General features: G+C 41.8%; 2 protein-coding genes across 5 annotated transcripts; both read left to right on the forward strand.

The window, feature by feature from the left end:
• The first annotated feature begins 1,172 nt into the window (after nt 1–1,172).
• Nucleotides 1,173–16,768, forward strand: ptbp1a (polypyrimidine tract binding protein 1a). 3 transcript variants are annotated; one of them, XM_031309714.2, is made up of 16 exons: nt 1,173–1,420; nt 2,203–2,256; nt 2,516–2,546; nt 6,688–6,748; nt 6,907–7,079; nt 8,142–8,288; nt 8,625–8,795; nt 9,250–9,360; nt 9,569–9,743; nt 9,921–10,022; nt 10,229–10,383; nt 11,764–11,797; nt 12,871–12,963; nt 13,138–13,354; nt 13,630–13,707; nt 13,881–16,768. In XM_031309714.2, the coding sequence occupies exons 1-16, from the start codon at nt 1,413–1,415 to the stop codon at nt 14,011–14,013; spliced, it is 1,743 nt and encodes a 580-aa protein (XP_031165574.1). In that variant the 5' UTR covers nt 1,173–1,412; the 3' UTR covers nt 14,014–16,768. The 3 variants fall into 3 exon arrangements, with proteins under 3 accessions (XP_031165574.1, XP_031165575.1, XP_031165576.1); XM_031309715.2 differs by having other exon boundaries at nt 9,921–10,001; XM_031309716.2 differs by lacking the exon at nt 1,173–1,420 and adding an exon at nt 1,905–1,993.
• Nucleotides 16,769–20,399: 3,631 nt separating this feature from the next.
• efna2a (ephrin-A2a) lies at nt 20,400–104,441 on the forward strand. 2 transcript variants are annotated; one of them, XM_031309718.2, is made up of 4 exons: nt 20,400–21,581; nt 94,851–95,143; nt 100,153–100,218; nt 101,819–104,441. In XM_031309718.2, exons 1-4 carry the CDS (start codon nt 21,448–21,450, stop codon nt 101,941–101,943), a joined length of 618 nt encoding a protein of 205 aa, XP_031165578.1. In that variant the 5' UTR covers nt 20,400–21,447; the 3' UTR covers nt 101,944–104,441. The 2 variants fall into 2 exon arrangements, with proteins under 2 accessions (XP_031165578.1, XP_031165579.1); XM_031309719.2 differs by having other exon boundaries at nt 20,403–21,581; nt 101,822–104,441.
• Nucleotides 104,442–105,141: the final 700 nt, after the last annotated feature.

Consider the following 105,141-nt stretch of genomic DNA (forward strand, 5'->3'; position numbering starts at 1 on the left):
GACCTACTTCTGGCTCCTACACTGCATTATAAATGTCTCTTTGTTTCATTGTCACACCAGAACTCTTTTTTTGCCATTTCAAGATACATGTTTTGTATTCAGGATCTTTTCCTGAATCGATACTGGTGCCGACAAACCACAGTATCAGGGCAATTACCATCTTGATTGGGTTGTGCCCCCAGCAAAACCAGTAGTGTTGTTCACACATTAGACTGAGTGAAAACTGCAGCACACAGGTTCCCTGAATCTGAATAGGCCTACTTCAATCTGTAAATTTGAATAGGTCCACAAAGCTTTGGTCACAATGTGACTGGATTCTCCCAACACTTGATGACCAGTGGTTAATCCACTATGCAAATATTGTCGCTTGTCTATCCTAATCCTGAATTCTCTCATGTTTACAGTGATGAAATCAATTTAACTATACATTTACTCAACTAGGCTATACAATTTTGAGGTACTCTACTTGAGTATATTCCTTTTAATGCAACTTCAACTCTACTACATTTCAGAAGCATTTTTTTTACCTTTACCTTTAAGATTTTGCACACAAAATGTGAGCATTTTATTTAGATAGGCTATTTATTGTTGATTAATATGTACCGATAGTTGCCTATAGTACATTAAGTAGTAACGTTATTGGTTCCAGCTTGTCAATACAAATACAAATGCTACTTACATATTAATGCACATTAATAATTAAATATGTTAAATAGGCTACATAACACTCACATGGGCTATCTTTCTGCATGAGTACTTATATTTTTAATACTCCAAGTAGACCTACATTTACCTGATTCTGTACTTTAAGTGTAGGACTTGAACTTATTTGGTGAATCAAATTTACACTATGGCATTGCTACCTTTAGTAGGCTAGTAATTAAAAAGACCTCAATACTTCTACCACTGCTTGTTATATCGGTATTGTGGACTCTGGTGCTCGTTTAAATGCGCCACTAGAACACTTCCTTGGTAGGCTAGCTACTCATCTTTGAAAGTTTGTTTATGCTGCTGTACTATATAATCATAAGATATTATGAGAGTCCATATATTTAACTGCTTATATTTAACTGAGACTCCATACTCGCCACTTAGCCCCGGAAACTCGACAGGCTTCTTTTATTTAACCAATTTGATGACTCAAAGTACGCTTTTCATCACATAAAAATCTAACAAACCTGACCACTTGATATGATGTTCTGGAAATTTGCCGCGGCCTCCTTTTTTTCCGCAAAATGATAGCCGTCTTGTCCAATCGCGACTCAAGTAGAAGCTTGTCCCCGCCTGTTTCTGGCTCTTGAAAGTGCCTGGACTAATCAGCGCTCGCCTCCGTGTGTTCAGCCATTTTGTAAGAAAATCAAGCAAGTCTGCCGCCCTACCTTCGCTTCAGACCTGCAGTTTTTTCTTGTGCAATGGACGGGTAAGTGAAAAAGAACCACTCTTAAGACTTAATTTTATTAGGCAAACCGACCGCTGTGTATTCCACTTTCATATTTCAGTTGCTTATTACAATAATTTGATACCGATTGCGGTTTCACGTAACCGTTAGACCTGGAAAGTTTTGAAGGCGTTTTTTTCATCAAAACATGCAACAGTTAGCTGGACCGTAACGTTAAGCTAACCAGCAGCTGCTAGCCACCGCCACTGCTAACAAACGTTAGTTATGTGAACCGTTTGAACGGACATGTTTTATCCTTTTATGTAAACGGGACTGACGCTAAGCATACGTTAACGTTAGTTAATGAGAGTTTGAACACACTTTTTATTTCAGGAACATACTCATAGTAAAGCAAACATTAGTTAACATTGGCTAACTTAACGTTACCTTCGTAACGTAACTTGGTTATAAGGGAGCTCGAGCGCTAGCTAAAGCAACGTGTCTCATTTCCGCATTCATTTGTCTGCGGAGTGCCAGTGCCATGTTGAAGATGTCTGGCTTTAACATTTCCCGTTGATTTAATCAGGGACTTCTGTACCAGGTTGGATTAACAGGGTACGATACATGATGCCAAGTTGTTACAATCACGCGTATTTTACCCTTTTGATCAGCTCAACCGTTTAAAGGACTTCCAATGCACTGTTGCATCGAACTCGCTCAGCAATACGCTCGACGTAAATTTGTTATTCGACATTTGTGTCATTATTACTTGTAAGTATGCTCTAAGTGTCCACACTGAAGTTTGCTTTGCCAACCCATTGCAGCCGCCTAGACGCTGACTTGTATCCTCTGGGATCCGGCTACGTCCCTGAAATTGAGTAAGTATTTTGTTTATTTTAGCATAACTGGCTTTAGCTCGAATTATTGTAGTGTAATGCGTTCTGAATTTCAAGCTTCGTAAATGAATGAGGAAGTCAAGTATGCTTCTGGTTGAATCGTATATCGTAATAGCTAGAGTTTGCAGAGTGCATACTATTCTGCTGTTGTGAGGAGTTTTAACTGGATCTCATGATGGATCAGGGTCCATTTTCTTTTTCCTGTGTACACATAATTATGAACTTCATTTCTCTTTCACAGAGGTGTCCATGACATATCAGTTGGCACAAAGGTAAGCAGTTTTTTTTAATCATCGTCATATTTCAGCTGTGCTTTTTTCACTTCACCTCATTTCACTGACTACAAAATGAATATCACAAGTTCAAATGTGTGTTAAACTCCTGACATGTCCTTGCGAAGTAAACTCTGTAGTTGTACATTTGTGAGTGGCGTTAATTGTAAAACTGTGGTTCCAGTAGGTTTTGTAGCGTTTTTAGGTTGTTTTTCTCAGAAGTCAGAACGGAAATGGAAAAGAACTGTGGTGACACTGGGGACTTGAGACACAGTTTGCAAGAGCTTCCTCTATAATTACAGGACTGCTGTCCAAAGCTCCATTTCTCATGTGTAATAAGTTTTCAGTTGCAGACTGGCTCATCTTTTTAGATGTACAACGGTCAGCACATAGAGGTTTCAGCAACTCCCTGGACTGGACATGGAGTATTTGTCATTAAGAATAGATTCTGAGGTGGGGTATCAGAATTTCCAGGCCTGTTTCTGTTGGGGTCTGTGGCTGTAGGGAAATTAAACTTCCTGTTTGGTTTTTTTTTTGTGTTCTTTTAATAGCATGTTGTCCTTACTGGAATGTTAAGAAAGCAGCTGAATCCTGCCCTGGCGCTTGATATTTATTCAGCCTTGTCTCTAGCAGAAGACTATTTAACAAACACCAGTGAAACCAGTGTTTTTGTATAGATCTGCACTTATTTCCAGTGATGAGCTGTTGTACGCCTATGTAACTGGAATAGCAGCCCTTCGTTACATGTTTGTTTGTTAAAGCGGGGGCGGGGGGGGGACACACATTTGTTTTTGGCAAACTGCTGGTTGTTCACTTGCATAACCAATAAAAATGCCTGCCTAAGTAGTAATCCTTGTTAGGCAGCTATGTGTAGGAGGAGTAATTGAACTCAAACTTAGGGCTGTAACCATGCTGCTGCAACTGTCCTCATCCTCCCGGCCAAAGGTCTTTACACTGTTTAAACAAGCACTCCGATACACAGACCCGTAACCGGGACACACCCCACCCGTTTTATTCATTTCAGTAAGGCCTGTTTTTTTAAACGTGAACAATGTACAACTGAATGTGTTGATTGGTACTCAAGATTTGACTCCTCATGCGATTTCTTTTCTTTAACTTTAACGTTTTTTTGGATTCAATGTACTGTGGTAATGAAAATGCTGAGTTATGGAGAGCTGCCTTGCTGGAATCTGTAATTATTCCGTCTGGGCAGAGCGTCTAGCATTCCGCGGTCGCATTCCAATCTCCCCCCTCCAGCCCCCTGGTGAGGCACAGCTCCCTGCCCCCTCCACTGGCAGAGGCAGATCACAGTGAACAAACATGTTTGTACCTGTGCTCTTCTCCTTTGTGCTTTTCCTGAGAGATTACCGCCCATCAACCCCCCCCCCCCCCAACAGAGTCCAAAATGAGATTGCTTGTAGATGCCAACACAAGTACAATAAATCATCTCCGATTTAGTTTCCTTACAACATTATGATGATTTTTTTCCGTATGCTGCAAAAACCATGTTCTTTTCCTCATTCTTTTTGATGCAATGCAAACCAGCTGTGATGTGGTGTATGGAGCAGGGAAAATGCCCCCAGTCCGTGTTCCCTTTTTTTATAATTAAGTTCAAGGTAGGCCACTGCCATTGTAAGCTAGAGGAAGCTGCTCAACAGTTTCAGCATGCGGGCCATTAATGTGTCATTGTCTCCTGAAGGTTGTTATTATACTGTCAGCGTCCCGAGCAAACAAAGGATGTGAACAAGTCGATACACATTTAGAGGGTTTTTTGTTGGGAAAAAAGGGTTTTGGCACGGTGTTGGAGTCACTCTTTTTACAAGCTCTCTTTTTCTTTTAGTGGCTTTGTAATAGGACTGGACGATATATATTTATAGTTATTTACTGAATATTTCGAACGAAGCACACATTGCTTGAAATTTAAGATGTCTTGGGGGGGGGGAAATTACATTTTAATGTAAATCAAGTTTCCTAAAAAGGTAGAAAATAAATAACTTGCATTTTTTGCAACAAACTAAATTTTATCTAAAATATTGCCATGTTAAAAAAAAAAAAAAAACAGCATCTTTTGCAAGCAAAATACGTTTTAAATGTTGCAATATCAAAAGTAAAACGCAGGGCTTTCAAGCGGGGGGTCGGAGTTCATGTTCAGGAAAAGTTAACGAGACTTTCACACAGGAAACTGATGTTTGTAATATCCTCGCCATTTTGGTGTCTTAACGTAACTGTCGTCGCTGTGTGACGGTCACATTTTGTTGACTAAACTTAACAGGATTAAAAAATAACTTTGGTTAGAGGTTCTGAATTTCGGCTTTGACTACTTTTCTATTAAACGCCCGGCCTTACTTTGTAACTTAACTTTGTGCTGCTCTGCACTCTTTCCACACTCCTACCAAAGCTATAGGTAAATTATTCAGTCATATATTACACAATCCTCTGTTTTGTATGTGACTTGATGATCCTGCTCTGTACTATAGACTGTCTTAGCTCTGTGGTTATTTTTAAAATGAGGAAGTAGAGGGAGAGAGAGTCCTGCCATAGAACACTAACCATCAGTGCCCAGGAGGAAGTTTAGCAAAACACTGGAAGCAGGCCTGATCTTGCAGCTTTTCCTGTTTGGAGTTGGTCTGCTGACTGATAATGTAACACTGCCCTCCCACAAGCATTGACTCGGGGGTGAGCCACTTCCTTCATTTCTCATGGCTTGCATCTGGCCTTGGCCCATTTATCAAGCAAACATATTGTTGGTTTTTCAGCTAACTCGCCACATGTCTTTTGACATTCATATTTTAACCATTAGGTGTGTGTTTAATGAGTTAACTGGATGTTCCCATTTAATAAAAAAAAAAAAACCTTAAAGACCGTTTTTCTTGTCTTGCATTCTATTTTGTACCTTAGTTATCTTACCTCAGCCTGCCAAGTATGCATTCCATTTATGTAAAGATTTGAACATTTGCCAAACTGGGAGGCCCTTGATCACGAAGCCACAGTGAAAAGACATAGGAATGTCTCTTGTTGCTCTACATTCATGAATTGAGATAGCAGACCCAGTTTGTGTGGGCCTTAGAGTGAGAGTGACTGACTCAGCCAAACCATCTGGAAGTCAAAGGGTAGTTTATACTAGTGCTTACAGTCTTGTGCTCTCATGGCAACACACTGCCCCTTTAAAGTGTTAAGAGGGACCACCAAATGTTCTGTTTCAAATCACCTTATTTCTGCCATTTAATGTGCCTGACTGGACCCCCCCCCCCCCCCTTCCACCTTCCACATGTAAAGGCCAAGATTCACAAGGTGAAGTAGAATGCTAGCAAACCTGCATGACTGGTTGTTAAAGCGCTTCGGGGCTCTTGAACTCCCAGAGAGTCCTTGGGGCTCCATATGTGTGTGTGCTGCCGTGTAACAATGCCCCTAGTCTCAGCCGGAACAGGACATTCATTGTAGAGCTTAGGCTGCTGAGCCACTTCTTGTGACTGCTGTACTTCATCTCGCACAACTACAAACTCACACACAACCATGAGAACAGCCCTGAAACAGCACTTTATATCGACGAGAGAGAGCGAGCGAGAGGACAGACAAGGCTGTTTCAGCAGACAGTAAACTAGTGTGGGCTGGGAGTATGCCCATCTTGTCTTCCCATCTAGAAGGCTTGTGTGTTATCCTTCCTCCTCGTGCTGAACAATGAGAAGATGGGTTGTACTGACTGACAGCTGCTGTCAAGCGAAGGTGTTACTGCTGACTTGTGTGCTTTAAGCTGAGTAGAAGCTGGTCCTCGAGTGTGATTGGTGTTCAAAAGTGATCATTTGGCACATTGCCCTAAGTCTGAAAATAAAGGCCATCATGACTGTGGCTAAGATTTGGAACTAGGAAATACTGTTGAAGAATAGTATGAATGGGACGGGAAGACCTGATAATGATGAAGTCAAATATCCTTGCTGACAAGCTAGGTCATTGAATTCTTCCTGGTGAGGGAGGTGCAGTTCTACTCGAGCGGGTTTGCTCAATCCTCTCTTTGGTTATCAGATTACTTCCTGCTTTATCACACAATGGCTCTGTAATATGAGAGCTGGGCTCTCCACCTGCTATGCTGTGTCCTCATTGGTGAATACACTGAAGTGAACCATTGTTTTCTCTCTTTCTGCAGAGGGGATCCGACGAACTCTTTTCTTCCTGCATATCCAACGGGCCCTATATCATGAATGCAGGTAAGGGGGTTGCCATGGAGGGGTGAATCCTTTTTTTTATTGAAGTGCTTGTCGTTTCTGTGTTGTTTGTTGCCATGACGATCAATCCATTATTCAAGGAGAACCAGAGCCTTCTGTTCCACCCCTGATTGTATCTGCTTCTGTTTTTCTTCCTGCAGCCAATGGCAACGACAGCAAAAAATTCAAAGGTGACGTCCGCAGCCCTGGTGTTCCGTCGCGTGTGGTCCATGTACGCAAACTGCCCAACGACATAAATGAGGCTGAAGTTATTGGCCTGGGACTGCCCTTTGGGAAGGTCACTAATCTGCTGATGCTGAAAGGGAAAAATCAGGTAAGGACTGATGTGGTTGTGTGTGTGTATATGCAGGTCTGCTCATCAAACCTGTGTGACTTGCACTCCTGGGTGAGATTTCTCTTTAGGCCTGGGATAAGGGATCAGCTTTCTAGTCTTCTGTCCTGACCTGAATATTATGACAGTTACCCTTTTGTTACATCTAGGGCTGGGCGATATGGAGAAAATCAAATATCACAATATTTTTGACCAAATACCTCGATATCGATACCGCAAAGATATTGTAGTGTGACTTTTGGTGCTTTCACAAAATATTTACACAATGAGATTGATAAATCATCATCAGTAATGTTGACATAATGACTGAGTGGGGTAAAGTTAAATAATAGAACAGCTAGTACAGTCTGGTGAGTTCAGAAAATGACATCACTTTACTGTAATGCAGCATTTAACACCAGGAAAAGACAACACTTATGCCATATTACGATATCCAAAATCTGAGACGATATCTAGTCTCATATCACGATATTGATATAATATCGATTTATTGCCCAGCTCTAGTTACATCCTCATGGTTTAGTGAGTAGGACGAGAATTATTTGAGATTTCCTTAAGCTCAGTTCAGACCAAAGATTCGCCAAGAGACGAAACCGTTTTAGAACGTTGCAGAGGTCTGAACCGGCCCGTCCCAGCTCGACTCAAGCCAGCTGATGGTTTTGCTGCGACTCAGCCGGTCGAGTCGCAGAGGCTGGTTTTAGAACGAACGGGACTTCACCTGTTTCAACAGCCAATAGAGAAGTTGACTATAAACTATAGAAATAAAAAATAAAATGATCCGTAATCCATTTTATTTTTACGTCGCATGTGTGTGTCGAAATGGCAGAGTTTTAGACGGAGCCTCAACCGCCTGAAAGAAGAAAGATGGCAAATTTTAAATTTGGCAAATTAAAAGTAAAAACCGGTGATGGGCAGAAAAAATGCAAGGGTTAAAACAGACCTGCTAATTTTTTTTGTAATGCTTAATAAACATTGCCTAAGAGTGGCACTTCATATGTGATGGGAGAAACAAATTGAACGTGTTTCTCTGGTCCTCCCCTGTAGGCTTTCTTGGAACTGAACAGCGAGGAGTGTGCACAGACGATGGTGAGCTACTACTCCTCTGTCACCCCTGTCATCAGAAACCACCCCATTTACATGCAATACTCAACCCATAAGGAGCTCAAGACGGACAACTCCCCCAACCAAGTGGTAAGGATTTGTGCTCACAGGTGCACGCACACTTCCTTTTCACATCAACTGTTTGCTGAATAGAGAAATCTTATTTTAATTTTTCTTCCACAAGTCTCAAATGTATTGGTAGGAACTTAATGATCCTTTTTTTTTTTTTTTTTTTTTTTAAAAAGACATTGAAGAGTGCAATATGTTTGTGAGAATTTTATAGGTAAACCACAGAAATGGCATGTTGAAAAAGGCCTCTGTTCAATTGCCTTAAACTAAAAAATCACCACCTACATTCTCTCATTAACTTATTACTGCATATGTTTCTCCATCCATGCTAAGAAATGTCTTTCTTTTTCTCCCTAGCGTGCACAGGCAGCTCTGCAGGCAGTCAATGCACTGCATGGAGGTGGGATGGCAAGCATGGCCATTCCTGCAGATGCAGCTAGCATGGGAGGAGCAGGGTCGCAAAGCCCTGTACTCCGAGTCATAGTAGAAAATCTCTTCTACCCCGTCACCCTGGATGTACTACACCAGGTACAGGCAGTTTTGTAATTTTGTTTGAGCAACTACAGTTACCTAAATTGTAAATGTGTTTTTTTTTTGTTTGTTTTTTAAACACAACTGCAATTATATAACCAGACCTACCTGGTTTTCTACTATTGTACTCAATAAAAAAAATTAGCAGTGGAACACACAACTGCATTGTACCACGTGTACTCAACCTACTTGTACATGTTGATAGTTGTTGCATTTGTTTCTCCATTCCTCGTTACTGAGAGAAGTTTCTCTGTGGCTCACATTTATTACGTTCTCAGCAAAATGCATTGCTAATCTGCTAGCGCTACATAAAGAAAAATATTTATGTTGGTAATAGTGGTAGTTTAAAAAACATATGTAAATGTATTCCCTTTTGTTTATCTTCCAGTACAGTTTTAAAGAAAATGTGTGTGTTGTGATGTGCCCCTAATCGTGCTGTCTCCCCCTCCAGATTTTCTCCAAGTTTGGCACAGTGCTGAAAATCATAACTTTCACTAAGAACAACCAGTTCCAGGCTCTGATCCAGTATGCTGATGGCTTAACAGCTCAGCACTCCAAACTGGTAAGACTGGTACAACTGTTGCTCTTAGTCATGATGTTTCAGTCTGACGTTGTTACCACCACATTAGCAGTAGGGTTGAGTTTGCACATTGCAGCGTCAGTGTAAACATCGTGGGACCAGTTGACGTAACATGAAACTGTAGTTAAAATCACAAGTGAAAAACATCACTTATGTTGTCTGAAGTCTAATGCTCCAATATCTGTCTCAGTCTCTGGATGGACAGAACATCTACAATGCCTGCTGTACCCTGAGAATCAGCTTCTCCAAGCTCACCAGCCTCAATGTCAAGTACAACAATGACAAGAGCAGGGATTACACCCGACCAGACCTCCCCAATGCGGATTCACAGCCCTCCATTGACCATCAGACCATGGCTGCTTTTGGTAAAATGCATAGTCCATTTTCCTTTTGAATTAGCACTTCTAGGTTTTACTTGGCTAAATGTGTAAGCACTTTCCAAGCATTTTCTAATTTGCTTGGGGGGCTGATCATATCGCAAGCACAAATTTGATTTTTATGTTCTTATTTTTGTTCCATTTTTTTGTTTTCTCTTGTCCCAGCTGCTCCTGGCCTAATCTCAGCCTCTCCTTATGGCGGAGCTCATGCCTTCCCCCCAACCTTTGCCATCCAGCAGGCATCAGGTCAGTACTATACAGTACAAGGTCAGTTCTTCTACCAGCTATTCAATTTTGAGTGAGACCTGTATCTCTTCTCCAAACATTCGCCTGCTATCTGCAGTATGTTATTGGCCTTAATGCTAACACTGTTCATATATATTTCCCGGTTTTTGTGTTCTGTTATTTACCATTTTGCTTCAGTATGTAGATCGCAATGCATAAAAGTGAAAGTCAATTTTGTTCCACCTTAGGGCTGTCAATGCCTGGTATGCCTAGCCTGGCATCCCTGGGTGTGGGCCATGGTGGCATGGCGGCTGCTGCAGCGGCCGCTAGCCGCCTCGGCCTGTCGGGGCTCACGGCCTCTGGGGGGCACCATGTCCTGTTGGTCAGCAATCTGAACCCTGAGGTCAGTACACTTACTAGGTTTAAACAGTTCTACATCCTGCCTCTGTCAGTGCAGTGCTGAGCAACATAAACATGTTATAGTGCCATTTGTTTACACTATGGTTAATGGGCCTGGACCCATTTGTGCAAGAGCTCCAGTGTTTTGCCCACAATTTCCCAACGCCCACATGTGATCAGACCAGTTGGGGTCCCCTAACCACGGTTTTTAATTAAAAGGGGTCATCAAAACCTCTTCTCTTTCAGGACCTCTCTGTTTGACCAAACCTGCTGCATTTCTGACCTGCCACTTTGCTCACTGTGAATTTTAAGTTTATTCAAAACACTAACTTCTTTTTTTTTTTTTTTTAACTTACCATTTCATATCTTCATTTTTGTCCATTAGTTGAAATCATTCTTGAGTTGTTGGAGAGACAATATTACTTTTTTCCTAGTATCTTTAAAGAAACGAACCATGTACATGATTTAGGTCATTTTTTTTTTTTTTTAATATAGTGTTTAGAATGTATAAGTAGTCTGTCACGCTCATTACATTTATTGTAGTTATGTAGTCATTACATTAAAGATGTTCATTTTAAGATCAGCTTTTAAGTTGGAACAGGTATTAAAATTGACATTCAGATTTGACTGTTTTTCTCTAATGTAATTTTAAATAATCTAAACAAACAGCCTGTAATTAAAAGTACATATTGTCTCTGCCTTTTTCTGTATTTCATTGTTAATCTTTTTTTCTCTTCTTTTTCTCCTAGTGTTCCCATAGTGACAGTGCATTTTAATTTAGCCAGTTCTACTGTCTGAAGCACTACATTTCTTTGTGTATACTGACCTTGTTTTTTTTTTACTTCCTTTTTCTCTCTCTTCTCTTCTCTGTCCCCCTCTCCCTCTTTGTTTTAAAACCCCCTCACCTCAACTCTTGCCAACTGACTGCACGCCCCACGACCAATTGTTCCCTCTGTCCTCCTCTCCCCTCTGCCACTCCTCTGTTACTACTACCCAACCCTTTCTCCCCAATTCATTATCCCCAATTTGGACACCACCCACAAATTGAAAACGCAACAAAAACACAACATTGGCTTCTCATTTTGCCATCATCTGTCCCTTCGCTATCTTTCTTTCCTCCACCTCATCTCTTTTCTTCCTCCTCTCTCATGCTCTCTTTAAATCCTCTACTCCTTCTCCTCTTGTCCTCTCTTCATTCTCTTCGTCCCTCATGCCTCTCCTTCCTCCATGGTACTGTGGCCTTCCTGTGGACCTCGCTGCCTGTGGCCTGCGGACATGTCCTGACTCCACTCCACTGTCCTCCGCTCCGTCTCTTTTCCCCTGTCCCCTGTTCCCTATCCCCCTTTGGCCCCCTGCCCCGCTGCTCCCCCTGCTGTCTCTAAAGAGCGTTACGCCACACTGCCTCTTTATTCTTTTCGGTACGTTATCATCCTTTCATCTCCTTTTTTATTACTACTGTTACCTGGCAAGGTGGGCATGTCTTGTCTCATGTTGTTGGCTTTGTTTTTTTAACCACTGATGACTCATCATCAGGCTACAGGGCTATGAAGGGTGGGGGTGTCTGTTTGTTTTGGGGTTTGTATGACCTGTTTTGGTTGTTGTGGGTTTGTGTGAGCAAAGTAAGGCGAGAACACCACACAAAGCTGCAGCATTTCATTTATAACGGCAGTGGTTTACTGTCCATGGGCAATGGATAGTTTTTCCTCTTCAAAGAGCACAGCCTCTCAATGGAATTCACTAAATAGAAACGCGGGGCTCATTTTGTTTGGGAATGAGGCGGGAAGCCGATCTAAATTCTAAAGCATCACCCCCAGTAAGAGGATAACGATACATTTTTTTAATTTGGTTTGGACGGTCTAATTTCAAGCCATGAAAACTGAGCAAATTTAGTTTGTCAGGTTGATTTTCTGTGGTTGCCTTGAGTCACTCAGTAACGGTACATAATCGGATGAAATGCTGCTGCTTTTTTAGTGGTTATGAGTTGACATATCCCTCTGATTATGTCACCTTATTATTTCTTTGCGGTTGTCTCAGTTACATCAATGTAGATATATGCATGTTAAGTTTATTCCTGCATGTCTCTCTATAATGCCCATAAGTTGGTTGGTTAAGAAATGAGCTTTTTCTCTTTCTTTATCAAACCGATCAGGACACGTCATTTTACTACACTTTGATTTTTGCCTTCGGATCACTACCTCTCCCTTCTCAAGCATAACCATTTTAGCTGCCGGCATCTGTAATTGTAATCTAAGAGGGCTTATGTAGGATTAGTTGTAGAGATCCCATGCAGAATTGAACATAAAATTAGTAGAATAGCCTGACAATTCCTTAATAATCGGACTGTGTTCATTTAGTAGCGGTATGAATATCAATGTCCCTGATGTGATGATTTAAATAGTTTTTTTTTGTTGCTGTGATTGGCTGTGTAGCTCTGGTTAAGGCTGTGTTCTCTGTTGCACTTGTGTTGTGACCCCTCCTTTTTCCTCCCTAGGTGTGTACGGCGATGTCATGAGAGTCAAGATCCTGTTTAATAAAAAGGAGAATGCTCTGATCCAGATGTCTGATAGCACACAGGCTCAGCTAGGTAGCTCCACTTGTTCCCTGCAAACACACAATTTGCTTTCTTTTGATGTATCATTTTCTTTCATTTTGCTTTCGCCTTGCATAGTTTTATCATACATCGTTTGGAGCCTTTACCTAGTGGGCCCCAACTGAGCAAACAAGGCAGAAATGAATTTGTCTTATTAATGTTACTCAGCTATGAGCCACCTGAATGGCCAGCGTCTCCACGGCAGGGCCATGCGTGTGACATCATCGAAACACACCACAGTGCAGCTGCCCAGAGAAGGCCACGAGGACCAGGGCCTCACAAAGGACTACAGCAACTCACCGCTGCACCGTTTCAAGAAGCCTGGCTCCAAAAATTACTCCAACATCTTCCCACCCTCTGCAACACTCCACCTCTCCAACATACCGTAAGTGCTGCTGCAAGAGTCTCCTTTTCATTCCCACTCTCTCCCCAGCGGCTTTTGTGCTGTAAGCTTTTTCATTTGTTGTCCCGACCCATTGTTTTCCTTATTAAGTGCTTGGGATTAAGTAGTTGTGACAGTATTTTCTAAACTTGCTACTCTATAGAGGTTCATTTTTAGATGTAATCAGGCCTTTTGTTTCACAATACGAGTAAATAAACACGAAAATACGAATAAGTAAAGGGAATGTCAACTTCTTTGTTTTCCCCCTCTGCTTTCAGGCCTTCTGTGGTGGAGGATGACCTCAGGAGGCTTTTTGCCAGCTCAGGAGCCACAGTCAAGGCCTTCAAGTTCTTTCAGTAAGTCTCAGTCCACTCACTCAAATTCTTTTTATTGTTTAGAGTCTGAAAAATATGTCTTGTAGATCATAGAGAAAAAATGTGTCAAAACGTAGCAAATGGCAAGCAACCTTCAAATAAGAGGGCAGCATGTTGAGCCGCTCAGAACACATTGTTCCCTCTTCATTTAACAGAAAAGACCGCAAGATGGCCCTGATCCAGATGGGCTCAGTCGAGGAGGCAATTGAGTCCCTCATCGAGTTCCACAACCACGATCTGGGAGAGAACCACCACCTTCGAGTGTCCTTTTCAAAGTCCACCATCTGAGTGCCTTTCCTTCCTCCCTCCACGTCTATTGCCATCTGAATGCTACTTTTGTCAAGGTTGCCTTCAGTGGAAATGGCCACCATTACATGTATATGGCTGTGGTTCTTTGTAGAATGTTGCTCCCTTCACCGTTCTTAATCATTCCCCATCATTATTAGGTTTGGGCACATTTTTATCGTTTCTGCAATCAATTCCTGGTTCCAATTTTTGTCATAAGTTACCAAAATATGTTAAACGAACAGCATTATTTTCTTGATTGAAGTTGTGATAAACTGTAATTCAGCATAGAATACAAGGTATTTCAAAATGTAGACAATATTTCATCTTGCCACGCACAAATTGATCGTTTGCCGTTTTACACTGGTTTGAGTGAGTCCTGCTAACATTAGTTGATGCTGGGGCATAGTGATTTTGACCAGGACCTTTTTAAAAACCCTGCATTCTTGTACCATGCCGCAGTATGTTTAGACAATTTTCGCTTAGTGGTTACAGTTTTTCTGTATCGCTGCTCCCTTTTTGTGAAGTTTAGCTACACTTGTAAGCGGTAGGTCCTGCCTGCTATGATGTGAACACTACTCACGGGCATTGGCGCAAATGTAACCGACAAGGTAAGGTAAGCAAATGGTCACAAACTTATTTTAGGAATCCGTAAATGGAATCAAAGCGTGTTTCTGGTTCCAGTTTCGTGCAGAGTTCTTGGTACTCAAACCAAATCATTAATTTGTTCCATCATAAAGTTTTAACTGGGACCCTGGGAAAGGGGCAACATTCTGCAATGAAACATGTTATTGCATTGGAGGTAAAGTAGGGGCAGCTGAACTGTCACTTTAGACCAAATCGCTAAAAAAAGACACCCTCCACCACAGATGTATGCTTATGTGGATGAATCCTATCCACACCAGACACACTTCTGCATTCCTTTTCCTATGATAGTCATGTGGATATATGTGTGCCTTTTTTGAAATGCCACTTTGTACCTGTTTGGCCAGTCAGAAACGGTTTGATACAAAGGATTTTGTTTTGGCTAACAGACCACCAAACAATTTATTTCCCAGTATCCATTTTGATTTTATCTTGTTACTACCCGCCTATTTGCTTTGGGGGATCCATACCACTATCTGAAGTCCTTTCAATATCTGTATCTGCAGTCTTGTGCCTTACTTTGCCCCAACCAGATTGCCTTAAGCATTGCTCTGGCTTTATTTGGATAATCAGTGGCTCACAAAATGCCTTTTTTAATTCCTTGTGGTATGTACCAGCATTGTCAACATGGAGGGCGGGGAAGTGGCTCATTCAAGCTTCTGTTTATTCTTAAACACAAATGTTTATCTAGGGATTTGTATGCATATATCCCCATTATATGTATGTAGAAACTACGAATGTAAGTCAGTTAGATGCTTAATATCCTTGCTAGGTGGCGTAGGTCTGATAGGTGTATTGTGGCAGGATTTAGAGCTGTATCCAGCCTTCCTGTCTTACAGTCCCCACTCACCTCCATTTAGTCTTTTCTCAGTAGGGACAATGGTGTTTGGGGCGTCATTTAATCATTTATTCATCTATACGTGGATGACTATATATTCATTTATCTTCTTTTTAATGTTAGTATTTACATGTGTATTTCTTCTAAGCTTAACTGATACCTATATGTAGTGGCTGGGTTTGATCACAGTGCCTTGACTACTTGAGTTTTTATTCTGAGGCTGAAACCCATTCTGGCCCGGTCAGTTGACTTTGTTTACCTCTCGTTCAGGTGTTTTATCTTTCCAGTCTGCAAAAATGCCTTTATCCCATTCTATTCAGGAAATCCTACCTGTGAGAGGGCAGCTTAGAGCTATTTTCAGCTGAAAGCAACAGTCTTGGACTGTGTCTAAAAACCCTAAACCCAGCATATATATATATATTTTTTTTTTTTTTTTTTTTTTTCTTCTTAAATTCAGGATTACAAGGTGGGATATCCCTCGCCTGTTCCTGTCTGTGTCCACTTACACCACAGTCGGGTCCTTTTTAGTGCACTTTTCCTCAGTGATAGATCCATCACGCTCAAGTCTTAAATGTTGTCACATTCCTGAGTGCCTCAAGCACCAGTTTCCACAGCCTCGACCACTGTAGTTTTGGACCAGATACAGATGCGCTCGGTCTCTATTTTTGTAAAAGATTATTATGCATGGTTTAACGAAGCTTCATGTAGCTACAGGCGGTTATTGCTGTTAAGGACCAAAGTATCTTCTACCCCTGCTGTTTTGTAGTGTTGTGACTTCTAAAGGTTTTTTTTCCCCCCACATTTCCTTATGTACACAAGGCATACGTTTCCTCCCCCCGTTTCTCAGATGCCTTGGACAAATGTCACATGAAGTTAAAATCTCTTTCAGCCTATACTGTATATTGTATCTCTTTTTTGTTGGATTGCCTTTACAAAGAGCCTACCTTGGGTAGAGATTGCTTTAGAATGGATACTTAATTGAACTGCAGTCCTAGCTATGGTGTAGAAGAGTAAATGCCTTTCAATTTTTGTTAAAAGCTTTTATTTTTCTCCTTTTTATATGGGGGCGGGGTGGGGTTATTGTATGAAGCGGGATTGATGGTTGTATATATTCATGTTTTTGTACCACAAAATCATTTGGATGATATCCACTTTACGTTCAAAACATGTATATTTTGATAAAACAATACACACCTATTGAGCTCTGCGGAGCTGTAAAAACAAAAAAAAAAAAAAACTTTTGTAACACAAATACATTAAATCTATCTGAACACAGAAGTGTCTCCGTATGTGCCCCGCTCTCCCCCCATCCCCCCATCCCCCCCCCCCCCATCCCTTTGCTATTCTGTTCTTGTCTCTTCTGCTGCCTTCAATAAATCTTTAGTTTGTTTCTTCTTTCATCTGGCCTCATTTGGTTTCTGTCTCTTCCTCTCTGTCCTGTGGAACTGCTGCTCTGTATTGGTTAACATCTCGTAACATTTTCCACATTTCCCATCGTGTTTACTTCTGGTGGGTTATTTAATCTTTTACTATATTTCCAACTTCGTACTCATCCCATCTGCAACTTGACTGACTGCTCATCTGGGCTCGGCTCGATCCCATTACAAACCATTGATAAAACTGCTGCGATGATGGCAGGGTGCGGAGTTCGTTAGATATGCGACGCTGGATACTTGCTATTCTCAATGATGCTGAATAATCCTTCATCCTCCTGTGCTCTGCTTTGACCTTTCCAACTTAGTCTGACTCTGAGATGAGCTGGGTTGCTGTGGAAACAAAGTCAAAGTATCTCATGAGATGAATTAAAAAAAATAAATAAAAAATTACAAGCATGGCTATCAGGTATATCTGACATCCACGTTTAGCACAAAGTCTGTCAGATGTGAGGGGAAAAAAAACCCTGAATGACAAACTGGTCCTTCACCTCCTGAACCACCAGGGGGAGGTCTTGCTCTGCTGGGAACCAAAGGCTGTTGAGCAGAGGTGACTTTACCTGCCACTCACACAATGTCAATAGTTAGTGGCTTAATCTCAAGTGCCTCCTTCGGCTTTCTGGCATTATACCTTCTTTTTCTTCGACTTCCTTACAGAGCGGTAGAGAGGATTAACCTCAGATCTTCCCTGCCTTTTCAGAGGGGGACAAATGAGGAGAATTGAGTCCAGCAGGTCTGTATTTGTGGCTGCCTGGAGCTGGATTCTGTTGTTTAATCCCAGCAGTTTGTGGAGTGTGGTCTTAAATATGATTTTCTCCAATTTAGTTTGAATTCCACAGCGAAGGCACATCTCTTGTTACTTTGCATAAGAAAGCTTGCTTGAAGGTCATAAAAAAAGACCGAGACTTGTCTCATACTTGCTGGGCATAACCAACCTGACAAAAAAATCTCAGCCGCAGCTTTAAGGATGCTAAAAGAAGATTGTACTCTTGAGCACATCATTTATTTTAATGTTACCCCTTGAGGTACTGGAAGTTACTTGTGCCAATATATATTCAGGTACTTATTATTATTTTTATTATTTTTTTAAATCCCTACTAGTCAGGGAACTTGACGCTTTGATGCTGCTTTGATACCTCAGACCCTTGTTTATCTGCAGCATCTTAGTATTTCACTCTGAGTAATTTCGAGCAAGAAGCAGTCTACACAGAATCCTCTTTGGAATATACTGAAATGCAAAGAGATTGCATAATTGGGTGGAAGGGTAACTCAAAGTAAACCTATCCAAACATATTTGTGATGTTTTTGGTTTATCAAATAGAAGTCTCTGGCACACAAAATATGGTACTTGATATAATTTGTATCTGTCGAGACACATGTTTAAAAGCTGAAAACTGGCAAGCACTATATGTACAGCAAGGGCACACATTTATTTTCCAAATGTTATTTGACACCAAAGAAAGAAGCCATACTGTATAAGCTCAGTTACACCAAAAATGTCACTCCACTTGCACTGTAAACTAGTTCAGTGTGTCATGCGTGTTAACATACCCCACCTCCGCTCCAATTTCTTTGCCGAATCCAGATCCCGGCTTCACCCATCGCTGTGTGCACGGGACAAAATGAAACCATGTGAGGCAGTGATCCTTCCACATCTGGCAACATTTATTTACAATAGTACTGCGGCCTCAAATCAAGCACATACTGGCAAAGACCAAGGCCACACACAAATGCAAGCCTGGTGGGGACTGAATGGGGGCTCGAGTGGTTCAAGAGACTGTCCTGTATATAATTTGTGACATGTTCAATATCCACAAAAGCCAGTTAGTCTCTGAGAAACAAAAAGCTGCATGTCTGATGTGTGAAACATGAAAGTTGGCTGAATGTGAATGGCTGCTTCTTAGTCAACAGCTTGAAAAGACATATTCATCTTTTTATGTTTTAAGATCTGGAGCTGGGAGAGAACTCGTGTCTATAATTTATGTCTCTCTTGAGCGGAGTTAAACTGCAGAGAGCAATCACAGACTTAACCGGCTATAAATTCCAGGATTTAACACCCTTTTAAGGAGGCATGTATCCATACATGACTCGCTGACCCACATTCCTTTTAGATTTAGGATCACTTAAGAGGCCTTCATATCTGAATCCAGCCAATACAGTGTGTAGCCTGCACAGCTTACACGAGCTTTAAACTCACTTTCAGGGTGACACTGCAGAGGAGTAAAAGCCTGAAGCTGATGTAAAGGATGTCTTTGGTCTGTATAGTGGCTTTCCCTTAAAAAGAATTTAAAAAAAAAAAAAAAAAGCCATCAGGAGACGATCCACCTGTTTACATATGCACGCCTCAGACAGATGTTGAATAATTCATCCTCAGAGGCGGACAACATTCAGCTGTATTTGGGTTATGGGGGTGCATGGGTTCTCTCCCTGCCTGAATTCATGCAGCCCAAATTATAGGCATTACTTTGCAGGCAGGGCAAAAGTAGGACACTTTGCATAAAGGATCCAACCGAGAGGCACAATAAGATGTGAAGGATGGAGCTGCAGAGAGATTCAGTTTCAAACATATAACAGGGGCCTGTTAGGGTTGGGAAGGGTGGGACAAGTAAGTCAGTTTGATTTGGGGAAAGTGTTTGTACACTGCAGAACATCCTTTTCTCTTGAGTCTATAGATTGTTGGCCATTTCTCTTACTTTAGCCTTTGCTCTTTTAGAGAATGCAAATGAACTTTTTGCAAATCATTTTCTTGAATCAATCCCCATCTTGCTGAGAGTGGATTGGTCCTCACTGGAGCTCATTCTGCCCAAGTTATCGACACACGTTAGAAAAATGACGGAGCTCTTTGTGGAAACAGTGTAGTTACCAGATCTCCCTCCATTGGCGCTAGGGCTAAATACCTAAGATGAATATGTTTTTGCAGAGGATTCTTGGGCGCGCGCGCGCGCACGCACACGCGCGCGCAGCACAGAGGCAGCAGGGGTGGTAGCGCTCTGTCAGACAGAGCTATCTGGAGGTTTATGGCTCACAGGTTTTAGACTCGCTTGCCCTTTGGGCCTAATGGACACTGATGGGAAATGACTCCACTGTTCCAGCGATCCATCCGAAGCCCTCTTTCTCCCTCTCTCTGAGCCCATCCATCAGGCCGCAGCTTTCAAACACATAGTGAACTCTGTGAGCGCTTTACCATGTCCAGCTGCGATGCAAATAAACCGCCTTCAGTCACACAGATGGTTGTAGTGGTGATTAATAAACCTACAAGTAAACATTCACAAACAGACGAACAAAACTACAATTTGCAGTTTCTCTCTGCAAACTGCAATATATCATCTTAATGCATCTGCTTGCACCCAAATTAATAATTCATGTCATACCAAAAGGGTCAGGTAACTTTCTCAAATAAAAAAAAGAAAAGTGTTTTCAGTGAGGCTACATCCCCGGTTGTGTATTACTGGGACGCAGTGAGTCAGCCAGCCCCGCGGCGCGGCACGGCACGGCTACAAACCCCGCCCGCGCAGAGAGAAAAGCGAGCGCGAGATGGAGAGAAGTGGGTGGGGGTTTACTTACACCGAATCAGGGTGCCAGTTAGTGGTGTTGCCGCCATAGGTGGAGGTTGCATGCGAGCGTGTTCGGATTAAAGCTGTGATCATCAACGGCTCCCCGCTGCGCCGGTCAGCGTGACGCACAGAAAGTGGAGGCGCACCGTGACTGGAGTCACATTGGATTAGAGCCAGCGGCAGCGGAGGGATCACCAAGTTGAGATGCTGTAAGAGCTTGTGGTGTGTGTTTGTGTGTGAGGAGGATGCTCCCGTCTCGCGGTTGTTTTTGTGCGATAAGTTTGGACTGAAAAGAGCGGAGTGCGCGCGTCTATCTGGGATGTATTTCTTTGAACTGCAATAACAGAAAGAAAAAAGGTCAAGTGGACGCAGTTTGAAGCTGTGGAGAGGTTTGCGGTGTGAGAGGAGCGGAACACAGCGTGCGCCAGGCTGAATCCCCAACACAAATCTGGGTAAACATATATGACGGCCGGTTTTGACGTTGTTTTGTGTCTGCTGATGAACAACAATACCGGTGATAAAATTACAAACCGAGTGAATTCTGGAGTGTTATTCATTGTGATTTTTTTTTTTTTTTTTTTTTTTTTTGGAGAAAGAGGGGCATCTAATCCAGGTGGCGCATCTATCTCCCCGGCTGCGCGTAATGGGAGAAAAGTTTCGGACCTTGCAGAGGAGACGCACTCGCAGCATCCCGCCGTCGACGCGCTTATAAATAACATGTGAATTCCTGCTGTTCCGTTCGCGCGAGACGAAGTTTGAAAGTTAATTTCAACCATTCAGTATGACTTGAAGGAGCCTTTGCGTTATCGGAACTCGCATCAAGCCAAGTTAACGATCCATGAACCGCCGAACCGATTTGTCCAAAGACGCGCAGACGGACATTCATGATCTGAAGAGGATTTCTGCAGCAGCAGCGCAGTGAAAGCCTGAACCCAGTGAGACAGAGAGAGAGAGAGATTCCCCCTGGATGTCTATGATGTTGTGCCAGAGGTGTGTGATGGAGGTGGTGGTGCTGACCATCCTGTCCTGGGTGTCCGTGTGGGCAGAGGAGAAGATCATATTTGACAGACACGCTGTCTACTGGAACAGCTCCAACCCCAAGTGAGTTTTAATTCGAGTTAGTTGAAAAAAAGGTTAAAGGCTGTGTGTGTGTGTGTGTGTGTGTGTGTGTGTGTGTGTGTGTGTGTGTGTGTGTGTGTGTGTGTGCGCGCGCGCGTGTGTGCGTGCGTTTATTCTCTCTCTTCCTGTTTCAGCAGTGTTTTGGCGGAATTTTGCAATATTGATGTCTTTTACAAATGAGCAAGCTAGACACACACACACACACACACACACACACACACAAAGGCACAAGTGGAAGTGTGTGTGTGCAGGTACACTAGATATTTGTCCTGTGGCACATGGAGCTCCTTTTGTCTCAGACAATGAGGGCAGACTGCCTCCTCTTCTCCTCAATGTCTAGACTCACACACACACACACACACACACACACACACACACACACACACACACACACAGCCTTTAACCTTTTTTCGACTTGTGCCAGTAAACATAAGTACACATTATTTCTCTGTCAATTGCAAGCACTTGTGCAAAATCCACATCCATACACAAATAAACACAAAGGAAGACATAGACACCCACATGTTTCATGAGGCTGCAGACACACACACATGCACGCGCATTAACACACATACACACACGCGGTTGTCTTTAGCAGGGCCTCTCATTGACATGGGGCAGAGCACACTGGGTTCGTCTGTCTAATGGTTTGTGACAACCTGGCTAGCCCCTCTCTCTCTCTCTCTCTCTCTCTCTCTCTCTCTCTCTCTCTCTCTCTCTCTCTCTCTCTCTCTCTCCCCCACCCCTTCCTCTTCTTCTCTCTCCTCTCCCCTCTTTTTTACCCTTCCTCTCTCTCCCAGGTAGATAAATAAACAGTGAAAGTGCTCCCTCTTGCTCTCATGGCTGAATTAGTCCAAACTAACGGCCCTGTCTCTCTCTGCATTAACCAAACACACACACAGACACACACAGACACACACACACACACACACACACACACACACACACACACACACACACACACACACACACACACACACACACACACACACACACACACACACACACACACACAGAGCTAACAGGCCTGTCTCTGACTGCATCACTTTTCCACAGAAGGCTTCTCAAATATTTAACAGGCAAGGGGGAACATTTTCTCCCTTTCTTGCTGTCTCCCTCTCTCTTTCTGTCTTTCTTTTCATCTCCCTGTGCTCCTTCATTCTCACTCCACGCACACACAACACCTACACGTTGCAAACGTCACAGGGTGAATTTAAGCTATATGGACGGTGGCCGGGGCCGCTGTTATTTCGTCAGGGTCGTACGGAGAAGTTGAAGCAGAAAGGGGACACATCAAAAATGCATTGCTACTAAAGCAATGAATCTAGGCTCTGGAGCCCTGGCGAAGTTGGTTCCCCCTGTTAGACCCTGGCACTGTCATTGCTCATGCTGCGCCTTTTTCTGCACACACTCAAGTCGGTGGCGCTGCACTTGTGAGGACCTTTCACTGACAACATTCATTCCTCAATTTTCATCTAAAGCTTATTCTCTCTCTAAACTTTGAGGATTACGGCAAGTTTCTTTGGGGGAGAAACTAGCCCACCAGCAAAAAGAAAGGAGAAGACAGACACCACAATCAACCCAGCTCATGTGAAATGTAGGCTACAGGACAATTCTGGTTTATTAAGATTTGGGTTTTATTTACAACGTTTGGGCCATAATAGTAAGATTGTATTCACCCAAGCTATTTGCTTTGATCTGTGAATGCTGTGGCATTGCTTAAAAAAGAAAAGAAAAAAATTCCAGCAGACGATGATACTGGGAAAAAAAACAATAACAAATCCCATTAAGTTATTTTCCTAATTGCATTGGTGGAGGCAGGGACATCCAGTAACAATACAACAATATAAAATGGCTCCATTACAAGTTAGACTCCTATATTAAAAATCTTACCAAAGTAAAAGCACATTAGTACTGCTGACAGTTTCAAAAGTAAAAGTACAGGAGCTGCAGAAATATGGCCACTGTGGCTCATTGTAATAACATTATTGTATACTGATACAGCAATGTGTAAGCAGCATTTTACTGTTGTAGCGGGTCGAGGTGGAGCTAGTTTTAACTACTTTATATCTACAGTCTAGTGGCTCCCAAACTAGAGGTCGGGCCCCTTCGAAGAGTCACAAGATAAATCTGAGCGTTCCTGAGATGAGTAAAGGAAACAGGAAAGAACAAAGATATGCAGCTAAGACTTGTGTGAATGTTTTGACTGTTGTCTAATATTTGTTGTGAAATAATAGATAACTTGACCTCTTTGGGCCTCGAAATGGGCCTATGAAACTATTTGAGAATTTTTAGTAGGGAAATCATATCTTTGGTGGGACAGCTGAAACGTGACAAGGGGCCCCCAAATTAGGCTATACTTTTTTTGTAAAGGGTTACAAGCCAAACAGTTTGGAAACAACTGGTTGAACTTAGAGTGTAACTTTGAAAACACTCAAGTACAAGTTCCCTTTAAAATTGTGTTTAAGTAAAGCGCAACTTTTGGATTGTTTACAACCTGTCTGACATAATTGTAGCAATGTCGCCTTATTCCCAGGTAAATGATGACAAAATGGCCAAAGCTACAAATTAAGAATCAAATGTAATAAAGCAGAATTATCCTTTAAATGCTAAATTAAATAAATGTAGCTGCATATACATAAGTAGAATTTTTACAAAATAAACATATATACTGTACAAGTCTAGATAATTCCAAAGGAATGTACCTGTGTTAGGTTTCCTCACGTTCACCTAACTCCTAAATGGATTATTCGATCACATGTCCAAGAGAAACCCGGAAGTGTTGTGAAGGAAGTGTGGAGGATCAGTACATGCTGCTGGAGAGATATGTGTCTTCATCTAGCTTGTTTTTCAAGGTAGGACTAACACCATGTATTGAACTCAGACTTTATACTAACGCTGTAGCATTAACTAGGATATGCTGAAAGCTGTGACCAGTATTTTGGAGGAGAAATTTCATACAAAACATGAGATAAAGTTTCTCAGTGCCCTTTTTTGTGCAGCCTTCCATGACGCATTGGATGTAGGGCCTACAGTGTAGGCGAATATCTTAAAGATGAAGAACAACACCAGCACAAATATGTCTAAAAGCTCTTACTTGTCACCTATTAATATACTGGATGGTGATTTAGGCACAGAGGACTGAGACTGAGAATAATGAATAGCATCCACTGGAGCCATTGTCGGAGGCAGCGAAATGACACAAACAGCTGGGAAAATGAACAGCTGTGTGTCCTAATTGATCACACAACATCAAGCACACCGCTTGTATTGAGCCATCAGGATGTGTTGTCTCTTCTTGTGTTCATCAAAGGTTTGCTCCCACCCAAAAACAGCTTGAGAAGGACGTTCTCCGCAAGGTCACAACAAGTACTGACTTGAAATGTGTAGAATTGATAATCGCTCGCTGTTTTGTACCCCCAGCATAAACACACGCCACAGTGGAAGTATATGTGGCACTGTTGCTACATGTTTCCCAATGTTACGGATGCTTTTTCAGTTACTCCCATTAATATTTGTCTATTTCCTCTCTGACAACCTCCTCCTTGCTTGCTCTACTTTTCTCTCGCGTGTTTTTCTGGCATTAATCACCATCGCCAACGCTGACTGTTTTAATTGTTTTTTACCTGCTAATTAATTGTGCTGCCAGGTCTGGTTGAGTGCCTTGATCTCAACGAGACTAACCTGGATAAGTCAAGATACATAAAATGAGTTAAACATATGTTCCTACATGAGAGAGGAGGCATACTACAAATTGGCCAAACCCTTTATATCAAGGGCTCTGGCTCTCAGCTGGCCTATCTCTTTCAAGGTCTTGCTGGATAATAGAAAATGTATGAGATAATCCAATTCGAACAGCTCCGGACACTACTGGTCACGGCGGGGAGCAGCACTCTCACGCACGCTCTCAGAGTGTTGTCCATCCCTGTGTTGTGATGAGATACGTGGTGCCGCACAGTAACAAAGTACCATAAGACACATTATCATCACAACAATACTGCAACACTAGAACAGGATCTGGAAACCTCCCAGACCCACATAAAGGGATTTATTTATGTATAAAAGGACTAACACACACATGTATTAGGGTTGCACGATATTGACAAAATGTGATATTGTGATATTGATTATGAATATTGCGATATCGATATTCATTTTCGATATTTTTAAAAGTGTAAAATTACTAAACTTATGGAAAAACGCATCAAAATAGATTCATAACAAATAAAACAAGTTTTCTTACAACACAAGGGTTATTTCAACTGACTGTCATATTGGACTGGTACAACATGAATAAATAAATAAGGACCATGTCTACAGAACAGGACATATTAGAAACAATAAAAAGAAATATAAAAACATTGCATACTTATCGCGTCACTTTCAATATAATATTGCGCAACGTGATATCGCGATAACGATATTGAGTCGATATATCACGCAGCCCTAACACACACACACACACACACACACACAGTGAAAGCTAGATATGGGACACATGCACACACTCATATGCACATACACCCAGACTGGCTGTCCGTTGAGTAAAAGCCCATCCTTTTTCATCTTGTTGGCTGGCACACAAGTGTGCACATGCACACACACTGAGCCCCCTCTTCTGGCTCCCAGGCCTGTATTATAAAGCTTGCAGGTGAGGGGCTTTGTTCACCCCGAGCAGCTAATGTGCTCAGAGCAATGGGCTCTCCTCCACACACATGCACACACACACACACACACACACACATACACACACACACACACACACACACGCACACACACATATATATACTGGCTCAATAGTCCAGAAGGAGCACCTTATCTAATCCCATGGTTTATCCTTCAAAAGACTTTCTTTTCCTTTTCTTCTTTGTTCCGCCGCTCTCCTCTCTCTTCATCTCTGTGTCTTTGAGGAACTCCGTGTCAGTGAGAAGCGCTGATGGTTGACGACACTTTCATTCTATGGGACAGAATCTATCTCCTTGGAGACACATGCACTAGCTCTCTCACACACACACACACACACACACACACACACACACTTGCACCCACACATTCTTTGAGGAAGAAATGTCTTATGCACAGATCACCCACACACTCATACATATACTGTCACACAGAAAAGTTTCATATGCACGCACGCACACGTACGTGCACACAAGCGCGCGGCCCATGCACACAATCAGCACACCACAAGTCCTTGCACATAAACCCACACACACGCTGTCTTTCCGTTGCGTCCCCTGTGGCGCCCAGTGATAGTAGTCACTAGCACTTCCTTAGCCCTACAACACACACACATAGAGATTTGCATCCAATTTACATGAAGACTTGAAGTCACCCCCGCTCAGTTACTGACAGTTTGTCAGACTCAAACCTGCCCCTGGGTTAAATCCATCTTCCACTGCCACCACCATCACCACTATCACCACCCACTCCACCTCTCTTTCTCGCTCCATCCTTCTTCCTTTTTTTCCTCTCTGTCTTGGTGTCTTTCTATCAAGCTCTTATCTTATCCCCTCTCTCTTGTTTCACGACTTCCCTCCCTCCCTCTCTCGTACCGTCGGGATGTGCTTAGCATGTTTTTCTTCTACAGCACGCTGAGCGGCACACACTGCCTCAGGCAACCTCTTTCTGTACATACACACATAAAGCTGCTGTACATCAGGTCACATGTTCTCGCAATGACCTACATGATTGGACATTGCATGTGTTTGTTTAAAATGTCAGCACTGCTCTGGTTCATGTTGAGAGAAGGCAGTCTCGAGAGTTATCCGTGGAGTACAGAGCCTCTTCACGTCGAGCTAAAAATGATACTTTGAGTAATTAAAGTCAGGGCAAATAATTTCTCCCAGCTCAGCAGGAGAGACCGTTACATAACAAGATCTAGTGTTGCTGATCTTAGTCATCAGCAGATTCAATACAGTGATTGACAGGTGGAGGTCATCTAAATATGCAGGGGCATTAGAGTGGAACAGTTTGCCTGCTGATGTTAAACGCACTGCCAATTCCTTCACTTAAAGCATGAAAGTCAAAACGTGGTTGTTTGACAAAACACTTCAGTGACCACAAAGAAAGTTCTGTATTCAATTCTGTGAAAAGGAAATGTAGCGCGTAATGACATGGATGTGCTGAAGAAGAGCTAAGACACATCACATTTATGCAGTGGAGGCACACTGGCATGTATGATGTAAGATTGAAAAAACCACATACCCAGGAAGGAATGGAAGTTACACACACTGAAGGTTTTGATATTGGCACATTCTGCAAAGTCTGCGAATCCAACAATTTTGATAAAAACACATATGTTCCAAAACAGACTTTTGTGTCCCACCAAATAAGAACAAGCATTAACTGAGAACAGCTCAGCAAATTTCCAACACATTTTTACATTGTAGGGTGCTGTGTTTATAGTATTATAGCTACAATGAAATTAGCCTTAGACGTTATGATGCTGGCAAGATTATTAATTAGTCAATAAAAAGAAAATCTATCAACAATTCTGATAATTCACTAATTGTTTTTAGTCATTCATCAAGCAAAAAAGCCAAACATCCATTAACTCTGGGTTAAAAAAAAAAAATATATATAGATATATATATGAGAATTTGCTGCTTTTCACTGCTTTATTTCCTTATAAATGTCTAATAAACGTCTCTTTGTTTGGACTCAAGCAAAGCAATTGATAAGACTGTTTTACAGCAAACATATTGGCTTTTCAAACACAGGTGTAGCTGATTACATTCATGATTGGCAGCTTGCCATGCAGGTGTTCCAGGTTCACTGTGCATGCAGGCTCACTGGCACAGCATCGTTAGTGTGATTAATTACACCTGTGCTTTAACAAACTGCCGTTACAAGCCAACACATTTGCCGTGGAAAAGACCTGTTGGAGGATGTCAACTTGAGTTCTAAGTAAGAGTGATTTAGTACTATTTTATGTCAGTATGTCATTTTACACGCCTAATGATTAATCGATTTAGAAAGATGGAAAAAATGCAATAGTTGCATTCCTAGACTTTATTGTGTTATCCCTCTCAAAGTAGCTGAGATGTAAGTCTCGCCTTTTATTGTCAACCACCCTGAAATAAAATCAACCAAATGGTAGTTCGCTAATGAAATCACAGTAAACATGCAGTTTCTGTGAGTTTCGCTTTCATCTCCTTTTCCGTTGTGCCAGGGTTGAGCTATTTCACATCACTGCTGCGTTAGTTGTTCTTCTGCTTACTGTCAATCAGCCGATGCCCACAGGGAGGTAGGAATTCGCTACGAGGAAATGTCATAAACAGTCAATCTTACAAACGTTGTCACATCTAAGCTTTGTTCTATCTGTTGGAGAAATGAAATGTATATATTGTTAAAACACATGCATTCCAATTAGGTGTTGTCTAATGCACACATGGTAAACACGTATATAGGGAAATGAAATCATGTAAAAGAAAGTGTTGAATTCCTGCACAATGTTAGCACTAAATCTATCTATCTATCTATCTATCTATCTATCTATCTATCTATCTATCTAAGACATTCAGTGTTTCTGTCTTGGACCTTTTTTTTGGGTGTGAAAAAAGATTTGATACCAGACAAATGTGCATGGCTTAAATTATTTCTAATCAACATAGTGCTGACAAAGTGCACAAAATGCAAAAAAAAAAAAAAAAAAATCCTATTGCAAAATGATTGAAGAAAACACTGGCTTTGTCAACGTTATGTATTCTGTAACTTTTTTGTAACAATACCTTGATTTCACAATTTCACTGGCCTATTTCTACCACGTATGACACTTGATCATCACCTCTTCGTGACAAGCCGATGGCAACCCAGGTCCCTGTGCTAACCTGCGCTGCCAGTCATGTGTCATACAGTCTACTGTCAGTGAACGTAACAATTAGCAGTGAAAATCAATGTCAGATTGAGAAATATCTCCAGCCCCGTGATACATTTTTTCTGTGGCAGCAATATCTTCCCTTCACTTTAGGATTAAGAATTGTATTCTTTTTTTGTTATTAAGGTAGTGGCTTAGAATCATAATCCTTGTCTTAGAAATGATTTCTTTTTCAAAGCAGGTTCACCAAAAAAAAAAAAAAATCTTTGCCCAGAGCAAATGAAATCAGACCTCTCCCATGAATTTTTCACAGAAAGCTGCCCTTTTTTAGATTTCAGTCCAGCCCGAGTTGCTCCAAAACATCATCATTTCATCTGCCCATAGGAGTGTGATGATGTGTTAGGTATGTCAGCAGCATGGCACTGAATCTATAATGCAATATGAAATGTTTACTTCCCACCACGTTTGTTTGATTGTTTGTGCAGAAGCTGGTTTAAAGAACCAGTGAAGATGTTACGCTGCAGTGCTGCTGCTACTGTTGCTACCTTGCACTAATGAGGTTTGTTGATGGTAATGACTATGGCAGTGCTGGTGATGATGATGTAAGTGCCCAGAAACAACCTGGGGAGATCCCAGGAGTTGTTGTTTTAATGAAGAGAGAGAGAGAGAGAGAAACTTTTTCGAGTCAGGAGATAGAGAGAGTCATTGAGCCGGGTTTTTTTAAGAAGAAAGAGAGGCCAACAGACCTGGATGAAATAATGAAAGCATGAATAAGATAGGACAAAATAGGGAGATACTAGACCAGAATATGAAAGATGCCAGACTGCTCTCAATACATAGCGAACAATGGGCATTGTCATTCCTGCTCCATCCTTGTTTCTGCCTCCCCTCTAATACTTTTTCGCAGGTCCCGGCTGGTTGCGCTGATTGTGTTAGCCAAGCGAAAGAATAGGAGTATTTCAGTTCTGTCTGCCTGATACTCAGATGGGACCCCGGCCGCTCAATCCTCATATAGACCAGCTGGAGACTGATAATAACACATACAAGTCTGGCTACGCCTCTGACTGGTCCTGAGAGACAAAAAATGAAAAAATTTGAAAGGGAAATGGAGAGATCTGCTTGAAGGATTAGGGACAGCATGCATATGAAGGACAAAAAGTTGAGTGTATAACAAAGACAAGGCCACTTCTTTCTTTCTTTCTTTCTTTTTTGTACAACAATGAAGAAAGAGGTGAGTTTGTGTGGAGGAAAGCGAATCAAAGCAACGGAAGGATAGGGAGATGCAGAGGAAAGAGAAATTAGGTGGAAAAGTGAGGCTAAGTGGTGGAGGAAGGAAGATTACTTCTGGAAGTATGAATGCAGACACACAGAGAGAAAGCAACTAGCGCATGGTTGGATGGTCCCAGCAGGTGAATGTCGAGGGGCTGGTATTACAGGGGAAACACTGGCCTTTAGCATGGAGCCTCACCCAATGTTAAAGATGCCCTCTGGCGCACACAGCTTTTAGAATGAGAAAGTTGGCATTTAAAATAGAGGAAGAGAAGATGGAGGGGTGAGGTGAAGGATGCTTCCCCTCTCTGTTTTTCCACTTGGCATCGTTGCAGGTGAGACTAGACTCAATGAAGAGCTCACCCCCGTAACTTTCACGCCGATAATTGTCCTGATAGTTAGTTTTTTTACAAAACAATTTGGCAACCAAGTTCACCCTAAACATATTTGGACCGCATTTACGAACGATGGGGTTATTTTTCTCCTTGTCAGACTACACTGTGTGTGTGTTGAAAGATTATTTTTTTGGGCATTTTAGGCCTTTATTTTCTCAGGACAGCTGAAGACACGAAAGGGGAGAGAGAGGAGGAATGACATGCAGCAAACGGCCGCAGGTCTGAGTCGAACCCGCGGCAGCTGCGTCGAGGCGTAAACCTCTACATATGTGCACCTGCTCTACCAATTGAGCTAACCCGGCCACAGTGTGTGTGTGTAATTTATGCTCAACAGGAATATTCCCTCAGACTTGCAGAATAATCCTCACCTCCGGCCTAATCCTGAGCTAATTCTAAGAAGGACTCTGGGGGATTGATATTGGAAAACTGGCCTCTAATCTAATGCACCTCCAGATAAAGAGGATAAGAGGTTTTGATGATGACGGTGATGGTGATATTGATCAATGTGACATGATGAAGATGATGGCACTAGTGATGATAACCATATGTATGAGGATGGCAGCAGAGGTGTAAATGATAACGATGATAGATTCTGTCATCATTCAGTCCAGACCGGGCTGGGAACGTGTCTTCCATCTCTGCTCAGACACAGTACACTGTTAACATTACAGATTCAGGACAGGTACAGATTCAATACAATGCAGTTGTAATAGTTCATCTGGTGTTGTGGAGGATGCTGTCAGCCTCAGGGACAAAAGACCCTTTTTTTTTTTTTTTTACAAAGGTTGTTTTGGTCATCTGCATTTTAGAGCATCAGACTGAGAGCAGGCTCTCTAACTCATGTTGGGGCAACTATTTTCAGAGCTTTTCTACACCACCTGAGTTGTTATTTTAGCTGCATGTTTATTTTTTCCCATATTCGCTTCGGAGCGTACCTGACTCAGCCCCTGATGAGGGAGGTGGTGGTTAGCAATGCTGTTTGATTTCTTTCTGCTTTTTAGAATTCAAGTTTCCAACCCAGCATCGTGTTCTCTCCGCCGGGCTTTACACACCTCTCTTGAATATGCTGGTATAGCTCGAAACCCCCAGCATTCTCGCTCAAAAATGTAATAAAAAAAACTGGCATTTATTTACACCAATAAAATCAGCGTTGATCATGACAATGATGCTAATGATGTTTAAGAAGTTGATTATGATAAGCATAATGAAAGCAGTGGGGGACATAACTATAATGATTAAGATTTTGATGAGGAAAACGAAGCTGGTGACAGTGATGATGATGATAGGGATGGTGGCAGCCATGGTTAATGTTTTCATTTGATGTTGATTATATAAATGATGATGATGTCATGGTGGTGGCAGTGGTGATCAGGAGGATGAATACAAGTGTAGCCTATTGTAAAATCTAGGGCAGGAAATGTGTCTTTGTCCCACAATAAAGACAATAAATAAAGCAAAAACAATATACATAATACAATAAACATTGTATTTATTTAATTTAATTTGATTTATATTTGTTTAATATTTCTGTATATTTTAAATTAAATATATATAATTTTATTTTAGCATTTTTTCGCAGGTAAGCAATACAGTAACATATTTGCTAAAGTGGATACAACTTACTGGAATCTCTGGCATTGGGTTTAGGGCTGTTTGTTCATTATAACAATTGCACATGGGACATATCCTCTTGTAAACCCGAGGTGCTGCTGATATTAATGCTAATAATGGAGTTGACAAACAAAGCCCCACCTGCTGGCAGCAGAAAGTGTGGTTTTTGTGGTGCTGAGTCTAACTAAGAAATTCACATAATTCTGGATGAATGCATGACATAAAACAACCTTGGTTGCTGATATATTATAGCCTAATTCTACAACTTAAGGTCAGTGGCTGGATATAATAGTTTTTAAATTGTGTTTTAATTGGCTTGGATCCACAGGCCGTTATGTGTGGATAGCCCCGAGGCTCGCGATGTCTAGAGTGTGGGAAAACAACGCGCATGCCCAAAGATAAAGAAAGCAAATGGCACATAATTGATGCCACCTGTGGCTGATTGGCTGTTGCCCCGCTGCAATTTGTTTGACTATTTGCCAAGTATTGTTGTCGCCATTTGCTAGTTTTCAGACTTAGTATTTCTTTTAAAGAAGAAAGTATCTACAGGAGGATTATCTTCTACAACACACACGTGAAAGTCTGCCTGTTGAAGAGAAATTTGAGATAAAACAACTCGGTGCCCACCAGCCGCAGCAAAAAAAAAAGGAAACAATGGCTAACTGCTAGCTTGTCAGAAAAAGACTCTCTTTTTTTTTTTTTTTGCTTCCGGCAGTGTGTCATTATTGGAGGTGTCAAAAGTATTCACATTCATTACTCAGGTAGAAGTATAGATACTAGGGTTTAAAAAGACTTCTGTAGAAGTGGAAGTATCAACTCAAGCTTTTTACTCAAGTAAAAGTGTAAAAGTACTGGTCTCAAAACTACTTAAAGCACCCATATGCTCATTTTCAGGTTCATAACTGTATTTTAAGGTTGTACCAGAATAGGTTTACATGGTTAAATTTTCAAAAAACACCATATTTTTGTTGTACTGCACCGCTCTCTCACTGCTGCAGATCCTCTTTTCACCTGGTCTCTGTTTTAGCTACAGAGTGAGACCTCTTTTTTTCTTCTTCTTCTTCTGTACTATCTTTGATTGCACTCGCACATGCGCAGTAGCTCAGATGTAGATCATGTCAGCTAGCTAGCTCCATAGACAGTAAAAGAAAGGCTGTTTCTACAACTTCGGTCAGTTACAAGGCAGGATTAGCTGGGAGACTTCTAAATGAGGGTGCATATGTAAGTAGTTCTTTTGTAGATTATGGTGAACTTGTGTATGTTGTAGCAGTGCTTTGCTATCGAGAACGAGGTAGCATGCTAGCGTTAGCATTAGCCTTAAGGCTACGAGCTAATGGTTGCGGTTAGCCAGCTCGTTTCGGCTTGTCGTGCCGATTTTGACCAGCTCACCCAGAGACTGAAGGCAGGACACATTCAGAAACTGTATCTCACTCTAAACAGCATGGATGGATTTTTTTCAAAGTTTGTATGTGTGTGGAAGCACCAGAGACACAAAAGAACACCCCAAATCCCAGAAAGTGTTTTTTCATAATATGGGCACTTTAAAGTATAAAAGTAAAAGGGTAAGTAAGGGGAGGAAAAATGCCATTAAGGAGAAAAGCTTAGGCCGTGCACTACCCCACCTCCACAAAAAAAAACATTTTTCTAAAGGCCATAATGACTGTAATGTTATATTAAAATGTTAATGTTGAAAAATCCAACCATTTTGAAAAATTGAGGGGATGTAGAAGGGTTGGCTGGTCTTCCTGGCTACCAACCTCTAGCTGGTGCTTGGTTGGGACATTTCGCTCAAGTTCTCTTGAGTCTCTGCCACGGACATCTTTGTAATAGGCTACAGTACATACGTCTGCTATTTCCTTGCTGGAGTGTGACGTGATTTGTGTCATGTGCAGGTGCGATGGATCACGTACAAACCAATAGGGTATCGGAATGGTATATGTTTATACTTCTCATCCAACCACAATCAAATTCACTCTCTTCGGATGGCACGATTTATCTGGATAGGTTTTTGTTTTTTTGTGTGTTTTTTTTTTTTAACGATGACAAGCCGGAATGAAAATAAGCCAAACTGAAATAGGAGTAACAAGGCTATTTTTAAAATATAAGGAGTAGAAAGTACAGATAATTGCGTGAAAATGTAAGGAGTAGAAGTAAAAGTCTGCTGTAAAATAATTACTCCAGTAAAGTACTGGGGTCTCATTTATAAAACTGTGCATAGTATCCTTACTATAAGTGTACGTACACCCAAAAGCCCAAAATGGCGTAAGTCAGATTTATAAAACCGTGTGTACGCACACCTGTAAGCAAAGTTCCCTTTATAAATCAGAGATTACCTACAAGTGTGCGTACTTGAATCCGCCTCTTATCCCGCCCTGTACGCGCCCATTTTTAACCATAAATAGTCAATGCAAAGCACCTCGTGAATGCTGATCAGTATATGAATGACACTGGCAGTTGTTAGACCGAATCATGATGGCTGGCGGAGAAAAAGCAAGGCTATTTTTAAAATGTAAGGAGTAGAAAGTACAGATAACTGCGTGAAAATGTAAGGAGTAGAAGTAAAAAGTCTACTGTAAAATAATTACTCCAGTAAGGTATAGATACCCAAAATGTATACTTAAGTAAGGTAACGAAGTATTTGTACTTCGTTGCTTGACACCTCTGCTTTTTGATGGTGGTGATATTTGTTTCCCAAGCAGTGACAGCAAATCGAGGAGAACAGGTATGTGTTCAGTCAGATTATCACCTGTGCTATGAAATATGTCGATGTGTCATTATCTGGTTTTGCATTTGTCTAAAGTAATTATTGCAGCCCCAGTTTGTTTCCACTTAAAACACCCCTGCTAATAGTTTATATATTGATGATGGTCATATGATTAGACTGGTATGATGATGAAGATGATGACAAGCATGAGGACGATTGGTAAAAATGGTGGCGATGAAGATGATGATGTTCGAACTTCTGATGTTGATAGTAATACTGCTAAAACTAATGATTATAATAGGGACTGATGCTCACAACAATTGCACTGGTATGATGAGGAGGATGAAAATTATGAAGATTGAGAGTGTAGATGAAAGATAGTGAAAGTTATAAACATGGTGTTATGATGAAGATAACGATGTTGATTGGCTATGTCATTGATAGTAACACTAATGATGATGACAGAGATACTGATCAAAGTAATGAGGAAGATGATGGCAATGATGAGGATGATAAAAATAAAAATCCTCAAAGTTAGTATGAAAGTATGATGATAAACTGATGAGGCTATGTTGTCCATAGTGTTGCCACACCATAATTCAAATTTGGAACGAATAGGCTTTCAGGTGATCCTGGGACGATGGAAAAGCTAGTATTTACCGCCAAAGCATGCCTGAACAAGTTCTTCCAGTAGAATATTGTGCGGCTCCAATTAGCTAAAACAGCTATTTTAGAGATTATGATCAATCTAAGATTGGCAGCAGTCAGAAACACAAACTCACACAATTATTACATGCTTGATAATTACCTTATTTATTTATTTTTTTTAAAGATTATTCTTTGGGCTTTTCCGCCTTTTAATTTTTTGACAGGACAGCTAGGTGAGAAAGGGGGGAGAGAGAGGGGGAAGACATGCAGGAAATCGTCACTGGTCGGATTCGAACTCTGGACCTCTGTGTCGAGGTAAAAACCTCTCAGCATATGTGCACCTGCTCTACCCACTGAGCCAACCCGGCCACAACTTACCTTATTTTTTCAAATCCGTTTTTAAAGACAAAATATTCAAAATCCAAGGGTCTTTCTTGCTTTCCAGCACCAGTCTGTGTCCTGAGACTGCACATGTACTGCACATGCTCAGAACCCAGCCTTTCTTCTTCTTGGCTCAAATTATGGAAAACAATAAAATAAGTTACCATAGTTATGCGGATGACACACAAATTTATATAACCTTATCGCCAGGGGACTATAGTCCAATACAACAACTGACTAAGTGCATTGAACAAATTAACGACTGGATGTGCCAGAACTTTCTTAAATTAAATGAAGAAAAAACTGAGGTGGTTGTTTTTGGAGCAAAAGAGGAACGATTAAAAGTCAGCACTCAGTTTCAAACGATAATGTTAACAACAACAGACAAAGCCAGAAATCTTGGCGTAGTCATGGACTCAGACCTGAATTTTAACAGCCACATTAAGACAATTACAAAGTCAGCCTATTACCACCTTAAAAATATATCAAGGTTTAAAGGACTTATGTCTCAGCAGGACTTGGAAAAACTTGTCCATGCTTTTATCTTCAGTAGTCTTGACTACTGTGACGGTGTCTTTACAGGTCTCCCTAAAAAATCAATCAGACAACTGCAGCTGATTCAGAACGCTGCTGCTCGAGTCCTCACTAAGACCAAGAAAGTGGATCACATCACTCCAGTACTGAAGTCTCTACACTGGCTTCCAGTGCCTCAAAGAATTGATTTCAAAATACTTTTGCTGGTTTATAAATCACTAAACGGTTTGGTGGTCAGTATGACCCACCCAGACCTCTCAGGTCGTCTGGGACAGGTCTGCTTGTTGTCCCCAGAGTCAGAACTAAACAGGGGGAAGCAGCGTTCAGTTTTTATGCTCCACATATCTGGAACAGACTCCCAGAAAACTGCAGGTCTGCTGCAACTCTCAGTTCTTTTAAATCAAGGCTGAAGACATATCTTTTGATGTTGCCTTTCATTAAATAACTGTGCATTTCTTATACTGAAGTTGCATTGTTGACACTGTATGACAATCTATATAAGCATATAAAGAGAAATTCCTATTTTATCTGCTTTTATATATTTCACTGTTTTAATTGCTCTTCAATGTTTCATTTCTTATACTGCACTGTAACTTTTATTCTCGTATTTTATCTGTTTTAAATTTTTTAATGTTTTCATGTAAAGCACTTTGAATTGCCCTGATGCTAAAATGTGCTATACAAATAAAGCTGCCTTGCCTTGCCTTGCCTTCTTCTTCTGATGAAATTTGCAACAATGTGTTACTACTTGTTGTTTAAAGTTAGCTTCACTCCGAAAAATGTGTGGATTGTTTAATTTACCGTGCAATTAACTTTTACTTCATAAAATCCAGTAAGAAGTGCATATTGTTGCTTTACGAGTAAAGTTCACTAATTTATGCATGCCAGGACAGCTATTAACATTTACAGTGTAGCAACAATAATGACGGAGTGATGCTAGTGGAGATGCTGTTGATGATCATAGCAATACCACTGGTATGATGAAGAGGATGCTGTGAGAATGGGGAGGATAGAGGTGAAAGTGTAAATGACAACCATGATGAAGATAATGATGGTGATTAGAAGGAGAGGAGAAAAGGATAAAAAAATCCTGAAAGAGATTTTCAAGGGATGATGACGATGGTGGCTATGTTGTTGACAATAACGAGCATAATGGAACAGATGCTAGTAGCGGTGATATTGTTTATAACGGTGATTGTACTAGTAATGAATATGATGACAGTGCGTGATTAGTAGGCCTAATGGTTTTGGAGATAACTCACAATGATGAAAGCACCATGATAAGTCACCTACTCCATGCTGTTCTCTCCCCCATCCTTTTAGACCAATTTTAAGAACTCCCTAACTCCTGCATTACTCCCCCACCTCTCCCCTCTTGAGGTTTGTGAGATGAGAATCAGAGCACTCCATTAACATTCTTCTTCTCGCCCCCCCTCTGTTGCCTCTCTATGGAAAATGAAGAAGAGGAGATGTGAGAACATTATTAGTCTTTTTTGGCAGTTCTGTCTTTTCTTCGAATAGAAATAGAAAATGAGGAGAGGCTTCTCCATTGATGAGATTGCTTCATCCTTTTGAGGCGTCACCTTTAACAAACTCACACAGCTGCAGAGATGTGTTATGTCACAAATTAGGGTGATATTGTTCATTTCTTATTTTATGGTCCACCTTTTTTATATTTCGGTGTATCTATGCCTGCCTGCCTGCCAACTGTATGTGGATACACAGGTGCCTTTGTATTTCTTTGCCCATTTTATGTGGGTGTTTAGGTGTGGCTCAGGAGTGTGTAAGTGTGTTTGCTTCTGTTGAAAAAAACCCTGATTCTTACACCAGTTTGAAGGGCCTAATCAAAGGCTGGCAACATTTTCCTAGCCTCTTGTGTAGTTCTGAAGCAAACTGCTGGGCTCTTCTTCTCTTGCTTCCCCCTCTCCCACCTCCTCTCATCCCTGATTACTGAAGGGGCTGCAGGAGGGCTCTGTTCTTCACCGGGCTTTGTGTTGATGTCCTTCATAGCTGTTGCACTAGAAGAGCATGCCTCTTTATAGCAGGTATCAGCCTCTGAACAAACAGAGCTTCTGCAGAAGCTGCGACTGTTTGCATTTTTTATTTCCCAATGTGGATGCGCTGACAAAAAGTGGGTGACATGAAGCTCGCTGTGGCACCAATCATCCAAAGCCCGAGGTAAAGCCAGAGACAGGAGGAAAGGAAGGAAGGAAGAGATAGTAACGGATATATTTATAGTTTATGCACAGTGGTGAATTATATTTGCCTACCAAGGAACATGGCTGGAAGGAGCTAACTGTTAATGTCTTCTTGAAAAGAAGGATGTGTTATGAAATAGGAGCAGAATGCAGAAGAATGGGTCCAAATGAAATAAAAAAAATTTTTACACGCTGTCAGCCATGTATCTTAATGAGATTAGTGTCTAAAGCAATTACTATGTGATTTGTAAAGCAATGAGCATAAAGTGTTTTAAACCAATCCAAAATGTAAAAAAAGAGGGATGGGATGGACACAGATGAGTAGGAAAAGATGGAGCAAAAAGAGAAAAAAATTAGCTGAAGAGTAGAGCGCGAGAGATAGAGAGAAAGAAAATTGACAGGAGGCGTGTATTGCTGTCTCTGGGTGCAGTGAGGAGTATAGGCTGTGGCATCCGCTAGTGGTGCTGCATACTCTGTTTGATCAAACACACTTCAAACACCCTCGCTGACTTCCTCTTGCAGAGAGTTGGGAGACGAGCGGGCGTGTGTTTTTGCCTGTGTGTGTGTGTGTGTGTGTGTGTGAGTGTGTGCGTGCGTGCGTTCATGCACGGGTGCGTGTTTGCTGAGGAAAGCGTTATTGATGTTTTGTTTATCTAAAATGGGTCAACTCTAAACAAAACAACCACAGTGTCTACAGTGGCTGCGATGCTGTAAACTGCGGCTTCCTCGCGGGCTCCAAAATTGGTGAATAATACTGATGTGTGGGTGTGGGTGTGAGTGTGGGTGGGCTTGTGTGAGCTTATTATGTGTACTACTTCCTCTATTATCACTCCCCCGCCACTCTTTTCACCTCTATTAAGTTATTCGCCATTAATCGCTCTCTACATCAACTTCCTTTCACATCTTCATTCTCTCCGCCGGCCCCCATTGCATTTCTGCGTCTTAAAGAGCCACGACTCCAAAGAGCTCATTAAAGCCATTAGCAGAGGGGAGTCACAGAACAGTTAGCTCTCTATCCGTTGTCTGCTCTCGTATCGCGAACCGCTCCATGCAGACAAAAACAACCGTTGCGCTGCTTGCGCTTATAGGTTGTCTCCTCATGCATGTTGCATACTGCGGCTCGCAACGACATCTTTAATTTTCCTCCATTGAAATCACTCTAACCCAGTCATCCTGTCACATGAAAGTTTGATTAAGAACATTATTGAAGATTAGATTGATGAATTATTGATCAGCAAGGTGGGAAGTCTGTGGGGAGTAGATTAGACAGTGTGTGTGTGTGTGGTAAATGCATGCATGGGACTGTATCTGCATCTGTGCAGTTGAGCATGTATGCTTGTGAGGGATCAAGTGTGTGTATGTGCTTTTGAGTTTGTGTGTGTTTTTTGTGTGTTTTACTGTGTGTGTGCTGAGAAACAGAAAAACCAAGCATGAGCATGCCATGAGGTGATAACTCAGCCTGGAGCTCATAGTAAATCAGTAATTATTCTGTTTTAAAAGATAATTTAGAGTGCTCTCTGATGTTATGCTAGATACTTTAACCTTACATCAAGACGTCAACAGCTCCGCGTAGGCAAAATAAAACTTCTGAACGTTCTTTTTTTTCCATCTCCTGAAAACTGTAGGGGATGTGAGGTGAGTAGGTTCTAATCCCGGACACGCCTCCAATTTGTCACAGGGATGTAACAGATTCATGAAAAAAAACATACTAACAGTAGTTGTGTTCTGTAATTGTTGGTCCGTTTAGTCAGCTGTGGGTGGAGGTGTGAATAATCTTGTCGTATACTGTAGGTGTTAGATGATGTGAGAATAAAATGGTGTAGAGGGGAAGTATCAGGAAGAGACAGTGAACGCATCTGTGATTTTCTGTCCTAGCAGAGCCAGAGGACCGTCAAGACTGTAGAAAAGCGTTGGTGTAGTGCCTGTGATGTCGAAACCACAGACTTAGATTGGCCAATCAGCACCATCTTATAACAGGAAAACAGGGCATAGCATGGGTGGAGCAGCTGAGCATCATTGCCAAACAATATATCCTGCAACATTGATTAATTGTCAGATATGGTCCTATACAGTATTATGTCTTTGCTGTAGAAGTTCAGATCTCCTAAATATCATTTTTTTCATTTCTGCATTAGATGTGAGAGGCATTTTAAAGCTAACAATGCATTTTCAACCCAGCTACCAACACATCACAAATGCTATATAGAGACAAAATGGGATTATGTTACCATTATATTAAACGAGTATTATGGTTTATTTCCACCTGGCGTGTTTCCTATTAATGTGGCTATTGTGGCTCAAGATTTGTGCAACAACACATATTGGAACAAGCTGTATGCACTGATAGGACTGCATGCAATTTCGTTGTACATGTACAATGACAATAAAGGCTATTCTTCTTAAGCCGCACAAGCTTCCTACAGCTTTCCAAATAAACATGTTTTTTACATGAAACATTTCAAATGCTTGTCTCTGAGTTAGACCCAAAGTAAACACAAAAGGTAGCCTACTGCAATAACCGTTATGACTTTAAACTTAAAGTTTTTATACCGTGCATCCTCTATCTTCTTAATGGAACAATAATGTAAACAATACGTGCCATCAAGACACACATTAAAAGAATTGTGATTAGCAATAGAGAATGCAAGTTCTTGTGTGTAAAAATATATATTTACATTGAGGGGTGTCGAGGGGTTCCCCAGTCACTTCAATACAGTCAGAGTATTTAAGCCAGCATCTAATAGTGGCTTTAGCACACAGGTGATTTTGGCCGGTCATAGCATTGACTTTTTCATCCTTCATAGCAACATTATCTTTAGCAATTGGGCGGCTGGGGCTCAGGTGGTAGAGTGGTCATCTACCAATCGGAAGGTCGGTGGTTCGATCCCTGGCCCCTGCAGTCTACATGTCGAAGTGTCTTTGGGCAAGACACTGAACCCCGAATTGCTCCCGATGCTGCGCCATCGATATGTCATAGAAGACACTTTGGATAAAAGTGTCTTAATGTAACTGTGTTCTTTCTCCTGAAATAAGTATTCCTTTTGTTCCATTATAATGCTGATGATCAGGAGCTTGATAAAATATAAATTTTTGAGCTAAGTTGTGATTTTCATTATGTTTTACTCTGCGTGCACACTGTTGATCACTCAGTCCTGGTGAGCGCATGAGAGGCTCCGATCCCATACATGACCATTCTACAACTGGCAGTAAAATGCTCCTTGGATCAGGTAGAAGTCAAATTGCACTTATCATTGTGAAAATCTGTAATTCTGCAGTTTATCACGAGTAAAAGAAAAAAAATGTCTCCTTTTGGCAGCAAACACATGGTACATTTCTGTACACAAGGAAAATGGTTGGTAAATTAAAGTGTAGTGTGTTTTTGTGGTGACAGGATAATAAATCCAAAGACACCACCGTTCACCTCATCGATGTAAAGAGGAAACAAATAGGCCAGGAGTGTCAGTAACTGGTCTCTTATTTAGAAGGCCCCTCTGCTGCCTGTACCTAAACACTCTCACTAAAGCATCTGGGGAGCTACTTGGCAAACAACTCTGAGTCAGTAATGAGGAAGGTGGTTTCACTCCCAGCACAGCATCTCCTTTTTCCTCAAACCCAGCCTCCTGTTTGTTGATGGCCTTGTTGTGTCTTGCCGAGTCTCTCGGCTGTGACACCAAATGCCTCCGTCTGCATCCAAATGATTTGCCCAGGGAGAACTCGAAAATCTCACATTCTGAGGAGAATATGAATTTGTATGCCTACCAGGAAAGTTCTGGGATAATCCAATTCAAATAGCTGTGGGCAAACACTGCAGATCAAATCCTTCCCTGGTAGGGCTTTCTTGCCGGGTGGGCACCCTTAGGCCACGCTCATGGGTGAATATTAAGCTGCTTTCAGAAGGCCGATGAGAGGGAAGAACATACACTTGAAAAGTCAGTGTTTGTTGTTGCTTTTAAATGACAAGAGCCAAGTGTGGATGAGACATAGTTTATGTAGCCTTGGTTGAACACAAATTGGCTCCATTACAGGTGTACTGTATGCTTGTCTTTTTCAATTGTGTGCATTTTCAGGTTTTTTTTTTTTTTTTTTTTTTACCCCAAAACTTGCAATATTTGTTGTTATCTAATAATGACTACTTTACCTCTGCCATTGTTCAGATGTTTTTTGTGATTCCCTCTTCACTTCCCTCATATGTGAGTCTGATGGAGAGCGCAGTCAGTCTGTTAAAACACTTCCATCCTCAATAATAGCCCTTCCACTTCTCTGTGAAAATGCAGGAAAAAAAAGAAATTATTCAAATGTGAATGTGTGTGCATGCATTTTGCTGTGGTTGTGGTTTGCTGTGCACATGGATAAATGAATGTGTGAGTGCAACTGCTGCGAGCACTCGAATCGATAAACCCATGATGATTCCATTATAGTTGCCGATTTACAAATCAAACTAACTTTACTGCAGAATCCAAAGCGGTCCCCTCTTCACCATGCAGATGTAGTGCAGGGTGCAGCTGCATGAGCATCATGAAGAGAATAGGGTATTCTTAATCTTAGGATCGTTTTCATAGCAGAGCATTGAACAAGAAGATTTATGAAGGCCTTCAAAATGAAACCAAACCACCAAAGCCTAGCTACATTGTGAGAATCTCTTAACTTCTGTTTTGGTCGTCCTCTGCTGTTTAACTTATTTATTCATTTTTTTTACTGAATTCCCATGAAACCCATTCAAGCTTTATCTTATCTCTAATCGTGGCAGTGATAATGGCAACAAAGACAAGACAAAAAATACAGATTAAGTATTGCATTTCCAAAGGTGCTCTGTTGAACACATTTCACTTCAAATCAGAAGACAAAAAAACAAGCAAAAACATGACTGAATTAGATATCAGAAGCTGAAACTATACAAAACACTACATGGAGGAAAACAGAGCAGCACAACAGGTTAAAATAAACCCACCATAAAGAAAATGAGCTACTGGGATGTTTAAATGGGCTTAAATTGTGGTTGTATTAAGTAAAACATACTTTGATATGCATGGTGCTTTTGTCTGTCGTCCATATTGTACCTGATGTAGGGAGTGAATTTCAAGGCCCCGATGAAACATAGATGTGACAAGAGAAAATAACCAATTTGGTTAGCTGAGATAAACACAAAAGAACAACAAGCTGATTAAAGGCCCTCTTTTGATATGACATAAAATGTAAACTCAAAAGACAAACTGAATTAGAAACCAAAAATCTAAAACCGTTTTCAAAAACACAGCCGGTATCACTGTAACTGCAAGAAAAACCTGGACAGCTCTCAATCTGAAAATATGTGAGTTTATTTTTATTCCCAAGAAGCCGGCTCTTCAGAGAATTTCTCCTGACAGCAGTGGACAGGCACGACGTCCTCCTTGCATTTTCACCGCAGTCGATTTGGTTCTCCGGCAAAAACACCGGTTTCTCCCTCACATCCCTGAAGCACTTTAGCTTTGAATTGTTGCCGTTTTTTCCACCTGACGGACAAATCTGAATCGAGGTTGGTGCTTTTGGTAAGTGAAAAAAGAAAATATTCCTCCCAAATTGTGTGTGTGTGTGTGTGTGTGTTTCTGCGTGTGCATGCATGTGTGCATTTCCCTCTCCCTGCATCCCCCATCTGCAGAGGAAAGAACTCTTTGAACTGTGAACCAATGAGCTTCACAGCAGCAGAAAGATGTTGCTAGGAGCAATTCCTACATCCAGCTGTGGACCTGTGCATAACACACGCATAAAACACACACTTGGTACACACACCCAAAACAAACGTGTTTGTCTTAAGGCCATACTGTCAAGGTGATAGTTTTATGGATGTAACCTTCTTCTCCTCCGCTTCCTCCTCCTCTTTCCTCCTCTCCATCACAGGATAACATGTTACGTATCAGGAACACGTTATCTCCTACTTACATTGCTGTCATTTCTTTTTCTCTCTCCCTCCATCTCTCTTTCTCTCCCTCCATTGCTCCTTTTTTCTATCTAATGCATAGAGACAGGGAGGATGTATAATTCATACCCCTCTGCCAGGTGTGTGTGTGTGTGTGTGTGTGTGTGTGTGTGTACCCAAAGACGCAAAGCAGAAAGAACGGGTCATCTGAGTACATGTGTGTTCATGTGTCTTTCCATTGCTATAAATGATGTATAGGCGTGGGAACACTCGCCTGCTGACTTTTCTATATGTTTCATTACGTCGCTCGGGGTTAAAGGAAGCGAGAGTGGGCAAACCGTTTGACATCTGTTTTCCTTTGCCGTATTTATTGGTTTAGGGATTCGTATTTATCTCCGCGTGGCTTGCGCTCCGGCACTGCTTATGAAACTGTAAAAGCAGGCCAGCGTTTGCTCTCAGAAGGCAGACATGCTTCTCTGAGCTCGGGTTTCTCTGAAATAGAATTTGGGAGGGCAAGACCCACCTCTCTTCTCCACTCAACCATACACTTACTCATTCCCTCTAGGGAGGAGAGAGGGAGAGAGAACGAGGTACAGGAGTGGGAGGAAAGAGGGAGAGAAGGCATGAAAGAGGGGCATAAAGTGCAAAGGAGGGAAGAGGAGAAAAGAGGGAAATGGCTAAAGAAAAAAGGAAGTGAGGGAGGCGAGGAAAAAAAGGATGGCTGGGAAAGGGTGACTGCTGCATAGTGATGAAAAGTTTTTCCTTTTCAAGTAGGCCTACTGCATTTAAATACGATATTTAATGCTACTTTACTCCATGACATTTCCGATGGAAATATTGTACTCTTAATTACATTTATGTGACTGTTATAGTCTAACTAATTACTGAGCAGATTCGTCTGTCAATATTCAATATATTTCTTAATGTCAACAAATCCACAAATGTATTTAATCTAACAAGTAATGTTCCTTCATCATGAACATGGGACAAAATGTTTATTAATACACAGCAGAAAATACTTCCCAACAAATGCACTATTTACTACTACTTTTTTAACAACAGTCCCCAGTTGTTTTAGAAAGCCGATTAATCTTTATTAAAAATGTATATTTGGGATTCGCCTTTAAAGATTTACATCTTCACTAGGAACCAATGGAGTTTAAAAGCATTGAGTAGATGGGCTAATGATTGTTTTGGTGATTTGGTGGGATGATGACAGTAAGAAAAATGTAGAATAACAACAACCTCATCCTTAGTTAAAGTAGTTAAACATGACACATTGTTTTGGATTTAACCGCTGAACATTATATGAATTAGTTAAGATAGTTCTAAATTAGAACAACATTAAACTCCATTCTTCTAAGTACTGAGAGAGAGAGAGAGAGAGAGAGAGAGAGAGAGAGAGAGAGAGAGAGAGAGAGAGAAAGCGAGAGAGAGAGGACGAAGAGAGAGAGAGAGAGAGAGAGAGAGAGAGAGAGGGAGAGAGAGAGAGAGAGAGAGAGAGAGAGAGAGAGAGAGAGGAGAGAGAGAGAGAGAGAGAGAGAGAGAGAGAGAGAGAGAGAGAGAGAGAGAGGAGAGAGAGAGAGAGAGAGAGAGAGAGAGAGAGAGAGAGAGAGAGAGAGAGAGAGAGAGAGAGAGAAAAAATACAGTAGGTGCAGAGAGGAAAGTAATGGAGAGGACATGTTGAGCGACAGAAAAAAAAGATGGAAAAGAGAAGAGCTATAAACCACCAAAAGTGTGTAGAGGAAACAAGATAAGAGCAGGAGAGAGTGAGGCAGAAAGTGCAAGAATTCTTGTACTGGGGGGGGGCTGAAAGCGAAACAGCAAAAGGGAAGTGCTATAGGCACAAGCCAAGAAGAGAACATGTAGAGACAAAAAGAGAAACACAGAGAGAGAGAGAGAGGGTGAGAGAGGGAGAATCAACTCTTTTCCCTCTAATGGGTGAGTGAGCATTGGGAACAGTCGGCTGAGTCCATGTCAAGAGAAAAAAGAGCCTAAACGAGAGCGGAGCTTTACATGCACAGTTTAGGCCTCTGCCACACCGCTATAGACAGCCGCCGCTAATGGACAGCAAGCAGTGCGGTGAGGAAAGATAGAGCAGGTACAAAAGAGACTCGGGGAGATGTTTAAATTTGAAAGAGGAAAAAAACGAGTCCCTTGCTGCTCTTTACTGTACATCTCAGTGTAGCTGGATTCGCTGATGGAGTTGGCTTCCTCACTATCTGATAAATTGCAAACAGAGCAGGAAGAAGAAATACACATGGGGGAGATGCTTTGATTAAAAAAAAACTCTCAAAACTAATTCAGGGTAACTCGCTGCTGCTGTAGCTCTGTTTAATAGATGGCAGGCAGGGAGGAGAGGGAAAGTTACATCAAAGTGCTGTTGGTGATAGAAATGCATTAGATGTAAGCACTGCCCTGATGTTTGGAATTTCAAAGCTTCAACATTTTTGCTTCCTATCCTGGGATCTTGGTGTTTTTATTACTTTGAGGGTGTTTTTCTGCTAAGGAGAGTTGGTGACCGTGGCTGATTCTATTCAATAAAGCAAATGACACGAGCACTGCAAGCGCCTAGTTTCTCTGTTTAATGGACAGCAAAGCGAGGAGAGACCGAGGTGGGAGAACGTGTCGCCGAGCTAATTTAGTGTTTTCACTGGCTGGAGCTGGTTAGTGCTCACTTCAGTGGATAGGAGGCAGAGGGAAATGCAGAGAGGAAGTGCAATAGAGTGGATTTTTAAAAACGAATACCTACACAACATCTTGCTGAGCCCTGCAGTAAGTTTAATCAAAGTAGCAACAGATCTGCCAGTAGGGTGATTTGATTTTCACATGATCCTCCTAGTAGAGTTCATCTTGATTATTTTTCTAGAACCAAAGGTAAATTTTTTTAACATGCATCTGCCTTGGATGGGACATTGGGAACAGGTGGGATTAACTCACCAGAATGGCGGAATTTTTTGTCTTGTTCTAATAAAAAATTGAGTTTGGACGAAGTACCCAGAGGTCTGTGTTTATCCGCCGGTAAATCTCTACTGGATGACTCTCTTCAGAAGGGTTAAAAATATCGGAAACTTTTCCCCTTTAGCGATTAGCTTAGCGCAGCGCCATTGCAACCATAACCAACACTGGTTTGGCTGGATCATCCTCCACCAGCTCCAAACTCCTGTCAAAAATCACCACGTCCGATTTCAAAAAAACCAAGATGGCGACGGCCAAATTGCCAAACTCCAGGCTTCAAAACTGCAGCTATGTCCATGATTTTTTTACAATCTATGGTCTCAACTTGGTCCGAGTCCTTTTTAAGAAAGTCTAACTAGGGTTGCACTGATCCGACTTTTTCAGTCCTGATACCGATGCTTTGTGTATCTGTCGATACCCGATACCGATCTGGTACCGTTTTTGAATTGATAATAAACTGTATACCTTCCACCTTATACCTTTCTTCCACCATGTGGAAGAGACTAAAGGCACCAGACTTTCCTAACTAAACATTACTTTCCTAACTAAGACAAAATAACATAGATGTAATGTATTGAATTCTTATGTATTTGTACACTCAACTCTTCCAGCATGCGACAATGACAAAAAAACAAACAAAACTGGATCGGCCCGTGGATTTTGTTAATTTTTCCCTGATCCAGCTATTTTGTCAATATCGGGACCGATGTCCGATCTTAATATCAGATCAGTGCACCCCTAAGTCTAACTCAAGTGTTCATAAGTAAAATTAAATCATGAATGCTTTTCGGCTCTGAGTAATTCCATAGGTTGATTGCGTTTGTTATGCAGATGTCTACTAGAAAGGGGAAAAAAATTACCAGGAACGTCCAAAATGTCATTTTGGAGATGGTACAATGTGTCCATGTCTCTGAGGTGGCAGCCAAAGCCAGGGTTAGACATGGCTGGATTCACCTGCTCAGGGCAGGGGCAGGAATGAGCTGCTCCCATTCATCCCACTCTCTGTGTACAGTATTCCTATGGTGGAACACTACCTGGCCCAGGTTCTCTGTGTGGTAATCTGATAAACATCCATTTAGGAATATGCATTTTGTAAACAGAATATTAGTTGAAATATTAAAAGTCTTAAAAGTATATTTTGATAGCGAGACCCTCTTTTCACAGCAGGGCCTCAAGATTAGATAATAAAGTAGGAACCACCTCAAAGCCTGCATCATGTCAATTGATAATGTGCTTTATTGATGCATATTCCCATATTCCTTACAAAGTTACCACAAACCAATTTCTTCAACTTGCCCGTCTTGCCTGACTGGTAATACAGCCTTGGGACTAGCAGATGTGTGTTACCACTGCACAAATTTAAATTGCACATAATTTCGATGCAGGTTCTTATGAGTTTTTGCAACCATTCTAATGTTTTCCATGGCAACATGATCAGTTGGGCAACATAATCCTGCATCTCAGCTTTTTGCTGGGTCAAAAACTGAGTTTCTTTCAAGTCTTCAGTCAGTCTCAAGTAACTCATAGTCAGTCTCCACTAGTAATTCATGCCTCACAGCAACAGACAAGTCCAAGTCAAGTTTCAAGTCCTTAATCGAACTATACCTTACAGCAACAAATCCAAAAAAATTTTGCCAAACAATTCTTCTTGGAAGCAAGGAGCACAATGCAGCCAAAACCCTGACGCCAACAACTAGAACCATGTGTACAATTATCTTAGCTCTGTGTTTACCTGGCAAGGATGCAGGAGGGAGAAAAGAGAAGGATGGAGAGAGAGAGAGAGCGGGAAAAAAGTGTCCCCATGCCAGTTTAGAGTTTCCTTGTCAATGTAACTGAATCGCTCTCTATTTAATGGACAGCAAACAGAGGGGAGAAGGGAAAAAAAGAAGATTCATCGAAATAGGGCTGGATATTGAAAAATGATACCTTGTACTGTGCCGCTCGCTCTACAGCAGCTCTCTTTATCAGGGAAAGTAAGCAGACGGTGTGAGAGAGAGACAGAAGGATACACACGGCAAATGCTTAAAAAGTGTCTCCTAGTCAATTTAGTGTTCCCATGCCACTGTAACTAAATAGCTCTCTGTTTTATTGACAAAGTGTAGGAGAGAAGAGAGAGACAGCGATGCAAGAATGATGAGTCGAATGAAAAACGAGTCGCTGGAGACGTAGGAATCCTCTCAACCTCATTTGTGAGCTCTGGTATTTACTGCTGCTATCAGATGTGGATTAGAGGCAGATCACAGAGGCAAGGCGTTTATCTCATTCACTCATACAGTATTATTAAATCATCACTGTTCTGGAGAAAGCTTCTATCTTTCCAGTTTGACGTTTTCCAACGACTAATTAGGTTGTTTAAAATAGCGTGTCATGTCCAATATATCTTCGCGTCTAGTTTGGAACAAGAACTTTTTATTTTTTTTTACGTATTAGCCCTATTTTTCTTTTTAATGTCAGTATGTGGGTAGCTGATGTCTCGCACTAGGAAAGAAATGATGGCAGTGTTGGAAATGTGATGCCTTACATGTGCAATGTTAAATTAGTGATCTGTGAAGAAATATATGGGAGTTTAGTCACAGTTTTAACACTTTGTCCCGTATTTAAAAAAACCCACAGCATTTATCACATATTTGTCATTTTAATATACATTGAAATGATCGTATGACTGTAGAGAGTATTATGCCGCATTATACTGTATTATATTCATGTCATCGTAGCAGTGGGGAATATAAGCATTCATATTATCGGACATCTCTAGAGGCCCGGGTATCACTTTATTTTACAGGTCGGTCATCTCTTAATAATGTGCAATCATTTCCCAGGGAGTTTCCTGCAAAGATCTATGTAATGTGGTACCAATTATAAAGACAATAGGAATTTATTGTATTCATTTACTACTTTATTCTCCATTTATATTTCCCTCTAAACATGTTTTGCATGTTCAGCTGACCTGCTGTGCACTGACTAAAAGACTTCCGTCTACATAAGTAATTAACTGGATTTAGATTTTTGGAATAGTACCAGTTAAACACTGACTATGTTTACATGCACATAATATTCAGGTTTCTGCCCTTATTCCAAAAAAGACAATATTCTGACTAAGCTGTTTACATGGCCAATGAAAGTGAATATTTTATTATTATTATTATTATTATTATTATTATTATTTTATCAGCGGTGGAGGACTTGTTGGACCGTTCGAACACAGAGTCCTTCTTTCATTCCTTCAACCAGCTTCTTGAAAAGGTCGGCGTGGCGATGTGTGCGCCTATCAAAAAACCTGTTGATATCCAAGTCTTTGATAATGTTTAAATGTAGCTGTGTTTCTCCTTATCGGGTCTGCAGCCTTGCAAACTGTTGGGTGGTTGGTTTGTGTACAGCAACCATAGCAACGCACAAGCTGACCATAAGCCTGCGGTAAAAACCCTGATTAAGACACACTATATGTATATGTATAGTATAGTATTGCATAGTTCTTTCCAGGAAACTTACCAGGAAATTATGAACCCCTAAAATAAACATAATCGACCTGATAGATGCATGACTCTAGAGTTGGTTGTGTGAGGGTAAAAACACTTTGCATAGTCCATATGGCACTACATCTATTTAGTTCGGCTTTATTGAACAAAGGGATGTTGATGTCTGTATAGGATACACTGGCAAAGGAGTTGATGGAGAATAGTTCTGTTTTTCCATAAATTCTGAAAAGCTTGTGCTTCTTTTAGGAGGACTCTGTGGGACTGTCTGATGTATTTACAAGAGTATGGAATCAATAAAGCAAAACAAACGCACACTATAGCTATGATTATATTAGAAACCACTAGAGCACATCTGCAGTGCAGCAAGGTTACCAAGTTCAAACCAGCCTGATCCTGTCAGTCTTTGCTCCTCTCTAACACACACACAAGGAGAAGGATAGGAAAATTAGTCAATGAAAGTACTCACAGGAGAACATAACATGTTGGTTTGGGAGCGATGTGGTGTGAGATAAATGGAGGAGAAAGGAGGGGGGGAAACAGGGTAGTGAAGACAACAGATGAAGAAGGGAATCCAGGCATCGCTCCACTGGGAGCCACAGCTCCAGCCTTCCTCCAGACCTTCAGGTCAGAGCCGTCTACCACTACAGAGAAAACACTGCCTCTCTCACACACACACACACACACACACACACACACACACACACACACACACACACACACACACACACACACACACACACACACACACACCAACCAACCCTCTCGCTCTCTCGCTCTCTCTCTCAGCTATCTCTCTCAGCTATCTCTGGAGTCCATCAGAGTGTGTGTGTGTGTAACTGCATGTCATGCATCTACAGTGTGTGTATGTATGCATGCCTGAGCATAGTCTGTGTGCATGTATGTGGGTGTCTGTGAAGTTAGATGACCTACTGGTTTATTATAAATCCCTGAATATTCATTTATTTTGAATTTTAAAAAAACTGACAGAGAAGAAGACTTTTAAAAAAGCAATAAAAACAAAATCCCAGTGAAAATTGGATTTGCAGCGCAAGCATTTCACTATTTCTCCTTTCTTTCCTCACTTGGAGGGACGATGGTGCATAATCAGCAGCTCATTTGAGTTTTCCCATTTTCCTCTTCACTTTATATTATGAGAAGCATTTCCTGAGCTATTTAAGAAACTACTACTTTGGGATGCATAGAGACATAAAATCAAATACTTGTTTTTAATCTGAATTATTTTTGGGTGAAGTGTGTGTGTGTGTGTGTGTGTGTGTGTGTGTGTGTGTGTGTGTGTGTGTGTGTGTGTGTGTGTGAGAGAGAGAGAGAGAGAGAGAGAGTGATCAAAGTAAAGAGGCTGGTAGGCTGGTTAACAAGGCATTAGTGGTCCTATTGTGCTTTGTCACTTTAAGTCTCATTAAAGGCTGTTGTAGCTCTGCTAAACTAAATGGATACACAATAGCTATTGCCTAACAACACATGCATGCACACAACAACACACACACATTTACGATCCCAGAGAAATTGCCCAGTCAGCGACAACGTCCAATCAAGAGCTGTTTAAAAAGATGGAGAGAGCTGTTTAGAAGGTGTGTGTGCGCATGTGCGTGTTTTGAAGAGCAAGAAAAGCATTTAAAGAGGTGTTGCTCCTGTTAACGAATGATGCTGCTTGAATTCATCAATAACCTTTTAGTTTAGGTTCTTCTTTAGTTCTGTAAAGATACAAACCTATTAGTAGACAGTCATTACTTCAAACATGCATCAAAATACACTCAGTTGCCAGTTTATGAGGCACACCTAGCTAAAACGAATGCAGTCTAATGCAACAGTTCTGCAATAAATCCTATCTTCATCAGTTTCTTTTAAACTGTTTTAGAGGGGTGCTGTTGAACTGTATTGCATTATACTGACAGGTGTTTACTTTATTTTCTCTACCCCATTTATATCAATGAGGGTAGGCCAAATAACAAACACCTTTCTGAGTGTTTTTCATATATTTGCAATAATTATGAAATAGGTTGTGTAAAAGGTAAAAAGCTGAGACTGGCTAGCAGGTAGCGTTCGTGTGACGGCGGTGTAGAGGGCAATAAAAAATGCATACTCTGCTATTTATGGATCAGAAATTTCAGTGTTATGTGAGGGCGGACCGCATGGTACTTTATAACACATCCCGTGTGTGTGTGTGTGTGTGTGTGTGTGTGTGTGTGTGGGGCAGTGCAGTAGAATGTGTGTGTCTGCATATGTGTGCGTGATGAGCATTTGACTGCTAAAGACCTAAAAAGCCATGAATCAATACTGCTAATGAGAGTCTTAGAGCTGGGAGAGGAGGGATAGAAAACCTCTCACCCCTGTTCTTTCAATTTGTCTTTCCCACCTTCTTCCTTCCCTTTTTCCCCCCTCCTCCGTGTCGCTCTCAGTCCATATGTTTCTTTGCTCTTGTTCCACCTCCCATTTGTGGTTTGCACCATTTTGTTGCTTTCACTCCTCCCTCCCTCTCTCTCTCTCCTTTCCCTCCATTTCTTAGACCCACAAGTAGGCGTCAGGTGGTGGTAAACCGTACCATCATCTCCTCCTCACAAATGCACTTTGCTCCGCTCCTCCACTCTGACAAATTGAATATTCCCTCTAAACACTTTTTTCCAGGAGCGGAGGCATCTCATGTTCTGCTTCCATGGATCCACAAACCTAACGTCAGGCCTCCTAGACTCTCAAACAGCCTGTTATCTGCACAGACATATCATGCAGTATCAAAATCTGTATGCCTTAAAGGACCATAGCGGTGTGGGTTTGCAAGTTTTAGCTCCTCATCTACAAATCATGTAGACTTAACGTTGTTGCAGCCAATTTTGAAATGCCTCTTTATACTGCTTTTTTTCATTCTTTTCCAACAATTTCAGACAGCCATTGTTTTCTGTTCACTTCTGTGCACCATAAAGAATTCATTAACTCTGGAAACTTGCTTATGTGTTGTAATCCATCACAGCAAACATCAAGTCTGCATTAATTCTTTTATCAGTGTTATATTAACAGAGCATGGTAATACAATTTTTAATTGTAATTAATTTAACAAATGTGTTGGAAAAGTCTGCACTGCATCACAACACGGTGGAACAAGTATTTTTGGGCCCATTTCACCAAAATTTGCAACATGCAAGCTGTGATTTGCAACATGATGAAATAATTTCCTAATGGCATACTTGCAACATTTGCACAAGCATGCCACAGCCCTGTAGTTCTCACAAATGTATTACCTGAAATTTGCAAGCGACAGTCATTTGTGAAACTTAGCTGACACACTTAATGTTTAATCTTACAGATTACACTCAAGCAAGATTCTGCATTAATCTGATAACAGATACCGTTATGTTCAGAAACCAATAGATGCCCAGAACAGTAAAATAAACACAAATTTTGGTTTGCAAAATGTTTGCATGTGATGTAAAGTGATTTTATATTGCAGTACATGGGCTTAAACATGCAAAACAGCTGGCACGGTCCTTTAAGAAAAAACAGCACCTATCTAATAAAGAAGTAACAGAGTTGCTAATTAACACAGTCAGATGAAAAAGGAGGTGGGGATGGAGAAATTATAGTTTAGAGACTGGGTTGCTCAGAGGTGAGGTGCGTTTGATAAATGGCTGACTGGGCAAAGCATAGTTTAGAGTTATTAATAAAACACAGACGCTGTATCGATCCGTGACACAGGCGGGGCTCAGAGCTGGTAGATATGCTCTCTCCGATATAGATTTACATATGGGCCCTGTGCTCCTGTATAGATTTAGTGGCAAAGCTCAGAGTGTTTCTACGCTTTGACTGATTAGGCCTGTCCAATCTGCTAAATTTAGGAGAAGCGATAGAAATGAGTAGGAGAGGATGAGAGACAGATGTATTTACTGTACATGAAAAGAAGGGAGAGGGCAGAAGGGAGATGCCCCCCACCACCACTCCCAAATCAACCCTGTACATGTGGAGAGCTAAGCGGACCGGACAGGTGTCAGCGGCACAATGAAGTCTCCCTCCCAGTGAAGCTATCAAGGGGTAGAGCTGTCGGCATTTAGTTAGAACTCCTAATCATTTCCTCTGACTTCTACAACTTTCAGACCGTCATCGCTATTCATCATCCTCTGTGAGACATCTCAGGAAGAAGTTCTTAATTTACTGTGATTATGACAGTGTTTGCATATAAATTGCTGGTAACGATTACGGCCGTAATTTGGAGGGAGGAGAAACCGAGAAGGGAGAGTTTACTTTTTTTTTTTTTTTTTTTTTTTTTTTCCTTTGTCTTGAGGAAGAAGAAGAAGCAGATCCCACGGCTTAAGATCCCCGTTATTTTCACACACACACACACACACACACACACACACACACACACACACACACACACACACACACACCAACATAAGCACATGCACGGTCCATCTTCGTTCCCCCATGAAGGCACGTGCAGGGGTCCAGGGATCACCCAGAATGCTTTGCCCTGCATTGTTGAGCTCTTCCTTTCAGTGCATTAGAGGGGGGTGAGAGGCTCTTCTTTGCCAAAAGATGGGTCAAGCCCTTTCACTGCCAGCATCCTTCTTTCACCCAGGCCTCTGTCTCCCAGGGCAACTCTTTTTCTTGTCCCCTGCATGTGTGTTTATCTGTGTGTGTGTGTGTGTGTGTGTGTGTGTGTGTGTGTGTGTGTGTGTGTGTATGTGTTTGAAAGAGGAACATGAAAGGGAAAAGCAGGCTCGATGACTCGCTGCCAAATCTTCTCCAATTTCCTCTCCACGGCTAATCTGATTGGCTCCTCTGATGCTCCGACGGTGAAAGGAGAGCGGGATTGGATGATGCCGGCAGGAATTGAGCAGGCAGTGGGCCGGACTTGGCTGGGAATGTTTGGGATGAGGCAGGAATTTGGGCAAATTTCCCCCTATAGGGCTCTTTTGGGGAATCACTATGTGTATGTTGATGCTTCAGTATAGTGAGTATGTTTAGAGCATCCCTTTGAGTCCCTCATTTGTGTTTGTGTGCGTCTGCAGTTTCACATGACCGTCCGGTTGGATTGAAGGGCAGAGGAAGCTTTTGATTTGGGGGGGAATAAAAGGCAGAGAGGCCAGGGGAGCGAATGAGAGAACTATCTCTGTTCACCCGATTTAGGATTACCAAGAAAAGCAGGGAGGCTGTCGGAAAGAGGGGGAGGTGGAATGACAGAAACGAGAAACACAGGGAATTAGAGATGTAGAGGAAACAATGAGCCCAGAGTGAATTAGACTGAGCAAACCAAATCGAGGGGGATGTTGGGAATCTGAAGCAGGCTAATAGGTAGGTAGGTTTACAAGTACGTGACCAGATGGAAATCCTGTAGAGCTCTTTTTTTCCTGCTCCGGCCATCCATACTCAAAGTGTAACTGACTCAATGTACACCAAATGGCAACAGTACTAAGTCTAGAGCTATGCTAGCAGCTCTGTGACGCCGTACTTAGGCACAGCATTGCTTTGAGCTAAATGCTAACATCAGCATGCTAACATCGTCACAATGATGATACTAACACTTTGTTTATCCTGTTCCTATTCTTAGTTTAGTAAGTTAGCATGCTATTCACAAATACAACTTGATGTTTGCTTTAGATGGAAAGATAAGGGATCACCAATTCTTCAAAAAAGCTTTGATTACTAAAGGGTTTGCTTGGCTCCACAACATTATACAATAACGTTATATGAAGGAGAATGCATGAAACCGTTACAGAATCTAAACTACTAACTATTTTTATTGTGCAAACTGCAAAGTAGTAAAATAAACTTAAATCGAATAAATACACATACAGACAACTTTAACATTGTTTCCCTTTCAAAACAAAACTGCATGCTTGAAGGGACATGTCTTTAACGTTAGCACGGCCGAGTAACCAAGTAATGTTACAGCGACGGGCAACAACAGTGGCTAAATTATGCCCGATTTTTTAGAAACAAAAAACTTCGGAACAACAGACGGCTCCTCTCTTGAGCATACGTTGTTCTGGTGTATCTCCAGTCTTTCTTCATCCTCAAACTTTTTTCTCTGTTCTTGAATGTGCAGTAGCGACCGGAGTCTCTCCCAGCTTAACAGATATAGTTATGCTACCTGACTAGCTAGCAGCTATAATGTTACCCAGCATGTCATCCGGCGGTGTAAATGTAAAATTATTAGTGTTAGAAATTGTTGTGTGCTATGGTGTTTTATCCTGTTAAAGAGAGTTAGTTGTGGGTTATTAATTGTTGTGTTATAAAGTTACTACCATGAGTGTGAAGGGTACGCAGTTAACAGGGCTCCCGTTTTCAATTCACTCGCAGATTATTTCGGCCATAGCGCTCTCTGCGGCAATGCACCAGTATTACGGTATATGAAAAATTCATATCATAAGGGAAATTAAAACCGGTATATATACGGTATAAACCGGTATACCGCCCAGCACTAATGACAATGCATCCAAATAAACATTCCAGACTGAAAACCACAAATGTCAACCTCATTGTGGTGTTAGGGGAACATCAGTAGCCTAGGATTCATCCTCTGGGGATCATAACTGTCAGGACAAGATTTTAATGGCAATCCATCAAAAAGTTAGAGATATTTCAATATGGAGCAGTGGTGGACCAACTGACACAACGACATTGACATCCCTTGAGCCACTGCGCTAGTGTTGCTAAAAAGTATGTGGACCCCTTAACAAATGATGTGGACAGCCAAACATTACAACCTTTATGTCAGTGTTGAACATCTCATCCCAATATCCTTACCATTACTGTGCTCTTCAAACAGCCTCCACTCCTCTGGGGAGGCTTTCCACAGATTTTGAAACCTGGCTGTGGGGATTTGCTCCCATTCAGCCACAAGAGCATTAGTGAGGATGAGCAATGATGTTGAGAAATAAGCCCTGGCTGTCAGTCGGCGTTCCAGTTTGTCGCAAAGGTGTTTAATGGGGCTGATGGCAGGCCAGTCATATTCTTCCACACCAAACTTGGAAAGCCATTTATTTATGGACCTGGCTTTGTGCATGGGGGCATTGTCATGTTGAAACAGGACAGGGCCTTCCCCAAACTGTCGCAACAAAGTTGGAAGCACACTGTCTGAAATATTATTGTATGCTGTGCCATTAAGATTTCCCGTAAATTGGTACTAAGGTTGCTCCGCAACATAAGGGGTGTCCACATACTTTTGACCATGCAGTGTAAGTTGCTTTAAATTAAAGCTTCCCGTACGGAATTTACCCTGGTGAGTTGGTGTACATGAATAATTGCAGCAAAGTAAACATTCATTAACTCGGCACTACACAGAATAAGCAACAAGACATTTTACACGGCAAACAGTCCAAATCCAAACAGCGATACAATGCGAGACACGGATAAACTGTCTGAGAGAGTGAGTGAGTGGGAGAAAGAGAGAGCGGGAGATAAAGGTGAGAAAAAAATGAGAGAGGATAAAGGAGGTGAGAAGCTAATGAATAAATAAAAGACACGCTTGCCAATTTGGCGGAAGAAAGGAGCAAGGATTAGGAGGTGTACAGATGCGGAAAAAGAGAGTGGGAGAAACGAGAGAGGAGTGGGGGGAAGGAAATAAGAGAAACAAAGACCTCACAGTGTTAGGAGTGCTGCTGGGCATCCTCAGAGGAAAACAGAGCAGACTCCTTTGTAGTTGGAGAGGAAGCTCCAGGTCTTCATGGATATGTGCATTAGCTGGTCCTTGAATTAGTGGCTCCCAAAGGTCTCTCTCTCTCTCTCTCTCTCTCTCTCTCTCTCTCTCTCTCTCTCTCTCTCTCTCTCTCTCTCTCTCTCTCTCTCTCTCTCTGTACCCCGTGTCTATCACTTTCTCCATCTTTCCAGCTCTCCCTGAAGCCATCTATTTCCATCAGTTTATCTCTCTGGCTCTTCACCTTTCTCTGTATCTGTCTATCTTCACCTCTTTCACTCTGTCTTTCAATTTCTCTTTCTCAATCTCCCACACAAACTTTATCTCTAACACACACACACACAAACACAGAAGAAATACCAAAATAGAAACATTGCGCACACGCAGTAATGCACAAGTTATACAAGCTGGTACACACACACACACACACACACACACACACACACACACACACACACACACACACACACACACACACACACACACACACAAATATACTGTAGAAACTCAACTGAGTGTTTTTCTCTCACACTCAAACAGGCTTTCCAAACCCAGCTTCCTGAGCAGGCTCCCAGGTGCAGAACTCAGCATCAAAACAAACTCCCTCATCTTTTTCTTCTTCTTCTTCTTCTCTCTTACTTCTTCCTCTTTCTTTGTCTGGGAGAAGCTGAAACTAAAAATCCACAAACTGAAACTGACAAATTACTCACAGCAAGCTCCACCTGTTGCATTGTTCTGGCATTTTCTCCTTTCCCCTCTCTTTTTCAATTCTTCGTCTTCCTCCCTCTCACTCTCACTCAAATTGTTTAATGTGCAAACCAAGCTATGCTTTATTATAAATGATCCCTTATGGGTGTTTCATTTTTTTGTAAAAGCTTCTGAAAACCTTCTTAGATACGTTTTAGACTCTGTTTAAGGAGACCTACTGTAGTTTTTTTGGTGTTAAGGTTTAGTTTTTCTCAAATATACTCCATAAATATGACAAAAAGACTCACCGGCCACTATATCCGTTACACCTTGCTAGTACCGGGTTGGACCCACTTACGTCCTCAGAACTGGAAGCAGCCAAGATGGGTACACTGTGGTCATAAAGGGATGGTCAGCAAGAATACTCAGGTAGGCTGTGGTGTTTAAATGATGCTCAGTTGATACTAATGGTGTTTTTCCACTGCTAGTACCAGCTCTACTCGGCTCGGCTTGGCTCGACTCGACTCGGCTGCGGTGCCCCGTCCTCCTTTTTTCATTGCAGATTTAGTACCGCCTCATGCGTGAGGCGAGCTTGGCTGGTCGTCATAGCGGCGCCACAGTAAACTGCCATGACCTAACGCGCCACACACAGAACGTCGAAGGTGTGTTGTTGTTGCCACAGCCAGAAGACACACTTTGTTTCAAAAGAAGCTGGAGGCAGCAAAAAAAAAAAACACAGCTGGCTAAACTATTTAAAAATGGCGGGTTTGTTCAGGGTTTGTCTCTCACTTTCACGTCACCTTTTGGTATCGGCTCAGCTCGCTTGGAACCTCGATGGAGGTGGTACTAAAAAAAAGTACCTGTTAGCAGGTACCTGGTACTTTTTTTCGTAATGGAAAACCAAAAAAGTAGAGTAGAGTAGTCGAGGCGAGTCGAGCAGGTACCATGTAATGGAAAAACGCCATAAGGGGCCCAAAGTATGCCCAGAAAATACCCCCCACACCATTCCCCCACCACCACCAGCCTGAACTGTTGATATAAGGCAGGATGGATCCATGCTGTCATGTTTACGCCAAATTCTGACCCTACCGTCTTTATATTCTTTATACGTTCACGTTTTTTTCTTGTTTGAACTGTTTCATTCTGTTCAATACAAAACTAGGCATATTTTAGGACATTTTGTAAGGTTCATAGCTTAGCATCCACTGAACTGCAACAGAGTTATCGCACCATGATTGTTTCTGTGGTTTTCATGGTCTTTTAGAAAGCTTTTAACAAGCGAGTGACTTACCGTACAGTATATCATGGCTGAGCTCACAATGGTAGTTTCAGTTACCGGTAAGGTGAGCTCTGATGCTAAAAGCTATGGATTTAATTAGTGACACTGATGATTCAGTACAGCTCGAGGCTTTGGTGTTAAAGCTTTGTTCGATGCTGTACCTCAAGGGTTTTCAAACTTTTTGTGTGTGTGGACCACTATTTGTAATCAAGAATTTTCACGGACCACCTCATAATACAAATAATAAAATATGTCTACACACAGTCCTACCTGAATTCGCACCTCTTAATAGGCCTACTAGCACTAAAACTATAACTGGTCATCGCATCAGTACAACAGGCTTGTTAAACAGAAGTTTACTGCACACAACGGCTGCCATATATTTAATTTATTTATTTACTCAAGCGCCCGAGGGCATAATCAGGTTAATTTGAACAACAAGCTTATTTCCATAGCAATGGAGTATTAAATCTATACAGTAATAAGAACACTTGAATATAGTCCAAATTTCAAAACCTTTGCCGATTTTAGGGTTAGGGCCAAGCGCCACTAGCCTATTTTAGTAATCACACAATAACTTGACAATTAAAATGTTACATCAATATACATATTCTTAACTTTTATGGGAATTTCCTGGTAAAATGAAGGTTAAAAAAACTAAACTTAGCACAAAAAGTAAGGAAATTTGTGTTTGGTAGATTATTTCTCTGTGGTAACAATTCTTTTTGGCAATAAATCTTATACTGTACCACTAGTGGTCCGCGGACCACAGTTTGGGAATGACTGCTGTACCTTACACTGAATGTAGGATAGCAGCTGCATTTTTCAGATAATTTAATTTAGTGATCTCAAGTTACATTACACACCTTTAAATCTGGTGGTCTCCAGCATAGTGCTGCAATAGTCATGCATAATGTCAGCCTTTCTCATCTGAGCCAGGGTCTGCTACCTATCATGCTATGCCACGTGCAAATGACCAGTCCCTTCTCATTTCCAATAGAAGTGAACTGTAGACTTGCACATTTCTATTCTCTATGCATCTTCTGTAAAGCCTGCAGACAGGTAACACGGAGATGATGGATATGTGAGATACTTGTTCTGGGAGACAATGTTCCACCAGTCAGTGCTGTGTGTATTTTTCTCAGGACAGCTGGCATGTTGAATGGAAGCCTCTGCACAAATCTCCAACCCCCTCAACCCTCACACGCCTCCTCCTTGCTTTCCCCTTTTTGCTCTTTTTGGCTGCATCCTTCACCCACTACCATTCAACAGTTGGCACGGCGACAAGAAGCAAGAAGAGATGGGGGAGAGTGGGGAAAGGAGGAGGGTGGAGGGGGCTGGTGGAGGAATTGAGAGAAAGAAAGTGTATCGGTTGCACCTACAGAGAGCGCCCAGGGGCAGCGGGCAGAAATAGGGTTGTTAGTAAGGGGTTGCAGTTGGATAGCGTGCAGAAGCCACTGAGTTGGAACAGTAGACGATAAGGGCCTGCTCGTTCTGATGAAGAGCTCCCTGTTGAGTTATCAGTCCATGAGGGTTCAGGTTTTGGGGGTTTTGTTTGTGTGCGCGATGGATGCTTATGTGCACATGGTTTTGTGAGTGTGCCGGCGTGCAGGCACAGTTGTGGATCTGGTGTGCTTATGTTCCAGTTTGCTCATGTATTTGTATGAGTGTGTGTTGCCGCCATTTGTGTATTCCTGCACGTGTGCATTTATGTCGTGTTAAAGTCTCTCCAAAGTCCATGAGTGCCTCTCAAAAGTCTCTGCGCGTGTGTGTGTGTGATTGTCAAACATCTCAGTGCGTGTCTGTCAAATGTCTCTGCGAGTGTGTGTGTGTGTGTGTGTGTGTGTGTGTGTGTGTGTGTGTGTGTGTGTGTGTGTGTGGCCTCCTCCACATCTGTTTATCTCGTTGTATCAGTCCCAGCAGTAAGGGCATGTCTTCAGTGAGTCCCAGTCTACCCATATGTCTGCTGTGATCCGTGAATAACTCTGCCTGCCAGTCTCAGACAGGGACGGTCCTCTGCTCCACACTGCACTGCTCTCTGACACACAAACACACACACACACACACACAGATGCTCATGCTTACCATCTCTTATTAATGCATACAGGTAGTCATGCATCATCTGATGCATGCACTCAGACACCCACACAAGTATAGACACAGACATTTGCAGGCACAAATTCTGCTCAGGTAGATAATTCAGGCAAGAGCACGAGCGTACACTCACAAAACATCCAATTGCTCACAGATGGGTTGATGCAGGAACACAGGCAAATATACACATAAAAGCCACACACACATAACACATGGCAACCCCTCTGCATCACTCTCATGTCCACCAGGTTAGGACACAGAGGTGTTTGACATTGAGCACAACAGAGGGAAGTAGTTTATAAGCTTCAATAACATCAGCTAATAAGGGGTAAGATAAATAAGGCTAAGGTTAATAAGCTCTGGGCGAGATGTTGTGTGAGAACACAGCGCTGAAAAAGCAAAGAGACCCAGGATCAGACAGATCAAAGTCTTACATCAAGATTACTCCTCTTGGAAAATAAACCACAACAAATTGGCGGCGGCCGAGGACTTCTCTCCGATTCTAACTACGATAGCATCAATTAACACTTCAAAGCGGCATAAGGGTTTTCTCCAGCTATCTTTAGATGCCAGTAGGCGTCTTTCTGCCTTTCTGTCAATAACACTCAAAGTTGCGGTAAAAAAGAGAAAGAGAGGGGGAGTTTGTTGGAGAATCAGCAGAGAGATGTTCGCAAATGTTTCCTGTAGAATCTGTAGAGGTCAGAATTCGTAGCACTTTGTAATTGTCATCATAAAGAGGAACGCGTTTAAATTACCAAGACAGACAGTCAGAAAAGGAAAAGAAAGTTAGGAGAATAAATTGGTGCAAAATGAATTTGTGTGCGTGGGACTGTGTTGTTCTTCTGTTGTATATTCTGAACGACTAGGCTCTATTGTCAGATGAAAGTTATAATGATGTACATGAATCCATCAAGGATTTACACCATTCTCACAGCATACTCGGCATTGTGGAGTTTTAGAATCAGAACAAAATATCATCATCATCATCATCATCATCATCCAGCACCGTAAATGATTTAAGTCATCAGCATGGTTACATTTAACTCCAGACTGTAGCTGCATGCGCTCGATTGCGGCGTCCCGTACGGTGGGAGGGCAGCATGACCCTAATATTTCGGCCTAGATGGTCTGATTGCCGCTGATTGAAATGAGATTGCAATAAAGCAGCGGTCGCTATGGAAGCCTTATGATTTCCTCCTGCGCTCTGTCAGCTGTACAGATTGCTGAGCTGCCGTTCATTATCATGGAGAGGCTGTCGACTGTGTGGGGAATCCAGGGGGAGGCTGGAGGGAGGAGACAAGGAGAGGGAGGAAGAGGAGGGAAGGGGAAAAGGAGGGGGTAAATCAAAGCAAAGTTTGGTAAACTTTCCTGAAGGTCGTCCGAGAGCGTGGCTGGGACGGGCCCGGGGGAGGGCCAATCAAAGACAGCTTTGTCAACCAATCAAAAGGCAGGCACCGTATCATCTTCAATCGACAAAACACGCCTGCAGAATAAAAGAAAGGAAATGCGAGTGAGCGTGCATCACTCTCTAAAGGTGGGTACAGAGAGATCCTAACCTTTATCTGTATACTTTATCAGCGGATTTGACCTCCACAGCTATTAACAGGCATTTCTGACACACACACAAACACACACTCACTCACTCACATGATGCAACACACATACAAATGCACTTTGTCCCTGTCTTTGTTTTTCTTTTCAAAGGCACACATAGTAGGAAATGTAATGCTCCTTCTCACACACATGTACACACACACACACACACACACACACACACACACAGCTTGGTGCCATGGGGCTGTTTACATAAGGCCTTGCCCTGGGAAAGCACTGTCATGCTGCCAATGCTGCCAGCAGCGAAAGAGCGAGTGAAAGAGATGGAGAGTGTGGAGGGGAGGGAGATGGGGGGTGATGGAAGATAGAGCTTTGCCAGTCTGATGTGCTCACTGCCTGGAGGGACCAGCGGTCACTCAGAATGAGGGATGAAGATGGATGGAAGGAGGGATGCAGAAAAAGGAATGCGAGATGAAAGGAGAAGTGCAGTCGAAGAAAATCTAAGCAAGAGAAGGACGGATTTGGATGGGTGAGGAGATACACAAGGGGGGGAGGAGGGAGATAGATTTAAGTGGAGTGAAGCGGGCCAAACTAAGCAGGGCAGAAGAATGGACCGACAAGCGGAGAACAAAAGGAGGTTAGGGAAAGATTGGCAGGAGGAGAGGATGGAGAGACAGCACAAGAGAGGAGAAAAAGATGAGATGGAGATGGAAGGAAGGAAGAATCCCAGAGTCCCCTCGGTTTGAGGCCGCTTCTCTTTGAGGCTGTTAATCTATATGAACAAACGCATCAGCTACATGTTTACACACACGCACTTCGAACCTTCATGTCCGCACTTCAGGCTTAAAAAAGTTTATTTATTTATCCGGTAGCAAGTGGGGGGTGGACTGGTGTGGGAGCGGAGGGAGATGTACTCAAGGTCAGAACCACTTAAGTGTGTCCCTCTTTCTTCTTATGTAACCCCCCCCCATCTCTCTCTCTCTCTCTCTCTCTCTCTCTCTCTCTCTCTCTCTCTCTCTCTCTCTCTCTCTCTCTCTCTCTCTCTCTCTCTCTCTCTCTCTCTCTGTATCTGAGCTGCATACTAAGACACACACACTTAAGCGCGCACACACACATGGAGGCATACTAAAGCAGGCAGGAGTGTATCGATTTAGCATGGTGTGCAGATTCCCACCACTGCCCCTATACGCAGATTAAAGGGAGAGGAGAGGAACACAGACTCTCTTGCTCCCTTATACACACACACCTGCACACTCAGCGAGGAAGCTTTTGCTCTCCAAGCTTTTTCCTTTATCAGTGCAAGTGGGGTATAGTCATTATGCATATTCATTTTACGCATATTGTAATTAGTTCTCAGGCTTTAAGTGGTTGTGACAGTATTTTCTAAACATGCGAGTATAGAGGTACCACTTTTTAGATTTAATTTAACGTGTGTGTGTGTGTGTGTGTGTGTGTGCGTGTGTGTGTGAGAGCACGTGTGTTTGCATAATGATCAAAACCCTATGCTGCAGCTTCTTGGGGCTCTCAGTGTGCCAGCTGTTGTTCCCCTGTTGAGGGACTACACACACACACACACACACTGATTCACACATGCTACACCTACACACTCACATGTCACACCGTCACTGTTTCAACATGATCAGTCAGGAGTGGGCTTCCTGCAGTCTAGCATCAACTAATGGTACTTTTATTTAATTGAAATGCACTTGAGATGTCTTTGCCTCTTTTGTGATTGTTTTGTGATTATAAATTGTTTTTATATGTAACAAACTTGTTCTTCTATCTTGGCCAGGTCTCTCTTGAAAAAAAGATTTTATATCTCAATGAGACTAACCTGGTTAAATAAAGGTTAAATAAAAAATTAAATAAAAATGTGTCAGAGTGGTGTGTGTGTCTGTGGTGACAGAGTGTGAGCCCTGTGTGATCTTGGTGTTCTCTCTGTTCGCTCTCCTCTGATACACTCTGTTCCCAAGCCACACCATTAGTGGCCCACTGGACTCTCAAAGATACTCCGACTGCAAACCCAAAAGGAGCTCTTACTGGCAGGCACCAAAGAGATACTGTGCGGCACACTCTGCTCCATTAAAAGCATTTAAACTTATTTTTGTGAGCCTGACAGCTTCTTCTTTTTTATCCTGGATTCTGCATGCAGTCTTCCACACACGATTTGGGTTGTTTCCCGCTCTTTCTGTGTGTTTTTAAAAGCATAGAAATCGTGGATCCCTCCAAACTGTGGGTGAGGATTCCAAACATAGCTCATTGGCCCATTTCTTGCCACACAACAAGAACAGCACTAACATTTTGTGAACTTAAACTGCAATGCAAGAGAGGTCAATGTGTAAAAGAGTAATCCATGAGATTTTACAGAGAGTATTCTTGTTGTGGGTTTCCCTTTAGCTAAAACATGGCTGACAAATGTATTTTTTTTACTTGATTTGATTGATTTTGGATAGATGCCTTGATTTGGCTCCAGTTAATGAGGTTTTTTTCATTCCTTCCTGTTTAATGTTTTATTTACTTCAAAAAATAATATCAGGTGATTGACAGTAAGTAGAGGACAACATAAAGCAGCACAATGAAGTAACAATAAAACAGCACATTTGACAAAACAAATTTAGGGTTTAGGTGGATTATCCAGCTCAGGCAATTTTTAAGTCAGTTTTTCATGCTATAAGAGTATGAATGGCAGCAAACAGCTTGTTCATGGGGTGAGAAAAGGAGCTCTGATACCTCTAACCTTGTTGACAAATTGCGTGCAAACAGAACTGAAATTAGGAGAGAAAACCCAGCCCTTTGGCAGAAACGCCAATTTCAATACATTTATTATACAATCATCTGATCCTTCCTGTGGGCACAGTGGAGTGGTTATGCATATGAAAAAGACTGTACACGACCAAGGTAAGATGATGCTTATCTTGATTGGATTTTGAAGATTTGAAATTCACTCAACCAGTAATAAGCTCCTGTCGCTGTCTTTGTCTAACCCCTTCACATTTCAGAATACATTTTCTTGTAAAACTGAACTGAATTGCCCACAAAAGAAAGCACAAAAACATGTCCAAAGAGTGTCCAAAGACTAACTTGTTACTAAGCAGTCAGTTGCTAAGTCTAGGACACGATATTTATATATATTCCTAGGATGGCAAAGGCATAACCCGCCCCACTCTGTCTCTGATTGGCCTGATATTTTTACCCTAACCATAACATCTCACTCCTCATGCCTAAACCTAACCAACCCAACCAACAAAGGCAACAAGTACCAACCAATCAGAAGCAGAGTATGGCAGGTAATTACTTTGCCATCCTAGGAAAAAGAATTTGGGGTCTAGGATCACCTGTAGCTGCGTCATAATAAAGGTGTCCCAGTGGTTTACTGTTGGAAAGCTTTAAATGTGTGTAGGAAGTGGCCAGATCATAACACAATGTTGCTATCTATTAGATGAAAGCAGTTTAAACCAATATCAATACACAAATGCCATGGCTACATTTGCTGTTTTGATGAGACTTTAACATCTAATTATACAGAGACAGTTTTGCTCACATTCTGGCATTGTTATTTTAAATCACTAGTACAGTGCCCGTTGAAAATGTGCCTGTTTGGAACGGGCCGATTGCTTGGCCTGTGGTATTGCTGGTTGTAGAATGCTACAAAACCAAATTGTACCCCAGAATTACTTACAGAAGGACCCCAAACCACTATGCAACTCCACTGTTTAGCCTACTACTGACTTACAGTGTAGGCTACTTCTACATCAGAGGAAGACATTGTGCCACTATATTTACCTGACAGAGAACGTGGCAGATTCAGAATGTAATCACAAAATATCACAATTAAAATGTGGAGTAATCAGATATTTGCCTCATGGACACATGGCAGTGTGCTACCCATTCGGCCCATTATGAGAGCTAATCAGCACATATCTGTGTTAATCAGTGTTGAGTAGCCTACAGAGACAATCTCACATTTAGCGTGTGTGTGTGTGTGTGTGTGTGTGTGTGTGTGTAAAGAGCGAGAGAGAAAACATTATATTGCATGATAGCACCACAGTTTAATGACGGTGGCGTTGTGTCGTCTCTCGTGCGATGTCCATGCAAGCAATCCGCTGTTGCTCCGGGAAAGCGAAGAAAAGTTTGGTTGTTAACGTTATATCCAGGAATCATCTAACGCAAAACATTAACATTAAAACAATTTTCAACATAAAAAAAAAAATTGCTGCAGTCAACCTAGGGAAAAGACTGTTAACTACATTAAAGTATTCGGTGTTGTGTCGAAGTTTGTTCCCCCGTCGAGTACTTTATTGTGATTGTAGTAATCTATTGGCTGGTTTTTGTGAGGGAGATATACGTTATAGGCGTAACGTTACAGGTACCCTGGTAATAGGCGTATGATTCGGCAGTATTAACGTAATAAGTTACGCTGCTGTAAAGCGGGTGGCGTCTGCCTGTGACGTGCAGGTTACCTTCCTCCTAAAGACAGACATACGTACATACATTCATACACACACACACACACACACACACACACACATACAGAGACATCTCGCTTTATTAGATGGTATTCTGGACACAATGCGAAAAATAAGCGGTGCAAAGTGTTAGATTGGGGGAGCAGGGAAAAGTAATGCAGGCACAGATTTAAATATGTACTGTACATCCGTAAGAGATGCACAGAAGACATTTCTAGGCCAAATATGGGATCTCAAGTGTAACCAATAGCAGTGATCTAACAAAGCCTCCACTCACCCTGGCAAAATTTAGCTTGTTGTCATTTATGGTCGGTTGACAAATGGTTACAATCGTGGCTCTTTCACACAGATAGCGTGAAGTGGGTGAAACCATTTGGATTGGTACAACCAGTGCAAATGGTAAGAGCTCAGCTCACTTGGTGCATACTTTGTCACTTGTTCGATTAACTGCAGGTAATGGTTGCAGTGAAGCAGCTGCACTTTAAACTCGGAATAGGTGCTGCTTAGTATTCTGTCCTACTTCGTGTCTTGCCTTTGTACTTTCTTTTATATCTTGCACTTAGGTATTGGAATAAATATATAATTTAACCTTATGTAACTGGTTTGATGCATTTGTATTTGTTGCACTGATACTGTTTCTGGTTGTGTATCCTTTGGACTTGTGCTTCCAAACAACACAATAGGTGAGGAGGACTTACTAAAATGATGGCCATCAGTATACCTTAGACAGGATTCAGAGGGTTGATTTAGTTAGTTAGTTCCGTTTGTTGAATTTGGCTGCAACATACTGAATTTGTTTTCTGTGATGTATTCATAGAGTATGTGCTTCTTGTTAGAAAAGCTGCTGATAAGATTCAGTTTAGACTGGGCAAAGATTTTCTCTCTTTCTTCCCCCCTCCCCCCCTTCTTTTTTTCTTTCCTTTTATGCCTGCACACATGGGACAATCATTGGCCAAGATAAATGAGACCTTTACCGTGAGACCTTTACTTTCTGGCAAATTTGGAAAAAAACAAAAGATACCTCATACTCTTCTTTTTATCTCTTTTTTTTTCTTTCCTTCTTCCTTTCTTTTTATGTCTCCATCCCCTTATTATAGCACTTAGCTGTGTAACAAAGATACTGCTGGAATCAGGAAGGCTCACACCATCATGCTAAGATCAATGTAACATGACAGGGGGGCTTTTTGGCCAGGTATTTATAGACTCCAGCATTACAGCCTCTCTCTCTTACAGAGACACTTCATTATCAGCAGCAAATCACATCGCTCTCACTCTGTGTGTGTGTGTGTGTGTGTGTTTGTGTGTGTGTCTGTAAAAGGATTTCAGTGTCTCTCTTCCTTCTCCAGACTGTCCCTGGTCACACTAAGCATGTGCTGGATTAGCGGAGAGGTGTGTGTGCACATGTGGTCCTCCATTAACATCTTTCTATTATTCCCGGAGTACTTTTTTTCTAAACAGTTTCCTTTCTTCTCACAGGTACGTAGCCAACTCTACACAAAAGAGTCCTCTATATGAAAATCAGGGCATTTATAGGACACCTAGTTTAAATTGTCTCTTTGATTTAGCTAGACCTGCGGTCGCTGCTATTAAGTGTCATTTGAGGAGCAAATTTGAGAAGTTAGAATCCAGTCAGCTAAACTCTATTTATAAACCTCAGGGTGCTGATTGGATGGTGCACAGTTGCTCTTGTCTTCATTGGTTAATAACACATGAAAGAGTCAGGGAGCATGCACACTCACACATGCTCGAACATACACAAATGCACTCACACGCACCCTCGAACATGCACAGAAACCACCACCAGCTAGGAGGCATGTCTTCTAATTAACATCCAACCCCCAAGCTGTAACGTACAGTACAGCCTCTAACAATAAATTCATCCTCCTCTCTCTCTCTCTCTCTCTCCCTCTCTCCCTCTCTCCCTCTCTCTCTCTCTCTCTCTCTCTCTCTCGGTCTCGCACACACACATGCACCTCCGTTAATCCGCTATGTGTTTGCTGAGAGGCATCCTCTCTCGCTCACATCTCTCCTTTCCTTCGTCACTCCCCCATCACGCACACACAAATATACACACACACACACACACACACATATATATACACATCCTCCTCCCAAACTGCCTTAAAAGAAAAGACTTAAGACTTACGGATCTTAACACTTTTGGGGGTGGCTTAGGGGTGTTAGAGGGTGTGTGTGCGTGTGTGTCTCACAAAGACAGAGTGCGCAAAGTGTGGTTGTTTGTGGCTGGGTGCTTGTGTGTATTTCTGTTAGGTGTGTGTGTGTGTGTGTGAATATGTTTGAGGGGGAGAGGGGAGCAGGGAGGATGAAGAGAAGGGGGGATGGGGGTGTTAAGGCTTTAGGGTTTAGAGGGATAGAGGCGAGGGAGATGAGGAAAAGAGGGAGAAGCAGCAGTGTGTTTGTATACGTGCATGCAGTGCATACAGTGCGTACGTGCGTGCGAGAGGCAGAGACGGCGGAGAAACAGCAGCGCTTGCACTGCTTAATTAATCAACATCAAAAGACAGCATTAAAAATGAATGGAACCCGAAGCAACAGTTTGGCTAAAGTGAATTATTCAGGCGTGGAGCTTACCCCGCTGCCCAACATTCTATTAAGAACTAAAATCTAGATTTTTTTTTTTCTCCTTGTGACCCCATTTAGTCTCTGTTCGTATCAGGGCTGCAAAGTTTGCTGCTGAGGATCAATGCCTGCTTTGCCAAGGGAATTTTAGGCAAACAACTCTCAGTCCACTTTTCAGGCTCTTGTGTTTGAGCAGAATGCCATTAGTCTCACTGCTGACCACAGTTACGGGCCCTTAGTTCCAAATTAAGGCTGTATTCCTTTTTCAATTAATTGTATTCGAGGAAGTGGTTTTCAATTAAATGAAAAAGTCGCTGAACTCTGAGATGAGGAGATCTTTAACCTAAGTGAAAATCCATTCTCTTTTCCATTATTTAACTGTAATTTGAATATCTGCCCCGATCACAGTGAATTAAAACTGAGATAATACACATTTGAATCATTCACTAAACGATGTTCGTCAGGAATCCTGATTCAGTGCGTTTGCATGCATAGCAGTAACCCCGGTTAAGTGAATAACCAGGTTATGCCAGTTCTCGCCGTATACATGAGCGGGGAGGAATGGGGAGAATGACAGGAGTAACTCTACCTCCGGTACAGTAGGTGGCGCTCTGCCAACGCACAACGCTTTTTCTCCGGGTTGACCTATGTCAACATTACACAGAACGATCACTAAATTAGTCAAATTTTAACAACTTAATGTTTAATTTACACATTATCTCAGCGTAGGACAGCATAGTGTTTCCACCAGATGACTGACAATGTTAGTTAACGTTTAGCCAACGGCCGCAGCAGGGGCTGCTCGGTCCCTCCACTTTTTTTCCCGAGACACAGCGTTGACAGCCCCGGAGATGGACAGTCTGTTTAGCCATCTCCCGATGTCCACTGCTGCCTCGGCGAGGAGTAAAACAGACGGACCGCAGGCTGCTCTTTGCTGCTGATGGCCCGCTGATTCGGTAATGCTGTTTTGTTGTATGTTGTCATAGCAACAACTACGACTCACAGCGCGCTGACGGCGTATGTCCGGTTCAAATAGAGCTCAACAGTCCCGCCCACAGCGGGTTCCGGAAGTAAAAATACAATGCAATTTCTCCATTGAGAATTGGAGTATAAGCCATAAAATTGTAACCGTCAATGGTAGACTTAAAACCAGCTACGACATGACTCAGCGATTATATATGCTCATATAGACGCCAAAAGTTCATGGGACACCAACCTTGTTTTGAGATAAATGTCTTTTCTTTGCGTTGTCTTGGATAAGTACTCCATTACCCACAAACTCACAATCCCACAGTGATGCCTCTGATTTTGTGGAACTCATGCTGGTGAGGAGGGGGCATGGATGTATTGGGAGGGGGAGCTGCCTGCACGATCCGTCATGCACATGCGCAAGAGGATGATCCTGTTTTACGAGGATTTACGACACTGGACGAATCACGATCTGTTCCACGCTTCTGCCGTTAGCCTCCACCGGGAAGCTAATTCAGCTAAGCGCTAGCTGACAGCTTGATTCAGTCTGTCGGTACACGATCCGTTCTGCCTGCACGATCCGTTCTGCACATGCGCAAGATAATACTGTTTTACGTATCCATACGACCTGCACGATCTGTTCCACGCTAGCCTATGGCTAGCCTCCACCGGGAAGCTAACGTTAGTTTAGCTAACAGCTAATTCGGCTAACCGCTAGCTGACAGCTAGATTCAGTCTAAAATAACGTTAACTCAAACGTAATGGGAAAAGCAGGCTACAGCTAAATTAAGACTTCACAGTAATAACAATAAAGACAAGTATTGAGTGATTGTATTTTAAATGAGCACAAGTAAAGTAGAACTGACGTAACAGCTGTTATATATGTTAGGTGTTTGTTATATATGTCAACGTTTATTTTCAAGTTTTATTTTGAGGGTCTTTTAAAGTTATTACATGCTGTCTCAGCTAGCAGTTAGCCGAATTAGCTGTTAGCTAAACTAACGTTAGCTTGGCTGTCGACCGGAAGCGTGGAACAGATCGTGCAGTGTCGTAAATCCTCGTACAACCGCGCATGCGCGAACATTTTGCGCATGTGCAGAACGGATCGTGCAGGCAGAACGGATCGTGTACCGACACAGTCTAAAATAACGTTAACTCAAATTAAACACTGGGAAAAGCAGGCTACAACTGACGTAACAGCTGTTATACATTTTAACGGTTATTTTTGAGGTTTTATTTTGAGGGTCTTTTAAAGTTTTTACATGCTGTCTAAGCTAGCGGTTAGCCAAATTAGCTGTTAGCTAAGCTAACGTTAGCTACCTTTATTCAGTGGTGCGCGGTCGTTTATGGGATGAGTAGTTCCTTCGCTCGATAATGAAAATATGTACACAGTCTTGTACGTTTGACTTTTTTTGGATTTTCTGTTTGTTTTTTCACTCGAAATGATATGTTGTATGCTTATGAGTCACGTTGTAGCTGGTTAGCCTAAGGCATGGTCTAAAACTCTTTATGTACAGATTTTTCCAGACGTCAATGGGAGAAATGAATGGGAAATTTACTTCCGGAACCCAAGGTCTCTCGGAGGAGGGGCGGGACTGTTGAGCTCTATACCACTCCAGCAGAGTGGGGAGGGCAGTTGAAGCATTCGCAGACGCTTAAACCGATCATAGCTCGGTTAAGGTGTATACATTGAGTAATACCCCGGTTACTGAAGGACTTCTCTACCTCTGTTAACCGGGTTATGAGAACTCCGATTTTAACCGGGTTAAGGTGTTTACATGGCATTTGAGAAATCAGGGTATTGCCTTAACCCGAATATAATCATTTTTTTAAACTGCATGTAAACATACTGACTGTTAAAGCTGGGAGTTGGGAAGATTGCCATAGACATCCATCAAACTTCTCAGTTAATTTGTACCGAAGCTCTGAATTAATGCAGTATTTTACATTCATTATTTAACAATGTCATAAAATAGAACTTGGCAGACGTGCTGCAACTGAAAATCCTTACCTGCTTTTCAGATCATACTGTACGCCTTCAGACAGCTAAAAACAGAACAAAATTTAAATTTTACTACCAGCTCCTCTTGGGGGGCAAAATAACAGTTGTATTTCACTGCAGCATGAAATGTAGGCAGTAAAAAGTTGAGACCTCTATGAAGGCTACATATTTGAGTAGGTGGTAAACACAGATGTCACGACTTCCCAGTGTGCAGCTGTTCATACAGCTAGCCACAGCCACCAAGCCACACAGGAGCTGTAAACCCTGTCGACCAGCCAGAGGCAGCCTGTCGCAGTCTGGACTCACTTCCTGTTATGCTGGCCTGATGCAGAGCCTTGTGTGCTACCGATGGCGTCAAGGGGATAGCAAAGGAGAAGGCAAGATAAAGAAGTGGGGTAGTAGAGGAGATGAAGGAGAGACTCAAGAGCTTAAGCACCAGGACTTTGTTTGCATACACTTAAAAAGTCTGAGATCCATTCTCATCAAAACCAGATTGTTGCCTGAATCATATCTTTATAGCATGGGCTCGCTCCCTCTAGCTGAAGCAGTATTTGTGAGCTTTGAAGTTACCATACCAAAAGATGTCTCTGCTATGCAGCATTTCTCTTGTTGATGTTTTATCAACCCAATCCTCACTGTCGAGAGTATTTCATATTGTTTGTCTTCATGTATGTGCATTGTGCTGATTTTAAATCATGGCAGCACTGGAAAAGTTTGACTTATTGACTACTTATTTATCTTATTTTCTACATTTGGATGACTGATCTGAAAATAGTCACTCACAGTAAACCATGCTGTACTATAAGACGGAGCAATATACAGTACAGACATATAGCTGGTGAGTTAAAGACAGTAACGTATACACTCAAGTGTACACACACAAGTGTACCCCCCCGTGAACCAATCTTCTGGGACACACTTTTAAAAAAAAAAAAAAAAAGGAAAGACATCTGGAACAACAGTCTAGGTCTGTGTTTATGGTGTGTGCGTGTGTGCGTGCATGTGTGTGCGTGTGTAATACACACTGTGTATTCTGCTGTGTTTTACTCAGCAGTCGACAATATGAGTTCACCTTCTCCCCAGAGTAAAAAAAGTAGAAAATTTGGTGTGTGTGTGTGTGTGTGTGTGTGTGTGTGTGTGTCCGTGCTGTATACACATCTATGCTCTGGCAGTGGGAAGGGTATGTGGTGAAAGGAAAGGCTGGAGGCTTTATGTGTGCAAGTGTGTTTCTTTCTTTTTCTCCCTTAGCAAATGCCTATTTCGAGACCGGTTTGAGGGTCAAGGTTTGGCCACCGGTGGAGAAAAGCTGTGTTCCCATTTAAAAGGAAAAAAAAAAAGCTCTCACTCTCTCTTCACAATGAAAAGAAGACTGAACACACATCATCCTTTTAAAGCCTTAACCCTTGCTCTGCCATATCACTCCTCACAGCACAGATCCTCCCAAGGCCAATGTGCTGCAACGCTAACCGATCCGGGATAAAACAACAATGATAAAAACATCAAATCCTGTCATTCTGACATGTTACTGACCATTGAGTCAAATTGTTTCGATTTAATTTCAAATGCATCTTTGTTTGAAAAGGGCCAGAGGCAACTGAGCAAATGTAATTGGTGTTGCAGTGATTTCATCAGAGATAAACTTTGGAGCAATAACCCTTCACCTGCCTCGTAGCTCCGTACAGAAAAAGGCTTCCACGTTCTGCTCTCTACATCACTGCTAAAACACAGCGGTTTATTGGTTGTAGTTTATCATTTTTCTGGTACATTTTTGGAGTACTGTTAAACACAAAATACCCAATTTATGGAAATAAGTGTTTCCGTTGGGTAATTTAAAATCAACATGCTTTATTCAAACCCCTTTGTCACCTGGATTAGGAGTTCAATTAAGCTCTTATGAAGTGAGAGCCATGATCACGGTGACTCTGACTCGTAGGTTAGCACAGGCTTTAAATCCATCAGGCTGTAGAAAAATATGAATGTAGAATCCATGATGGCGCTTGGAGGTTTCTCAAGCCATGTTTATTAAACTTCTAGGAAATACGCTTAAGAATACTTTAAAAAGAGCCAATTTATCAGTAAATAAGTTATTCGCGGAGTGTGAAGAATAAGACACATTTATGAAGTATTTTACTCCTACGTATAGGAATAAACTAGTACCAGTTCTAATAAAATTAGAATGAAGAGGAAATTGCTCCTGTTGGATGAGATGCTGTACATCAAAGAAAACATGAGGAGAATTAACTACCACATTCACTGACAGACAGTGAAGATGCATGCAAAGTGATTGCGAACAAAAAGTAACGCCAGCTTAAACTGTGCCAAATGAAATGAAAATTTGTGTAACGTCCTATCAAGTGTTCAGATCAATATGGCTTGCACTCTTCTGTACCGCAGTCATCTTGAAACTACTCCTTACCAACTAAAAATACTTCTGGGGCTCTCTTTTGTTATCTTTTACTTAAGTCCAAAATTGCCCTTTCAGCAGTTTGATGAACACAGGCCCTGGAGTTTGATTAACTGCTCACGGCGATGTTGTCCTCTGTTTGGCACCAGATAAAAGTAATTTGGCAACATGGTGGAGCCTGGTTGTAGTAGAGTGTGATAGGCTGAGATACTTTCAGTACATATCCAAAATACGCCGCTTCAAGCCATAATATCTTTTTTAAATAAGTTGAAGTGATTTTGAAAATCTGCATCTTCAATCACGTCTGCTTAGACTTGTAGTCGTGGTGGTTGCCACTTTGTTTTGAGGAAATGGTACATTTATGAGTTGGACAGATAACTGTTTTGTCTATAATACCATTTTTCCTAATAAACATGTATATGCTGGTTTTTTTAAAACTTGCCAAAAATAATAAAATCAATAGACTCCTTTCTCACTGCCAGTCGACGAGTATGCCTTTCTGTTTTTTTCTGGCGTGTCATGTTGGACGTCATGAACGCGCCGGAAAACAGGGTTGGTAAACAGTAGAAAGCAGCATGTGTTACCAAGGGGGTAAGCCTCTCCTCGGACCGCGAACCTCCTATGGCGCCATTTTAATGCTACAAAGCCATCACCTCCCGTTAGCATCCCATTGACTGCCATTCATTTTGGCGCCACTTTGACAGCGAATAACTTTACATCTGAAGCGTTTAAAGACTCTATTTGTCCATTGTTTATTTCTAAAGAAACACGACAATGTATAAAAGGCTCCATTACCTTGTATCTCACGTTATGGCTCCGTAGCAGACGTTTTTGTAAAAACGATTGTGTCATAACCACGCGACTTACTGTCGCATAGTAGAGGAATTACCGTATAGTACAGGAGAAGCTCGCAGGCAGTTTCGTCTCACATTAGCTGTTTAAGTGTAATTACTAATGTTAACTAGCATTTTAGTGATCAATAATTAGCCTGTGCCTATGTTATCTCCTTACATATACCTACGCTCTCCGTCTCTGCAAGATTGGGAATGATTGAGATTTCTCATGGCACAGCTACTAGAAGACTTCAAACTTTCAGACACGTTGCTCACGTCACATTTACGTCGTCTCTCTCAGTTGGAGGCTGCGCAGTAACGCTCAGCGCTCATCGGAAAAGTGCTTCTAACGGCCTTCACTGGTCTCCGTCCAGAGCAACGGGATCTGTTGGTCCATTCTTATATACTGTCTATGTGTGTTACAGTGTTTGCTTCTTTTTTTTATATCTGCTACCTTTTCAGTCTCTCTTTCAAACTCGCTGCCAACTAATTTGAAACGATGTTCGAGCTCTGCTTTTGCAGAGATGGACGGAATTTGCGGCCGAGATGACGGAAATTACCGACAGATTCGATGTACGTCATAGTGATGTTCATCATAGCATCACGCTGGAAAAGGGCCGAAAAATTACCGTGTCCACGTACCTGGGTTGTCATGTTTCCATCACTGCCGATCGGAGCGGAAGCAGATAAATACCTGTGGCTACTGCAGTCATTTGTCCTGGGAATGAATGCTGATAGTAATCTTTCCCACTGCAGACAAAAGCTAGATGTTAGTGGGTGTAAGTGGGTTTTTTGGCCAGTGGGAAAGGGTTGGAGGACTCCAAGATTCACCATCAGTTTTCATGATTTTACCAGCCAGAAGTAGGACCTCAAATTACAGCTGTTAAAATGCAGAATTTAGACGACAAATAGTGACAACTTTGGTGATGCTGTGTCGACTCTACACTGCTGCAAAGTAATTGCCCTCATCCCTCTCACTGGCATCACCTGGCACATATTTTCGACAGAAATAATTGTGGTTGGCATGTCGAAAAAAAAACTAAATTCATGAAAATGTTAAAGTCACTCTACTGCAACTTAATGCTCCATAAAAATGAGCAGTGCTGGTTTGTACTGTTTTGTATTTCCTGGCATTAGCTCAGTCAGAGTCCTGGATGTATTTCAGCTACAACTTAGATAATGATTCAGAGCCCTCCCTATCATCCCAGAGCTGGATAATGTGGCATATTTCTCATTGTTACATATATGTTTGTGTGGTTCTTCCTCTTCATAATGCTATATTGATCACAGCCATGTCACCCAAAATGTCCTCATCAACAAGCGGTGAGCTGTTGAGCACAACCCTTTCAGAATGTCAAAGGATTCACAGCATCCAGATGTGATCCCAACTGTGAATTTTAATAGCAGAATCTGCTGCAACCTCCATCATGGCTATGCCTGCTGCCAGGGGGAAAAGATTGAGGGTCTGTTTAATAACTTAAATTCATGACTCAGTTAGTGATTTGCATTGACTTTGGCGGTGATGGATGGGCTCGAAACAAGTGTGTGAAAAACATTACTGCAGGACATCTTTGCACAATTTGTACCCCCGTAGTTTGAGCGTACTCTGTGAAAATCAGCTCTCTGCACACAACAGTAAGTTTTGAGATGGATGAAAGACTTCTACCATCACCATAGTAGCTTCAGGCCAGGTTGAAAAAATCATAACCAAGATTTGTGTGTGTGTGTGTGTGTGTGTGTGTGTGTGTGTGTGTGTGTGTGTGTGTGTGTGAGAGAGACTATTTGAGGAAAAAAAGAAGCGAGACTGAGGAAGAGAGACTCGGAGAGAGAAGCAGCGAGTCTCTGTGGAGTTGTTTTGGTCATGGTGCTTGGGCACTCTGATTAATGCTCATAGAAAGACACCAGATAGGAGAGAGAGAGAGAGAAAAATGAATGGTTAGAGAAGGAAATTTGGGGAGAAGAGTACCGTGGAAGAAGATGATCAGGGAGAGGGAGAGAGAAAAGGGCTGGTAAAGGCAGGAGGTGGAGAGAGAGAAAAAAGATTAGACTTAACACATGGAGATGATGAGAGAAACTGAAACTACACAGCAAAAAAAAAGAAGATCCTTCTGTGTTTTTTGTTCATGGTAGCAGTGGTTCTTTAATGACCAATAATGACTCTGAAATCACAATTAGTCAACCCTTTTTTGCAATCAAAAATGATTTCAAAGTCATTATTAATATGCATGTGTTGTTCTTTTTGACAGGAAGGAAAATGGTATTTGGAATAGATTAGGAATGCTCCTTTAGCCTTTAAATCTTTGAGTGGGTGTTTTGTGCTTGATTGACAGCTGAGCCAGCAGGGACCATGAGTGACAATCAGTAGGTTTACATGTACACAAGAAACCATGTTACACTGACGATTTATTAACATGCACTGTAGCAACATGGTTACTGTAAAATTGCATATAACCATGCAGCAGGTCAGTATGGGGGTCAGTCATTTCCCAGACTTCCGGTGTGAGTCTTAGTTGGACTTTGGATGTAATTATTTTGAATACACAGATTCATTGCAACAATTGCTGATCTATCCTTTGTTCCAGCTGCTCCACTCCATACGTTCCTCCTTTTAAAAGCTTTGTCCAGCACATGCATACTGTATGTGTAGGAAGTAGACCCGGTTACCTTTCTACATCCCATGAAATAGCAGGATCCAGGAGAAATCTAGCTTGGGAAATAAGGTCTCTTTGTTTCCCTACCTTGATTTCAAAAGTCGTACATTTGACTGCATAAATGTAATCCAGCTTCTTATTTACTGCAAGTTTGTGTAATTGGTCTGAATGTAAGCGTTTTGTTAGCAGAATAAGAACCACACTATTTAGTCTCTAAACCAAACGACCATGACATTTGCAGGTACGTTTTTAAGCTGATTGGTGTGCTACAGCTGACTAGCTGGTAGCTATACAGCCTGCAAATTGAAGTTAGCAATTTTTTAGTTGCTTGTTCAACCAGCTAAGGTGCTAGATAATACATGTGTCTCTGTTTGTAGATATGGAGGAGATATTAGCTTGAAAGCTAACATGGGTTGCAGTTCACAGTCATGGCTCCTGTTGTGTTGTGTGGTTGCTAAGTGTTGAAAATGCAGTGATGTGATTGGCTTTATGCAGAGAAGGGAACTAAGGGCAATGCTGCTCGCACAGAAAGGGGGTGCTGTCATGAAAGGAAAAAAATACAAATGATACATTTCTCCCTTTTGGTAATTCATTTTTTCTCGAATGAGGTCACAGGAAGCGTAATCAACAGAGCAGATGTGTATGCTTACAGAAAAACCATGCAATTAAACTTCAGTTGGACTTTAAAAAACAAGAGTAGAGAGTGTTGCTTTAAAAATGTGCTTCAATGTGCTGGTTTTGTAGCATTTTGACCATTCTGCAAAGGGTCTATGCAAATTATCTGAACATAATTCTACATTTGAGCAGCTGCAAAAGGTGTTCATTATATCACCAAGATGTGGTACAAGCCTTAAGAACATATTTTTTTGGTTAAGAGTCTAGTTGGAGATGTAAGGTTTGCAGAGGAGACTTTGAAGGAGACAGAAGAGAAGAGGGGTGGGGGGTGGAATTTTGGGAGATCAGTGGCAGGGAAGAAGATGAGAAAAGAGGGTTTGGGCACAGTGGGATTACTCCAAGATGTGGGGAGTGAGTGGGAGACAGGAATACAGAAAGAAAGACACAGAGAGAGGAGACAGAGACAGCAGCACTTGTAGAAAAAGTGAAGAAGAAAGAGTTGATGTTTGATATGTAGCAATTTAGGAGGTGGTTCTCCAAATGATGAATATAAATAATTGGAAATAATGTTGGAAATAGTAGTTGCCCTAAAATGTTGTACTAACATGATATACGGCTATCGAGTGGAAGCAAAGGCTTCATTATCCTCCCAAACATTTTAAGATGTACGCTATATAAAGCTGATTTTATAAATGAAATCAAGAAGTGTTTTTACTTAACGTCCTGTGATAGTTGTGCTGATGTCATGTGTGTATTATTTCTATGGTAAAAAATAGGGGTGGGAATCACCAGAGGCCCCACGATACGATATTATCACGATACTTATGTCACAATACAATATTATCACGATACTTATATCACAATACTTATGTCACAATACGATATTATCATGATACTTATGTCACAATACGATATTATCACGATACTTATGTCACGATACGATATTATCATGATACTTATATCACAATACTTATGTCACAATACGGTACTATCATGATACTAATGTCACAATACGATATTATTGCGATTTTAAACCTATTGCGACTTTCTGAAATATATTCCAATTCATTACATTTTTTCTAACTTTAAATTATGTCCCCCCAAAGGAAAACTTTGTCAACATCTGTTTTATCTAGAAAAGATACATTTCTCTCTATCACTCAACTGCACCATCTAGTGAACTGAAAACACAATTGATTTTATTATTCTAGTACCAAAAATTTTAATTCTCATGTGCAATTTATATAATAAAAGATCGATACTTGGCGTCCATTTATTCCAGTATTGCCATGGAAAATATCGCAATACTATGTCATATCAATTTTTCTTCGCCACCCCTAGTAAATAAACAAAAATCAAAAGGAAGCATCCATAAAGCTTTCATACTTTATCTGCTCCGCTCCAAATAAAACCTTCGTACTCTGGGTTTTTGGCAGGCTAGGCGCTCCTCTGGCACATTGCTGACTCTCAGGTTTCAGACTGAATTGCGTCTATAAACGAAAGTCCGGTTTACTCATCAAACAGTTGTTTCGAACTAAGGTTCCACCTCTGACCGGGCAGATAGCCAATCATAGTTTAGAATAATGTGGTGGCCAATCAGATCTCAGGGGTGTCCCGTGCCAACCGAGGCCACTCCATGGACACACCCCTGGGTCAGACAACACATCAGACAAACTTTTTTAGTTTCAAGAATACCTTGGCTTTAACAACGTCGTGCTTCTTTAGTCCTTTGCTCCTGAGAGTCATAATTCACCTGACCACTAGAGGTTCTCGTCAGGTTAACGTTAACATTATTAGAAAAAATATTCGGTAACACTTTACTTGAAGGTATCTACATAAGAGTGACATGACACTGTCATGACACAGTTATGACACATGAACCCTAACTCTAACCCTAACCAGAACTTGTCATGACAAAAACCGAATGACACTTACTAAAAGAAGAGTTATGTCATAAACGTTTATGACTTGTTTATAATGTTTATGACACGTTCATGACAGTGTCATGTCACTCTTATGTAGATACCTTCAAGTAAAGTGTAACCTAATATTCAAACTAATTGTTGTCTTTCTTGTGAGGACAATCTCAGTTTAGAATGTGTTTATTGTTGTTTTTTTTGGGCTTTTGCACCTTGGAATTTGCATTAAGATTGAATTGAATAAAAAAGATTGACACAAAGAGAAATGGACAGAACATTGGAGAGAGAAAGAGGTGGATATCAAGATTGAGAGACAATCACAGACAGCAGAGAAAGAGAGAATGAGACAGAGAGAATGAGACAGGGAGGGAGGGAGGGAAGGAGGGAGGGAGGGAGAGTAGGAGCTGCTGGTTAATTTGAGTCAGACGACATTGACCTTCACTCCATCCAGAACCACATACAACATTCAGCACATACGGCTCCACTTAATGTGGCGAGACTTGAAAGTGTGTGTGTGTGTGTGTGTGTGTGTGTGTGTGTGTGTATTTCTATTTTTGATTTGCTCATAGAAGTGTGACTATTAGCATGAGCGTGCATGCTTCCCTATGTGTGTCTTTGATTTGGTTTACATGCTGATGTTTACTTGCGCGTCGACACATGTGATATGTGTGTGCGTGCGTGCCTGCAAACCCAGCGTGTATCTTAATTGGACTCCATTCAAGTGTTTAATTACTCATTAGAGATGCTGCAAAGCAATCTATACACCAGCTTTCCCCCGTTCGCTCCCTCTGCCCTCTGTGGCTTCCAACCCACAGAGGCCCAAGCGCTTTGACCCAAACTACATGGATTAGTTCACCTCGTCAATCTGGATCAACCCATCCATATTAGATGAAGATCCTTGAGCCTGAGGGTGATGCCGGAGCGAGACAGACAGTTAATAAGTCAGTCAGTCAGTCAGTTTGACACATTACTGTATTCATGTGAAAGATTAGTAGTCAGAGAGTCAGTCAGATAGACAGACAGACAGTCGGCCTGTCATTTTTTTCACCCAGTCAGTTATTCAGGGGGTCAGTTAATAAGCCAGTCAGTCAGTCAGTCAGTGGGCCAGCAAGCCTGAGGGTCTTTTAGCTGGCCAAATCAGTCAGTTACATAATCGTGTTGTCATTCCATCTATCAATCTGTCAATCAGACTGTCAATCAAAGAGTTAAAACCCTATGAACCCATTCATAAGTTAACATTTCTTCCTCTTTAATGCAATACAGTTCAACAGCTCCACAAACTACATCCTCCAAAATCCTCTTTAAGACAACTTAAACAAAAACAGAACATTATAGCCATCATGAAGTTAGTATTTATTGTATAAGACTGCATTAGTTTTATCTAGGTGTACCTAATAAGTTTATGACAAAATAAAATCTGATCACTATTCTCACTATTGGATTAATAACTTAAAAAGTGTAGTTTTTTTCCTCAAAGTTTAAGCTAAAACAATAAAAAAAGTACAAAAGAATGAAACGAAAGAAAAGTTTTGTGTCTTCGCAAAATAGTGGTGGTCATGTTGATTGACATCCAAAAAGTGTGTCCCAATCTGTTAAAAAAAGAAAATCATTAAAACTGCATCATAAAATCTAAAGTATTGATGGAATGAAAAATAAATCAGCCAGTTCTTCTCCCTTCTTTAAACATTGACTCTGTGGATACGTGACATATCTGCAGGGCGCTGACACAAATCCTTTCTTGTCTTGGCCCGCCCCTCTGTGTTGAGAGATTCCTATTGGTGTGCTCGGACATCAGCCATCAATTCCTTTGCACTTCACTTTGGGCCAACCTTGTCGATACCAATACAGTCCCACTGCTGTTTACGCTGTCAACGGTGCCAAAGCCGGTGCTGCATCATGGCGAATTCCCCTCACAAAACAAGGTGACTGATATAGGCATATCATGCACTCTGTCTGTCAGCTTGTCAGATGCGCCGTGTGTGCCCGAGCTCTCATCTCATCTGTCTGACTAACTCATCCTGCATGTCCATCCGTCAGTGGCTTTGTCGCTCTATCTGTCTGGCTTTGGGTCTATTGTGTCTCTGCTTTTTGTGTGTGTGTGTGTGTGTGTGTGTGTGTGTGTGTGTGTGTGTGTGTGTGTGTGTTTTAGCTACCACATCACCAAGGTGACAATTACCCTTCTGGGGGGATCTAGAGATTTTTCTTCTGACAGGTTTTGTTATGTTAATTCAGTGTGGGGGTGTCGGGTTGTATGTGTCTGTATGTATGATGGGAAGCATGTTTGTGTCTGACAGTGTCTGTGTATGTGTGCATATGTGTGTGTGATTTTGCCAGGGATTGGCACAGGCGGCATTTAATCCGCGGGGGGGCCATGTTGCCCGTCTTGAAGAAATACATAATAACCTTTCAGATGTGCTGAATGTCACCACAGTGATCTATGAGCAACATTATTCAAAATGACAGATATGGAACTCAAAACAACACAACTTCAGCTTGAGAATGTTAGTGTGTGCGGGTTGCTGCAGTGTACGATATACAGTATGATATTCATGTGTGTTATGTTGTGTCTATTTCTTGTTGTGGTTTTTGTGCACGTGTTTACGTAGAAGTGAGGATCAAGAGCTAATTTACCTAATTAAACATCTGTGTTTATGAATCCCTGTGTGTGTGTGTGTGTGTGTGTGTGTGTGTGTGTGTGTGTGTGTGTGTGTGTGTGTGTGTGTGTGTGTGTGTGTGTGTGTGTGTGTGTTAATGTGGATGTACACATGTCTCATGTGTTAACATATTCTATATTCTGTCAGTATGTGCTAATAAGGCACGTGTGCCCTAGTATGATATTTATGTGCAGGTAGGCCTACGTGTGTCTCAGCGGGTGTTTGTGTTGGGGGGAGTTAACATATTTACTTTGCCCCACATAACTAAGCATCAGCAGCAATGCTGCGGGTGTCACAGGCAGAGACGACAGCATGAGAAAGGAACCCACCTCATGCTGAGAGAAAAGCCACTAAAGAGTCTTAGCGAGAGGAGAGGAAGGGGTGTGTGGGTGTGTGTGTGTGTGTGTGTGTGTGTGTGTGTGTGTCATTTTAAACATTCAAAAAGAACTAGCAGGAGGCATGGTGGGAGGAATAGAAATACACAAATGGTGGGGAAGAGAAAGTTAAGACAGAGGAGAGAACAAGGAAGAGACAACAGAAGTGGGAATGGGAGTGATGAAGACTGAAAGGAGAAGAAAGTAACAAAGTCAAAAGATGCTGCGGTGCTCCTGGAAGGAAAGTGGGGGAAGAAGAAAATGGGAAGGAGAGCGAGTAAACGAATCTGAAGTGAGGAGAGATGAAGATTGAGGGGAAGAATGGTGGGGAAAAAGGAGCAACAGACAGACTGAAGACGGGAGCAGATGAAGACGGAGAGATAGAAACGGAGAGTAATGTGGCATTAATTGGAGAGACATTGAGAGTGACTGAGGCTGCAGCGCAGCAGACTGAGACCGCAATGTAACTGAGGCTACTTACAGACACACGTTTCGTCCTGCCAAAAAGCCAAATGAGGTAAAATTGTGCACAGTTCTGATGCTCAATATGTAATTTTACATTTAAAAAACTCCATATTTTCATTTGGCCAACTGCGCCTGGAGTTGACTATGGTAAGCCAGTGATAATGGTGCAATCTCTTTGTGCTAGTATAGAGCAAACCGGATGTTCAGTACTGTCAATATGGGAATGATAATAAACTCAGTGCTGGCAGAAAGTATCACTCACTGTGCCTGCAGATAGAAGTTGGCAATACTTTCCCAACTTTTGCCTTCAACTGGAGAAGTGAAGATGAATCGGATGTTTAAAAATTTTAAATCGATAAATCGATCCTCACCTGATTTGTCTTTTTCCTAGAAACATGGAGTGATGTGTTAAATAAGCAACACAGAGCGTAAGGAGTTTGATTTCACTTGGCTATTCCAATGCCTTACTTTTAATTTACTGTAGTATCTTAGTTCAGGAATTTTCTTGGCAAACAAAGTTTATGTTAAAATGTTGTGTTTCTCAGCTAAATAATCAGGCAAACGTGTTAAGTGCATTTCCTTCCTCATAAAACATTTGCAAAGCAAATTAAATTGTGATTTGTTCACATTCTTGTCTACTAACAGTCAGTGTTCTTCTTCATTGCCGTTGTTGGTACATTGCTACATTTGTTGGCACATGCTCCACAGTGCTGCAGAGGAAGGTCTGGCTAGTCCACATAGCATTCTGGGATGGGAGAAAAAACATGCTCTGGTTTATTGGCATGTCTATAAACCAATCACAATCGTCATGATCGGTGCTAAGCACCAGACAGAGCCCCGGTGCTGCTGTAAACCTTCCTCCGCAGCACTGTGGAGGACGGTCTGGCAGTGCGAGACTATGCAGTGTGGGACTCACACTGGCCTTGGTCTTGACTCGGTCTCCCCCTGCCTTGGTTTTGACTCGGTCTTAACCCGTCAAAGTCTTGGTTTTGTCTCGGTCTCGATACACTGGCCTTGGAGATGACTTGGTCTCGGTTTAGGTGGTCTTGACTACAACACTGTTATGACATGACAATGCTTTGGCTGAGGTTTGGTTAGGTTTAGGCACATAAAATGACTTTATGGAAAGATCATGGTTTGGGTTCAGATAAATACTGTACTTCTCTACGGTTAGGGAAGCTCTGTTGTCATGGTGACGATAATAAACACGTGGTTATGGTTAAAAAATGATTAAGGTTGTTGAACAGCTGTCTCCAGTGTTAAAGTAATGTTTTGTTGACCCATCCATCCATCCTGTCCTGCTGCCTACACAGAGTTTGTCGCTCTTTAATAACCTCACCTGGCTTCCTCCTTTGCTCTTTGTAATTACCATAGCCACTAGAGGGCTTTGTCACTTAAACATTTAACACTTTAAACGTTTTTTGGGGCACCTGCTGAAACAACTGATGCTGTCAGAACAGGGACCCACTGAAAAATTGCCCCGTAGTCTACTAGTGGGTAAAAATATCCATAGGGTACCTTTTAAAAATTATGCAAATGATAACGTAACAACAGAGCAACAAAGAGCATACAGAGAAAAAGCAGAGGTTGTCATAATGTAATTTTTGTTTACATGGGTGTTTGCCCGACCCTGCCAGACCTTGTAGGTCGAAACGTTTTTTTTTCGTTTGAACCAAAAACACGATGGCGTATGGAAAGCATTTTCGTTGATGTCCCACACCCAGGGCAGTGTTGTGGTTTTTTTTCAGGCCACAGCGCAAATGCCGCATCAGCGAGAGTGACGGAGGGAGATCAAGTTAAGCTGGAGTAAAAGAGAAAGTTCTGGATGGAGAGAGAGGTGACATAGTGAGAGTGAGAGACAGAGAGAGCGAAGCATCCTTTGATGTTAGTTGGTTGATCCGGCCTGCTGTTAAGGACGCAGGCAAGTATGGTAAACATCCAAGGCTTCTCCAACCAGCTTTGATCACAGCCATGCTGGGAGTTGATGTTGATGACTCGGTGGTGCCAGAATACTAACAAGTTAGTGGCCACTAACACACGGACACACACTTTTTACTGTACATGCATCCACTGTACATAAATACACATCCAGTCACACACTTAGACATAAGCTTTCAATCTTCTCCTTTATCTCTTAATATTTTATTTCAACTTTTAAACTCCTCAATTTCTATTTTCTTTTCATCCTGACGCGCGCACACAATACCATAACACCCTTTTACACAGACTCTTTTCCACTGATTGTGGTCTAAGCCTCAGAATAAGCCTTTTACATCCATTTGAGCAGCCAAAAGATGAGTCCTTCAGCTGCATTTGGCTAACCTCACCAGACAATTCAATTGCACTGAAAGAGTGAGGAGAATCTGTGAGACATCAGGGGATTAGAAAGAAAGCAAACCATCATATTATATTGCACAGGTTTGCACACAAACAATATTAAAAAAGAAATGTCTTGAAGCGGCGGAGCAGACAACTGAAAAAAAAAGCATGTACTGAACAACGTGCACTTCAACATCAATCTGTTTTATGGGCATATAATAAGATTCTGTCTTTTGAAAGATACTTTTTTTTTGGCGTTTTAGGCCTTTATTTGATAGGACAGCTTAGACATGAAAAGGGAGAGAGAGAGGGGCAATGACATCAGCACAGGTCAGAATTGAACCTGCAGCTGCTGCGGAGAGGACTGAGCCTCTGTACATGGGGCGCACGCTCTACCAGGTGAGCTACCCAGGCACCCCTTCTGTCTTTTTCATAAAGACACTGCTGGGCTTTGAAAGCAAAAAAATATAAAGTTTTAAAGATCTATCTTCCTATTCTTCCTAAATCTAATTATCAAGTTTTCTTCCTTTTTGTAGTTTTACTTATAGAAATTATATTGACTGTCAATATGGCAGAAATACAAAAAGCTATCTTTCTCTGGAAGTGAAAGATAATCAAGTTTTATCACCCGGAAAATAAGAAGTATGTGCACTATTTCTCATCCCGGTGATCAGAGTTTACACAGAATGAGTAAAAGGATCTGTGGAATCTCTTTTATAATTTTGCATTGTACTTTGCTGTAAGCTACCTTAAAGCCCACTGTATTATATCATCTGTCAAATTATTATGATGGGATAAGTTTTGGGGAAGTTTTTGTTTGTCGAAATATGAGACAATCCCAGAGAAAATTGGCGCAGCCTGTATAGTGTGTGTGTGTGTGTGTGTGTGTGTGTCTTTACGGCCATGCATTCTCAATATCTTCAGGTTGGATTGATTGAGACGGGAAGTGTTGTGTTGTCTGCAGGTCTGCGACAGTGTCTTTTTTGATACTACAACTTGGGATCACCAATGTCAGAAATTATGAAACTGTACACACACAGTAGGGGCTTCAAAGTGGCTATAATCTATATTTTATGATGTATCAAATGACAATGTGATACATTTGCTTGTAGTGATGAACCGACAGAGAATAATGACCTGAATCTGAATCCCCCCTCAGCTTTACGGAGCTTCATAGTGAGTTTCTGCTCATTGTTTTAGGTGTCCAGCTGCAACTTTACTGTTTTGGTTTACTCTCATAGCGGCATCGAGCAGTCATTTTTAGCAATAAAAGCTCTAAAACCCCACTATACAATACCTGCTCTGCAACCAAGAATAAAAAGGTTTGCTACTAGCTGGTGAACACAGTGAAGCATTTAACAGCTGGAGAGCCAGATATTTCCCTCAGGAGTTAATGGAGACCAAAAACAGAGCTAAAAGAGAGTGAATATTGTGTTGTAAAATCGGGGTGACAGAAACACGACGATGAATGCTAATGTCGCTCTAGTCTGTAATAGCTGGATGTGCAAATAAGCAACTGTTTAGTAAGGTGGAGGTCAGCAAAAGTAAGATTTTCAGGAGGTGTTGAGTTACTCTTTAATCACAGCATCATAAACATTCACAAAGTGTAATGCCAGTTCTTATTAGTGTTATGGCGGCTTGATGCATACCCCTTCAAATAAAGTGTTATTATTAAGAATATTGTGATGTCTGTTGATAGGGTTTAAATAATATGCAAACTGTGATCACAAATATGCACATTGAAAGAAAGACACACCAATACCTACACCAACGACACACACACATCACACACACACACACACATCACACACATCACACACATTAGTTCTGTGAAGAAGAGAGATGCCGTAAGTGTGAGTGCATTCCCATGTCTTTTTGGCCAGAGCAGTATGTGTGTTTAATTCCAAATGACATACAGCCTGAGAGAAAGGGAAACAGGCACACACACTCATCCACACATAATTGCACACCAACATCAACTGCTCATAGGGGTGGCACAGACACACACACACACACACACACACACACACCTGCCTGGGCATATTAGGAATGCAGACAGTGTCACAGGAGCAGGGCAGGGCGCTGATTGGCTTAAAACAACTTCATGTATCCTGGCACATTAGCTCATTCTTGGATTGAGCACATCCTCACTCATCGAGACCCTCTTTACCAAGCTACCATTTAGCCAACCACAAGCAAACACACACACACACACACACACACACTCATTGTATGCCCAAAGTACTGATGCTCTGATGGTAGTCATCCATAAATGTATTAGTGCATAATCAATAGGCAAAGCACATTTGTCTCAGATGGAAAACCACAGTCGTACAAATTGAAATGAAAGACAGAAAAACTCCTCCTCCATCTGCTCTTCCTCTAGCTGGCCTCCTCCTCCTCTTCTGCTTTTTCTTTTCTCTTATTCTCTTCTTTCTGTCTTGTTTTGCTCTCATTTCTTGCAATTTCATTATCCCTCTCTGCCCCCCTCCTCTTTGTCTTTCGCTCTCTTTTGTCCTCATTCCACACGTATCTCCATTCCTCCCCTACCTTTTCTCTCTATCTCCCTCCCTCTCTTCTTTCTGCTTCTTTCAGCCCTTTTATTCACATTCTGTGCATCTCTCCCTCTGTTTCTCTCTCTGCCTTTCCCCTTTAGTTGTTAATCAGAGTTGATTGGTAGCAGAGAGAGCCGAGAGGAGCTCCCCAGTGGATCAATGCCTCTAAATGATCTGTTCAAGGATCCCTTTAGAACCTGCAAAACTCGCTCTGATAGGGCACCGAAGCATGAAGGCGCTCATTTCACATCTAACTCACTTCCTGATTTGCCCTCTGGGAGAAGGGTAGGACTGCCATTATAGGGATAATTTGTCCCAAAGCTAAATATCCCACTAACCAAAAGTGTTTAGACCAAAATGTTTTTATTCCAGGCAATCAATTACTGCCAAGGTGAGGGGGGAAAATGATGAATTTGTTTAAAAAGCTCTGTGTGTGTTAGTGTGTTTGTTTGTTTGTTTGTTTGTGTGTGTGTGTGTGTGTGTGTGTGTGTGTGTGTGTGTGTGTGTGCATCTGAGACGTCGAGATTGACCGACAACTGGCTTTGTTTACGCTCATTTGATTGAAGACATTTTCCTGCGTCTCAAATTTACTGAGCTTCAAGAAACAAGATTTGATAACATGCTGCAGCCAGTTTTAAAAAAATGTATTTGACGTGGTACATTTGAAATGAAATTGATCGTAGCCATGGTGATGATGTTAATGACAGAAGAAGAAGCAGCCGCTACAGACGCAGACGTGCACATGCCCACAAAGAGATTACACTACCATATCCCACTTAGGAATTTTAAACAGCCATTTGAAATGGTCGATGGATTACTGAAGAATGTCTCAAAGTGAAACTTGAATTTTAAATGACTGTGGGTTGTTAAAGATGCAAGTAAAAAAAAAAGATTCTCAAGTCATAGCCTTGGGACATATTATTTATGGGGTGCTAGTAAATAAAATATATCTGAAATATCAAATATTTAAAAAAAAAAACACTGATCTATTGTATTTTCTCATCGAAGGGTGCCGATATGAACCTGAATTATGCATTAAACAAAGCTATGTATTTTAAGACTTGTGGTTAAACAAATACTACATTTTTTAGTCATGTTACAGCATAACATGTGAAATATTGATTGGTCAGTTTCAGCTTTAGGAACGTTTTGCTAATAGATACCATACATTTCATATTGGGGATTCTCCACTTGGGTATTACAGTATTCTAAATTGTTCCCATGTTGATTCTAATAAGTACTGTCTGTGTAGCCTGAAGGCAGATATACAGAAGCTTATTCCTTTGTGCCATAGAATAACATATAATGAAAATATTAAATCCACATAAACGATCCATGCCCTTGCACTGGGTGACATGTTCCTTCATAACAATAAACCTGGGCACTGTTGTATGATTTTGAATTGATCTCACAATCCTGCTGCTATAAACACTTACTTTAGCACCAAGTGTGTACTAATCCACAGCTGGAAATAAAACATATTTAGCTTTTTTAAAGATGAAGGTATGTATTAGTTTTTAAAGGTTTGTCTTCTGAACAAATGCAAGAGCCACAGACAAGATGGGGAAGTCATAAAGTATGTAGAGACAGACTACATATTGTTGGTTTTAGCCCTTTAATGGCATTTGTTGACAATAACAAAAATATAGAATATCAGCAGTCTTATCCTTTTAAGAGAGACTGTTTCACTCCAGTGACTTTGGGATTGTAAACAGAAGTTCAGTTCCCATATAAGCAACATTGGCATCAACATATAAACATAAATAGGGCCTGTATAATGTATGGAAAAAATGCCATATGTTTTTAATATACTCTAACTGCCTTGCAGAGACTGTTGAAAAGAGATTGGGGAGTCGCCAACTGAGTTCAAGCACCATCTTATGTATTTCCATATGTTACCTGCCTTTATTTCACAAACTCTTTGAGTCCATGCCAGAAGGTGGAACATAGCAAGGGCACCCTCTACAATGTGTGTATAATACTACTTCTTCAGCAACCTCTGACCCACTTCTATTGATCATGCTACCCTCAGTGATCCGTATGTGTACGGAACTAAGTGGGCATTCACCACAGACTCTATACACTGCTTTAGGGGTTGGGATAATAATGTGTGCTCTCTACCATCACATGACCTACTTCTTTTGAGTATCATACGAAAAAAGGCTCATTCAAGCGAAGAAAAAAAAAATGTGTTCCAAACATGCTTATAATTCCCATGAAGCATAGCTTGGCAAGTTTTATTAAAATAAAATTGGTTGCTATGCAAACTTTTGCCATAACCAGAGGGGTAATTAAGATTCAAGATCCAAGATTCAAAAAGCTTTAATGTCTAATATGTTGCCATGTTAGAACATTTTCTTTTGATTGAAGGCAGAGTGTGTGTGATGTGTCAGTAGCATGAATTTTGTATATGTATTGCATTGGGAATAATATAATGACTTTTTAGCCAGAGGCACTCGTAACCTTCTTCCTGATGGTAATAGCTCAAAGCTTTGGTGGAGGGGGTGGGAGGCATCCTGGATGATGAAGTTGGATTTTCTTTCCACTGCTTGTATATAAAGATCAGATGGCTGTTTTTGTGGAATGCCTATGATCTTAATGGCTTGCCTGGCTATCCTAACCAGCTTTCTCTTGCATTTGTTTGGTAGGAAGCTGTACCAAGATGTGATGTTGAAAGCGATGACAGACTCTATCAGTGACTGGTATACTCTGGATAGAATGTCCTGTCTCACTTCAAATCCTTTAAGCCTTCTGAGCAGACACATGTGCTGTTGGGCCTTTTTGTAAATTGTGTCAACATGCAAATTGTGTCAACATGCAGGGTGAATTATTGATTTTTCTAACCTCTTGTTTATTAAATGGTAAACACCCTCTAGGATGTTTTTGCTACAAACTGCCATGACTCAGGTTGTCTACAGACCCTCTATCAGAAAGCTTTTGTTGGAAGAGTCCTTGAGCAACGCGTGGCGTCTCGAAGGGTTGTTGTTTTGTAGCTGACTCGACCTCAGATCTTCCTGTGAAGATGTGCGCACAAAGAAATGTCCTGACAGCGATCATACAATTTAATATAATTACGGTACACAGCATGACTGAACTAATTGGACAGTCACCTCAGTTTCCTTTAGGCTGTGCAATCATACGGAAATCCAATATAGGTAGTAAATATTCATAGTATTGTAGAAGATGTATAGGGTTCTCCCCCCCTTGCCCACTGATTCTGTGCATATTCCGGAGCCCGTTTCTAATTTTTTTATTCATGAAGTAAATTTAATCCATTGTTTCCTCTGTGTCTTGCAGGTTCTGGCACGGAGAGTACAGGGTGGCAGTGAACATTAATGACTATCTGGACATCTACTGTCCTTACTACGAGGGTCCTCCGTCCCATGGGCGCATGGAGCGCTACATCCTGTTTATGGTCAACCACGAGGGCTACACTTCCTGCCAGCACAGGATGCGTGGCTTCAAGCGCTGGGAGTGCAACCGTCCCAGCGGTCCTGACGGACCCCTGCGCTTCTCAGAGAAGTTCCAGCTCTTCACTCCCTTCTCCCTGGGCTTTGAGTTCAGGCCTGGACACGAGTACTACTACATCTGTGGGTTATCAGCTAGGCAGTGTGTGATTCTGTGTGAGATTGTGTGTGTGGAGGTTAAGAGTGTTTGTAGGTAAAGAGTGTTTGTCTGTTTGTCGCGTGCATTGAAACGTGTGCACATGTTTGTGTTTGCATGTTAGCCACGCTTCTGTTCAATATGCATTCCTAAACGATATGTAAATACGCAATCAACGGAAGTTGATTGAGAGAGTTCTCAAACAGCCCACCATGTCACTCGCACACCCACAGGCACGCATAAATACACCTTCCATCTCTCACTCGCTCCCCCTACTCTCTCTCTCACTCTCTTTCTTTTCTTGATGTATCTCTCTGCGTCTGTCGAGATCATAAGTGGTGTGCTCAGCAAATTGGTAAAAATGTCACTAGGCGTAGTTTGTAATAATTTTTATATTAGCTGTATTGATGTTTCTCCTCACTTCAACAAGTGATATATTAGTATCACAGATGGGCCTAACCCCCTGAGAGACTGTTTTTCTGAACCGAGTTAAAAAGCTTTCATTCCCCCACCAGGCATGGGACAAATAGTAGCTTAAAATTACTCTTAAACATTGTTTTCATCTGCTCCATGTGCCAGATGGGTGGGATAGATTTACCGCATCCGGACTGTTTAGTGCAAATCAGTTGGTAATCACATAAAAGCACATTAAATTGACTTTCAAAAGCTATGCTGTCAATGTCCTAGCAATGAACAAACATGATGGGAGAAAGAAAATGATTCCTCTGAGAGAGGACAGTCTTAATTCACACAATCACAAACAACTTGTCAGAAATATGTACGTACTGTATACTGTAGGTTGTTTTAAGCATTTGAACAAACTATTTATTCTGTTGTTTATCTGTTAAAGGTCCAGTGTGTAACGTGTTTAGTTGTTCATTATCAAAATCTGTGTTGCCCGTTCACAAACTTGTCCTTTTTCATGAATATTTACCACCACCATCAATTCCAAGTATTCCTTTTGGCTTGAAATTTTACATTTGCATTTGCATGAACTGGGGTAGACGCTCCATATTCATGCACCATCTTGAAATACGTTAACCGGTAAGGGACATACAGGACATACTGCTCCACCTTTTGCGTTTTTGCTGTCAAATGATAAACTCACAGGTGCTGCTAATGCTGCTAAAGGAAACATGGAGGACCACACGTATTCAAAATCCAAATTTCAGGAACAGGAGTCTTCTTCTTCGCCCAGAAAAAGAAAAAGGATATTAAAAAGAGCAAGAGACTGGCTTTTTGAAGCGTGAAGGCTACCGTATCTGTAATACGTACTTTGAACTGCGTGGTGCGAGAGAGTTTATTGCATTATACGATCTCAACGCTAGATGGGAGAAATTCCTACACATTGGACCTTTAAGGACCGTCTCCAGCTGCCATGTGGTGACCAGTTAAAGTATGCAAACCAAGCAACGCTTTCTTAGATGAATTGAACTTTTGGCATCTGGTGACTTTACTTGATAACCAATTAGCAGAGTTATCTCATCAGACCTTTACTTAGTTTACTTTTGTCTTACTCTCTGAAAGTCATACTAAACCTGACCTGTCATTGGTATCTTGTTCAGAATTTTTACATGGACAATGATTCTATAGCAGCATTTCTGCCACTACCCAAACCCAGCACCGATCTCTTCATTTCTCCATTTGTTCCCGCTGCACAGCCGGCTGAAAATTGACCTTAACCTTTTTAGTAGGTGATGATGCATTCTCACCATGACCCGTAATGGGATGAGGGTCTGCTGCCATCAGTTTCAGGTCGGCATGCAAGTGCGACATATTTCTTGATGGAGTTTTTTGCCCTTGGACAGATTCTGACCTGACAGTGATATTCTCCTTGTTCAGACAGTGGAGGCAAAGAAATATAATAAAAAAGATAGCTTCACAGATATTGAAAACAGGTTTAAATTCAATTTGTTGTAGCATTACTGTGTTTAGATTTCATTTCTAATGCAGCACCACAATTTTATAATGTATGCAATAACTGAAAACTAATGGCTACACTACTAAATTACTGTGAAAAATAAGATGAAAGTAATGTTTCCTCCAACACTATTTGTTTATAGAGTAACTTTTAATAATGAGCGCTGAGTATCTGCAAATATTTCTTTGCCCCAGTCTGTTGTCTATGCTGTCAGAAAGACACAGCAGGCGAGAGTCAGAGAGCTAAAGAGGCGAAGATAACAGCCACCCAATGTCCTACTGCACTTTTCCCAGTCGGCACACACACAAACGCACACTCTTTTGTTTTCAGTCTCATGTAAGGATGGACAGGGCCCCTCCAGAGTTGTATAGTTGCTGACTCTAGTATTGTGTTTCTGGGACCCCTGAGGGGAATGTGTATTCCACAAGATTGGAGTGTGTGTGTGTGTGTGTGTGTGTGTGTGTGTGTGTGTGTGTGTGTGTATGTATTGTAGGGGGGAGGGCTGGTTGTGGGGTCAGTTGTCAAGCGATTGTGAGTCCGTGAAAGGCCATGTCCATCATCTTGACTGACAACCACACACGTTTTTGTCTCTCACGTGCACACACACACACACACGGCATTTTCATATTTTTAAACTAACCAGCACCGATGACTGTGTGTGTGTGTGTGTGTGTGTGTGTGTGTGTGTGTGTGTGTGTGTGTGTGTGTGTGTGTGTGTGTGTGTGTGTGTGTGTGTGTGCGTGCGTGCGTGCGCGTGTGTGTGTGTGTGAGATTCCTCTCTGCAGATACTCCACGTAGTAAAAAACATTGATCTTTGATGGTGATTTGTGGCCAGACCTGTGTGAGTGTGAGCCCATGTGTGCATGTTGGTGTGTGTATTTGTCATGTGGTTGACATGTTGACAGGTCTGCTCCACCCCTTACTTCTCCCAGCTGCCATCTGATGAGGTTGAGTGATTTTCAATGGGGTTTTCAGGAGACGTTGGCTTGTGGATGTGCTGGGAAACGGAGGCTCCGGGCGAGCCGATAAGACTTTTAAAAAAATGACAAAAGTGAAAAAATGTGGAGGGCATGGAGAAAAGGGCAGTGTGTGTATGGGGGGGGGGGGGGGGGGGGGGGGGGGGTGTGATATGTGTTTTTCCACTTCTAGTCGTTTCTCCCTGAAATGTTGCCATTTGTCATTGACTCAGTAGGGAACCCCTAAACAAAGACACACAACAGGAGAGAAAGCCTGATACAAAGCTGGCGGGCTTTATAGGGGACCACTTACTGGGCACTGTAAGGAGGTTAGGTGGATGATTTGAAGAAATTTGAGGCAAAGGAAGTGGGCTACAGGGAAGGCATGAAAGGGTAAAAGAGGTGAAGGGCAGAGAGAAGGATGGATGGAGGGAGGAGTTGTGGGCAGAAAGAGAGGGAGGAGAGGGCAGAGGAAGGGTCAGATTTATTTCCTGTGCGCTGTGGATCTTGATGATGGTCCTCTCCAGGGTCGCTCTGGGCTTTGGCTATGCGGACTTCCTCAAGGGAGAAGGCCAATAGGTCTCCACGCACACTTCTGCAAGCACCAGCGTGTGTGCACTTTTGCTCATCCTCGTGTGTGTGTGTGTGTGTGTGTGTGTGTGTGTGTGTGTGTGTGTGTGTGTGTGTGTGTGTGTGTGTGTGTGTGTGTGTGTGTGTGTGTGTGTGTGTGTGTGCGCACGCACGTCTGCATGCTCGAGCAGTCAGAGAGTTGGTCACCATCTGCTTTAAGGTCTCCAGCTCTATTTCACATCAGAGCAAGGTGGGACTAAAAACCCAGATTCAATTTAATTTACTTTACTTTGAAGTTTGTATCACAGTAACTTTAAAACATTTTTCTCATATTTTTTTGGCATTCAGCCAGTGCAGCACGGTGGCTCAGTGGTTAACACTCTGTCACCTCGCAGCAAGAAGGACCTGCGTCTGTGGGGAATTTACATGGATTTCCTTCCCCATTCCAAGACATTCAAGTCAGGTCGATTCGAGAGCCGGTATTTCCCTTAGGTATGAATGTGAGTGTGACTGAATCCCAGTGTGCGGGTTGATCCCTCTCAGACTTGCTTACATTGCCTGAAGTGCTCAGTATGTTAACGGGAACTCACAAGCTTGGGAGCATGGCTTAAAATACAACTTAAAAGGACATAACATAACACAATTCTCCAACTGCTTGAAGGAATAAATGTCATCAAGAAAGAAATAGGCTGCATTAATGACTAAGTTCATGTCAAATCATAACAAATGAGTGTTAACTTACATAAAAAAAAATATGTTCCTTTTTTTATAATGCATACCCTTGATTTACGTTTTTGTTTCAAGCTAATTACAGTAATGTAGGTGTGTTTTACGTTGCTGTAAGTGAACAAGAAATGTGTACAAAAATCTGCATGTTCATGTAAAAAGAAGCCAGCATTAAAGCCCACAGACATACTTGTTTCTGGCAAAAGACATCCTCCAGTGAACAAAGTCTGCAGTATAATCATTTCCGCTGTATCTATGTTATTACCTTATTATGTATCGTCAGTGTTTCTCACTGCCATCCCATAAATATGTTTTAAAATAATTGGGGTTAAATTGAGGTTTGGTGTCTTTCCGGTGTGAGAATCCAACCTATGACCCTCCAGTCACACTCCTGACAGGCCCTGAAAGCCCCAGGTTCACTGTGTCAGCTGGTATTTGGTAATTTGCATAATTTTAAATTAGTTTTGAGAACAGGCGCCACTAAATTAAAACATCAACTGAATGGATAAAGGCATTTAGCTGGTGTTATTCTATATTTTCTTATTGTAAACAAATACCATGAAAAGCCCAAAACCAATATTTTACTCTGTCTCTCAATACTTTCTGGTTATCCTATCTCAAGCCCAAAATCTGACCTACATTCATTCCTACTGAAGACATACATAATTTAAAAACAGGTCTAAAAATGCCGTGGTTACAGTACTGTCTCTGTAAACTCCCCACCATCTAATAATAAGGCTTTATAGCGCTCTGAGACATTACAACGTTTATTAAATGTTATCAAATACTAATTATACTCTTTTAACCTCTCTGCTTTTTACAGCGTCTCCTCACCCAAACCATGTGGGGCGAGCATGTCTAAAGCTGAAGGTGTATGTCAGACCTCCAGGTAAGTCACACTCTACACACACTCTCACACACATTGCCACACACACGCAAAGGTCCAGATTGGCTATCAAAGTAAAATTAGGGGGGGAATAAGGAGTCTGATAGAATGCCCCGGCAACACTCTCTGCTCTGATTCACAGGCCAGCCAGGCAACACTTTAACACCTTTACACACCCTGAAAACACACACACACACACACACACACACACACACACACACACACACACACACACACACACACACACACTCACATTCTGACCAGGATTCTGACACATTCACACATAGAAGCACACACAAGTGTGCACAGGCGCATGCACACAAGCACAAAGTGGCATACGCACTTCACATCAAATCACATCACATCACCCTGGGTGTGAGAGAGACCTTCTGTCCTTGTAAAAAGAGAACAGAGCCAGCTGAAAGTGCTCTCTAAAAATGTTACCAAGCCTTCACATCACTCTACTGGCTAGATTTGCTCATAAGAAACAAGAGAGCAATCTAATAATAAACCCATCGCATATACTGTAGAAGTCTAATCTAATAATAGACACTTCATAATTCTTAATAAAATTCTCCTTATGCATCAGCCTTGTGGTAAAAGATGAAGCATGACTTACTCGCCACATAATACCTTTTTTTCCAAATAGCATGCAGCCTGATAAGATATACTCTGTTGAAAATAGCTCCCTCATAGATCGGTGCAGACAGGACGCAGTGCTCACACAAGTGCGCCATGTTGGCCTATGATAGTGCCGTTTTAAAAATAACTCAAAAGATTGACATACACCGGGAGCAGATTGCGGCAGGCATTTCACTGCACTTGCGTTATCTTGATAATCTACCTGTACGTCTTTTTCAAAGGCCAGTTCTACCTCATGAGTTTTCTACCTAAGCCTGACTAAAGAATCAAACCTGGGTAGTAACACACCTCCTTAGATAATGACACGGCTTTGAAGATCTTCGAAAAAGGATGAGAATCGGCCTTCGCAGCTTTCCAGACTCAGATGATTCCATCTTTTGCTAAGGGGGAAGGAAATTCTCTCCTCCTCCATAATTACTGAAACAACATACATTCTTTTATTCTGTCATTGCTGCATCTCATCTTTGTGCTGTGTCTGACATTGCAACTTCCATCTCATCTGTGAAATATTGTCACTAGAGTGAGCTATGAGCGGTTGCACGTGTGAGAGAGAGAGAGAGAGAGAGAGAGAGAGTGTGTGTGTGTGTGTGTGTGTGTGTGTGTGTGTGTGTGTGTCAGCTGCTCCAGATTCGGAGTATCTGTGATTAAACTGTAATTAGGTTGGTTAAACCCCCTGCAGAGCTCAGTTGCTGTCGTCTTCTCCTCCTCCCTCTTTCCTCTTCTCATACCTCTCTGCCGTCTTCTCTTTGCCTTTCCTTGGCTTTTGAAGGGTGAGAGTTTTGTGCTTTGTCGCTCAATTTACACATCCCCATAATTGTTCCACTTGTTCACCCTTTGTCTTTCTATAAATCCACTCCCTTCTCCATTCACTTTGTTTTAGATTGTCTTGTCTTTGTATCTGTCTGTGTGTCTGTCCTCTCAGTTCAGATGTTTTGTCGTTTCTCTCTTCTTTTCGTTTCAGATGGGTCGGGATATGATTCTCCGGAGCCCTTCCTGACTGATGGAGGTCCAAGCTGGAGGCCAGGGTCCATGACCCTGTTAGCTGTTCTGGCCTCACTGCTCCTGGGACTCTTCTCCTGGCTGTGACCCCTCTCCCCCTCCTCCTGGAGCTCCCACCCAGGGTCGCTGGGCTGGGCTGGCTGTCCCTCTAAATCCACCACCCCTCAGGGAAGCCCTCTGTCTCCGTCTCCGTATCCCCCCCCTCTCGCCCCTCCCACCTCCACCTCTATACGACCAACAACCCCCCCCCCCCCGCCCCTCCCACCTCCACCTCTATACGACCAACACCCCCCCCCCCCCAACCCCCAACCCCACCCCCTCCCTGCCAGCCCCCTCCATGGGCCAGCTACAGACACCGTTTCCAGCCCTGGCTGAAAGGGTTGGGTCTTGAGCTGTCTGGGAAACTGCTCTTCATCTCTGATCCCCAAATTCTGGGTGGAACAGCACCTCTCAGCTGAAAAACACAAGGGAAATGTCTCTGCACTCATATCAGGGGGGTCCTTTTGATTTGTTGATTGACTCTTGGCCACTGATGGGGTAGATGTAGCCGCGGCTATGATTAAACTTGTCGTTCCAGTGCAATTCTTATCATCCAATCATGGCAGGATGCATTAAGCGATAGGCCTGAATGCACAAAAATTGAATTTTTTTCTCACATTGCTATCCCATCGTCAAACCAAGAATTGGAAGTGGCCAAGCTTGCATTTTAATTGGAATTCTATACTACCTGGACCAGTTCCAACTGCAACGAGTAGAACAGCAAAACTGTAGAGATGGAGAGGAGAAAAGTGACCCGGCCTGTGCAGAAAAGAAAGGGAAACAGATAAAAATAAATATGGCCATATGGGAAATGTAATGTTATATGTGTTGATATTTTCAGACCCAGTGTAGATTCACAGCAATGTGATATAAAAACCATAGTTGGATTTTTTTTTTTTTTTTTTTATGAGAAGCTTTAATATCACATTAAAATGACAAGTATAATCATAGCCTGTTTTAGTGGGAGGGTGGGGTGTGTGCAGGGGGGTGTTCTGGGTGGGTTTGGTGAGGTGTATATTTTCAGGTGGAATGTGTTCTGTCTTATTCATGTTTCTAAACAAAGCATTTATCACAGCCTGGCCAGCACAGGCGTCTTCAGCACTCTCTAATGTCGATTAGGTCGGGTGACTTTTGGAACCATGACTTTCTCATGTATGAATGTACCACTGGTCACCCACCTCTTTGTCTTTCTGTATTATTATGACTGTGGTCACTTACAGTACCTTCTCTCGGACTGGCAGGATGAACGGGTCGGGGATTTGGAGGGATGTGTGGGGCGGGCAGGAGAAGAGTGAAGTAAGGATGAATGGAGGACAGGTGACAAAAAGGAGGCGACACTCAAGTTGCATGACCACTGTGAAACCTTCAGATCAATCTCGTTTGTAATGATGATATATTTTTTCATGGGGCAAATCAGAAACACCCCGCTACCGCTCTCTTGCTCTCCCTGAGACTTTTTCCGACATCAAAAGGAAAATTCAGCCCTCTCCCCTCACACGATTTCTCCTGTCTGGCTTTCAGCCGCTGATGGATTAGCTTGGGCCGGGAGATAAATGGACCCACAGGGTGAAACTGACTGGAAATCAGCCCTCGGAGCCCAGGCCAGATCACAATGGACGTAAATACTGACTGAACCTGGTCCTGGGTCTGAGGGTTAAACCAATAAGGGAAGCGCATAGACTGTGGCAAATGAGGCGAGGTGTGTGTGGTAGCAGCACAAAAACACACATGTGCATGCACACACACACACACACACACACACACACACACACACACACACATACACACATACACACACACACACACACACACAGTCTTTGATAATGGGACGGTTCCTCTGAGATTTTGGGAGCATTCATGGACATGACTATAAAGGGAACAGCACAAAGAGAGAGGGAGCAGAGGAGGAGGGAAAGTTGGTGTGTATCATGGGACTGAGACTTCTTTAATGTTGGGAAGTGAACATAATGAGTAAGCACTGTGAACACACACACAGATAAAAACACAAACATGACGACCAGTGTACAGATACACACACACACACACACACACACACACACACACACACACACACACATACAGACATGTAGAAAAGCAAATGCAGATCTAAACATTTACAAAGACATGGCATGCACATACACACATGTACAAAGATACACACAAAAAAACACAAACAAGAGGAAGCACTTCCTTCGCTGTTTCATCTTATTTTTGTAGCATTTAAAATCACTGTTAATTACTCCTGTGTGGGATGCAGTGATGGGGTATAGCCTGTGGAAGATTAAAAAAAAAATGTTTTCTCTTCTTCTATTCCACTGATGCTGTCCTTCTATCGTTCTTCTTCTCTGGTTTGTGATCCATGGTTGGTAGTGGTAGGATGCCTCCAGGTCTGAGCGTCATGTATGAGTTTGTCTCCTTTTCTGTTTGTGGTGTTTTTGTGGGTGCTGACCTCAGTCATTAAAGTCAGTCAGTCAAAAGTAAACACAGAAGTCAGAGCAAGGAGAGAAACACACAAATAAAGATTGTCTTTTTGTCTACTTGAAAAACAAGCCAAGTGAGTGGAATTTCTTCAGTAGAAATGTGAATTAATTTTCATTTGATGGTCCCCACCCAAAAGGGCAGATGATTGTATTCATGTATTAGACTGCACCTGGGTCTTTATTTTTCTCAGTCTATCTTCCTCTGACGTCAAAGTCTTGGGACAGTAAGCATTGAGCACTGCCAGTCAAAGCATGAAATTATTCAGATGAAATCACCCTCTCCAATCTTCAGCTGTTTCTCCCTCAGCGATGTGACAGCTAATCTGAACTGCTGACAACATGGAGACTGAATAGCTTGATAGCCTTTCTTCTCCTGTTTCCATCACATTTCCAGCAGTGGGGCCTTCCACTGATGGAAAGTAACCAAGAGCATTTACTCAAGTAGTGTACGTATGTGCAATTTCGATGTACATGTATGTGAGACTTTATATTTCTGCTCCAGTACATTTATTTTATAGCTATAGTCAATAGTTACTTTTCCGATTTTACTAAAAAAACTGCATATGATAAGCTTATATAAAAGATTTAACCAGTGGTTCCCAAATGTTTTGGGATTGTGACCCCTTACAAAAAAACTGTGTCTAGTTGGGGGCCCCATCCCATTCAGATATCTATTAATGTGTTCCCATGCACAATTTGAGAATAAAGGTCAAAATATCGCACACAAAAAACTTTTTTATGCTTGGCTGAGGGGTAACAGTTGATG

Source organism: Sander lucioperca, chromosome 18 (genome assembly GCF_008315115.2).
Source record: "Sander lucioperca isolate FBNREF2018 chromosome 18, SLUC_FBN_1.2, whole genome shotgun sequence".
NCBI lineage: Eukaryota > Metazoa > Chordata > Actinopteri > Perciformes > Percidae > Sander > Sander lucioperca.

Excerpts from the sequence above, each read along its gene's own strand:
- ptbp1a (XM_031309714.2), top strand. Across the intron at positions 9,361-9,568 it reads CAGCTCAGCACTCCAAACTG|TCTCTGGATGGACAGAACAT; the intron begins GTAAGACTGGTA and ends TATCTGTCTCAG. Across the intron at positions 10,384-11,763 it reads TCAGCAATCTGAACCCTGAG|AGCGTTACGCCACACTGCCT; the intron begins GTCAGTACACTT and ends CTGTCTCTAAAG.
- efna2a (XM_031309718.2), top strand. The coding sequence starts at position 21,448 with ATGTCTATGATGTTGTGCCAGAGGTGTGTGATGGAGGTGGTGGTGCTG. Across the intron at positions 95,144-100,152 it reads ACACGAGTACTACTACATCT|CGTCTCCTCACCCAAACCAT; the intron begins GTGGGTTATCAG and ends TGCTTTTTACAG. Across the intron at positions 100,219-101,818 it reads GGTGTATGTCAGACCTCCAG|ATGGGTCGGGATATGATTCT; the intron begins GTAAGTCACACT and ends TTTTCGTTTCAG.